General features: G+C 40.0%; 10 protein-coding genes and 1 long non-coding RNA gene across 22 annotated transcripts; 9 read left to right on the top strand and 2 right to left on the bottom strand.

Moving 5' to 3' along the window:
• The first annotated feature begins 4,137 nt into the window (after positions 1 to 4,137).
• Positions 4,138 to 12,431, top strand: LOC116052622 (phosphoethanolamine N-methyltransferase 3-like). 4 transcript variants are annotated; one of them, XM_031303434.2, is made up of 12 exons: positions 4,138 to 4,255; positions 6,138 to 6,309; positions 6,520 to 6,675; positions 8,189 to 8,325; positions 8,554 to 8,705; positions 8,853 to 9,041; positions 10,068 to 10,157; positions 10,271 to 10,360; positions 10,449 to 10,571; positions 11,028 to 11,159; positions 12,065 to 12,181; positions 12,283 to 12,431. In XM_031303434.2, exons 1-12 carry the CDS (start codon positions 4,153 to 4,155, stop codon positions 12,391 to 12,393), a joined length of 1,572 nt encoding a protein of 523 aa, XP_031159294.1. In that variant the 5' UTR covers positions 4,138 to 4,152; the 3' UTR covers positions 12,394 to 12,431. The 4 variants fall into 4 exon arrangements, with proteins under 4 accessions (XP_031159294.1, XP_031159297.1, XP_031159296.1 ...); XM_031303437.2 differs by having other exon boundaries at positions 4,244 to 4,262; XM_031303436.2 differs by lacking the exon at positions 4,138 to 4,255 and adding an exon at positions 4,494 to 4,686.
• A 5,643-nt stretch (positions 12,432 to 18,074) lies between these two features.
• Positions 18,075 to 34,271, top strand: zgc:152774 (uncharacterized protein LOC553526 homolog). Of its 2 annotated transcripts, none has more exons than XM_036002272.1 (17): positions 18,075 to 18,232; positions 18,342 to 18,414; positions 21,908 to 22,040; positions 22,604 to 22,824; positions 22,963 to 23,110; positions 25,007 to 25,160; positions 26,399 to 26,527; positions 27,507 to 27,626; positions 27,744 to 27,847; positions 28,212 to 28,340; positions 29,092 to 29,208; positions 29,424 to 29,501; positions 30,509 to 30,548; positions 30,674 to 31,047; positions 31,933 to 32,413; positions 32,588 to 32,763; positions 33,799 to 34,271. In XM_036002272.1, the coding sequence occupies exons 1-17, from the start codon at positions 18,194 to 18,196 to the stop codon at positions 33,968 to 33,970; spliced, it is 2,688 nt and encodes an 895-aa protein (XP_035858165.1). In that variant the 5' UTR covers positions 18,075 to 18,193; the 3' UTR covers positions 33,971 to 34,271. The 2 variants fall into 2 exon arrangements, with proteins under 2 accessions (XP_035858165.1, XP_035858161.1); XM_036002268.1 differs by having other exon boundaries at positions 22,604 to 22,825; positions 22,964 to 23,110; positions 30,509 to 30,549; positions 30,660 to 31,047.
• Positions 34,272 to 35,048: 777 nt separating this feature from the next.
• On the top strand, positions 35,049 to 54,272 carry f8 (coagulation factor VIII, procoagulant component). 2 transcript variants are annotated; one of them, XM_036002265.1, is made up of 27 exons: positions 35,049 to 35,315; positions 35,610 to 35,710; positions 36,054 to 36,176; positions 37,767 to 37,979; positions 38,512 to 38,694; positions 38,902 to 39,005; positions 39,513 to 39,633; positions 39,755 to 40,043; positions 40,139 to 40,304; positions 40,459 to 40,546; positions 40,724 to 40,941; positions 41,145 to 41,289; positions 41,684 to 41,893; positions 42,609 to 43,435; positions 43,695 to 43,837; positions 45,156 to 45,321; positions 45,576 to 45,815; positions 46,045 to 46,273; positions 46,384 to 46,566; positions 47,134 to 47,250; positions 47,764 to 47,835; positions 48,681 to 48,766; positions 48,889 to 49,044; positions 49,608 to 49,752; positions 49,874 to 50,019; positions 53,238 to 53,420; positions 53,755 to 54,272. In XM_036002265.1, the coding sequence occupies exons 1-27, from the start codon at positions 35,143 to 35,145 to the stop codon at positions 53,908 to 53,910; spliced, it is 4,983 nt and encodes a 1,660-aa protein (XP_035858158.1). In that variant the 5' UTR covers positions 35,049 to 35,142; the 3' UTR covers positions 53,911 to 54,272. The 2 variants fall into 2 exon arrangements, with proteins under 2 accessions (XP_035858158.1, XP_031159194.1); XM_031303334.2 differs by having other exon boundaries at positions 40,730 to 40,941; positions 53,755 to 53,988.
• An 8,762-nt stretch (positions 54,273 to 63,034) lies between these two features.
• Positions 63,035 to 89,080, bottom strand: slc16a2 (solute carrier family 16 member 2). Its single transcript, XM_031303044.2, has 7 exons — positions 87,531 to 89,080; positions 71,777 to 71,921; positions 70,434 to 70,932; positions 68,934 to 69,077; positions 67,344 to 67,572; positions 64,250 to 64,513; positions 63,035 to 64,133 (listed from the first exon to the last, which is right to left on the bottom strand). Exons 1-6 carry the CDS (start codon positions 87,955 to 87,957, stop codon positions 64,266 to 64,268), a joined length of 1,692 nt encoding a protein of 563 aa, XP_031158904.1. The 5' UTR covers positions 87,958 to 89,080; the 3' UTR covers positions 63,035 to 64,133; positions 64,250 to 64,265.
• Positions 67,527 to 70,405, top strand: LOC116052388. Its single transcript, XR_004897628.1, has 2 exons — positions 67,527 to 67,651; positions 69,353 to 70,405. It is a non-coding gene; the product is annotated as an uncharacterized LOC116052388 (long non-coding RNA).
• Positions 89,081 to 91,426: 2,346 nt separating the features above from the next.
• si:dkey-34l15.1 (thiosulfate:glutathione sulfurtransferase) lies at positions 91,427 to 102,470 on the top strand. Of its 2 annotated transcripts, XM_031303046.2 has the most exons (5): positions 91,427 to 91,462; positions 100,258 to 100,270; positions 101,604 to 101,732; positions 102,019 to 102,181; positions 102,325 to 102,470. In XM_031303046.2, the coding sequence occupies exons 1-5, from the start codon at positions 91,442 to 91,444 to the stop codon at positions 102,377 to 102,379; spliced, it is 381 nt and encodes a 126-aa protein (XP_031158906.1). In that variant the 5' UTR covers positions 91,427 to 91,441; the 3' UTR covers positions 102,380 to 102,470. The 2 variants fall into 2 exon arrangements, with proteins under 2 accessions (XP_031158906.1, XP_031158907.1); XM_031303047.2 differs by lacking the exon at positions 91,427 to 91,462 and having other exon boundaries at positions 100,081 to 100,270.
• LOC118492899 (LRRN4 C-terminal-like protein) lies at positions 97,220 to 99,358 on the top strand. 2 transcript variants are annotated; one of them, XM_036002252.1, is made up of 2 exons: positions 97,220 to 97,454; positions 98,191 to 99,358. In XM_036002252.1, exons 1-2 carry the CDS (start codon positions 97,235 to 97,237, stop codon positions 98,961 to 98,963), a joined length of 993 nt encoding a protein of 330 aa, XP_035858145.1. In that variant the 5' UTR covers positions 97,220 to 97,234; the 3' UTR covers positions 98,964 to 99,358. The 2 variants fall into 2 exon arrangements, with proteins under 2 accessions (XP_035858145.1, XP_035858149.1); XM_036002256.1 differs by having other exon boundaries at positions 97,333 to 97,454; positions 98,184 to 99,358.
• Positions 102,471 to 102,898: 428 nt separating the features above from the next.
• Positions 102,899 to 112,782, top strand: zgc:195212 (DUF4554 domain-containing protein). 2 transcript variants are annotated; one of them, XM_031303362.2, is made up of 14 exons: positions 102,899 to 103,195; positions 103,423 to 103,546; positions 106,245 to 106,298; positions 106,379 to 106,500; positions 106,736 to 106,819; positions 106,904 to 106,959; positions 107,353 to 107,424; positions 108,759 to 108,954; positions 109,378 to 109,501; positions 111,168 to 111,326; positions 111,411 to 111,532; positions 111,940 to 112,050; positions 112,280 to 112,378; positions 112,493 to 112,782. In XM_031303362.2, the coding sequence occupies exons 1-14, from the start codon at positions 103,175 to 103,177 to the stop codon at positions 112,541 to 112,543; spliced, it is 1,395 nt and encodes a 464-aa protein (XP_031159222.1). In that variant the 5' UTR covers positions 102,899 to 103,174; the 3' UTR covers positions 112,544 to 112,782. The 2 variants fall into 2 exon arrangements, with proteins under 2 accessions (XP_031159222.1, XP_031159223.1); XM_031303363.2 differs by lacking the exon at positions 103,423 to 103,546 and having other exon boundaries at positions 103,088 to 103,195.
• Positions 112,783 to 113,048: 266 nt separating this feature from the next.
• pola2 (polymerase (DNA directed), alpha 2) lies at positions 113,049 to 122,292 on the top strand. 2 transcript variants are annotated; one of them, XM_036002223.1, is made up of 19 exons: positions 113,049 to 113,285; positions 113,336 to 113,450; positions 113,958 to 114,082; positions 114,244 to 114,332; positions 114,449 to 114,506; positions 114,615 to 114,724; positions 115,033 to 115,232; positions 115,428 to 115,516; positions 116,498 to 116,650; positions 118,079 to 118,141; positions 118,308 to 118,359; positions 119,813 to 119,931; positions 120,147 to 120,185; positions 120,409 to 120,482; positions 120,577 to 120,685; positions 120,950 to 121,056; positions 121,327 to 121,383; positions 121,474 to 121,600; positions 121,938 to 122,292. In XM_036002223.1, the coding sequence occupies exons 2-19, from the start codon at positions 113,366 to 113,368 to the stop codon at positions 122,088 to 122,090; spliced, it is 1,809 nt and encodes a 602-aa protein (XP_035858116.1). In that variant the 5' UTR covers positions 113,049 to 113,285; positions 113,336 to 113,365; the 3' UTR covers positions 122,091 to 122,292. The 2 variants fall into 2 exon arrangements, with proteins under 2 accessions (XP_035858116.1, XP_031159220.1); XM_031303360.2 differs by having other exon boundaries at positions 113,049 to 113,450.
• Positions 122,293 to 122,348: 56 nt separating this feature from the next.
• Positions 122,349 to 126,742, bottom strand: LOC116052572 (ABC transporter F family member 4-like). Of its 2 annotated transcripts, none has more exons than XM_031303359.2 (11): positions 126,611 to 126,742; positions 126,298 to 126,357; positions 126,024 to 126,177; positions 125,829 to 125,912; positions 125,388 to 125,475; positions 124,728 to 125,270; positions 124,478 to 124,607; positions 123,183 to 124,034; positions 122,939 to 123,103; positions 122,824 to 122,858; positions 122,349 to 122,723 (listed from the first exon to the last, which is right to left on the bottom strand). In XM_031303359.2, the coding sequence occupies exons 1-11, from the start codon at positions 126,706 to 126,708 to the stop codon at positions 122,629 to 122,631; spliced, it is 2,304 nt and encodes a 767-aa protein (XP_031159219.1). In that variant the 5' UTR covers positions 126,709 to 126,742; the 3' UTR covers positions 122,349 to 122,628. The 2 variants fall into 2 exon arrangements, with proteins under 2 accessions (XP_031159219.1, XP_035858105.1); XM_036002212.1 differs by having other exon boundaries at positions 124,728 to 125,267.
• Positions 126,743 to 127,691: 949 nt separating this feature from the next.
• Positions 127,692 to 131,488, top strand: zdhhc24 (zinc finger DHHC-type containing 24). 2 transcript variants are annotated; one of them, XM_036002247.1, is made up of 4 exons: positions 127,710 to 127,762; positions 127,801 to 128,301; positions 129,017 to 129,294; positions 130,624 to 131,488. In XM_036002247.1, the coding sequence occupies exons 2-4, from the start codon at positions 127,997 to 127,999 to the stop codon at positions 130,914 to 130,916; spliced, it is 876 nt and encodes a 291-aa protein (XP_035858140.1). In that variant the 5' UTR covers positions 127,710 to 127,762; positions 127,801 to 127,996; the 3' UTR covers positions 130,917 to 131,488. The 2 variants fall into 2 exon arrangements, with proteins under 2 accessions (XP_031159275.1, XP_035858140.1); XM_031303415.2 differs by having other exon boundaries at positions 127,692 to 128,301.
• The last annotated feature ends 340 nt before the right edge of the window (positions 131,489 to 131,828 follow it).

The following is a 131,828-nucleotide window of genomic DNA, read 5'->3' as shown; positions in this document are numbered from 1 at the left end:
CCCATTTGTATTAACAGTATTACAGAATGTTCCAAATGGTCATATCTTGCTAAAAATCTGGCTACGTTAGTGTCCCCTGTCAAAATTAACATAGTTTATTTTGGCTCTTAAATCTTGCCACCCTCAGAATGTGTTGTAACCATAGAAATAAAAGTTTAATAATACATAAACGTATAAAATATGCGCTTAAGTCTTAAAGATAGGATTCATATTTTGTACTGGTTTGATAATGTACCAAGTAAGAAACTGTATTTCATTAATGAGGGGGAAGGTCTGATTAATCATTGTTACCACCATTTGCAATGTCCCCTGTGAATATGTTCGTAGAGCTGTAACAATACCAAATTTTGCTGTACAATTAATTGTCTCCGTAATAATTGCGATTAACAATATAATTGTCTCTTTCAGTCAAATTTAAAAATGTATTTATGTATTACTTTTTTAAACAAATTCAAGTTTTGAATGAATCCCACAATACATCTTTTGTTTATATCACTCTTATGTGACCCAAATAATGTCATAACACAGGTACACAGTCTATGAAGTAAACCATGCCTCTTTATTATCATAAAAAAAATTTCTAACTGTATCCCCCCTCGTCATTTTTGTTGTTATGAACGTGTATAGGGTCAAGTGCCAACAACTAACAGTTGAAATAATGATACAAATATTATTATAGTTCGACCAATAATCACTTATATAATTACAATTTGGCATATCTAAACAAAATCAACAATTACCAGTCCTATGCCTTAAGACCTTAGCTAATGTTAGCAATGAATTGCGGTTAAACAAAGAAACTGCGATTATGTAAAAAAAATGGACAATTAGACAATTATGTAATCATTTTTACAGGCCTAAATGCTCGTTTACAAATTACATTTATAAATACATGAAAAGACTTTCTATTGATTCACTTTTTTAAATATTTTCGGATGGCAATTCTCTCATTTTCTCATTCATTTGACCAAATTGAAATCCCAAATTTCCTATTTAAATTCTCTTTGGGATTCCAAAACAAACTTGGCTTCTCTTTTCTTAATCATTTTGATTTGTGTACATTTTACTGTTTGTCCATTTTTCAATTATTGCTGTAATGTACTGAGCAGGATTAATGTTGTTTTAAACAAAGTCCTAGTCTAAAGGTTTATCCCACACCAGTGGCAATCGTCAAAATATCTACTCTAGCTTTCACAAGCCACTCTTCCTGCACACTTAAACCTCCAGTCCAGGCCAAGGCCATACCCGAACAGCTACAAACACACACCAGGAGTAAAAATCAGACAACAAATGATCGCTTTTGAATGTAATTTTTGCTTTATATTTTGCTTCCAAAACATAGTGACGTATTAAAGTTCAGAAATGAATCTTTCGCAACAACCATGAGTAAGCTAATCATTTACAGGCTCTTCACTGCGGTAGGAGATTCTGACTCTTGGAAATGCTCTTCCAAAATTGTTCCAACTCGGTTTGTTCAAACCAGCAATTGGACTCTGATAGCTTCTGAAAGTGCATCCTCCTTCTCAGATAGCACTCAGATTCATTAACTTATTTTTTTTATATAACAGCTGAGGAAATACCCACCGCAAACAAAGTCAAATGGACAATAAGTATGAACACACATAATCACCAAACTTAACATGAACGTTGAACATGAAGTTAACATGAACCTCAATCAAAATGAATTTAATTTTAGTTGCATGTATTAGCTACTGTAATAGGCTACATACATGACTTGGTGACACCCTGCCTTTGGTCAGATATGTGTATCTGTATTCACATTAACATACCTTAAACACATATTTTTAATTGATGTTGATTATTTATGAGAACATACTATATAGGGACTTTCTGAGCCACTATCTGTACCATGAAGTCTCAGAAAACCCCTTCCACCTGCTGATTTCACCCAGTGTGCAACCTGGTTATGACCTTTGGATATGGTTACGTTGGAACTGTGCAAAAAGTCAAACACAAACAAGTCCCACACACACTTATGCACAAAATGACAGACACACAGGTTACATACTAACACCAAAAGCACTTTTTTTCTAGTCTAATTTTTGATTGTAGAGTTTTACCAAAGTGTTATACAACAATTAAAGCTCCATCAACAGTTTAACTTGAATGGCAATATTTGAGGTGTTGATTATGCTTATAATGAAATCTCATGAACATGTACTTCCTCGTGAACAAAGGCCCTTTTCATAAAGCGAGTTTACCAAATAAGTCTTAATTCGGTTAGATTGACTCATTTTCAGTTGATTTGGTTACATAAAGCAAATTCAACATACAGTGGTGCTCATAAGTTTATGAACCCATGCTAAAGTTGACTAAAAATAGGAATAAAAAAATCTTTTGGAAATTGATCTTAATGCCTTAATTAAAAAAATTAGTAAAAATCCAACCTTTAAGGACACCAATTTTCTTTGTGAATGAATAATGTATCGTAAATAAATAAATGTTCTTCCTTAAAATACAGGAGGCATAAGTATACACACCCCTATGTTAAATTCCCATAGAGGCAGGCAGATTTTTATTTTTAAAGGCCAGTTATTTCATGGATCCAGGATACTATGCATCCTGATAAAGTTCCCTTGGTCTTTGGAATTAAAATAGCCCCACATCATCACATACCCTTCACCATACCTAGAGATTGGCATGGTTTTATTTCAGTTAGCCTAATAGCTGGTTTGATTTGCATTGAGAGATGATTTTATGGAACATACCCCATGCCAATCTCTAGGTATGGTGAAGGGTATGTGATGATGTGGGGGTATTTTAATTCCAAAGGCCAAGAGAACTTTATCAGGATGCATAGTATCCTGGATCCATGAAATAACTGGCCTTTAAAAATAAAAATAACGCTTTCATTAAGTGTCATTTGGTTTTTGTCATGACAAGTTAGGGTTCATGTGTCATGACAGTGTCACACAAAGGAAACAATACATTCTTATGTACTCTCACAAAATCTTGGGGTTGGCTAAAATAAAACTAGGCCTACACCAAAGTCAGTTTGGAAGCGGACCAAGGCCCTCCTCTTCAGACAGTCACTCTATAGTTATTTGGTCAGTTTGTAACTTGGCAGAAAATACAACAGTGGACCTGTGTAAACCTGGTTTTAACATCAGCCTTGAGTGATCCAATCACAAGTGGACAGCTGTAAGTGACACATCAAAGCCAAACTTGGGCAGCCTCGGAGGCCTACAGAAGTGAGGATAAAGAATCACTAATACTGAAACACAGTGACAAAGGAGCTATGAGTAGCTAAGAGGAGTTGCACTACAGATATATGACTTTTGGGTTGCTAGAATTAATGGTTTACTAACTTGTATTAATAACTAAAATGGTAAGACTTACAAGGCCTTATTGGCATTTATTGTAGAGATTTTTCACAACCCAGAAACCTAAAAGCTGTACAAATTATAACCACATATATAATGAATTAATAAATCATGTATTATTAGAAAGCCATTGGTCACACCATACACTATAACGCCTTATGAGGTAGTGGTACCCAATCATTTTTGGTCTTCACTGCACTTTCACTCCCTCTTGCGTTTCACCATCACCTTGACCACAATCTAAGTAATTATTGACAAGTGACAGCTGCAGGCTTGACTGATTTGTGTAAAAGACCAATTTAACATCAATAATTGAATTGCTAATTTTTCCCTGATGGCTTATTAGAAAGTGAGAAACTCCTAACTCGTTTTTAAATTATTTTATTGCTTTTCACCATCACCTTGTTTGGTTCACCACTCCTGCACATATTAAATTAATAATAAATTAAATAAATAATAATTCCCCAAAACACCACTGAAAAGGTTTGCAGCTTTAAAGGCAAGACCTAGCTGCACCTCAAGAGTGACTCAGCAGCTTGTTTGTTTTAACTGGGGGTCAAAAACAAATCATTTCATTATCGATTAATTAATATAGGCCAATAGATTAGGCCAATAGATTTATTGCACGAATTTTCTTTAAAATCAGATATTCGTCTTGCATCGTCACATCTAACAGCTGAACCTTCGCGTGGCTTCTTGTCGCATCGCCTGTATGGTTTATCAATTATTGTTAGGTCCTGGAGGATCGTCACCTTAACAGCGCAGAGGTTTTCAGCTGCACCATGACGCAATGTTGCGCCATGGGCGCATGGCACGGGACAAATACTGCTGGTCAGCAAAAATTGCCTATCCGGAAGCCGATGAGGGGAGAGTGCCGCTAGCTCACACCATTTCACAATTCAACATAAACCAACCACCGTGAGTGTGCATCATTTTCAAACTAATCTCTATTAACAGTCGTCAGGCCGATAACCGATGGCTTCCGCGATTGATGACACTCGGGTCTTTAATGGTGGTTTATTAGCTCATGTGTGTACACTGCCAAGGCTATAACTTCCATAAACGTGTCTCTGGTAGTCCGTAGACACTTCTCCCCTCCCCGTTCCTCCCCTGCCCTGCCCTGTCCTCATGTTGGCCGCATCCTAATGGCCAGTTTCCCACCTGGCGACCTTCTCCTCCACGCGTTCTGTTATTTAAAGAGCACACATTCACGCTGAAACCTGCACTCTGTCAGAGAGGCGTTACTCATAGTAGTCCTCTTTTGTTAATTGCCAGACTACACTGGAAGTGTAGAATCATTTTGCAATAAGTTCAAATCAACCAAAGACCACCATGGAAAAAGGTATGAGGAGAGTACATATGGTTTATTTTACTGGTGTGGAGACCTGATTGTAACTGGTCTTTAAGCCTGATGCAACTGATGTAAGTGATGTTTGGACTTTGTTGGAGCTTCCACATGTTGTTTTGTTTAAATTGTTCACTCAGCTGGTGGAAGTAATCCTACTGTGACACAGTGCTGGAATGTGATTTTACTGAAGTTTTCAGCTGTCAAATGATCCCTGCAGTGTTTGTCTGCTTGGATGTCATCCTGCAGTTATCCTAGTGCTTAGTGTGTAACCAGGTAGAGGACTATGAAGACATTTACTTTACCTCAGTTAACATCTTTTTACTGGTGGATTGGAGGTTAGTACCCACTATATGCTGTGCTGCTGGCAGCTTAGCAAAACATTATTTATGGGGTTTCTGTGGATTTAAAGCAACAGAAGATTGGGGGAGAAAGAGGAGAGGAGAAAAAAGTTACTTTTATGTCTGTCCTTTGTACAGTATCATTTCTGTTGTTATTCCTCTTAATATGAAGACCTTATTACAGGCCACTGGTTTATTAACAACCAGTCCATTATTGCAACATGTCCTGAAGCTCATTGCATTTTCTGCTGGTACATATTACAAACCAATGGCTTTCTTGGTTTTCTGCCAAGTTGATGAGTTTAATGCAAACATTTGTAGTATTTTGAGGCATCTCATTTTTTTAGCCACATCCACAGTTACCATATTATGTATAAATCTCCCTTTTGACAAAGCAAGTAAAACCTGATGTGTCATAAAAGTAGAAATACTGCATACATATACAGACAAAAGCATGCAAAACAGTTGAAAGTGTGATTGAGAGCAAGTGAAAGATGAAACTGGGGAAATCTCGTGTGAGTGTGTGTGTGTGTGTGTGTGTGTGGGGTGAGATTGACTGCTTGAATTTTAGCTCAAAGGTAAGGTATTAACATACATTTCTGTAAAATGTCACTTGTAAATTGAATGAATATAACCTGAGTTGACTTTTGTTTTTTGAACTGCTTGATAGATGATTTACAGGCCCAGGGGTCCATGAACTTTGCCACATATTCCAGGGAAAATATAATTAGGCAAACTACTTGTATTTTCTAGTTCTGTGTCTGCATTTAAGACCCAATTATGAATAGTTACTTGAACATCCATGTGGTATAGGGAGTGGTATTCAACTGTTTTTTTAGGCTGATTACAGTTTGGCTGAGCATACATTTGTGCTTCAGCAGTTGTCCTTTTCTCTTGAAAATGAGCTAAACAGAAGCGTACAACACTGTTGTGTTTTATGTATTTATGTAATGTAGTCTTGTTGCCTTTTTGTTTAAACAAGCAGGGAAAGAAAATATACAGTTGCTCTTTTTGCGTCATCCTCCTCCTCTATCTAATAATGAATATTGTATTATTGTATTTTATGCCTTTTTGCCAATCTAATCTGGACACCTGTGTGCTTCACAGCTCGTAGCAACATGACAGAGTTTTGGAAAGAGCACTCCAAGGCCGCCACAGTGGAGGAGATGATGCTGGACTCTCGTGCCAGGGAGCTGACCCAACATGAGCTCCCCGAGATCCTGTCCGTACTGCCCAGCCTGGCTGGATCCAGAGTGCTGGAACTGGGAGCTGGCATCGGGTGAGCATGCAGCTGCATTAGACTGTCTGTAGTAGTGAATGTGTGTGAGCATCTTGTTCAGGGTTTCCATTTAATTTAGGGGCCTGAAGCAAAAGGCAGATTTCAAATTCAGGGGATCAGATTAAGTTTTTGATGTTGTGTTGGAGAATTAATCTAGAAAACAAACTAGAAGTAAACTAGATAGATTTATACTGATGTGTGTCTCTGCAGTCGTTTCACCAGCCACCTGCTGACCAAGGCTGGCCATGTGACGGCTGTGGACTTCATGGAAAGCTTTGTGGAGAGGAACAGGCAGGACAATGGTCACCATAGCAACGCTACCTTCATCCAAGCTGACGTCACAAAGCTGGATATCCCCCAAAACAGGTGTGTGTTAAACTTTATTTATATAGTGCCTTTAGTACAACATTGCAATACAAGGTGCTTAATAATACAGCAATACAATGAAAATAAATTTAAAATAAAAACAAATTGATGAAGATTAAGAGAATTCTAAGCTAAAAAGGTAAGTTTTAAAGTTCTTTTTAAAGGTATTAACAGACTGTGACGCCCTCGGTTCTTCTGGTAGGGTATTCCAGAGGCGAGGACTATAGACACTAAATACCGCCTGCCTGTAGTTCTTTGTCCTCACTCAGGGAACAATTAAATGAGCTAATGTCAGAGGACCTGAGTGATCTAAGGCGAGCATATGTTGAGAGCATGTCTGACAGGTATTCAGGTGCTAGTCCATTGAGTGATTTAAACACTAAAAAGGATCTTAAAGTCTATTCTAAAACTAAGATGCAGCCAATGAAGGGACTTTAGGAGGGGTGTAGTCTATATCCTTGACGTTCCACCTCTGGGATTGCTCCGTAGCTGACGGAAATTCAGCCGGATTTCACTCATTTTGGCCGGCTGTCCGTTGCCTTGGGCTTCCTTTGTGTTGGCATTTTAAACTCCGGTCGATTTATGAGGACTATGGTTAACCTTTTCTCAAATCTCTGCAAGGTAAATCCAGACAGCTAGCTAGACTATCTGTCCAATCTGAGTTTTCCGTTGCACGACTAAAAGCAACTTTTGAACGTACACGTTCCACCAAAACAAGTTCCACCCTGAGTTTATTTATAACTTTCTTAGGTAGACCAGAGAGGACAGCATTGCAGTAATCAAGCCTGTTGGTGATAAAAGCATGCATGAGTCTCTCAGTATCTGCCTGGGAGAGAAACGGCTGCACTTCAACAATATTTCTCTGGTGACAAAAGGCCATTTTAGTATGAATCCCTCATGTGATATTCAAAATTTAAATCTGGGTCTGTTAGGATATCTGTTCTTTAAGAAACACTTTATATCTTCAATGTTTAGCCATGCAGTGCTCTAGGGATGGCAGTACTGGTCAGTCCACCACTTTGGACCAGACTGAAAACTCTCAACAACTATTAGATGGACTGCAAGTTGGTTCGGACATTGATTGTCAGCAGACGATAAAGCCTACAGACTTTGATGGTCCCCTGACTTTTCCTGTAGCGCCACCATGAGGTTGACATTTGTGATTTTTGCTGAAATGCTTCGACAAATGGACGGAATTTGGTACAGACATTGATGCCCTCCAGCCCCTGATGAGGAATTCCTTTCCACAATGTATGAAGCTGTGCACGTGGTGTGAGATTCTATGACAATGTTGTGGACTCTCACTCCACGTGCACAGCTTTACATGTTGTCGGATTAAAGCAGGCAGCAAGCCATGCATTCTGATGGAGGATGAATGATGAACATAGGATCCACTGGCTATCAGATCATACATAGGATATTTCCAATCTCTGCGCTGAAACCAGACCGGCTTTATTTAAACAATTTCAGCTTTTTAATATATTTTAATGTTTCCATTCATTGTTCCCCTCAGCATTGACTTTGTCTTTTCCAACTGGCTGCTGATGTACCTGAGCGACACAGAGCTAAAGTCCTTTATAGAGAAGACACTGGGCTGGCTGCGGCCCGGTGGCTTCTTTTTCTTCAGAGAGTCCTGCAACCACCGGTCAGGTACTTAGCTAACAATAAAACGTCTACATCTCTCTTATGAATAATAATGGTTTACACATTAATGAGAACTGAATCTGACTCAAGAAATGTAAATAGGGACATTTGCTCTTTCTTTCTCATTTGCTCTGTCTTTCTCAGTTGATTATGAATGTTCAGCAACAGTAGCCAATATCTCTTTCAAAAGCAAATGGTGAAGGATTTTGTTTTAACTTGCGACGTTCTACCAAGGTGACTCCAAGAGGGACTTTAACCCCACTTGCTACCGCACTGAGGCACAATACAGCCACCTGGTATCATCACTACAAGTGGAGGTGCCAGAGGGGGGCCAAAAGTTTGGTTTCGACATTGTGTTGAAAAAGAAAGTTCAGGCCTATGTTGAGGTAGGCATTTAAGTCTTCTAGTAGAACCTTGGGTATACAATTGAACATGGCAGTGTGAGATGTAGCTGCAAGGATGTGTAGTTAACCGTCTCGTCTCTTCCCTCCTCCATCTACTTCTCCATCCTTTTTGTCCTCCTCCTTTTCCAGATGAAAAATAATCAGAATCAGATCTGCTGGCTTCTGGAGAAGGTTCCCCGCTCCTCGAGCACCCAGAACGGATTCAACACCTTTCAGCAGTTCCTGGACAACCAGCAGTACACCAACCGCGGCATCCTGCGCTACGAGAAGATGTTTGGGGCTGGTTACGTCAGCACAGGGGGGCCCAGCACCACCAAGGTAGGAATAAAGGAAGGAATCAATGAATAAATGTTTCTTATAAAAGGATACAATAAGAATACTGAACAAACCAAGTGAAGTGAAAAGCTCAGCAAATAACTTATGTGACAGAAGTTGATAATGTTCGCAACAGCGTAAAATAAATGTCTAAATGACTTCCACTCAGGTCCACCAGTTGAAATCCCGGTCCCGATTGAAATATCTCAAAAACTATTGGATGGATTGCCGTGAAATTTAACCGTTAACTCTTTATCTCGAGGCACCATCAGTCAAAATTCCAATTTGTCCAATACTTTGGTTTACGAACAATTACCAGCTAAACTAATAATAGCACTGCCATCGTCCTCAGCTGTACTTTGTGTTGTATCAAATGTTTGCATGCCAACATGCTAAACTAAGATGATGATCATGTTATAAACATTATACCTGCTTAACATCGGCATGTTAGCATTTTCCGTAGCATGATGACATTAGCATTTAGCTGAAAGCCCCACTGTTCCTAAACACAGCCTAAGAGTCAAAAGTGTGGCTGTAGACTCTAATCCGAAATTATACTGTCCGCTGGGATCTGCGTGACGTTAATGTCGTCATCAGAGGGTGTGCGCCTAGGCTCTGTGCGGACGTCCGCGTTGTGCCACTTTTTTTGTGCCTGTACACTCTGCAACAAGTGGAAGCGTAGCGATCTACTGCGCATGTGTGGAACGCGTCCTCCAAGCAGATAGTATAAACAGAGCTACTGTGCGACCGCCGTGTACGCATCTGTTCCGGAGTATAATCAAGCCTTTAGTCTTGCTAACAAATGGCCTTTATTGTAGCAGCTTTATCAGGGATAAATGTTTCTGTTCTATTTTTTTGTTGGGGAAGCTGTGCTTTCTTTCTATAATGCACCCTCTCTCCATGCCACATGAGTAAACTTGTGCCAAACAGACTTCAGACCTGAGAGTGTTTTATTCAACATTATTATAGACATATTCCCATGACTAAGAAAAGTGACATATGACTCGTATCCTTTTTTTGTCCTGAAAGGAGTTTGTGGACCTGCTGAACCTGAAGCCTGGACAGAAGGTTCTAGATGTTGGCTGTGGCATTGGTGGAGGAGACTTTTACATGGCAAAGGTAAGAGCCAAGGAATCTAACATACTGTAGTTAGGGTGATGCTTATAATGATGATAGAGGGATTTTATAATGATTGAAACTACAGCGAAGCTGATGATTATGTTACTTTTCAGACCTTTGGAGTGGAGGTGCTTGGCCTGGATTTGTCAAACAACATGGTGGACATCGCCATGGAGAGGGCGATCACGGAGAAGCTGCCATCAGTATGTCTAAATGTTCCTTTGTCCAATTAGTTTAAATACTGGATACACGGATAACAGTTTTAAATAATGTGCATGCGCTCTACCTCAGGTCCAGTTTGAGGTGGCTGATGCCACTAAGAGGTCGTTCCCAGAAGGTTCCTTTGATGTGATCTACAGCAGAGACACAATCCTGCACATAGATGACAAACTGGCCCTCTTCAAACGCTTCCATGTGAGCATTTTCTCATACTTTAAACGGTAGCATTACGCAGTGGTGGCTAGCCCATAGAAGGTGCCAGGGCAATGCCCCTCCTGCTCTACATCAAATTTAATTTAGTTAGGGAGGGGGAGTATGTTTAGTTCAGTTCAATATGAGCTGTTGTGTACATTATAGTAACATATTTTTTTCAGTGTTGCCAGTTATATTGTTTATCAGCAGAAAGTCTGCTTAATTTTTGTCATATCCCCCCTGAAATATATATAAATATATATAATATATAATAAATTCCACCAGTGGCCCCTGGCATTAAGTCATTTCATTGATTTCCAAAAAACAACTGAAAAGAAAGACTTTTATGTCATACAGTATACTGTACATATTTCGTTGGGAAACTAGTGCCTTTTCAGTGACTTTATCCGGTCTAACTTTTCTGCCTTGTTTTTCATTCTCCGTGTTCTTTGCATCCAGTCATGGTTAAAGCCAGGTGGAAAGTTGCTCATCAGTGATTACTGCTGCGGGGAGAAGCCCTGGACACCGGTGTTTGAGGCCTACGTCAAACAGAGAGGCTATGTTCTCTATACACCCTCACAGTATGGCAAGGTAAATATTCAGTAGACCCTACTTATGTAATAGTTTGTAAAAGGGCTACACTGCCCTATGGGGAGCTAAAACCCTTTGGTCCTCTTTACCAATATCTGACGAGGCGATTGGCACACAAATTATTGCCGAGCACACTGCAGTGTCTGTTTGTACACTGTATCATCCAATATACAAATTAAGTGATATGTCTCATGTTTCTTTTTTCCTCATTTCCTGTTATCTTTGTACACTACTAATAAATGCATACGATTCCCTAAATAAAAAATGCACAATATAAAGAGTATGATCCTTTAACTGTTTGGCCTGTGTACATAAAACAATCTAAGATCTCAAGTTAAGTTAAAATCTTCTATTATTAAATAGAAGTTGCATACTTTTAATGAATCCTATGTCTGTTTTACCAAGTCCCTAGTTTATATCCTTGACGTTCCACTTCCGAGATTGCTTCGGTGCCGCAGGAAATTCCGCCGGATGCATGTCTTTTCGCCGATGTCTGTTTCCTTCCGCTTTCTTTTTTAGAACTCCGATGGATTTATGAGGACTATGGTTAACTGCTCCTCAGATCTCTGCAGGGTAAATTCAGACAGCTAGCTAGACTATCTGTCCAATCTGAGTTTTCTGTTGCACGACTAAAACAACTTTTGAACGTACACGTTTCACCAAAACAAGTTCCTTCCCGAGGCTATTTTGCAGAGGCTCCATGTGGAGCTTAGAAGGTTTGCTGCTTTTCAGTGAAGACTTTGTGAAACAACCAGATTTGCTTATTGGGTAACTCTTCCGTACAGACAGCCCAAATGTACAAAAAGTGTGACTGTGACGGATGTGTTGCTAATGTATTACTACTGTCCATCAGCTTGTGGTGCTGTTCCCACTCTACTTCACCCCTTCTGTCTCTTCTCCTGTAGTTCCTCCAGGATGCTGGTTTCTGCAATGTTTGCTCAGAAGACCGGACAGCCCAGTTTATCCAGGTGATAAAGACAGAGCTGCAGAGAGCTGAAGTCATCAAGGATGAATTCATTCAGGTTAGCATGCACACAACCTTTCAACCTAAGGACACTAACTGAACCTAAAGTTATATCTTCTTTGGATGAGTGCTCATCATACCTGTTTCTGTCCTCTGCAGGAATTCTCTGAAGAGGACTATTTTGCAATAGTAAATGGATGGAGTGAAAAACTGGAACGTTCCAACAGTGGAGACCAACGATGGGGACTCTTTTATGCGACAAGGAATTGAGTGATTGCACTAAGAATTGAGAAGACAATAAAAGAAAAGAAAAAAGTTTTTCTGGAAGTTTTCTGATGTAGAGCAGCGTATAGCCACTTCCCTAAACTTTCTCTCATTCAGAGACCAGAGACCCAAACGGGGCTCGAGTCAGGTCTGAGATCTACTGCATCAGCAGAGCAATCACGTAATGCACAGCAGACTATGATGTAGGTAGATTATTTTCAGAAATATTGTGATTTCATTCTTGTAATAGCCTATTATAACTTTATTTTTCTCAAAATATCACGACTCCTCCAAATCTCAGAGAGCACAGATGAGTGAATGAGTTGAATGTACACAAAGTTTTGAACATGAGCAGAAAGCTTGCTCAAACATCTGAAATCCAGTCCAGGGGTTTATTAATTCATTAAAATAAATTAATGTATCATTGAGGTGAATAATTGTCATGTGCACATTTAAGGACGTTACTTCCTCAACAAAAGATGCAAAAGAGGAGGGAAGAGTAAATTATAGGCTACATGTGTGCTGACTCAGATATAATTAGAAAAGTCGATCTACAGGAGAATAAATAGCAATAAGAATGCCTGACAGTCTTTTGTAATATATTGCATTATGTTTTTATATTTGGCTTGTAATCTATGTTTCCCTTTACATAAAGATATTTCCAGCATACATTGATTCAGAAAAAGGTAAATAGGTGCATAACAATTCACCTGAATGCAGGAAATGAAATGTTTAATGCTCAAAATTTGCTGCTCATAGACTACTTTTTTTTTTTTTTTAAAGAGACCCCCACAAAGATGAAATCATAATTCGAACCCTGTCAACAGGACATCCTGTCCTCCTGTCTTACTAGTCCATTTTATGAAAAAAGGTAGAACAAATTGCAACAGAAGCGAACTCAACTGATTTTGTATCCTCAATATGTCCTGAGTAAGGAAATAAAAACCCCGAAGAATCCCATTAGGAGAAAGTTTCGAAAAATACCCAAAAATAAAGCCTATTCATACGCCTATTCATTCTTTTTCTCACGTGAATCTGGTAAAAAATTTTAACCTTTAGATATCACCATGAAAATAACTGAGTTAATTACTTACATCAAAACAAACAAAAAATGTATTACAAGTTGTTTTAAGTTGTTTGTTAACGTGGGCAAACGGTGCATAATCTAATTACTAAAATTAAAAAAATGAGGCAGATAATTCCCTTAACACACTAGCAATAGCTCTATTAAATGTCAGATCTTTAGCAGGAAAATCATTTTTAATCAATGATTTTATTATTAAACACAATCTTGATTTTATGTTTTTAACTGCAACCTGGTTAGATCAGAATAATAGTGCTGCTGTTCTAATTGAGTCAGCTCCCCCTGGCTTCAGTTTTATGAGTGAGAACAGAGTTAACAAGAGAGGAGGTGGAGTCGCTATTTTGTTCAAAGACTTATTCCAATGTACGCAAATATCTTATGAAAATTTTGCTTCTTTTGAATATGTAGCTCTTCAGCTAAGGTCCTCCTCCCGAGCTATATTTCTAAACATCTACAGGCCACCTAAGTACTGTGCAGCTTTTTTCGATGACTTCACTGAACTGCAGTCTATGATCTGTGTTGACTTTGACTGTGTAATTGTTGCTGGTGATTTCAATACTCATATTGACAACCCCCAGGATAGAGGGACCAATGAATTGTGTTATATTTTTGATAATTATGGGCTAACTCAACATGTGACGGATCCCACGCACAATAAGGGACACATTCTGGACTTAATTATCTCTAAAGGTCTGAATATTTCCAAGATTGTGGTGACTGATGTTGCTCTCTCTGATCATTCCTGTGTTTTTTTAATGGCTCTATCTATGTGCAAAAAGTGTTCAAACAAAGGTAATTAGGAAACAATACATCACTGAAAACACCAGGGAAAAATTAATTCAGCTTTTCTCCTCCACACCCGCCCCCTCTGGAACCTCAGTAACTGAGCTTGTAGATAACTTGTAGAATTACAAATGTTATTGATGCCATTGCTCCTAAGGTCAAAGCTGTATCTAGCAAGAAAAGATCACCATGGAGAAATGTCACACTTGTAAGATCTGAAAAAAGAGTGTCGAAAAGCTGAACACAGGTGGCGAAAATCTCCAGGTCCACTATGACACCTATAAAGAGAGACTTCGCATTTACAATTTCGAACTGAGGAATGCAAGGTGGTCCTTCTTCTCTGATATTATTGCTAAAAACAATAATTCACGTGCTTTATTTGCTACTGTTGATAGGTTAACAAACCCTCCAGTACCAGTAGCATCTGAACTTTTATCCAACAAGGCCTGCAATGACTTTGCTATCTTCTTCAGAGAAAACATTCAGAAAATTAGGCAAACAGTCAGTGCCTCCATATCAAGTACAGGATATGGGTTGTCCCAAACAAATCCCAATATGACACAATTTCAAATGATGAACTATAAAAACCTGGAGGACATTATACAACATCTAAAAACCTCCTGTTGTCTTGATTTTCTTTTTTCTGATTTTCCGACGGGCTTCTTCAAAATTGTTTCAAATTGTTTTGCTTCAGATCTTCTACAGATTGTAAACACGTCTCTTCTCTCAGGTATCTTCCCACAGGCCCTGAAAACTGCAGTCATCAAGCCACTCTTAAAAAAGAACAATCTAGATGTCACTAATGGACAACTATAGGCCGATATCTAACCTTTAATTTTTAAGTAAAATCATTGAAAAAGCGGTTTTCCAACAACTCAACCTTTTTTTGTCCCTAAACAATATTTTTGATGCCTTCCAGTCGGGATTTCGTCCATATCACAGCACTGAAACGGGTCTTGTCAAAGGGTTTAATGACATCCACTTGAACACAGATAGTGGCAAAACCACAGTCTTAGTATTACTCAACCTCAGTGCCTTTGATACAATCGACCACGACATACGACTGGACCGACTGGAAAACTGGGTTGGCCTTTCTGGCTCAGTACTAAAGTGGTTTGAATCCTATTTAAAGAATAGGAACTACTATGTGTCCATAGGTAATTATGCATCTGAGTACATAGGTATGACGTGTGGAGTTCCCCAAGGCTCTGATCTGGGACCTCTCCTGTTTAATATCTACATGCTTCCACTGGCTCAGATTATGAAAAATAATAACATAAGTTATCGTAATTATGCGGACGATACACAAATCTACATAACCATGTCGCCTGGGGACTACAGTCCAATACAAAAACTGGCTAGGTCCATTAAACAAACTAACGACTGGATGTGCCAGAACTTCCTTAAATTAAATGAAGAAAAAACTGAGGTGATTATTTTTGGAGCAAAAGAGGAACGATCAAGAACCAGCGCTCAGCTTCAAACGATAATGTTAAAAACAACAGACAAAGCCAGAAATCTTGGTGTAATTATGGACTCTGACCTGAATTTTAACAGCCACGTTAAAACAATAACAAAGTCTGCCTTTTATCATCTTAAAAATATATCAAGGGTTAAAGGACTTATGTGTCAACAGGATTTGGAAAAACTTGTCCATGCCTTTATCTTCAGTAGACTTGACTACCGTGTCTTTACAGGTCTCCCTAAAAAAATCAGACAGCTGCAGCTGATTCAAAACGCTGCTGCCCGAGTCCTCACTAACACCAAGAAAGTGGATCACATCACTCCAGTTCTGATGTATCTACATTGGCTTCCAGTGCCTCAAAGAATAGATTACAACATACTTCTGCTGGTTAATAAATCACTAAATGTTTTAGGGCCAAAATACCTTTCGGATATGCTTGTGAACTATGAACCACCCAGACCTCTCAGATCATCTGGGGCAGGTTTGCTTGCCATCCCCAGAATCACAACCAAAAAGGGGGAAGCAGCGTTTAGTTTCTATGCTCCACATATCTGGAACAAACTCCCGGAAAACTGTAGGTCGGCACCTACTCTCAGCTCTTTTAAATCAAGGCTGAAGACCTTTCTTTTTGACATTGCCTTTTTTTAATTCATTGTACTGCATTGTGAATTTTATTCCTGTATTCTGTTTTTAATTTTGTATTAATTGTTTTTAATTCTGTTTTAATTATTTTTCATTTCTAACTGTGTTTTAATTGTTTTGTGTAAAGCACTTTGAATTGCACTGCTGCTGAAATGTGCTGTATAAATAAAATTGCCTTGCCTTGCCTTACGTATGTACTAATTTGCATAAATACCACAACAGATCTAAACATTGGATATAGCCAGGTGAAAATGTCTTGTTGAATCTTGTTGGCATCTTACAGTAAAAGACTTAATGTTAAGGTATAAATGTAACCCATTTAGGTAACCCATGAGCATTAATACATAGAGGCAGGAAGAAGTACTTTAAACCAGCCTTTATTAATTATAATTGCAGAGATAGGGTTTGGGGCTGGGTCCGTGGGACTGTTTCTGGGGGATGAGTCTGAGGGAAGAACAGGAGACAAGGGTAAGGAGAATGCAGAAGACAAAAGGTAGGTCCTGTTCCCCATCTCTGCAATAATAATTAATAAAGGCTGGTTTAAAGTACTTCTTCCTGCCTCTATGTATTAATGCTCATGAGTAGCCTAAATGGGTTCCATTCAGACCTTAACATTAAGTCTTTTACTGTAAGTTGTCAACAAGATTCAACAAGACATTTTCACCTGGCTATACCCAATGTTTAGATCTGTTGTGGTATTTATGCAAATTAGCACATATGTAATTAGATTATGCACCGTTTGCCCATGTTAACAAATAATTTCAAAAAACTTTGTTTGTCTTGATGTAAGTAATCAACTCAGTAATTTCCATGGTGATATCTAAAGTTTAAAATGTTTACCCTATTCACGTGAGAAAAAGAATGAATAGGCATATCAAAATCAGTTGAGTTTGCTTCTGTTGCAATTTGTTCAAGGTTGACCCCCATTTTGGCTTAAAATGACTGGACTATACCTCATTAATTTGTCAAACTTGTGTTGTGAGCTCATGAATATAAATCGCATAAATCTCCTCTGTGAAGTGCAATTATCAGGAAACCTAGAAAGGACCTTATTATAAGGCTTGTGTCTTCTTAAACATGTAACTAATTACCAAATTTGTCATTTTAATTGACACACAAGACAGAACTGTTGAATTCCTGTATGCTCTTGTTGAATGTTTACCATTATCTAATTGTCCAAACATTCCTGTCTGTGAAGCTTTGGAATGACAATTCTGGTGAAAACTTTCTTTGCTACAATGCTAAAGGACCAGCCTTTTGGTCGCAGATATGTTTGTTCTTCTTGGTTGGCTTTAGCTGTTTGTTGAAAGCTCAGGCAATGTTCAGGCATGGGGGCAGAAAGATGCACATATTATGTTGTGATATTTTGCAGTCTTTTGACAACAGATGGTGCTAATTGGTGCTTCAGTTTTGTATTTTTCCCACAACTACTCTCTTTTGGGTGTTTTTACATTGTTTTAATAGCTTGGTAAAACATCACCACAAAGAGGCACACTGACAACACAACAAGGGCACGTGGCTTTTCAGAAGAACATTGATTGGACTAGGAAAAGGAAAAGTGTGTTTGAGAACTGTATCAATCGCAGGCAGTGTGACAGAGAACTACTAAGTTATATCCTCCTAAATGTAAAAAGTTGGCGGGGGGGTCCTTTTACACTGTTTGTGTTCCAGTGAGCCGTTGCATTCGTGCTTGCTCTCCTATTTAATCTCTCAGTTGACTTCCTTTGACAGTGTAGACCAGAGGAAGTAACGCCCACTGCGTGTGACTAGTTACGTGCCAGCGCGCAGAAGACATACAGCCGCCACAGCATGCAAAACACTCAGTCGCAATAATGGCGAGGTTAAGCGAGCATGGGATTCGCCTTAGTTCCGTATGTATTTTAGCAGGATTTGTAATCTGTACAATATTTACTTTTAAAATAACGTTTCTAGAAGAATTTAAACTAAAACTCTGACTTATTTTTTTTATTTCTTTTCAAGATGAGTCCTTCCTTCCTGAACAGCAACTCTACAAGTCACACCTGGCCCTTCAGCGCGGTGGCAGAGTTAATAGGTAAGTGTCAATATGAAGGATTAGGCCTAAAACCTAGTCCCCGTCTAGCGCACCTGCTGCTCCGCTGCGCTCTGTACTTGCTGCTGTTCCAACTTGGTTTGCTTGGTGTCATGTCATGCACTCTTCCGCTGTCGCCCGCAAAGTGGACTTTGAACATATATTTGTGTTGCTGCTAAAATGGACCGAATGGACTTCCTCTTTCCCTCAGTCAACGGCTGTATTACTGTTACAGCCTGTCGGTGTCTGTTAATAGCATAAAGGAGTGGCATGGCAATAACTATGTTATTACACTATGTAGGCCAATGAAAAGTGACCTTATTGTAATTTTATGTTACAATGGTCATAGTATTACGAAAAATGTTATAGTAGCCTAATCGCATATGAAGTCACCATATATGTTTGTTGTTCAGATCTCTGTGTTAAAAGGGACGCAAATTCCATACTTTAGTACAGCATATGAATTAGGCTACTAGAGGATTTGTCCCTCCACTTGAAACAAAACGTCTGTTTCTGGTCTGTCAACATTGCCATTCCTCCACTCTGTGCTCTATCATTGGTTCAGACGTGCTGACCGTCTGTTGGCTGCTCTGAGTTTTAACAGGAAGAGCAGTGTGCTGTATGCAGATTGCACAATTGTATATGACATCACTGCCTTCTCTGCTCACAGTCTGGGGCATTACACCTGGAGTTTGTTTGCATAACAAAACGATGTTATAAAGGGAATGCATGTGGATCTAAGCATAGTTACACAGTAATACACAAAACGTTGGACAGTCATAGCCCTGCAGTAAATTCAAACTCTGAGAACATTATGCCTTAATGTTAGTTGAGAGCGTCTGAGAGGGGTTGATTAAGATATGAGATGAGCGTTAAGATGAATATGTCAAGCAAGAAAAGTAAAGGGTGTTGTGAAACAATTTGATCACACTTGTTTTGTGGTTCGTATTCTATCATGTACTGGCTGGAACTCTGTGAGTTGATTCTGGAAGCAGTTACGAGATCTCGGAAAACTAAGCGACACAGCAGGATTCAGTTCACAGTGTTCTATAGGTTTAATGAGACACACAAGGATATATACATTTATAGGAAAGGAGGATAGGTTCAAGGTTGGTTAATGCAGCTAAATCTTCAGAAAGGAAAACGGTGTTACAATTTATGATACAAATTAAAACAGATAAGAGAGGCTTTGTTCAGAGTTTTTACAGAATGGAATGTAACCTATTCACAACAAAGGGTCACAGCAGATTAGAGCAATAATTCCCAACCAGGGGTACTTGTACCCCATAAGGTACTTGTACGTAAGACTATGAAAACTAGTTAGGAAGCGAGCACAGATGATGGCATTGGGTTTCACATCTTCCCAAAGTTAAAGTCTGATGCTGGTTGCACAAAATGTAGTGAGCGGATCAGCCAGACAAAGCCTAATTGTAGCTGCTGCTTGACAGTGCCCAACATCACTCCAGTTATAGACTGTAGGGGAAACAGATACCTGCTGCCTTCAGATAGCTGTAAAGAGAGTCACACATAAAGGAAAGGCCTTCTGTATAGTACTAAGGTGCACCACAGAACACGGGTGTTGATATCTATTTTTGAAAATAACCCTTCCCAGCGCCTGCAAGCTATTGTAGCAATAACTACCAAAACAGCCCAAACTCAATTGGAGCATGCAGTCTCTTCACAACATGACGTCATCAGACATTTTTTGCACCCCCTCAACATCATGATCGTTGCTCACGATCGACAGTGAGGGAATCACAGAAGTCACACTGAACGCTACCTCAGCCACAGAGCGTGAACACGTTTTCAGGTCAAGGTTCACAAGAAGAGAGAGAAGGGTGGGGGGGTTAAACAATCCAGCACACAGGATCTGAGCTGAATAGACCAGCGTAGCAAAAGACAATACGGGGCAACCTCTAGCTCACCCAGTAAGAGCGTGCGCCCCATATAGGCTGAAGGCTGCGGCACTTTGCTGCATGTCATCCGCCAGCTCTCTCCCACCTTTGCTGTCTATCCACTGTCACTCTGAAATAAAGGGAAAAAATCCCCCCCAAAAAAATCTTAAAAAAAATAGAAAACACAACACTCTTCTTCTATTTTAATAAGGACATTTAATTCATATATCAAAGCATTATTATGGATTTTTGTCGATTGGCTACCCAATAAAAAGGGTAAGTGACCCATTTGGGTCCCAACCCTAACTTTGGAAAAGACTGACTTACTGTATAAACCATATACCCATCAACAGCTGTGTATCAAATGTTTCCCTGTACATAGCTTAGAGCAATATAACGGAACACTCCCTATGTGTTATAGTAACAATCGGAAAAATGTTACAGGAAATGAAACGTTAAACAGGACTGTAACACGCAGAGCTGACGAAGATAATTTATTAATAAGGTTGAAACTTGAGTTTAGCTCCAGCTGAAAGTGGCAACAAGGTATGTTTAAGGAATGTATTTGTAAGGATTTTAAGTTGATTTGATGTGATATTTATATCTAATGTTGCTAACTTTGTGTTGCTATTAGCCAATTAAAGGTGCACTATGAGTTCCTGCATGGTTTCAGCGCGATTTCATTTTTGTCTCAAATCGTAGGCATCTCACCTTGATCCACTTGCTGCCTGCCCCCTGAATACACTGTGAAAAAGCTCGGTCTCAGGAGACAACACAGGGTCGTAAACGTCAAACAAACACTAGAGGCACAGGCTGTGCACCAAAATACAACAAACCAGTTCCAGCCAATCACCGACAAGATGGTTGGGGGAGGGGGTTGGGGTTAGTGACAGTTAGTCATGACAGTTACGGAAACATGGGGGGAGGGGCGAGCTTGCTCTGTTTTGTTTGGTATTTACTTTGAACGTCAACAGAAGTGACGTCATGCAGGAACTCATAGCGCACCTTTAATGTAGCGCTTGACGGAGGAAGCAACGGTAACTAAGGGGGGCCAATTACAACCCAAACTGTTGTAAACATCCATCACAATTTAAGTTCCAACTTTCTGATTCAACTTTGAGCTATCTACGTTACCATCTTATTGTTGCTGTGTATGCACACCGTTTTCCTGTGCAATGACGGATTATTGTCAACATTTCTGTTGGGCTCACATTCAGTTTTATGTTACCGCAAAACACTTCTCAAGTGGCTCAGATTGGCTTAACTCTCAACTAATCGTGTTCCCAGTACAATGTCATTATGACATGTAGCCTACATGACAGATGGTCAAATAAAACACCACAAAAAACAGAATTTTCCTTTAAACACCCACTTGTTAAAAATGTTGTATTTATTATTGTTATATATTGTTAATTTATCATACAGTATGTCTTAGAAAAAAAGCAGTAATTACAGTTTTTTAAAAGCAGATTTATGCTTGAATGCCTAAAAGCATGTCTTCCTTCCTCTTGTGGACCAAGAGTGGACCTCCCTCCAAACCACAATGTCTTTGACGTCTCTCTTTCGAGGTTGTTAATTCATTTCTTTCTCCCATGTTCTAGACAATGCATTAGATCCTGGTGTACTAGCTAAACAGATCTGGATTGATGTATTTGATGAAGCTGGTCACCTGTGTCTAACCTTCACCGATAATGGCAGCGGTATGACCCCCAACAAACTGCACAAGATGCTCAGGTAAGACACACACATGCATAGGGAATGACTTTAGGGTAAGCAATGGCAAACAGAAACGTTTTAAGCCTCAATTTAAAAGGGTTGGGGCAGATCTCAAGTGTTCTGGAAGTTTACTCCAGATCTGCGGGGCATAGTAACTGAAAGCTGCTTCAGCATGTTTGGTTCTGACCCTGTGGGCGGTGTGCAAGCTTGTCCCAGGTGATCTTAGAGCTCTGGGTGGCTCGTAACAGAGCAGCATATCAGACATGTATTTTGGCTCTTTACTAGAGTGACATGAATTTAATTGACAACAAGTTTGATAATCCATTAATTTTTTAAGTGTATAGATAAACATTTCACATCTCAAATGTGAGGATTTGCTGCTTTTTCTCCCATTGAAAAGTATATGTCTTGGACAAAACAAGCAATATGAAGGCACTTTTTCACTGTAAAAATCTATTGATTATGGATGACAGTTTATTCTACAATAAAAATGATAATTTAATCATTATTTTGTATTATACTGTATACACACAAAACGTGCACCCTTATTTCCTCACTCTCCCTTTCACCCTTATGTCCAGCTTTGGTTTTACAGAGAAGGGTTCAGGTAAGGCCAGTCAGCAGGCCATCGGCGTGTATGGGAATGGTTTCAAGTCTGGTTCCATGCGTCTGGGCCGCGACGCACTCATCTTCACCAAGAACGGCGGCTGCCAGACTGTTGGAATGCTGTCTCAGACCTACCTGGAAAACATAAAGGCCCAGGCCGTCATTGTCCCCATTGTTCCCTTCAACCAACAAACCAATATCCTTCATGAAACAATAAGGCATGGGAAATGAAAAAATAAAAAATAAGATGTTTTTTTTTCTTTACACTGATTGGAAGAGAATATGTTTGTAACCTTGCAAGCTCCTTTATGTTCTGACCTTAACCCAGTGTTACGGTCTCTGGTGGTGACTGAGGACTCGGAGGCCAGCCTGGCAGCCATCCTCCAACATTCCATCATCACCTCCCAGGAGCAGTTACATGCACACTTTGACTCCATTCTCTCCAAAAAAGGCACCAAGATATTAATCTGGAATATCCGCAGGTCAGAATCATACATTTTCATATAGCTGGATTAATGTCACCTGCATGTTTGTAATTTAAAATTCCCTTAAAAGATTTGCAAAATACACTAAATCACTTTCTTGCAGAGAGTTAGATGATAAGACGCCCATTATATATGAACTACAGCCAGGAGATGGTTAGCTTAAGCATAAAGACTGAAAGAAGGGGGGAATTGTGCCCAACACCTTCCATCACATTTATTAACATGTTTTATTTCACAACTTGCCATTTCTACACTTTTTTTATTGAGTAAACAACCATTCAAGTGTTAATTTGTGAGATTTAAAGCTGGTAGTAGGCTGATTTTGTTAGCTTTGTAGTGCCAGGCTAGCTGTTTCCTCCTGCTTCTAGTCTTTATACTAAAGTAACCATATCCTGGCTATAGCTTAATATTTACTATACAGACATGACAGTGGAAACGATCCTATCATCTACCTCTTAGCTAAATATCCAATAACCATATTTCCCGAAATATCCAATAACCATATTTCCCGAAATGTTTAAACTAATCTTTTAGTTTGAGTTCACCCAAAAATGATTGGTTTAAGTTTAGATGTGTAGACAGTAGCTCTAATGTACCGCACATGAGATTGATGAATATGCAAACACAGACTCGAACAGAGACAGGCGAATAAACAAGAACACACACATGATATTTGTTTAGGCAAAACAACAGGTTGAAAAACAAAGCATCATATCATCATCATATGAAGAGCAGATGACATTTGAATTTAAAATCCTTTTTCAGTGTTTTAAAGTAAGCATAAATACATGGTTTTCCCACATAAAAAGGGGACTAGAAGCACATCTCTCTCATTGAGAAATTATGGATCTCTAACACTTACATATGCAAAAAAAATTATGCGTCCCCCCACCACCGCAGCTTGTGGTAGGTTGACCAGTGAAAGAGCAGTGGGCATTAAGATGGCCAGAAACTTGGAGATATTCAGCCATACATGTTTGAGCCTCACGCCAGGTTCAGACAGGGGGGGGTCGCGGGGCTGCGGGCCGCGTGGAAGTCTGGCCTGCTTTCAATCTGTGCACCAAAATCGGCGACTTGCAAATGTATCAGAATTGTACGTGTGGTTAGCATCTTTTATTTGTTTCTGTTGTTTGTTAGCTTGTAACCTGCAGTGGCTGACACAGCTACGATGACAGTGTGCTTTCCCTCTCTCTACTGACAAGTTCACTCTGCGCTGGAGGTTTTCAGGTTTCTATTACAGCTTGCATATTAGTCCGTGATTGGCTTTTGAATCTGTGACGTACAAAATCTAGCTTTCCCGGGATACGATACGAATCATAGATTTTAGGGAAGTGCATAGAAATCTCCCCCTTTAGTAAAGGAATGTGGAAACACTTCTCTAGTGACAAACTTTGCACAGATAGGTCAGTATAGTCAAGGTGTAGACATTTTAGCTGACATAAACATAAGAAAAACACATTTTTGAGTAGAGAGGATATTTTAAAGATTTGAATACCTTGTCACACATGGCTTTCTTAAGAAAAGTTCTCTAGATTCAGAAAAACAGTTACAAAAACATATGTAATGAGTTTCTCAGACGTTCTCCTTTTTCACTTCCTCTTTCCTCTTGGAGTCAGAAAAGTATCTCCACTATGCTCATTGTCATCAAATACTGAGCACCACACTTATCAAGATTAGCCAGAGTAAATAAAAATCGATTGAACTCCAATGCACATATATTGGTTTGAACACTGGGGCCCATAAGACACGTTCAAAACCCATTTGTGTAATTTAATGACTGGAAAATCTGCCAGATGTTATTTTTGCTGCTCTTAAAACAGTAGCCTGAGAGCAGTGATGTAAAATGTGTCTATACCTGTTTTAACAACTCCTCCCTTTCATGTTATCCTAAAGGGCCAAAGATGGCAAGCCAGAGATCGACTTTGAGAACGATGTGAGTGACTTCCGATTGCCCGATATTCAGATCGAGGAGCTGAAGAAAGGTCTGAAGAACAGTGGATCCCTGAGAGCCGAACATGACATCCCAGAGATGCACTACAGTCTTAGGGTGAGTGGAGAAATGTCACCTATGTGAGTCCAGAGAGATGTTGGATGTTCCACCTGTTTGCAAGAAATATCTTAAGGTCTGGTTCTGACATAACAACACCCCTTTTCTGTCTCTACAGTTATGTCCTTTACGTCCAGTAGATCATATCTAACCAATGTAAATACTGATATTTATGGTGGTAGTCTTGTGTGTTTGTGGTAATAACAGTATAGCATAGCAATACTAGTACAGCAAATACATATAGTGTATAATTACAATAAATGATTGTACTGCTGTTTTAGTATAAGTATGGTACTGATTTATTGATGTGCAAGAGTCACGTAAAACACTCTTAAAGAATTATGCCACTTTTCCACTGCATGGTACGACTCACCACGCTCACCGTTGCTTTGGCGATCAGCTGAGAATCCCACCTAAAATATCTGCATTTGAAAACAAAACAAAAAAGTACTGGTACAATAAAAAGTAAAGTGAGTCGAGCAGAGCAGTACCATTAAGTGGAAACATGGCAATAGTCTGTCAACAAAGTCGGTAGAGTTTGCCCAGTTAAAATAAAATAATAAAAAAAAAATAAAAGTATAGATGTTCATATTTTTTTTAGCACTTCTCATCAATGTTGGCTTACAAGTTTTGATTGAAAGTTCATTCATGGATACAGAGTTTGTCCTCAATATTTAGGCTTGTTAGGACAGTTAGAGCCTGAGAGAGTTTTTACTGTTGGTAGTTAAGATGGGGGTTAGAGTACAAGAGAGATTTAGTGGTTGTGGTTAAGGTTTGGGTAAGCGCCTACAGTACATAGCAAATATAAGTCCAATGCAAACGTGTGTGTGTGTGTGTGTGTGTGTGTGTGTGTGTGTGTGTGTGTGTGTGTGTGTGTGTGTGTGTGTGTGTGTGTGTGTGTGTGTGTGTGTGTGAAGCATGAAAGGGTACTTCTTCACTACCGGAGGAGTACCTGTGGTTTTGTAGTAACACTAACCCAGTTTCCTTTTAAAGCCATGTTCAAATTGTTGTTCGTAAATCCCATCTCTATTTTGACAATCTTAGAGTCATTATAAGATTCATAATTACATGTAGTGTAAAAGCTCAAGTAATGTACCTTTATGCTAATATATCAAAATCTTAATAAATAGTGTTGACAGATGGGGTCAGACCAAAAAACATTAATTAAGAGTATGTGTTTTAAATTTAAAATGTCTTCCTTTTTACACACTCTCTGCCTGTTTCTGTGTTCTTATCAGGCCTACCTCAGTATCTTGTATCTGAAGCCGAGGACACAGATTATACTGAGGGGGAAGAAAATTCTGGCTAAGCTGGTGTCGAAGAGGCTGACACACATTGAGCATGACGTGTACAAACCCCACTTCAGTGTATCCCTACAATATCTGTGTGTTAGCTAATGATAATGTGTGCATTATCTGTATAAAGCCTTCATTCACATGCAAACAGGAAGTGGGAAGTTAGTTGCTTTTGGAGATCAGGTAGTGTTTCTTTTGCTAGGATCTCATAAGGCAACATATGTCTGAGAGGAGAAGATGAAACTTCATGTGGTTTTGATATCTTTTTAGAATGGATTTGTTTCACTTTTATATTTGATGTTTGTCTCATATCCTCTCAAGAACTTTACATGGAGAATTTTGGAACTGTTTCTTTGCTTTAGCCAGGCAAAGACTTTCCACTGTATTGGTTTGCCATGGCCAAACATGTTGCACAATACAAGTAGTACAAGCATTACAAGTACAGTGTTATCAGTTTTTAAAATGGAAAAACACAGTGGCTCTGAAAATGTTCGTTCAACAGTATCCATCTAAACTTTTAATACCAACTTTGTGCGCCAAAATTAACCTGAGTCAAGTTAAAGGCTATGCAAATGCAGAACTATGCTGTATTTAATATCTACAGTGCCTGAACAGTTAATGTTAATGCTAAAATATTTCTGTAACTTAATTTAAGTCACTGATGAAACATTTGCTAATTATTGAGCTGAGTATCGAACCTTGATACTTTTTTGCTACCAACTGAAATGTATATAATGTATATAGTAGAGTGCGGATCGGGCCGCATTTTTATGTCCGAGCCCGGCCCGCATCCAACAGAGCAGTAACCAAACCCGACAGGCATTAAGATATTTATGTCCAAGTTAAATATTTATCATTTATTTGCATTAATATTCCTATTATATCCCTATTCCTATTATAATTATATTGATAATTCAAATCAACCATAATATGGGTTTTTTGGCTTTTGCTTCTGTTCAACTCTGAAATTATGAGCTTGCAAAATAGTTAGTGATATTATTTTGAAACCTGTCAATGTCCAGTGTTGTTAACCTTGACTGGTGTCTGTCAGAAAGAGAAGGTGAAGGTGACCTTTGGGCTAAACCCAAAAAACAAAGACCACTATGGCATCATGATGTACCACAGGAACCGACTCATTAAAGCCTACGAGAAAGTGGGCTGCCAGCTGAAGGTAGAGGAAAAGGATTTTCTGTATGTTTTCGTGCATGACAGACGCAGTGTTCTGCAACACATTTAGTAATATTGGATACCTGCCTCCGCTTAAATCTCACTCCCCAATTCCCTGCAGTCTTCAGGTCAAAGAGCAGGAGTTGGCGTCATCGGTATCATCGAGTGTAACTTTCTCAAACCTGCCCACAACAAGCAAGACTTTGAATACACCAAAGAATACAGGTACAACACACGCATACAAATCTAACAAAATCAAGACACACAAAACGTTTTGTGCTAATATGAGCTATGGAGTTTACTAGCTACTTAGGTTGATGCTGCATACTGTGGTTACCAATATGATGAAACATAGCACTAATGAATAATGCAGCTTTTCCTGGAAGTGCATTTTTCGCAAATGTGACGCTAAGTAAAGTGTTTTACAGCAGGGAGGCTAATAATGATCACATTATCTTCTAAAGTAATTTTGACCACACACCTATCGAGAAATATTTGCCTTATCCACTCTAACTTGTGCTGTTGTGTTTACGATATGAGGAAAAATAGTTAAAGACATGTATTGTCTTTTCCTTTTTCTTATCCCAAGACTCACCCTTGGTGCTTTGGGCCTAAAACTGAACGACTACTGGAAAGAGGTGACAGAGAAGAAGGCCAGAGAACGAGAGTTTCAGGCTCTAGAAAAAGATGACAATGAAGCCCAGCATGATGCTGACGAGTGAGTGTTGACTGTTTTTATCTGACAGTTGAAATTCTTCTCCTCACTTACAAGTGTCGTCATAACTTTGCTCCAAAATACGTGAAAGGCGCTTAAAATAACGTGAAAAACATGTTCGATTTGCTGTGCTACTGAAAGAGGATTTTAGTTCATCTGGTACAGTACATTTGGCTCTAAATCTGTACCCGCATCTGTCAAACCATTGGGAGAGTAAAATACCTAGTCCACGTTCTACAAGCCTTTTATGGATAATGACAGTAACAATATAGGAAAATGCAGGTGTTAAGATAATTATTTATCAAGGAATGGACAGAATCACTGGAGTTCTCTCAAAGATCGTTTTTACTTGCAAGTAAAGAGTCAGTTTACAGCACTCACAGCATAGTAGAGAAAGTGACTGAAGATTGTTCACAACAGTGTCTTTTTAAAGGAGTTGGGAGTCAAGTTAGTTATTCGGTTCATGCAATCAGTAGCTTTTCTTCTTATCTCTGGTCAGGCCCCAATTTTTCTAATAGCAGGTCAGTTAATAACCCTCTCATGTAGGAGCTTGTCAATTCAACTGAAAGTGAAAATAGTTTTTTTCCCCAATGCTTGAAACCAGAGTTGAGACGCTGCTTCAGAGAAGTAAACATGCTCAGGCACGGATCTTTAAGGGCCTTTATAACCAATTAAGCTTTATTTATGGACTTCCCCTCTAATGCCAGCTTCTGCTTACTGACACTTTTTCATGTATGTATGTCTGTATTTACAGGGGTCCCATGTGGTTACAGTGTGAAGAGTGCCTGAAGTGGCGAAAAGTCCCTGCAAGTCATTACAGTGTGATTCCTGAAAGCTGGTACTGCAGCCAGAACCCCAATCCACGTTACAGGTGTGTATTTCTAATTATTGCTTTCCTTGGTTTGGATCATTTAAGACGTCAAATGTTATGGTTGAGATACAATGGATTCGTTGACGTATTAGTCAATGGATCGCGTGCGTGCGTGCGTGCGCGCGCGCGCGCGCGCGTGCGTGCTGAAACAGGAAGGCCAAGCGCTGAACTTCAGCAGTAGTTGAGTTGCTCAGCCAGGTCTCTTTTACTTTCAGAAGCTGCATTTCACCAGAGGAAGCAGAAGACAGCGAGGAGCTGCTAACACCCAGCTACCAGAAAAACCACAAGAAACCGTAAATTCCCATTATATTTCTCTAGACCTCTCAAACTTTGTCTGTGTGAGAATTTGTACACAGACAACCGTTTCACACTTCTACTTTTCCTGCATGCCTGGGTGTGTACTGTATGTGGGTTCACGTGCCATTTTGTGGTTTCCATCTGTCAGTTTCACGCTCTTATTTCCGGTTTATGTGACGTGTGTCTAGTTTTGCTATATTCTGCCTGTCAGTGATCACCACTGAAATCTGTCAGTTCTTCAAAACATGGTGACTTGTTACTCATAAATGCAAAGGAATTTAAATATTGATTTAAAAAAAATGTGTCACTTTGTCAATTTTAAACCCACCACTTTTTCAAAAGTGAACTATTGTGCTATTTTTCAGATTCATACTTGATTCATTCATACTTTATTTTTCTCATACTGCCCATGGCTGCTGCACCTATATTCACCCTCAGTCTGAGACACTCTGTTGGAGCGCCTGTCTTTTTAAGCCCACCTCCCGAAAAAAGCCCAGTGAGCGTTTCCAGGTCTCCTACAAGGGGGGTAAAACGAGGAGTGTCATGAGTCATATCATCGGAGTAACACATTGGCAGTAAAATCATGTCTGCAAATCATAGAACATAAGGATGATTGATTTCTTTCACTGAAGCATTCACAGTTGATCTTGGGTCAAATATATTTTATACGAAAAAATAAAGCCATTTCCATTGCTTCCCTACTTTCCTAGTAACAGATAATTTGAATAGCAGTCGGATCGGAGACAAAACAACCAATCAGAAATGATCTACTCCAATTTTCTGATTGGCTATAATTGTGGCACACTGTAACTCCTTCAGATCTCAGGTGTCCAAGGGTTTGGGAGAAAAAAAGAGCACGGAATCAGAGAGAGGGCAAATAAGTCAAACTGAGTGAGAGCCAGTTCAATTATCGGAGTTATAAAAACTTTAATTTGGAGTTAAACCTCTCCATATTTTGAGTATGTGCTCCTCTCGGCTCATTCATTTCTTTTTATTCCTGCAGAGAGCAGCCCAAAAGCAGAAAACGAGAAAAATCATTGGAGGTTTGTAAAACGTTAGAAACTTTATGCAACCTTACTATTGATAAAGGTCCCAGTGTGCTATTTTTCTATACAACTCCTGGATATATTGTGTATATTGTAAGTGTGCTTGGTTGTTTGTGTTGCAGAACGAAGTGGCTGAACATCAAATCCTCTCGCGCAGTTCATCAGAGCCGAGCCAGCCCACCTTCCAGCACACACACACGCCTGATCACATAAGAACAGCAGGTCGATGCCACACAGAGGAAAACACACCAGAGCAGACAGGCCCAGATCACCTGGCATATCATCATACAGACACAGACGTATATGATGATGCACATGGAGTCACACACATGCAACAGAAGCCCCTTAAAAGAGCCACAGTCATTAAAGACAAGACACAAGTCATACATGTGGAAAATGAGACAAATGATCACAGGCTTGAAGATAAAGAGAGAGACAAAAAGAAAGACACAAACATGAAGCCATTGGAAAGAGAAGAGAACACATACACATTAAGGTGGGTTATGCTGCATGTGTACTGTGTGTATGCTCAGACTTGTGAAAAATCGTCCTTAAAGATATTTTCACCAGTGTATTTTACAGTAGTGCCATCTTTTCAACGGCATTTTTTAAATTTCACGGGTTTTTTCTCCTCCTTTTTAGCCATTATTTGTTTATTCATTTCAGTTTACAATGAAAAACTTGCAGAGACTATCACAAAGATGTGTTGTCAGTGTGTGGTAATGCAGTTGGAAGCTGGAACTGTTGCTGAAACTTCCACGTTCAGCAGATAAAGGACACTCCAATGGGGACGGCTGACTGATGACTGAGACATTTCTTTTTAACTATGTCTGTTTAGTTATCAGCAGTCTTCAGGGTGTGTTTAATGCTTTTACTAAAATCTCTGATATTAAAGTGTCTTTGTACACAAACCAGAGAATGAGACAGTCTGTAAAAATGAATCTTTGCATCATTTATTTTGCCCCTCATTTATTTAAGCTATAACATGTAGAATTTCTTAGCACTGTCCTTTTTTCAATTACACAGTAACAGTATAAATTAATAAATTAATTCTCACTGATTCCTATAGGAGTAAGTTAGTTATTTTCCAATTTAAAAAACAAGAAATTGATTAACTGAAGGGTCAGTAAGTTGTAGGTGAGGTGCCATCTTTACATCTCTTTCAGCCAGAAACCCCTGACACTAACATGGAGAATTGTCAGAGCTGTCTTTGTTTTCAGCTGCATTATCTCACAATAATAATAATAGAACTTTGTCAACAAAATGAAGCCCATGAAATGTTCAGTGTTAATGGATTACCTGTCTCAATGATGCTTAAAGTGTATGTAAGTTAATTTCCGCATGCTAAACAAACAAACTGACTAGCTTTCATCCTTTGTAGCCTCAAAAGGAAACCAGGATCATTATTTTACTGTGTGAAAAAGAAGCCATGTCTTTCGGAGGAGCAACAGCCTGTCTCAGAAGTCGAGACACTGTCCTTGGAGAAGACCAAGCAAGACAGTAGCGGCCAAGTCGAGAAACCAAGTGACGTGACTCAGCGAACCCCCACCTGCCTCACCTGGACCCACCCACTTCCCTTCACCCAGACTGTGATGGTATCTCCCCTGAGTCGAACAGAAGGCCAACGGAGCAGACCACTGCCTCCAGAAGGTAGTGACCGGGAAGTGAACGTGCAGAAGCTGGCAGGGTTGGAGAAAGAGGTGCAGAGGCTACGCAGGCTTCTAGGTCTGGAAGTCACAAAGACAACTCAAGGCACGATGACAACTGCTGATAGCAGTGCTGAACAGCCAACACGAGGGCTGGTGACTCCGCCAGCATCCACAACAAGCAGAGAGGTCGGCTGCCAGACGGACGTGGCTGAGGTCAGCTGAGTTTATACCAAATATTTAGGTTCATTATGATGATACAGTAAATTACAAACACAGTGTTTGGTAAAGATGCTTTATTCTAGGCCATCTGCTTAGACTTGTTAATCTTAAATCAAGCTCTAACAGCAAACTCTTGAGTAATCTTCTGCTCTGCTTCCTCTGAATCAGAGCTGTACTTCATCCAGCAGCATGGCCCAGGCTCCAGGACATCAGGGGATGGTGGTCCTGGGTCAGAGAGCTGTGTGTGTGCCCAAAGAGCAGCCTGAGCAGAACATACCTAAGAAGAAGACAGAAACTCCGAGCAGGACGAGAGTCAGTGACAGCGAGGCCTGTGAAGACAGCAGGTGTGTATTCTAGACAGATGTATAGAGACACCACTAACTGTATATAATGACTTGTTTACTGGTCAGAAATTAAGTACTCAATCATAGCTTTTATTTGAAGATTTTGGTAGTGAACAGCAGTAAAAATAAAAAATAAAAAAGGTCAGTGTCTGTAACTTTATTTACTATCTCTGTATGTAGTGGAGCAGATAAGTGCCATTTTTTACAGAAATCATTTACATGTGGATACAAGCACCAAAATTGGCACAATTACTCAGTGGGTAGTTCTCTTTCAAAAAAGTACATTAGCCATCGCAAAACAACGTCATGTCAGCCGCGGCGGCCATTTTACTTTCCGCCATAACCAAATTATGTATTTTGCATGGTATCTCCTGAACAAAACATTTATAAAGGATGTCTACCACTGTGTTTTGATGGTCAACGATTACGATGATACCAACATAACACACAACATAAATGAAGGCCTCTAGACAGCTGTGACGGTAAAATTATGTTGATAAGTGTTTTCCAATGCCGGAAATGGCGGCCATCTTGGAAAATGGCAGCCATTTTGAAAAATCAAGTGGCTAACGTTATTTTTCAAATTATTGGCCCCAGAGAGATAACTATACCAAATTTGGTGCTTGTATCCACTTGTGAACGATTTTCTCCCTTATCTGTTAAATTAGATTTTGCATGACAAAACTGCTGACTTTCAGATATAAACATCTGTCTCTATGTACCTCCAGTATAAGAGTTGTTTCCTGAAGCTGGCAGGATTACATTTTGTGTGCAGGGACATATGCCTAAAAGATAAACCAATCCAAACAATGTTAGTATGAATGTCTGCTTCTATCTTTACCAACGCTCTACTGTTTCATTTACTCTCACTTCTCCAAAAACATTTAAGTCATGTCCTCTTTTGCACTTATTTCTACGTTCTTGTTCTCCATTTTTGCCGTTTTGTAAATAAAGTGGGAATTTCCCTTAGACAGAGTTTCACCTGATCGACTAAAGTGTTTAATAGCTTTAATAACGAAGCTGTTCTCCAATCAGATCTAAACAGGAGAATCTGCGCACCATCCGTCACAACGTGGTGGCACTTCTCACGGTCCTCCTGCCCCAACTGGACCTGACCGGCATCAGCCTGGACACCTCCGACGTGGACAACATCCTGCAGCAGATCATAGAGGTCAACTCGTTGAAACTGTCACCAGTACTGTTATAAAATCCAGCAAATTTCTGTTGGCAGAGATTGCCTTGTTGTTGTTTTTTTATTCTTATACAAAGTTTGAGTTGGATTTTTTTTCTCTTTTCTTTGAAATTCTTTTTCTTTTTTTTAAGTGAGATGATTTGCTATTTTTTGTATTGCTTTTTTTTTAACTGATTATTTAAAAGTACAATATGTAAGGCTCTTAATCGAAACCATGGATGTAAACATGGACTTTTGGTCCTACACACGAGGTCAACATAGTTATGCTTGTTTCTAAATTTGTTCACACGTCTGCATTAAAATACTGAAACCATTACATACTATACACTGCCTCTTCATTTTCAGCGTAAATTAACTCTGTGCTCTTTATCAGTCCAATGCAAAAGTTCTACAGTACCTCTTATATGCCACAAGGTGGGAGTGAAGCCTAGTAAAACGTGCTTTTCTCAAATCCACATTTTGAGTGTTATCGCTAGGACAACCTGGGAAATCCTCCCATCATTTAATTTGACAATTTTTTAATTTTTGGACTTCTGTGTTCTCTGTCCCCTATTGCCCACTGCCCAGGGCGTCAGTTAGTTGAATCCTAAATTAAGTAAAGGACATTAAATTATATTATTTGTTCAATCTGATGTGTGGCTTATTATTATTACAGTTATGCATTACAATATTAACAGAACACTACACAGTCAGCAAAAAGCTCAGGAATTGTGTCGTATTTCAATTTCAAACTCTCACAGTTTGGACCAACAATTACTATTTAGCCTATTACCTTACATCATTTTTCACAAAGTATCTTTCACTACCCACGAGGGTAGGCTACTTCCAATAAGCCATGCTTTTAAAAGGTTCATAAATTGTAACTATTAATGGTTGATTTATCATCAGTTCTAACCCATTAATAACAGTCCTTTGACTGTTATTTACCCTGTATGTCTTTTAATAATGCCGTTATAAATGTTAACAAGTTGGGTATAAAATGTATTAACGCTAACATCCATTTACCAAATGGATTTGCCCAATTTCCTCCACCACCTCCACACTCTACGCGCCCCCACGTGCAACTTCAGCTTCCCTGTTACTGTTGCTTGCCTTCTCTCCTCCCCCTCGCTTTAAATGTTTCACCCCCAGGAGGAGCCGCAGATCCGGCCAGTGTTTTCACCCTGGACACGTTGGAGCTGACCGCGATGAGAGCCGCGATACTTCTGGTCCTGCTGCTGCCGCTGCTCTGCTTCTCTGTCGGTGAAGACAGAAAAGCAGAGCAGTCTGCCGCTGCTGCTAGAGAGTATTATATAGCAGCTGTAGAAATTGGCTGGGACTATGTCTACCTGGACGATGTTGACCCAGCGTCCGACCAAAGGTGAATATTTTCTTGTTTAATTTAGGCAAACCACTCTGATGTCATGTCATTTAGACTTCATAGCCAGTTTCAAAGGCGAGTATTGTTGAGTCAAGTCTGTCAGGGACTAGGCTTGCTTTGCTTCCAAGGCTCGTGGTTTTGGGGGGGATTTATTAGAAACTGGTTAAAATAATGGCAAATTTATAATTCATTAAGATGGTTAACAATGATTAAGAGGGGAGTTTTTAAGTGTTTCCTAACTAATTTCTTATTTATATTATTTGATTGGTTTGTTTTCTTTCGTGTTTTTTTTAGGAAGAGATCCAAAGATATTCCTCAAAAATACGTCAAGGCAGTTTACAGGGAGTATACAGATTCCACATACACTGTCCCCAAGCCAAGGCCAGCATGGACAGGTAGGGCTGCTCTTTTGATATTCTCAATTTTTTCAATCAAACAAATATTGTATTTGGTTTGTGTTATTTTTCACATGTTTATTAATGGTTTATATTCGGCTATTAATGAAATAAATAAAACAAATAAAAATATTAGCCAGAACCTGACAGTTAAATTTAGTAGATTTACAGTCATGAAAATGATTTGAAGACTGATGTTGTGGACAATAATAGTGTTTTTGTTTGACTTTTTAACACATAGAACAAAATGTAACAGTTTCAGAGCATGTATCTTCAGATTTTGTCTTAAATTAGGAGGTCATATTTTTGACTTCTTTAAGAAGGTTTTGTCCTCTGGTTGCAGGTATTCAAGGTCCGGTGATTGTTGCTCGAGCTGGTGACTGGGTGGTGGTCCACTTTAAAAACCTGGCCTCTCAGTCCTATAGCATCAGCCCTGTGGGGATCACCTACTGGAAACAGTCTGAAGGTAGGTAACTGAATGAAAGGAGCTGCTGTCATCCTTTGAACTTTTTTTTACTTTTCTCATGCATTAACTGAAAATTAGTCAGCATACTTTTTCTTGTTAATTTTTTTGACTCAGCATTTTGACTCATAATCACTTTTTAGTGTGATGTCCATGTTACAGTGTAGATGAGTCAATGGCAAAACGCTTACTGGTCCAATCCTACTTTAACAGCTTTAAGGAAAAAATCCAAACTGATCCTCTTACTCACAATGCTTCTACCTCTTTTTTTTTGCTGAAGTCTGACATAATTTTGGGTCCAAAAAAATAGTCATTCATGGAAGAGGCAAGGATGTAAATGTCACATTACTACTAACCAGAATCATATCAGAAATAACAGTGTGATAATAATTATTGAGATATTCAAAAACAAAGTTCAGTTCAATTCAATTCAATTTTATTTATAGTATCAAATCATAACAAGAGTTATCTCGAGACACTTTACAGATAGAGTAGGTCTAGACCACACTCTATAATTTATAAAGTCCCAACAATTCTAGTAATTCCCCCAAGAGCAAGCATTTAGTGCGACAGTGGCGAGGAAAAACTCCCTTTTAGGAAGAAACCTCGGCCAGACCCAGGCTCTTGGTAGGCCATTGTTTACACGCAGCAGTTCTAGCCACTCCAATTGGTCTTGTTGCTTTGCCTGTCGCGTTGTCGTTTTAATTCTCTTTTTTGCTTCCCTGGCGAGTAATCTCCCCTGACCCCTGGCATTCATCACAGTGCCACTGAGTTTAAAAGCACGAAAGGCGGAGGTATGTCCCTCTTTGGCTAATGTATTTTAAAGATGGAGGCGCTACATGGCTGCCGTCATTTGAGCGACTCGCTAGTATGTATTCTGAATTATTCTAAATGGCAGATTCTACGCTTACGAGAATACTTTGATTAGTAAGTGGAAGAAATTACACATGAATGAGTACATATTTGTGAAAGAACAAAGGGGGTTTTGCTAAGAATCAACTCAAACAATTACACAATGTAGGTTTAAGTCATTATTGCACCTTATCATCATGAGTCAGTGCTTCCCCTGGATGTGTTTTTCGGGCAGCCTACATTGTGGTCTTACTTTCACCTTTGTTCCAGACAGTAAGCCCATGTTTTTTATATTGATAGTTTCAATTTCAAACATTCCCACAATTTCCCCAACTTTATGTCATTTGTGTTTCCTGCGATGTAATTAGAGGCCCTCTGTAGAATATTTGGTTACACTTTACTTGAAGGTATCTACATAAGAGTGACATGACACTGTCATGAACGTGTCATAAATGTTTATGACATATCGCTTCTTTTAGTAAGTGTCATTCGGTATTTGTCATGACAAGTTATGGTTAGGTTAGGGTTAGAGTTAGGGTTAGGGTTCATGTGTCATGACAGTGTCATGTCACTCTTATGTAGATACCTTCAAGTAAAGTGTTACAGAATATTTTTGTCCTTTAGTGTAGTATAACGATTAGACCAAATTACATGTATTCTTGTGATACCCGTTTTCCTGTTTTGACCCATCTCTATTTCTGAATGAATACAGAGGAGTCATGCTGCATCTTCTATTTCCAGGAGCCGGGTATGATGATTCCACAGCAGGCCAGGAGAAGGAAGATGATGCTGTCTCTCCAGGAGGATACTATAAGTATGTATGGGACATCAGCCATAATGACGGTCCCACCATCAGTGACCCCGAGTGCCTCACCTACTCCTACTCGTCCCAGGTGGACACGGTCCGAGATGTAAACTCAGGACTCATCGGTGCCTTGCTCATCTGCAAACCAAGTCAGTGTGTGGTTAGGCAAAGGGCATATACGCAGCATCTAATTTCACAAACATAATGTCTAGTCATGTCTTGTGATCTACATCATTCATTGTTCTTTAAAGCTCCCATATTTGGTCACAAACAAAACTATTGGACAAAACTACAAATGTGGACCTCATGGTGGTGCTAAAGGAAAAGTGGGGGAATCACAGAAGTCATTGAAATTCATCCTGTGGGCACCATAAAAATCTGTTAAAATTTCTACAGCAATACAGCCAATAGCAGTTGGGATATTTCAGTCTGGACCCAAGTTGTGAACCGATCGACCAACAGATCGACATTGCCATCCCTAAAGTGCAATGCACTGGATAGAGACTAGGTTTATCTTACTCTGTAGAAAAAGGAATTTAAAAGGAGAAATAATATTAGATATTAAGATAAAGATACAGATGTGCTTGATGCTCCTGTAATTTTACACTTGCAATCATATTATCACACCTTGCATCGTGTGTGTGTGTGTGTGTGTGTGTGTGTGTGTGTGTGTTTTCCCAGGTGCCTTTACAGATGATGGCCAGAGGAGAAATCCAGCATTTGTCCTGCTGTTTGCAGTGTTTGATGAGACCAAGAGCTGGTATGGAGGGGTCGGAGAGAGAAGGAGCAGGGAGAAGTTCAAGAAGAGCATCGGCAGAAAGGAATACCACACCATCAATGGATATGTCAACTCTACGTTACCCGGTAATGAACCGGACTGGCTGTAGACAGGGAGTTTGTTAAGTGTTGCTAACACTGTACTTAGATTATCAGTGGCTGTGCTGTATGCAGTCTGCACAGGAATTTTGGCCTCATTTTCTCTCTCTCTCTCTCTCTCTCTCTCTCTCTCTCTCTCTCTCTCTCTCTCTCTCTCTCTCTCCCTCTCTCTCTCGCTCTCTCGCTCTCTTGTAGGTTTGACAATGTGTCAGGGCCGTAATCATGTGTTCTGGCATCTGATTGGGATGGGCACAGCTCCAGAAATCCATTCCATTCAGTTTCAGGGTCACGCTCTGCAGGTAATTCAAGTTTTCACATAAAACACAGTCATAGCAAACAGATTTAAAGGGTAAAGCAGGATATTTTTTAACTCTTAAATTAAGGATAGTGTTCTGGCTGATTAATACAAATTTGGAAATGACTAAAAAATTTAAATTAACAAATGCTTCTTCAAGATGATTGTTAGTGACAATGAATTTAATTGCAGAAGAATTTCAGTACATTAGGAGAAAGGCACATACAGTCTAACAGCATTAAACAGTATTTCCTATCTACTCTAAAAAGTTTTTTGCAGGGTTTGGAGATTTAAAGGTATAGCGTGACTTTTTTTGGTAATATATGGAGCCAGGAGTGGATTAGCCTAGCTTAGCATATAGACTGGAAGTAGGGGGAAACAGCTGACCTTGCTTGATACAAAGTTCCAAAATACACCTCATGGTAGAATATTCCTAGACTTTCCATGTATCAACCCAATTTAGCATTTTCTGGCTTTAAAAAATCTGATACATTGGATTGTTATTGTTCAGGTGTTGACCCATCGTAAAGTCACCATGGAGGTGACCCCTATGACATTCATCACTGCAGAAATGAGACCTGCTACTATTGGCCGCTTCCTTATGAGCTGTCAGATACATGCTCACCGCCACGGTAAGAAAGGGCCGCCGATAAGTCTCCTAGACTTAAGACAATCTTTTTCCCCTTATTAAATTAACTTCACCTCCTCTATGTAAATGATAACTAACATGTTGTGCACTACTGCTCTACCCAGATGGTATGAATGCTTTTTTCACTGTGGAGAAATGCCCTGACCCTGTCAGTCTGCCGGGACCTGACCTGCGTAACGTCAAACACAAAGATTACGGGGACAGCAGTGAAGACGGCAATGAAGACTACAGTGACGAAGACCAGGATTTGTTCAACACCATAAACTTGCAGCCTAGAAAACCACAAGTGCAAGCAAGAGCCAGTGGGGGACAGCCATCAATAACCTGGCAGCATTACATCGCCATTGAAGAGGTCACCTGGAACTATGGCTCTCATCTCAAACCCACAAATAGGTAGGAAAGATGGAGGAGGGGAAGGAAGAAGAATAACAAAAAGGGAAAGTTGATTTGAATTTAATTGTTTTTTTCTTTTCTCTTTGACTCATCAGTGAGTTGCAGTCTGGATATTTGCCTGCAGCTCCCCATCACCTGGGCTACAAGTATAAAAAGGCGGTGTATGTGGAATACACAGATGGATCTTTCACGCGGAGGAAGAACCCGGCCAAGACACTGCTGGGTCCACTTCTGAAAGGAAAAATCAACGATCAAATCCAAGTGAGTCAGTACAGAAAATATACCAATTGGCCTTTTGTGCCTGACTGAATTTGGGCTACAAAAAAAGACATTATCAATCATAGTAAAATAGAATCAGTATATAGTATTGTATAACTTTCTACTGATCCACCATTGGTTTGATTTGTGCCTCCAGATCACTCTCAGAAACCTGGCCAGTCACCCTTTTAACATCTACCCCAATGGCCTTACCAAGATCTCTCCACTGCAAAGATCCGCAAATGGTAAGCTTAACCAACAGCCTATCTACTCAGTAGTTAATATCATTATCAGCAGTGCAAGCTTATATTTAAGACCTGTAATTTTGGTAACAAAACTTTAATGTATAATGGGGTTGCTGCAATTCCCTAAATTCCTAACATCAAAGTTTCATCTTATCTTATCTACCGATAATGAAACAGCTGCAGAGAAGGACTTGCGCTCCATGGCAGTGCCCCCCAACGGGACTTTCAGCTACATTTGGATGTTAACAACAGATGATGGGCCCTTGGAGGGAGACCCCGTGTGTCTGACCCAGCTGTATCAGAGCACCATTTCCCCAGAGAGGGACTTGGCCTCGGGGCTGGTGGGCACCCTGCTCATCTGCAAGTACAACACCATGGACACCAGAGGACGTCTGGTGAGATGAACGTTTCTATAATAATAAATATGTATCAACATAGCACTTGTAGAAACACTGTTAACAGTTAACTGTTAACACACTGTTGATTGAATTATTTTAAAAAAAATGCAAAAAGATGCATGCTGCCATGTTGTCTCTTACCTGCACTAATGTAATATAATACCCTGTGTCTCTTTTACCGAATCTACTGTTGTATGCAGTTGGGCCCGGATAAAGAGTGGAGCCTGATATTTGCTGTGTTTGATGAGAACAGAAGTTGGTACATCAACGAAAACATGCAGAAGTCCAGCCAAAACTCCCCTAACACTACGGACCCTGAATTCTACAAATCCAATGTCATTTACAGTAGGTTCACCTCAGAGTTATATTTGTATATTTACTTCTTTCAGTACAGAAAAATAGTTTGCACATCTACAACGTGAGAAAGGTGCGTCGGAGGAGGACAAGCAGGTCAAAAGTTGCAAAGAAAACTCCTGCGTACTGTCTAACTTGCAAAAATATATAAAGTTTGATAGTAGGCAACGTTTCGGTACTAGACCATCTTCAGGCAAAATTGCCAATGCCTGTTAGTTAGACAGTGTGCGGGAGTTTTCTTCGCAAAAGTATATTTACTTCTTTGAAACCGTTGTTAGTGGAATAATCAACACAGTGACATATTGACAGAGTGTATGATGTGAGATAAAAACCAAACAACAGCATATCATCAATTTTATAACTGTTAATTTTCCTTTACCTTCAGGTATAAACGGCGCCATATTCAGCGGTCGTCAGTTTGTGGTGTCTGAAACTGACGTCACCTTCTGGCATGTGGCCAATGTGGGCACCCAGAGTAACTTCCTCTCTGTTTACTTCACTGGAAACCTATTTCAGTACCAAGGCCTTTACCAGTCTGTCCTCACCCTCTTCCCCATGACTGGCATGACCATTGACATGGAAACTGATCTGATGGGTAAGACTGAAGTCTGTAAAAGTGAAGTTAAACCAAATTCCCCCCTTAATTTATAACTTCAAGATTAATGATACTAACAGGCCAGATGCTCTCTAACGTAAGGAACTTTTTGCTGGACGTATTGGCTAGTTGCGCTTTAGTAAGTCAGCTAGGCTAACTATACTGTACATAGTACAAAGAATTTTCAGAGTAGTTGAAAGAATTTGACCGTGTCATGAAAAATGCAGTTCACATGCAGTGAAATTTGTTTCAGTAAGAACATAACAACAGTTTACACAATGAGATTGTCAAGTAAAATTATAACTGTCACTAATTAAAGTCACTATGTGTAGAAAATGTCTTGCTTTGGTGCCCCCCAGTGGATTTCAAACTTCCAACAAAAACAAAAATCATTATCAGAATAATTTCTAAGACACTATAACCAAATAAAAATTGTACACACAATGTGTGTCATACAAAGAAGAAGCCAGGCTACAGAAGCTGAGACCTGCTGTTAAAAGTGCTTCTTTCCTGAAGCACTGACGTGTCAATGTTGAGAAATAAGACATAGGCATATTCTGACTTATTGACACACATCAATGCATCAGGATATTGCACTATTGCCTAATAACAGCTGATGTGTGGGCTTACATAGAAAACAACGGATGCATGTGTTTTGACGCGTCATGTGCTGCCAGTGTGTGTTGCTTTTGAGTCATATAAATTCTTCTTTCAGGTGAGTGGGAGATCAGTGCCTACGATGGCAGCCTCAAGAGTCGGGGGATGAGCATCCGTTACACCGTTCGCCAAAGCGACGATGGAAACCGAGTTGATCATGATGGGGTGGAAGACGATATCTCTGACTATATTGATCAGATAGATCTACAGCCAAGGGGCAGAAGACCTGAAAATCGCACACAGTTGGTTCAAGTGTGTAAGAAAAATTTTGCTAATAACAACACTCAATCAGTAAACACTTCCAGTCAAAATGTCACTAATGGGGAGACTGGGGCAGAAGACCAGTCGGCATGTCAGCTGGAAGCAGAGGAAGGAATCCCACAGGATATCTTGGAGGATACAGAGAGAGATGGGGTGTCGACAGTTTCTCAAAATGGGACTGAGCCTGGAGGAGAGGGGGGTGGCAGGCAGAGAAGACAGGCAGAGGGCAACTGGACAGATGTATATATCAGTTCTGGAGCCTCAGAAGATGGAAGAACTGGGATAGAGGTTACAAAAGAGGCTATGAAAAATAGAACTGACACTGGTGCCGAAGAAAAAGCTGAGGAGAGGAGTGAAATGTCAAGTGTGAATAATGGGACGAAGGGAGAGCTTGAAAAGAGCAACGAGATCTTACTGAACAGCAATCCACAGCTGAAGGAGAAGGTCTCAACTGTTGACCTAAGCTATTCAGGAAACATGGATCAAAACTTAGTAAAACGAAACCACATTCAGTCTGAACCTGAGCGACTTACAGTGGATCGGCTGAAATACAACTACACTGCTGATAACAACAACACACCAGCAATTGATTTGTCCCTTGAGTATGATGACTACAGCCACGAGGTACTATTTTCTGTGTGTGTGTGTGTGTGTGTGTGTGTGTGTGTGTGTGTGTGTGCGTGCGTGCGTGCGTGCATGCGTGCCTGTCTGTCTGTGTGTGTGTGTGTGTGTGTGTGTGTGTGTGTGTGTGTGTGTGTGTGTGTGTGTGTGTGTGTGTGTGTGTGTGTGTTTTAAGTATATATTCATTCATATGTTGCATACTGATTGTCACAAATTGAAACACTTCCCCCTCACCCACAATACGTGCTACATTTTATTATAGGTGAACGGCACATCAGATGTGATTGCCACAGATTACATGGACCTGCGCTCCGGAGAGACTCGATATCGTCACTACTACATTGCTGCAGAAGAGATCACCTGGAACTACGGCATCAGAAAACCACATCAGCTCATCAAACCCAGGTAGGAATAATATTTCATCCAGGTTTCTGTGCAGGACCTTAAAGGCATTGTTTTTGGAGAAATAGGCTTATTCACTGTCTCACCCTCTTGCTTAGAGAGAAGCAAAGAATGCCATTCTCATGTCTGCAATAAGCATTGAGCGACAGATGATTAGCTTAGCTTAGCTTAGCACAAAGACTGGAAGCAGACAGATACATCTACTGCATCTGAAGTTCAAAAAGCTGCCTACAAGCACCTCTAAAGCTCACTAATTATCATGGTGTGCCCTGTTTGTTTAAAACACAAACAGAAATATAAAAAAGACAATTTGTGGTTTTATGCTAACTTAATTGTCTCCCAGCTCCACATTTAATGTACGGACATGAGAGTTATATCAATCTTCTCATCTAACTCAGCAAAAATGCAAATAAATGTATTCCCCAAAATTTCCCCAAACTATTTATTTATGTTTTTATTGTCCTTTTCTCTCCTTGTTGCACTAAAATGCTAAATGTTATGATGTCTAATTTTTAACTTAAGGCATGTTACCATGCTTATGTTGGCATGTTAGCATGTTATTGTCCGTGGAGAACCCTTTTGATTTAGGAAACAACATTGCAGTACCTCTGGAGCCAGCCTCAGGCCAAACTGTACACATGTTTTGCCCTGGTGATATTATTATTATTATTATTATCATCAATCCAAAAGTTTTATTTCTGCTTAGTCTAGTTTTTTGTTTGTCGGAACCTGGTAATGCTTTGGATGTTTTGGTTCTTTGATAGCAATGTTTTGGGCAAAGTCAACATTACTTAACATAGCACACACAGTCAAAGAACACAAAAGATTTCACAATTACATTAACAGAAGAATTCATTTAGGGTACAAGCGGCCGAAATGGGTTTCCTCAGGAGGGTGGCTGGCGTCTCCCTTAGAGATAGGGTGAGAAGCTCAGTCATCCGTGAGGAGCTCGGAGTAAAGCTGCTGCTCCTTTGCGTCAAAAGGAGCCAGTTGAGGTGGTTTGGGCATCTAGTAAGGATGCCCCCTGGGTGCCTCCCTAGGGAGGTGTTCCAGGCACGTCCAGCTGGGAGGAGGCCTCGGGGAAGACCCAGGACTAGGTGGAGGGATTATATCTCCAACCTGGCCTGGGAACACCTCGGGATCCCCCAGTCGGAGCTGGTTAATGTGGCTCGGGAAAGGGAAGTTTGGGGTGCCCTGCTGGAGCTGCTGCCCCCGCAACCCGACCCCAGATAAGCAGACGAAGATGGATGGATGGAAATAATTTTAAAATCCAATCTAATCATGTCTAAAGCAGCAGTTTTGATTCAACTCCTCTCTTTAGAGAGATGCGTCGAGGGATGAGGAAGTTCCTCCCAGAGTATAAGAAGGTGGTGTTTCGAGCCTACAGCAATGAAGACTTCCTACTTCCTCTAGACAGAGGGGAGCTCCAGGAACACCTGGGAATCATGGGACCTTTCATCAGAGCTGAGATTAATGATCTTCTCACCGTGAGTGACACTGCCACTGTGCAAAATAAAAGAATAAACCAGTAATGTTTTTATGTAGTCTCACTAGTTACTTCCACTTTAACAGTCTTCAATTTAACTGCATATGTTTCATGAAAAAAACATGAAAACAAATGTGAACACAACAAACAATTGAATATTGAAACATAACTAGCTGATGTAGCTCTCTGTTCAAAACTGTTTCACTCTCTCTCTCTCTCTCTCTCTCTCTCACACTCTCATTCCTCTTATTAAAGGTGGTCTTTAAGAACAAGGCATCCAGGCCTTACTCCTTTCACCTTCAGGGAGTCTATGACCGCAGCCAGGGGGCCGGCATTAACCAAAACCATGCCTCCTCTGCTCCACCTGGGGTCCCAGGAGAGCCTGTGGCTCCTGGGGAGGCACGGACCTATAACTGGAGAGTAACCAAGAAACAAGGACCAACGGACAATGAATTTTCATGCAAGACTGGAGCTTACTACTCCACTGTGGACAAGGTCTGGATAGGTCTTGACCTTTAGCCTGTTACTTAATTTTTTTCCATGGATATACAACATGTACTGTATGTCTGTATTAATTTGTATTAAATCCTATCCAAAATTGATTTCCTCCAAAGGAAAATATATATTGATTCTTAAGTTTCATCTTTGTTTCAATGAATGCTAAACATCTTGAGGTACAGTTGTAGGATAAGAAAATAATAAGTATTATTCTACTCTTTTCCAGGAGAGGGACCTTCATTCTGGTCTGATTGGTCCACTGGTGATCTGTAAGTCTGGTATTCTCCGGACTCGTCAGAACACGCAGCGAGACGTTCAGGAGTTCGCCCTTCTCTTCCACACCTTTGATGAAACTAAAAGCTGGTACCTGGAGGAGAACCTGCGGCGGCACTGTGCTCCACCCTGTCAGGCCAACACTGAGGACCCCGGGTATCACATCAGCAATAAGTTTGCAGGTGAAGGAAATAGGATTGATTGTTGGTGTCACGTTGTAATGAGCGTACTGTAGTCTCAAACGTTTTCTTTAAATTTCTCATAAATAAATAATGCCTACGTTTTTCCTCAGCGATAAATGGCTATGTGGCGGAGACACTTCCTGGTCTGTTGATCGCCCAGCACCAGCTCGTCAGGTGGCACCTGCTGAATGTAGGAAGTGACAGAGAGTACCACACTGTACACTTCCATGGTTTGCCTTTCACTGTTCACACTGAAAAGGAACACCGTATGGGGGTCTACAACCTCTTCCCTGGTAAACTCACACACATATACACATTGTGTTTCATATATATACTTTATATACATTTAGACATTACACCTCACGCTTGCAAACTCTCCATCTCATCTCATATAATACACACATAAAAACATGCAACCCATAAACAGATGTTTGCCCCTACATTTGCCCAAACTTTTTGCTGATTTAAATTTCATTTATAGGAAGCCAATATTTTCCAGTACCCTGTGCAGTACATTGCTACTGCAATCCATACAGTTTCCATTGTAAAACATGTGTTGGACTACAACCACATTTATTCATCAGCCTGATTTTGCCTGAATTTATTCCACAGGAATGTCTGTAGGTTTAAACAATACAATAAATGTGTTTATGTGAACCACCCTCTTCATTTAATATCAATAAGACTCACAGTTTGTTTTGCTAGCTGATGGCTAACGATATGAATCCTGACACCAACTGAAAAAATTAAACCATAGAAAATAATCTAGCTTCCTCCTCTTTCTTATCTCTGTTTCAAATTAGTTTATTAATTAGTTTATGTGCACTTCTTCATGTCTTGCATTGCTCTATGTTACCCAGGAGTGTTTGGCACGGTGGAGATGACACCCCCCAGAGTTGGCACGTGGCTGGTGGAGTGCACAATAGGAGACTACCAGCTGGCCGGCATGAGGGCTAAACTACTGGTCTATGATCGACGTACGTACACGCTGTGTCACATATCTGTGTAAAAAATGAATATATTATTATTTATGTAATATATCCAACTCAGATCCAACGACATATTTTCAGTTTTTTGTAGATTAATTATTTTATTTTTGTGGTGTTTAATGAGAGAACAGCCTCATGGAGCAGCTGCCGTGGCTGTAAACGCTCAGACTTGTGGACTTGTATCCTTGTATATTGAAACACTAGGAACTTTTATTACTCACAGTTGTATTTAATGCCAACACTCTGTGCAGTTAAATGTTTCATCACATCGTATAAATTATGTCAGTGGCTTTCCCCACATTTTCCACACACAGGTTTAAATGTTATTGTGTAATTAATGGGGCTTTTTAATAAGTGAGGAAACCTGTAGAGTCACATGTATCATCATTTCCAAAAATGTCAAAATAGACAATATATAGTTCTGTACTGTCCAGACATATTGAGTGCACATTAATGGATTTGGGGAATGCATTAATGAGCTGGAATTTTCTCGACATGCAGTATGTGTATTGCCTCTGGGGATGAAATCAGGAAGGATCGAGGATTCCCAGATCACAGCATCAGATCACATAGGTAAGAGTTTTTTTCATTTAAAAAGGCTAACACAGGAGACAAAGCTCAATACTTGCAGAGAAAGGAAGTACTCACCACCTGGGTGCAATTTGTGAAAAAAGCAAAGGGACGTTGGGATGGGATGTTTTTTGATCATGCACAACAAAACAAAACAAAACATGCAAGAATTAAATCCCCCTTCCAATACCATGGATATAGTGCCACTCGGCCAGCCATGCCAAAACACTTATGGACTTCAATATCCAATGGAAAATGATCTCAAAATGAAATAGCACAACATGTCAACATAAAACAGCGTGTTCAAGCCACGGAGTGGCGTTCTCTATATGCGGCGAAAACAAAATACTTTCAACCAGGAAACGCTTGTTCGTTCCTCGTAAGTGTTATAATCCAAATCCGATCTTTTTCCTAAACCTAACGAGTCCTTTTGGTTCCTAAACGGTCACTTTTTCTGGCTTAACTCAACTTCCATGGCCCTTGAAAGGACGGTCATCTGGCTGTGCCTGTACTTGGCTCACAGTCACCTTTTTGCGGCTAAGCAACTGCCGCTGGTAGCCAGCGTCCCGGAGCTCTGTATTGGCTAAATACAACCAGCAGCTGGCGCTCGGATTTTATCGTTCTATGACACTAGACTGTTCACTTAAAAATAATTCAGCAGAGGCAGGGATATGTAGACCAGAAAGGGGGAAATACCACGCATCCCTGCCGGCAAATCGCACCCTGCTTACCACAAATATCCAGTGCGCTGAAAATGAAAACACCCCAGGGAGCTTTATTAAATCTGAAATCCTGGAAATGATCCACACTAAGTAAGATTTTAACTGTGTTTACACACGTGTGTCCAGGGAACTGGGAGCCGAGGCTGGCGAGGCTGGATCAGTCTGGTTTTATCAATGCCTGGATAGGTAAAAACCAGATGTCATGGATACAGGTAAGATACACTAATACAAACCAAGTTGAATATTCTTTTTGTAACAGAAATATACAGAAAGATATACACAAAAATACAGAAATAGAGCACAGTGAAATGTAATGTAATGTGTGTGTTATTAGGTTGATCTTCAGAGGCCCACCCTGCTCCACGGTGTGCAGACACAGGGAGTCAGGTCCAACCTGAGGGACAACTACATCGCAATCTTCAACATCTCTTACAGCCTGGACCAGGAGACTTGGATCAATTACAGAGGAAACAGAACCAGGAAGAACAAAGTATGTCCTCTACAGTGGTACACACATACTGGATATCTTGTACAGTTAGGGTTAATATTTGACAGCAATAAAATGATTGATTGATTGTTCGGGAAATGAATTTCTCAGAACTGCAGAGGCTAAACCTGGAATACTAGCAGTCATGGGACATGAAGTGAAGTGACAAAATATGTATGTGTATTTATGTGACATTACCCATTTTGAAAAAGTAGCTTCAACAATCAGTTTCCTGTCGTTATCATGTAGAAAGTTCCACCTCCAGAACACCAGTGACATGACAACGCACGGATAAGTAAAAGTGAAACATGCTATTGCAAAACATTGCAAGTGTTCTGTGACGGCTTGATTTTCTGAACCCTAAAACAAGAGGACGTCTAGTTTTCTATCAGACCACTTGAATTACAATATGCTGAAAGATTATTATTGCACCTGCATAACCATGACATCATGCTGTTTCATTGTCAAATAAATACAGTAAAACATGTTTAATGTAATGGGTTGTCTATCTAAAGCAAGTTTCAATGATCCTTGAAGTCTGAGCTGTTTGTGTGGCTCTGTTTTAGGTTTTTTATGGCAACATGGACAGCTCCAAGGTGAAAACCAACTTCTTCGCCCCACCATTCATGGCCCGCTACATCAGGATTCAGCCTGTAAACTATGTGCTAAAGCCTGCTCTCCGACTGGAGCTGCTGGGCTGCGATATCAACAGTGAGTTGCACCAACAGCAGCAGCATTTATCGCAGAGTTAATTTTACTGTATGAAAGTGCAAAGAGTAACTCTGTGTGTGTGTGTGTGTGTGTGTGTGTGTGTGTGTGTGTGCATGTGCAGGCTGCTCTTTCCCTCTCGGGCTCCAGAAGCAGATTCCTGACACCAGCTTTAGTGCTTCCTCATTTTATTCCTCTCTGCTGCGTAGCTGGAGCCCCAGCCTCGCCCGGCTCCACCTGGAAGGCGGCGCCAATGCCTGGAGGCCAAGGGTGAACAAAAATACACAAATACTGTACCATTGCTATGTAATTTATCCCTTGAGTTAAACAGTAACGTAAAGAAATAGTTTGACATTTACGGAAATAGACTGGAGAAGAACTATATAAGTGGATTGACACCACTCATACCTGTCCGTTAAATTAGGGTGACCAGATTTCCCGCAACTAAAATCGTGACACTTTGCGTGTGACCGTAGTACTCGTGCACGCACACGCTTTTTAACATGAACATGTGCCAGCCCAGGTCAGACATAGACACAGAAATTCTATTATTTTGCATTTCAGAACAGTTTTTAAGTATATATTAACAATGGAAAGCCATTCTTACCAGTGTATCTTAATTGGGAATCAAATGAATGCAAAGAAAGTTACTTTATGAACTTGACTTTAAGATTTGTAATTGTTTATTATTTATTTACTGTAAACAAAAGAAAAATGTGTGAATCTGTCATTATTGCACAATTCCTACAATTACCTAACCTAACTGAGATGTAACACTAACACTTTGCTTATACAGTACAAACAAAATGGTCCAAAACCCGGTTGCCACAGCAGGACATTTGTAACTTTTACGTTTTTCTAATAAGGAATGTAACAATTCTCCTGAATAGATAAGGGGGTGGACAATGTCCCAAATGACAAAAACAGTAAAAAAAAAAAAACAATACAAACAACACAGTCCTAAAACCGTATGCTGATATACATAGTCAATATAGTGTGCAGTAACTTCTAAATAATTTTGATTACTCACTGACGTCCAGTGATCACCAGTTAATGAGACAGCGTTTGCACTTTGCAGCAGTTCCAGTTGGGCTGCTTTCTCTGTGTCGTACAGGCTGTGTATGCGTGAAACTACTGTCCCCCTCGACAACTTTTTAAAAGTAAACTTTCCATTCAGAATCTTATTGGCATCCATTTCGGCGTCTCACGCTCACCATCCACTCAAAACGTAACGTTAGCCTACTACTCTTTGGCCGGCTCGTAAGCCCAAACAAGTGTGTGTGGCTGCCTGTTGTTTAGTTTCCGGTCTAGCTAGATCCGGTGTGGTGTTGTAGTTTTTCTAACGTTACTAGTTGTTGCAACAGCATGTGAAAAAAACGACAAAGTTTGCTAGGCCAAAAAGAACGTTAATCTCGCGATAAATAAATTGACGCCGTTAAAATGGGTTTGCGTTAACACCGTTAACGCATTTAACTGACAGCACTAATATATATATATATATATATATATATATAATATTAAAAGACATTGAGTGAGTTTCGTGTGGGACCAACTTCATTTTTCAGAATTAAAGCATTCTTTTGGAAAATGTCCCCCCCCGAACTTGTGAAAAACTTTGTGAAAAGGTCTTTTTCATTGCATGGCATTAAACTAATTATTTGGAACTGCTGCCACAGGCTTGAACTAAAGTTACGGTAACACTTTACGGTAAGGGTACATGAATTATAAATTCATGCATGAATTAATTCATGATTTGTGCATTACTTCATTCCTTTATATCTTATGAATCATCAGGAATTGACATGAGTTCTTAGCATTCATGACCTCATGCATGAACAACACATCAACTAAAGCATTAGGTAAGGTGGGTACAACTTTATGCACAAGTTGTGTTCAAATCAGAATTTGCGCAGCGATGGCCACATTTTTTTGCAGAAAAATAAATAATCATGATCATGCTTAATAATTCATAATGATGTGCCCACGTAGCTAATGCTTTAGTTGTGTTGTTCATGTATGAGGTCATGAATGACAGACTATGAACACGTCAATTCCTGATGATTCATGGGATATTAAGGAATGCAGTAACACATAAATCATTAATTACATAATGCATAATAATACATAGGCCTACATCAATTAATTCATGCATGAATTCATGATAATTAATGTACCCTTACCGTAAACTGTTACTAGTGTTATTCTAACCAACAACACACACACACACACACAAATGTAATCTCATTTGGTAGAGCAGATACCTTCCCTATTGGAAACAGTCATTCAGCATACAGTATTTGTTAGAGGAGTGAATTTGCTCAAGAATCGATTTGTTGGCTGAAAGCCTACTGTGAAATTGCGCACAGGTGTCAGCAAAATTGGCCCGTGTGACGAGTAGCGTCTTTAAGGTGGGAATGGTCATACCGTTCCTCTCGTCAGTCCATGTGTGATCCGCTCAACGGGAGCATTTGTGCCCGGTAGACACAAGACGAACTGACAAAAGAGACCTACATTTTTTGGGGGGCTTTTTTCCCTTTATTTCAGAGTGACAGTGGATAGACAGGAAAGGTGGGAGAGAGATGGGGGATGACACGCAGCAAAGGGCCGCAGGTTGGATTCGAACCCGGGCCGCTGCAAAGGCCTCAGCCTACATGGGGCGCACGTTCTTAAAAAATAATCTTTTAAAAAAATAAAAACACTGATGTGCATAATAATTAGACTTATTACCATTAACTCTCCTCTCTCTATCCTCTATTATCTTGTTCTGTATTTCCTCCTTGGATTATCATTTTCACACTTGGCAGCACTTAGCTGTAGAGGTGTGATGTGTCCCTCCGTCAAACTGTCGACCTGTTATTAAAGGTCACACGTCAAACAGTAGCACTTGTGAGCCATGAATAGGGGTCAACCACTGTGGGCCAACTGTTATCTGGAATAGCATGACATGGCCTAAACAGATGGCCAACAGTAGCTTTAACAATAGCTGCAGCCCTTTTTCCAAGAGAAGAAATCCCCACATTAACAGTTGGTTAATGTTGTTGATCTTTCTGTGTGCAGCCACATCATGTCAGTGGAAAATAGATGCACTGCCAGAAACACTTTCCTAGTTTATAACATTCCAAAACCTCTTAGAGTAATGTGGGAGAGGAATTGTTGTGTGGTGTTCCCTTGGCCAACCCTACATCTGTTTTTGTTTTTCCTGTTGCTTTGTCTACTTCTACTTCATTCAGAAGCCAGTATCTATTTCTTTTAGTTTCAAAAAAATTCCCTTCATGACTTGTGTATTTCCAGTCATATTATGTCATGATCACGTCCTTCTGCACGTGATATCATAACGATACCTAAACTAGGAAAAACTCCTTTAAGAGCACACTCGGACTCTGTGTACCCGGTATACCTGTTTGCAGTTCTAGTTTTTTGTCTTTGTTCTTCTGTATTAATATTCTTTCTGAGATCTAAAAATGTTTCCTCTGCCCTTTCCACCCCAGAACAACAACCCTCACGAGTGGCTGCAGGTTGACTTGGGGAGAGTAAAACGCATCACGGGTGTCCTAACCCAAGGAGCACGATCACTGTTGACCCAAATGATGGTGACTGAGTTCTCAGTCTCCATCAGTCATGATGGACACTCCTGGAGCAGTGTGTTAGAGGAGAGCTCCCAAAAAGAAAAGGTACGTGTCCCAGTTTACCAATAAAAAGCAGGCCAGTCTCAGTGATGCTGCTAACATGATCCAGGTTCCTGTCTGACATCAACTAGTCCAATAAAAGTGCAATGACTAACATGTTCTTCAGTCATTTCACTTATTCCTTCAAGTAATCATTAAGGCCTAAAATATCTCATAGTTTCCTTAACACAGGTGGATGAGTCACTCTGTATTATGGAGCTGACAACCCACCAAAAGAATTCTATTAAAGCATGTTTTCATTTTTTAGTGACACACGGTCTTCAATGTTAGTTTATAACTTTTATCCATCTGCTGTTTCTTTATTTCCTTCCTTCCTCAGATCTTCACAGGAAACAGTGATTCAGACGATGAAGCACTCAACGTTTTTGATCCTCCTCTGTTCGGCCGCTACCTGCGCATCCACCCGCGGGGTTGGATCAACGACATCGCCCTGCGTCTGGAGGTCCTGGGCTGTGACACGCAGCAGGGGTTCTGACACCGCCGGGCAAACTCACCAATGCCACACAGCACCATTTTAGTAGCATAATCCTGGTTTAACAAGTGATGAAAGAGAAGCTATTTCCTCTGTGGCCACCACTTTGTTTACATTTCCACCTTTTCACAATGTTTAGCAAAGAATCATGTTTGATGTCGTGTTAAAAAAGGGTATCTAGTGTTGGTAGAAACAAATAGATTTTAAGATGTGAGTTTAAACATTTGAATGTAAGCGTGTGTAAATATTCCAGATGGATGTTTAAAGTTTGAATGGTTGATGTATATTGTTGGAAATGTTTTTAATAATGTATTTTTCTGCTTTATTAGAGATTATACTGTATAAACAATAAATCTCAAAGGGTTTCACTGGCATTTTTTTACACACACCTCGGGCAACAGCTTGTGCACAAAAACACACTTCTGTTCCAGCCAAATTTAAAACAATTGTGTGCTTTCAAAACTCTTAACCAAGTTGTGTGTTTGAACATTTGAACAGCTTCAAACAAGGACATATTACTTCCAAGCTCTCGGTGCTCTGCTTCCTGTCCTGTTCTTCATTCAGGAGAGGATGTGGCACTTTCTCTATTTGCTTTTGTTTTCTTCTCTTCGTTCCAGCACATTATCTCAGTTCTTTCTTCGTCCTATCTGTATTTAATCTGTTCAAAATGTTCCTGGACTGTTATTTTAGCTTATCCACCTCCACCAGGCATTCCCTGCAGAAACAATGAACAGTTCTGCTGCAACATTGTTCTGTTACGAGTTAAAATTCCCAGTCTTGTTAAACAAAGGGAAAACCAAGTACGTTCACAGCTGAGGATTAAAATGATGAGGTGACTGGAAGGAAAACAATATGAACAATGCTGTGTGTGCATGTTTGTGTCTTATGTTGTATATTTTGGGCCCGACTGCGTGAAACGTGAAAACATGATTAGCCTTTTATCACCTCATTATCTCTGCAGGAAGTTTCCAGGCAGAGGGTGTGTTTCGTTTGGAGGACAGGACATGCGTTGGTAGAGACATGATGCAACACATTCATGCCTGGCTGTCACATTTTATCTCTTTGAAAACAATAACACAGTAATCTCAGCAACAGACAGCACCTGTATATGGTTAATACACATGATCTGAACCAAATGAAACAGAGGTGAGCAGAGGCCATGGCCTGCTGTCCAGGCACGATTACCTATCAGCTGCAGGGATTGTGTTCGCAGGGTGTGAAAGAACCAACAGGCCAGTCACATACAGAGCAGTGTAAATACAGGTGGCCAAACTGAGGCTTTCAAATGATTTACTCATCAACTCCAAATTTTCCAAGACACCAAGAGCCAGGTTCTGTCCAAGGTTTCTGCCTGTTAAAAATACGTTTTTCCTCAACGCCGCTGCAATATATGCAATTGCTATCCAAAACCCACACGTGCTCTAGTGACAATCAGATAAAACAAAGAAAAACTGGAACCAGTGAACAGATTATCAATTATGTTGTTGATCATCAAAATCAAACCAAGTGATTAAACAACTAATCTTTTCAGCCCTAACTAATGCAGGTGTGACAACTAATATTCTAAGACATCTAAGACTTGAGAGTTGATTGTCAAAATGCAACATTTGTAATGCCAAATTCAATTCTGTCCCAAGTCTCAAATCTATTTATAAGTTCATTTTCAGACCGTACTGAAAGTATCAAAAAGCGATAGCTGCCTAGAAGCAAGAGAACTACATCTAAAAACTTTCAGTGAAAAATGGGTGGCAGTAACAGTGATAGTAGTAGTAGTATTAGAAGTAAGTACTGTAGGTTTTGTGGTTAATCTGCTAAGGTCCAGAGTGGTTACCATCACATTCTTCTTTTTTCTTCTTTTTTCAGTTTTCAACAGACCAGAAGCCCAAGCTCGCCTCTAACAATGAAGAAAAGGTTGGGAAACTTTTTGTACATATTTCTGAAAAATGTATGGCTTTCATTATCAACTGTTTTCAAAGAACCCATCTTTTATCATTCCAGCCAAATACCAAAATTTCACCATAATGATTTCTACACTTACCTTTGTCACAACCTGCTTATATGTAATAGCAGTGCAGAGGAATCTATCTCTGTTAACAGATCAGTGAGGAAGTACCATGAAGGGAGCAGGAAAGAAAATAGTGTGACACAACAGAGTTTTCATCACTTTCTCTTACATCACTTCCTGCTTTGGTCCTCAGACCCCTGAGGAGCCAGAGGCCTCTGGCTGTAAGATAATACAGTAGATTCCATATTTTCCTTTTCTTCTTCTTCTTTTTCTTTTTCTTCTTCTTGGTGAGAGTTGCACAATACCTGTCTACCAACTCATTACTAAACCTTTTACAATTTGTTAAGAAACACGTTCTGTGTTAGACTTGAAAATCATCATCTTGACATTAAGCCTCTGTCCTGATAAATTCTCCAAGAGAGTGACAAGTAAAACGTATTTTTAAGCACGTAGTTATATTTAAAAATTAAACTACTGTATGTTACTATTTCTAGTAACTAATACGTCAAATCAGCATTCTTTGTAACTTTTTTTATTTGTGTGTGTGTGTGTGTATGTGTGTGTGTGTGTGTGTGTGTGTAGTAATTCCTACAAGTTTCCAGTGTGACGACACTAATAGTTAACATGTAAAACTCCTGAAAGTAACATTTCACAGCCTCAGAAAACATTAATACTTGTCATATGCTTTTACATGGAATATGAAAGTTATTAAGGACCCCCATGAATTAATAAAACATAATTTAGATTTTGTAAATATGGATGATGCACACAGACTAAGTTGGCTGTTGACACATGAAATATTTAAATTAGGTGGTACTTAGAGAAAGCCTGGGAGATGAGGAAATAAGCTATTTATATATAAACTGTATGTGTACCAGTTTCATTCTACAGTTCATTTGAAGTTATTTCAATTATTTCATACATATATACACACACATATATATATATATATATATATATATATATATATATATATATATATATATATATATATATATACATTGTATATATATATATATATATATATATATATATATATATATATATATATATATATATATATATATATACACATAGATGTATAACCAGAAGATAAATGTTTTGTAAAATAGTGGGCCTGATGTTTGGCAGTAAAAACTAAACTATGTATATATTATTATAAGCTGTCATAAAATTAATTAGTTAAGGTAATTTAGTAAATCATGTGTAATGACAATGAAACATTTTGACATTGAATGTATTTTAAGATCCTTTACAGAAAGAAATGAGGGAGGGGGACCCCTACTGGACAATCTATATTGTTACATTAGTTATTTAAACAGTAGTTTTCCTGTAATGTATGGAGACACCTATTGGCCAGTATATAGTATACTGTATATTGTATACAGTACAATGGCTACAGTCCACATGTGTACAATCTGTAACCATCCAAATTATTTCATTCATCCCAAAATAAGGGATAGACAGTAAGCTTAAGGCAGCTTCATCTCTGACAGCCCTGAGCTCTAGCATTACTTAGTCAGCTTTATGTGACGGGCTGCTGCAGGTGTTTTGTCTCCCTTCAGGTCCTGGTAGGTGTAGTGTGTATTAGTTCAACTGGGTGCACCTGGCCAGTCCACCCAGAATGCCTTTAGGATCGTTCTTTCCTTTCTCTCACTCCATCACTTAATCTTTGGTGTAGTGATCTGGTGCATTCTGCCTTATTTTAATATACAGACACTTGCTTTGAGACAGTTTCATGGTGTAGTAAATGCGTTTAGGTTGCATTTGATCTAATAACATTATTTTTTATTTTATTTTTGGGATAAAAGAGTCTTCCATGGGCGCCCAGATAGCTCAGTTGGTAGAGTGGGCACCCATATATAGAGGTTTACTCCTCGACGCAGCGGGCCGGGGTTCGACTCCGCCCTGCGGCCCTTTGCTGCATGTCATTCCCCCCACTCTCTCCCCTTTCATGTCTTCAGCTGTCCTGTCAAATAAAGGCCTAAAATGCACAAAAAATAATATAAAAGTCTTCCACACTGTATTAATACTTAATCATCAAAAAGACAAAAGATGGCCCAAAGCTCAACAAGAGACTTATTATCTGCCTTGTGACATGTACAACAACAACAACAGATCCCTGTATGTACATAATGACCTCTAATGCTTGGAACTGATCTTTAAGGCTCAGCATGTTTGGTTGCCTGGCTGTGAGATACTAAAGTTAAAAAGGAGAATGGGGAGTCAGGAGAGGACTTGCTGCCTGAATGAACTCAGTCACGTTGCCGTGGTGATATCAAGATCACATGATTCAAAACACATTCGGTGTCCCACAGCAGCAGAGGGTTTACGTCTTTGTGCATTCAAAGTGATCTGAGGTTAGTCTCCAACACGATTGCCTGCAGCGTCTGACATGGAGGTGGAGTAATTAAGGGTTGAAAGTACATAGCCAACAAAAGAGGCAATGGCAATGACAGCATGGGTTGTTTTCAAATTACATCTTTATTGTTGGTTTAATAGAAAAAATGTGCCTCTTTTGATACAGAATCCAAATTGCTTCTTAATAATAATAATAATAGTTTTTCTAGCAGCATGACTTTAATTTCAGATCTTGTGGCGTCACTGGCCTCGTTAGAACATTTTGTAAAGTGACTAAAACAGAAATATGCATTTATATAAAAAGATAAGCTATAGCTTGTGAAGGGAGGACAGCTTTAAGAAGTGAAGAGAGGCAATAGAGGTTTAACTGCAGCAACTTTAGAGGTTTAGAAAAGGAAAGTTAAGCAGAGCCCCGCACTGAAATATTACTCAGATTTCATCATGTAAGGCTGTGGGAAGGCCTGGGCTAAGTGTTGCCATGGCACCATACAGAAATATATATATACACATCGGAAAAAGTTGAGTATTTATATCTGTGAAAGCATGATGCCTACAGTCAAGATATAGAAAACAATGCACAAATAACACAGGGTTTCTAGAACATATGGAGCACATAAAGAGATTATTCAGGTGTGACCAGAAACAATAAAGATCAAATTATGTCTGGTATTCTTGCTGGAGGGCTGTTTATGAAGTGTTGGACTTTTTTGCACAGGCAAAGATGGCTCAGCGCTGCGATATATAGACCTCTTCAGGCAGAGTAGAAAGCAGTTAAACAGAGCAGAGATTGAGGTCCGAGGAGTAGAGAAATGGCACGTTTCTCTACTCGCAGAATGGAATAATGAGGCTCAATATTACAGTAGTTAGGGTTGACTTCAAGTCAGGTGATTTTCTTTTCTGCCAGAGGAAAGTCTAATGAGGTGAGACTGAGAGTCATGGTTCGGTTTTCTGGTCACTGACTGATAGATATCAGCAGTAAATCCAAGCAAATGCTAAATAAAACGAAGCCATTGTTGAGTAACATTACAACCTGATTAAATAAGTAAATATGATGCTTGTTGATTTAGTTCATTTGATCTGTTTTGCACTGATCTTGGAAGAATGTAACAACTAAAGAACAAATAGTGCCCGAATGTGCCTCTCTGTAGCTCTGACCTGCATACTGTTCACCACAGGCAAGCACCAGAAGAAAAACAAAAGCAAACACAGGAGAGAAATGTTTTCACCATTTTGACTGTCAGGGAAAACAGCTAAAAGTCCAACCACAGCTTTAAAACGTTCTAATTATATTAAACAAAGGTCCTAAAACATTAAGTAGTAGTTTATAGTTCAGGTAAGGGACTACAGACAAATACAAACTTCGACTCCAAATGCTCGTTCATCACTTAGACTTTGACGTGACTTCAGAAAGTGAAGTGGTCACAGAAGGTGGACCGTGAGCCCAGCAACGCTATATAAATGAAAAGACTTTGGCAAGCCAAACACAGATGTTCTGTATCATTCTACATTCATTCAGCTCCTTTACGCTTATATATAATTTCAACTCAGTTCAACTTCGACTCAGTGGGTTCCAGTAGTCATTGTGTAACACTCAAAAGGCCAACAAATAAAAATCAATTATTAAAAATAAATGTATGGTTAACTAGAAACCATTACATATTATATATGTTGATACATGTCAGTTTTCTCTATATTAATCTAATAACAAAAAGGAGCCCTCAGCTGGTTCTGACCAGAAACTGGGTGACTGAAATAAAGTGAGGAGGCCAGGAAAAGTTAAGAAAGCAAAAACAGAAAAAAAACTAAAAAGTCTCATTAAGATCTGAAAGATGCACTATACAGTCTCAAATCTAGCCACTCTGATCAAATCTGGTTGTGGTGGATCACAGCTGAGTTGGTCTCAGGCAAACAAGATTGTCTTAAAACCTATGAGGTCACTTTATAAACAACCACTGAAAGGTCCTGGGCAGGAAATCTCGACAGCATCATCATTGTGATGTTCTTGTTAAATATAAAATGTTAAGCTTCCAGCTTCCACAATTCAATTTTGTACTCAGATGTCCGTTTAGTGCATATGGCTCCTTCACCATTGAAGAGCTGTTCAGCTCCGCTCTGAGCGCCAGAGGGGAGATTATTGCATTCCTAAACGAGGCTCCACCTTTGTACAATCTGCCTTTACTTTTAAAGCCGTTAAAGAATCAAATAAGCTCCCGGGCAATCTGAAAACCTGCACACACAACCTGCTTTTATAACTTTACATATGTAATATATTGTGTGTGTGTGTGTGTGTGTGTGTGTGTGTGTGTGTGTGTGTGTGTGTGTGTGTGTGTGTGCCCTGCATTAATATGTTGTTAATCCATTTGTAGTGAAAATTATGTTTTGTATTGTGTTCTTTCACCTGCCCAGGGACTACAGATGGAAATGAGCTAGCAGCTATCACGTACATAGCATATTCTTTTCTTTGTTTAAGATTAATGCATTGTTGTACATGGTCCCTGATGTAAATACATTTAATAAACTACACAGCTGGTTCAGTAACTAAAAGACAGATCTGAAGTTACTGCTGTGACTCAAATGTCTTGCTTCTAGTTCTCGTCTTGTCTTCTAAAACGTGTTAAAAAAAACAAAAAAACAGCAGCGATGTTAAGCTGATAGATAACAAGATGACAACATATTTAAAAAAAAAAAAAGGAAAACAAACATGAGTTCACAGTCAAAAAAACAAAATAACTAAAGATTTCTATTTAACGTTGTTGAGACGGATACGTTTTGTGCATAGAAACGCAATCAACCTTTTGCAGCCGTCATTAACCGAAAGGCTGAGGTCCTCCAACATGACCGCCAGAGGGGGAAGCCCCCTGTAGAAGTTCTCATTCACTCATTCATTTGCCAGATTGTGGGACTTTACTGACACAGGCCTCTAGTTTGCCAGCAGTAAACTAGTGCAACTTGTAAGTAACTCAGCACTGTTTTTTTTTTTCAGTGGAGTAGTAACAGAATTTAAAATTACAATATGAAGCTTTTTTTTCAAATGTCTTTTTTTTCCTTCTTTTTGTAAAAACGTCATCATTATACTGGATGCTGTCCAATTAGAGCTATGAGGGTAATTTTCTGATTTTTCATGCAGTCCTGCAGTTTTATAGAAAGCATCTCCTGCAACCTTCATGACATAAAAAAAATATAAATAAATTAAATACATTTTACAGTTAACCATTATTTATTAGGCAGGAGGATCTTGATTCGGTTAAATAAAATGCTGTAAAATAAGAAAGTGATTGAACTGGGCTCAGTGTTGTCAGGAGCTTCATGTTCAAGTTACTGGGATTGGATTGAGGCCGATGACCCTCAAACTACAATGACGATTTATGATACTAGTTAGTTTACATGGCTGGTAAGTGGAAAATTCAGGCAGCCGTACTTTGTAATTACCACTACCTTTTGTTTTTGTCTGCAAGTGACAGTTGCAAATAGGGGCTTTATGCTATGTTTTGTTGCCATGCTTTAACGTTTAAATGCATCTCCACTGCTTATGGTTGAGTGTCTCTTTTATCTTTAGTTAAGGATAATAGACATTAATATTACTACATTTATTCAATCACCGACAGAGACATGAGGCTGTGATAAAGAGAAGCTAATGATAACCACCAAATATGCAGGTAGAGTTGAAAGAGAGCAGGGACAGTGAGGATCAAGAACAAAGGAATAAATGGATATGAAGGCAAAATAAGGAGGAAGGATAAATCTCTAAATGGATTATGCACCAACTGTTTTGGAAGTTTGACATTTCCACAGTTTTGTGGTTCCTAAACAGACACTAATGAGGTTTCGGAGGAAGCCATTGTGATTGAAAACAGGTGTTTGGCAGCTTTGTGGCTCTAAGACATGATTCCGATTCCAACAACAAAACCAAAACACAGATGAGTGAAATTATAAAGTAATGAAGAACTTGTTTAGCTGGATTGCTGAGGGTTGTTTGATTACTGAGGTATAGATGTATGTTTTCCATTCAAAACTTTGTCCTATAGCATTAGCCCCAAAAACACAACACTCAGAAGTGAGGTTAGTGTAGCTTTTAGGCTCCAAAATGTTGTAACACAGAAGTGGACTGAGTAATGGCAGTGACAGCAAAGAGGGGAATTGATACAAAGGAATACCCTCTGAACACCAGAGCAATTCCATCCTTATTGTGTACCAATCCTCCTCTCTGCTATTAAGGTATGCATATAACCACCGAGTGTTACTTAAACAGTTAATTATTGCAGCTCTACTTCTCATATGTTCATTAAAGTTCATGGTTCAAGAGAACTTGTAATCTAAGAGTGTAGAGGTAAGTGGTCCAAATGTTTATGAAACCGTCCGTGACCTTTTGTTTCATTACTGCCTCATGACATAAAGCTAAACTAAAGCAGCAAATTGATTAGATTATCTGTGAAATGGCCTGATGAGGGATCAGGTCATTTGGCAGCTTTAATCTCAGTGACAGACATCAACCAACCGAATGTAACCCAGTAACTACCTCTACTATCAAAAGTGCAGATGCACAGATTCCCCATATACATACACACACACACACACACACACACACACACACACACACACACACACACACACACACACACACAGAGGAAAGGTTTGGAATAAAATGATAAAATGAAGTCTGAAGTTGACCAAAATCAATGCTACCTACAGCTGTCAATCTCCAGTTAGGACTGCATGATTCCAACTGATTTCCATTTATACAGTGTGTACACTACAAAAAACTACTGTGAATTATTTTTCAAAGTCATAACAAACACAGTTCATGCAGATTTGTTTAGCACCCTGCTAAAACTTCAAAAGGCCAATAATAACTGTAGAGTTTTTTTTCCAATTTGCTGATTGGAAAAAAAACAAATGCTGAGAGTTAAGGCTGTACAGACTCACGAGAAGACCTATCAACTGTAGTATTACTTAAGTTTCATGAATTGAGGCAGCAGATGCACAGCTCATACATCATGACTCACCCCTACTAACTGCATTAGTTAACCTGCCACAAGCTGCAAAGTCACTGACCTAAATTCAAACCATGAAAAAAATCTAGCACTCAAGGGGTCATGGCATATGAATCAGTTGGTATCAACAGCAGCCACAATCAAGCATCTGTCTCCCATGCAGCCAGGCTGGTAGAGTAGTTGAAGTCATTTTGCTGAAGTATTTTGGACCCTGGGTGTGAGTACAGTGTGTGGTTGAAATGAGGTGATTGTGGCTGGTGGCTGATCCTCTTGTGACATTTACAACAGGTTTCTCTTCTATCTGTCACAGCAGAAAACAGCAAAGAGAATAAAGCAATTCACTCAAGGTGAGATTGTGATTCAGCTACACAAACTAAATAAAATGTGTTGTGTTAAGAAATGTAGATGCATGAGGTACTACATAAAGAAAGTGTGAATGTATCCCTTCACTAATTCTTAAATGCCTCTTATCTCAATCTGTTTATATGAATCTAGAAACAAAGCATTGTATTTCTTTTCAAAGTAGCAAAATTAATGCTGTTAAATCAGTCGGTTAAAATCTCTTCATTTCTTTCCTCTTGGAGGTATTTGTTACTACAGAGTCCCCACTGATTAAACAATCCTTGTTGAGACTGTGTTGTGCTTATCCTCCGTATACATTCCCATCATCCTATGCTGACGGGCCTTCTTTTGCCCCCTCTGTGGCTTGTAGCCAGAGCGCCCTTTTCAATTTCTCTCCACATGAAAATAACAAACAGCCCATGAGAGTCCAGGAAGGGTGAGAGGGTTAAAGGTCAGCCAGCAGGAAGTCCATGGTTGAGAGGAGGGAAATCTAAGGATGAAGAAAAAGGTGCTGGTAGGCTGAATCCCTGGAAAACAAGCAAAAAGATGAGTGACGTATAAGAAGAAGAAATACAGTATGTGTGCATTATACATCCTAGTGTACAAACATGATCTATGCTTGAAGTGTATAAATATATGTAACCTTTGTTCAGTGCGACTCAGATGTGTGTCTCTACGTCAGTATAGCCAGGCAGGATGTCTCCATTGGAGCAGCTCTTGGGCTCCCCCACTGGTGGGGCGGTGGGCAGCATGTGGGCAGTTGTGGACGTCTCCTCTGGTGACGCCGCTGCCTGGAGCCGGCGGTGTATCAGAGGAACAAAGAACAGCACCACGCCCCCCACTATAGGAGGCACCCCAGCCAGGGAGAAGGCCACCGTGTAGTTCCCAAAATAATCGTGTAAGAGACCTGGGCAGTGGAGGCAGTGGAACACAGTTCACGTTATCGTGTCTTAAATCACTGAAAAACAACATTTACTTAACAAAAAATCACTGATGTCCTCAATGATCAGGTATGTTCAGTATGAAGCTGGAGCCATGTAGCAATTAGCCCAGATTAGCTTGATGTCTGGAAGCAGGGGGAAACAACTAGCCTGGTTCTGCTCAAAAACGGTTTAACCCATACACAAAAAGAAATACAGAAAAGGCCATTTGTGGTTTTAGGGGGAGAAGTGGCCCAGTACAGCCGCAATGGCACCACACCTGGCAACCGCACTCTGACAACAGGCGTCTTGAAAGTCTTGTGCCTGGGGCTGTTGTCCACAGAGAAAAAGTTACAGCAAATAACTGACTCTAAAAAACGCTCCGTGCTCAACTCAGATTTCACCTTGCTCCACTCAAATCGCTCCCCACTCACTCAAAAAAAAAGAAAAAAAACCTATTTTGTATTTTAATTTGAGCTTAAACTCCAGCCTGGCATCCAAAAGGACTGAGCAGTCAAAACCACATTTTCCAAATAGAAATTATTTATTTCAAGATACACTTCTGGGTTTGGGTTGGGATGCTTCAAACTCATGGTGTGAGCGGTAGCGGAGTGTAATTGGAGCAGGATGGAGCTGGAGATATGGTGACGCTCCACCTTTTTCAAAAATCCGCTCTGCACTTGACCAAAAATGCTTCCGCCCACATGTTGTTTTTCTGTTTGAGTAGGGTTTAAACAAATAAGATGCAGTATGTTACTGCTTAGCTTAGTTGTAAAGGTGCTAGTAAGCATAGCTTTGAAGATAGCGAGGCTAGGTGTTTCCCCCACCTCCAGGCTTTAATGCTAAACTAGGCTAAAAATCCCCTGGCTCCAGCTCCGTACTCTAACACACACTTGAGAGTGTTATCAATTGTATCATATAACTCTGGGAGAGAAAGCAAAAAAGCAAAACAAGAGCAAAGTGACACCAGCTGAAAATCTTGTTTTCTTTTGTCTTACTTTTCTGCAGTTATGTAGAAGTGTGCTCCAGTGTGTGTCAGTACACCATGACATAATCAGCATAAACTGATTACAGTGACATTTTCTAGGGTCTTAACCTGCTAATGTTAAAATAAGTGGCAACACAAGATATGACCACAAAAAATCTGTAACATATCTCAACAGTGGAGGTCAATAAGGAGATTGTACTAAAACTGAAACCTGACCCTGTCTACAGTATGTATATCCACATTCTATATTTATCTGCATGTGAGTTAAGGCAAACAAACTGTATAGACAGTGACAAAGCAAGGTCAAGTTCAACACACAGCGCTGCATGTTTAATCTACAGCTGAGCCTGTGAAGAGAGAGCAGGAGGGGTGTGCACTCACATTGTTGACTGCATCATATGCCATATGCATTCTTGCTCTTGTTCTGTACAGACTGTACAGACTGTACAGAACAACACGTGATAATCACACACAGACTTTGAGGAGCTTAGCTGCCTTTGTTTTGGTGGTAGCTTAAATGTATGGCTTTTTATAAGATAAGATAAAATGGGCTTTATTAATCCCACACTGGGGAAATTCCTGTGCTACAGCAGCTCAAAAGAAAAATGTACACACATCAGAATAACACAAATGCACATTAATTAGACATAGGAGAAAAAAATATAAACTATAGAAATAGAATATAGAATAGAATTAGTTATATTAATAATAATAGTAATAAAACAGCCGTATTTACACAATAAACAACCTTAGATAAACAGACAGTATATAAACACAGATATACAGATGAGTAAGGTGCGAATGAATAGAGATGACATATTGCACAGTTGGAGGTGACAGAGTAATACATAGATAAATGTGCATAGTGCAGAATATTGTCCAGTGATGGATCATATTGCAGAAACAGCTAGCAGTGCTACATTATGATGTTATATTAAAGAGTCTGACTGCTGCTGGAATGAAGGACCTGCGGTAGCGCTCCTTCTTGCACGGAGGGTGCAGCAGTCTGCCAAAAAAAAATGTATACTACGCATTATAATAGTCTGCATCATGTCAATTACATGTTTTGTTTAACTACAGGAAGTAATGTCTGCATCTGTGATAAGTCAAAAGTAACATTGAAACCACATGCCACTATACTGTATATGTATGTCTTAATGCAGGTCTTTGTGTGTAGAGACAAGAAGTGCAATCATTTGGCTAGTTAGTCTCCACATGCGCTGCATGGGGTAGTAGTCACTGACTAAAGTAGAACAACTTTTAGGCTTTGATTTCCAAAGCTTCTCCAAAGATGTAATCTAAAACAGAAATGAGTGTTTTGAGATGACATTGGATTGTTGTTGTTTTTAAATGAGAATCTGTTTTTACAGCTTGAAATGTAATTTGGACAAATATCTCAAACCATTAATAACAACCTCTGGTACGGGGAGCTGAGGCCACAAAAGCACATTGCGTGTTTTGTAGTAAAAGCATTCCAGGACGGATGTGTCAGATCTGAAAGAGTTGGCAAGAGAGAGTACTAGGATGCCTGAGGAGAGAATGAGGAGGTAGAGGAGACAGAAGGGGAGTTGAGTACTGAGAGATTACTCTGTGTGTGCTCTGTGTGTCCTAGAGACAGCCTGCAGTTGGCCACAAGCCCAAATCTCTCTACAGTAAACACAATCTGCTGAACAATCTATCCTGCCCTGCGTTTGTCTTACTCTCCTTTTACTCCCCACATTCTGTTATACTCTGTTAATATCAATCAGCTTCTTACTGCCAACGTCCTGAAGTCAATGCAAGGAGCCAGATCACTGCGATCTCGTTCTGGATTGTGTTTTCCTACTCACCAGCGATGGGTGGACCCGCAGTCATGGGAAGAGACATGAGGCCTAGAAGGTAGCCTATGGCCTGCGAAGCCTGCATGGGCCCGACCAGCTCAAACGCTATGGGAGCCATCATGGTGAGGAAGCAGCCGTCACACAGCCCCAGGAACACGCACACAACCACCAGCCCCTCGAACGCCAAGCACTGAGGGATCATCATGGACATCAGACCCAGAGCCATGAAGGACACCACCTGAAACAGACACATTCAGTGTCTCTATTATTTCTGTTTCTAACGGACATGGCTGCCTGTTTCATAGGCCATAGCTGCAGTAGGTGTTTGCTTGTTTCCAGTGTTTGATTTCTGACAGAAGCATTGTTGACAGTAAGTGAGGGGAGATTATACTGTACACTGTTTTTAGTTGGATTAGTTTCTATCTTTGTTGTGCTTGATCATGGAGAACAGCCTCCAGGCCTTTTGACTTCATTGTGAACATTTTGTTCTAGCAACAGATTGCACCCTCAAACTACTGTTAGGACCTGGTAAACACCTACATATTTAAAATTCACAGAGGGGGATCTGAAAGCTTAATGTGGATATGAAGATATATAAAGCTGAGGAATTTAAATACATCTCAACCACACCATCTGTTTAATAGGCTGAGCGACGAATTTAGGTCTGTGCTTCGTGTTTTTGTTAGCAGCAGTTAAAAGGTGCCTGCCTGTTTGTATTAATCTAAACAGTCAGCTAATAATGTTGCATTACACTGAGATCAGAGTTCATGATTTCAACAATGGCGCTTAGCCGTCTCCCATTAACTTCCATTTTGTGCAAGAGATGGGGCAAATAAAATACTTGCTTCCGGTGGAAAACCAAATTCATAAGTAACTTTGGTGAACTTTAACCGGCAAAGATGCACCCTCATACGATAGCACACAGTGTTTGTGGTTGACCCTGGTTGAATGTCCTTGGCTGACATTTTGTGAGTGAGCCAAGATGGAGGAGACATTGATTGTGTGACTATGCCCTAATATGCATTTGCGAATGAGCCTGGCAAGGTCATCAAAACCCTAAGTCTCTCGGTTTGCAAATCAAAATATATATATAATGCTCAACCAAGTGACATTATATAACCCTTTTAATAGAATACCATTAAACAAACCTTGGTTCAGTGTGATAATATGTGTGCCAGAGGGCTGAGTAAAATGAAGTGCAAATAACAGCGTCTGAAAAAAGAGCCTTAAAACACAACTGTTAATAGTTAACCCCAAGTCTTCTATTTCAGGTTAAAGTTGATGGGCAGGCTTTTAATTTGAATTGTTAGTTCTATTAACACGTTGTTATAGTACAAGCTATTATGAGAGAGTAATTCTACTATAGTAATGTATATTGTAGTGCTTACAAAGCTTAGAAATAGTCAGAAATTAGAAATGAGACATTTACTTTTGAACGATTGTAAAATGGTACAAGAAATCATTAAAATCATATTACTAACAGGCTCAAAATAAGACCTCTACAGTAGCTAGTTTCAATCTCGACACAATGCTTCAGGCCAACATACTACTTTTAACTGCATGAGTTTTCACGTTTTATGCCTTCAGACATTTCCTCACCTGCATGTAGATCTTTTGAAGACCAGGAATGAGGTCTCCGAGCTTCCCAAAAGCGAGGCGTCCCACCCCAGATGAAGCTCCTATGCAAACCAGGAGTACCCATTCCTTCTGGGTCCCCTTGAACTGCTCCTTCACAAAATTCATCTGAGACACGGAAAGAAAAACAGACATAGTACTGCGTGAGCTTTGGCTGTGTGTTTGCTGGTTAAATGTGATTGTGCTGCGCAAGAAACTCACCAGATGCTACGAATAGGAAATGAGATATCACATCAACTGCTGGTGAACTTTCTCATTGTGTGCTCCATACTTAAGAAGTAAATTAACTAAGCAAATGGGTGTGCATTTGGTGGGGTGGAGGAATTGTCCATCCATAACCCCAAAGCAAATGTCTAACAATAACAAAATGTCTTCATCCACAGACCTTTGGAACAGCAGAACAGGAAGACCAAACGCATATAAGTCAGACCCTCCCACTCCCCTCAGTCCTGACCCCCAAATCAGATCCAAAACATTTAACCGCCCTCTGAAGTCTTTTCTGAACTTGTGAAATATTTGCTCTGCTTTGAAGGGCTCTACATTCATAATGACCATAGGATAGGCATGTTTAGGGATACAGAGAGACCATACAGGAGAGGTTTCCTGAGGTGGTCGAGCCAATACAAAGACCGGGGCTGTGTTTACATCTGGGCCCGGGCCTGAAACAACAGACCTGACAGAGGGAGGCCGGAGCTGGAACATCCGACATCTGGATAGAGGGAGATCAACTTCACAGCTCCATGCTGCAGCTTTACACATCATCCTCATCCTTCACTATCTCACTAGTTCACACCAAAGTTGACCATATGTCCATTTTTAAAAATACAATGAATTTTGGATTCTAATCATCATGGTAAGCAAAGTTACTGTGCTTTAAAATCACATGTTCCCTTTTTTGCGGTCAAAAATAAAGTGTTATTTTACACATATTCTCAATACTTTTTTGAATTATTAAAAACAAACTAAAAACAAGTTCTTTGGAGAAATATCAGAAATACTCCTTTTCTTTTCAGCCACTGGAAGTGCGTGTTTGTGTTTGATTGACAGCAGCTGGCAGGCTGAGACGTGACAGGTAAACGACAAACAGTGTAAAGTGTAGCTTACAAACCATGAGCAGACAGCATCTTGTTAGTAGTGGTACAGAAGAGTAAGAACCACACTAGCATCTATAAAGACCAAAGTGACATTTGCTGAGATGTTTAAATGCTGGTTAATGTGCTGCAGCTATGCAGCTGATTAGCCACCTAGCCTGCAAACTGGCATTAGAGGTGCACTTTTCGCCAGAATGTTTGTTTAGGTGCCAGAGCTTAGGTGCCAGTCAATCGTGTGTCAGACACACGATTAACTCTGACTTTTTTTCAAAATATTGTACCCTTTTAACTTAACATAACCCAATTCAGGGCAGGAGCAAATACACATGTGTACTTATAATTTGACTACAAGCATGCCCATTATTGTTCTTACCAGATGGACATATGGCACGAAATAGCCCAGTACAGCTGTGGCTACTCCAAACGCCCACACCCGGTATGTCACGATGTGAAACACACGCAGGTTGAAGTACTTCCTGACCTCATCCAGGACCCTGCTCCACCTGCTCCCCTCCTGAGCAGTGGCCCCTGGCTGGGTTTGGGGTTTGGCAGGGCCAGGACCCATGCCTGGGGGTCCCATGCCTCCTCCAGCAGGCAGTAAAGGTTTGAACATCAGCGCCAGCAGGGCCTGAACCAGCATGAAGAGGCTGAGGATCTGGAAGGTCCTGCTAAGGCCCAGAGGTTCCACTACCTTGTTGAGAAAAACCGGGAGGCCCATGGAGAAGAGGCTGGCACCAGCCGTCACCACACCATTGGCCAAGCCCAGGCGCTGGCGGAAGTAGTGGCCGAGGATGACCAACGAGGGCTGGAAGGCGAATGAGGAGCCACAGCCGAACAGTATCCCATATGTGAAATAGCGAAGGCTCAAGGAGCTGCAATAGAAAAAAAGACCATTTGTTGTAACATTAATGTTAATGTAATGTTAAAATGCTGTGCTGTAACATTAATTAATTTATAAACTGAGGGTCATGTGATAGAGGGTGTTGTATGCTGTACAGATTGCAAAGCCCCGTGAAACGAATTTATGACATTGGGCTGTATACAAATTTTTACTTGACTTGATTATACAGTATAAACAAGCTGAACAAAATGGTTAGACTCATTTGGTAAAAGGCCTGCAGTTAAACAAAAAGTGTAAAAACTGTAATTCTGGCTGTTCATTTCAGATTTTAATAAAAAGAGTTGAGACGTCTACCTAAAAATCTGTTAAATTGGTAGAATCACTTTTTTATTGTTGTATCTCGATGGTCTTCATGTTTTCTCTCTTGCTTAGTGCATCTGCTATGAGTGTAAAACTAGTGCAAGAAAGTGGAACATGGGTGGAACATGGCAAAGAGTTCCCAAATAAGGTGTAAATATACTATACTAAAATATATTTTTTTTAAAGCACCTCAGATGCTTAGTATGACCTAATGCATGACTGTTATGATTGAGTGTGACTGAACTAAGCAGTTTTCCCTTTTACCAAAATTATGATAAAACATCTTATTTGAGTGGCACTAAGATTTGGTGATTGTCATAGCAATGCTGAAAATGTTTTGATTTGAGTATTCCTAACTCAAATCGTATGGAGGTTGCATGGTTCCGATTTTGCAACTCATTTTGCAGCTGTAGTGAATAAATCTCATGATCTAATCCTGTAATGGTAATACATCAGAGGCACAAACTGGGGCTAGGGCAAGTGATGTCTTTAATAATAAATGTACAGTAGCTTACTTTGCAAAGGATGTACTGAGCAGCCCTATAAAAGCCACCACTGCCCCGCTGACAGCTGTCTTCCTACAGCCGAAGCGGTCTGTGAACATGCTGACCACCGGTGAACAGAAGAAGATCATGCCCATGGCCAGGGCCCCAACCCATGCTGGAGAGAAAGTGGAGAGAAGAGAGAATTCATCATCAGAAACGGAAACCTGGTATGTTCACCTAAAGTAAATAAATATTACACCCATTTGTACACCAAAGTTTATGTAACATGAAATGTGTGCTGTAAAAGACATTTAAGACCTTAAGACATTTCTTTTTAGCAAAGTTTTGGTCCCCTTTAGAATTTTAGATTTTTTTCTTTTTTGTTTCTTTTCTTTGTTGTATTTTAAACTGCTTATTTATTTATTTATTTATTTTGTTTGTTGTGTTTCTAACCTGTAGCACTTTGAGATCTTTGATGAAAAGTGCATTATAAATTAAATGTATTATTATTATTATTATTATTATTATTATTATTATTAAAACAATATGGTATTGATATACAGGATACAAGCAGGCAATACAACTGACATACAGTAAAAATTAATGAAAAGAAATGTATTCCCTTTCCTGCTTGAAAACAATGCACTGGCTTATTTTGTCATGTGTAATCTCTCAACAGTTTCTACAGTTCCCACATCATAAGCAGCTGGAGAATTTGCTTCTGTGATCTCAAAGGAAGCCACAGTCAAATGTAAACATGTGCTTTGTATTGAATCTCTCATTGCCTTGTAGGCATTTCTTCACTCAGACAGCATAAATACCTTGATTTCATGAAAATGTAATATTTGCAGAAGCTTTGAAAAACTAAAAGCCTTTACATGCACTAGTTTTTCTTGGAAATGTCTCTCTCTGCCACCCTGATGTGATTTGCTATTAATATAAATGTATCTAACTGTGCTCTTAATTGTCTTTCCTTGCACCATGTACAAACATCAGACACACTCCATAAGAGTCCTCATGGTGATAAAAAGCACCATGAGAAATCTTATCAGATCAAAAAAAGTGGACAGACTTGGCCTGTGTCCATCCAGTGTTAAAATATAACGAGCCAGAATGATCCAACAGAGACTCTGCGTACCCTGAAGTGCAAACAAACAAATGTCTGGGTCCAGTCTACCCCTGGGAGCAAAGGTAGATTTAATGTCTAACGTGGTGTCTGGGCTGTAGGCCACACTGATCCAACAGCTCAATATGAATGAGACCAGAGCGGCAGATAGACGGGTAAATGGACTGATTTACCTACTTACACACACGCACACACATACACCGACCCTCTGACTTCAGTGTGAAACATGAGCTTTACAGCTCTCTACATGTACAACGTCTTTGTTGTGGAGGTTGACCTAGACATTCTGTACTATACATTTACACATGTGGTACACAGTGTACACTACAAAGTCATAGTTTGTATAGTTTAAGGGTGGGACTGCACCCTAGCCTTCCTATAGTTTATTTATCCAAATGGAACAAGACAGGGGAAATTTTTCTATTTAGCATGAACTCCCACCCTTTTGTAACTTTCCCTACAAAATATTTCAAGTGTCATCTTGAGGTGCAACATTCACAAAAAACTACTACTGGTCTTGTAAAAACCTTTTCACATCACATCTCAAGGCATACAGCCGATACCTGCTATATGTATACAGAAGTGGATATCAGTAAGTGCAACAGTAAAGTAGGTTAAATGCTATATTGAATTGTAAATGGTTATTTTACATTGGCCTTCCAACCCATTTCAACTGAAACACCATACAAAATATATACTACTGAGACGGAAATCAATGGCAAAGTTGTAGGCGATCAGATTAATCCTCTTTACTTAATAAGGAGTTTGGGTTTGGCTTCCCATAAGCACCTTAGCATTACAATTGCAGCATATTGTAACACTGGTACCTTTTTCACATCAAGGGTTCAAGGGTGAGGGACAACGAGGTGTATGCTGCTGAAGCTAGCATAACAAGGCAAACGTTGCTCTAGCTAATCCGTTCTGCTCCCCTCCAGCTCCAGTCAGACAGGCAAGCAAAGAAACGCCCTCGCCACACGGGTTGGGTTGGGTGGGTTGGTTTGAATTGACAAAAGAAGGATTGAACACGGATCAGATAACTCTGGTTGGACCCTGGTCCCTAATGTCTAGAGAGCTAAGAACCACTCTCAGTTTGGAACTTCGGTATGCTTCAAACTTAGTGCTTGTCAGATTGACCACACCTCTCCGTAGCAATCTGTTTTGGTCTCCATCTGAGGGAAATATCTGGCTCTTTAGCTGCTAAATGTTTTACTTTGTTACCTTGCTAGTCACTAACTTTGCCTGTGTACCGCTTGGTGCTGAGCAGGTATCGTACAGTAGGTTCTTAGAGCTTTTTTGCTAAAAACAGCTGCCTGCTGTGGCTGGAAATGACACTGATGAGAGCGATGAGAGTGAATCAAAACAGTAAAGTCACAGATCGTAAAACCAAAACAATGAGCTGAAAGATGCTAAATGCTCCGTCAAGCTGTGTGGAACTAGCCTAGAAATCTAGACGCACCCTAGCGGCAGCAAATTTAATTTGCAGCCAGTGGGGTCTAGACACTCTCCGTTGGCTTGCGAGCTGGAAAAACCAAACTCTGGTCAGGCCAATCACATCGTGTACAAAGTCGGTGGGCGGGCTTATGGCTGCTGTAGCTGGGAACAGTGGTCTTCTGGAAGACTTGGAGTTAAGCTTTTCTTTGAGAAAAGAACAAAGAACGGCACTGAAATCATTCTTAAAAAAGGAAGATGTGTTCGGAGTTTGGCCGACCAGATACGGCAAAAGTTTAATCTATCAACTAGCTTCGCTACCTTCTTCGTTGCTCTGCCTGGTTGTAGCGCTATCCTATTGTGTGCAGAAGGAATTTGAAAGACAACCGTTTATCCCGCCCCTCGGATTGAGCTCTGTAAATGGTGAGTTCCCAGACCCAACATCTTGATGTGGGTCTGGCTTGTCAGGCTAGAGGGGAACTGCAGAGCACTGGAAAACACCGCAGAGACTACAGCCGACGGCTAAGTACCACGTACGTTCTGTTCCAGCATGAGAGGAAATAACTAGAGATGTTCCGATACCGATACTGGTATCGGTCTCGGCTCCGATACCGCCTAAAACGCTGGTATCGGTATCAGGAAGTACTGGAGTTTATGCACCGATCCGATACCACGTAATAAAGCCCTAAAGAAAATCTACGTTAAAGTAGTTTATTTATGTTCTTTTTCCATTATAACTGACTGTCAAACTGGATAATAAAAGAAAGAAAGTTCTGGGGCGTTCATTGCTTGTGTTTGTTCATGTTTCACAAAGAGTTTAACCTGAGCCAGGCCGACAACAAAGATAGAAATCATGTCACATCCATACAGGGATAGTAGTATACACTTGTTAAAACATAATAAAATATATGACACACTGGTATCGGATCGGTACTTGGTATCGGCCAATACGCAACTTCAGGGTATCAGAATCGGTATCGGGAAGCAAAAAATGGTATCGGACCATCTCTAGAAATAACTCTCTATACCAGCAAACAGCTGTAATCTATTTGACTTTCAAAAAGGGAAACCGGATACAAACGCTGCTATGATACCCACAACAAACAGCGTTTGCTCAATTCAGCAGCAGCAGAACCGAACAGAGCCTATGGTTCCTCTGCTTACTTACCCTCGGGATGACAGCGGACACTGGGAGATGGCTAACCAGACTGTCCATTTCCCGGGCTGTCATCCATTCTCTCTGCAAGGAATTCTCCCTGTAGTGGGAGCAGGGTGACCAATCAGATGGATTGGCAGTTCAGCCAACGGCTGACCGCGGCCGATGCCAATTAAAGGCCAACGAAGGCCGACCCGTGGCGACAGTGCGGGACACACCGCACAAACTAACTAAACTCTGTCTGTCTTCGGATTTTGTCACTGCGAATGCACCGTACAAAACTTTACGGGTGTGTAGTTGAGATGAAAACGAAGGCTGGATTGAAGACGGCTGTGGTCCAAGCAAGGGCGCCTGAAGTAGGGAGGTAGGAAGTAGGGAAGGCCCCCCCCTACACACACACTTTACGCCCCTGGCCCGATTTGCTGTCGTGGCTGGTGTGATTCTCTAGTTTATATGAAAATATTGATTATAGCAGCTTTAAATATACTGAACCCTAAAATCTTCCATAACTGATCATGAAGCAACAATGTTAAGCTGAAGTGTATGTTATGCTGTACTACACATTTGTTCTGTTTAGCTCTTGCACCATCTTTGCCCTGAGGGGCGAACATATGGCTTTCCCATATGGAAATAAGAAGATGAAAAGCCCCTCAAAACAACATTAGAATGCTCTCTTTGTGTTTTGGGAGTGCTGGCTTTGGCCAATAATCTCTCCAGTTAGGGCTACTGTACTGTGTACATGACAGCACATCTGCATACATATAGGGCTTGATGGTGGCTCTCAGGGAAAGGCCATTGTAGTCACTAAATTAATCCGCCGACTATAGTGGTGGAGATGATCCACGAGAATAGCATGCAGCCTCAACTGTGTATGCAAAGCCACATAGCACACTGTCAGAAATGAAACATATAACCTGGAAATTTAATGACATATGTACATAGTCCTAAAAGTTAATCACCCAAAAAATGTGCTCAGCCCGAAACTCCTGACAGAATCGAGTTGGGGTTTAGTTTGTGTTGCCTTTGGTGCCTGGAATCGCAGAAATTAATGTCCACAGCCTTGTGTGCTTCTAATATTGAGATCACTTTTGCCATCACAGGTTTTGTCTGTTCTGTCCCTTGTCCATTACCACATGTCCAGATGGTTTATCTGGAAGGATCACAGGATGTTAAATCTGTCATTCTCAACCACCCATTGTTGGGTCTCCCATCTGCATGTGCTGCTGTAGGTTTGCTGTTTCCGCCAGCATCATTGCACGCTCTCTTAGCGGTTCATCCTTAAAATTTTTACAGTCGATCAGGTTGGTCAGTCTGGTCCTTTGAGTCTTGGATAACTACTCTACTTTCCACCTGTAGTAGCATATGCAACAGTACTGCTTAGTTTTGGCTCTAGATGGGTCTGCACTTGGTAGGTTACTTCACTGCGGTTATGGGTACATGTTAAATGATTGATTGTAGAGTAGGGGATTATACTCTCTATCTAACAAAAGAACTGAGTGGTTAAACTGAGCAGTGACTGCCACCATGGTTGAACACAAAAAATGACAAAAACTTAAATTTTATCAAAACAAAAACCAAGGAAATACATGTCACATTACTGAAACTATGACTGTCAGTTTTTTCAGCTCCTCCGTTAAGGTTATCCCTGTTTGGATATATTATTACAGGGAAACAGGATCACAAAATGACAGTAGAGCAGTGGTTTACAACCTTTTTCCTTAAAGGAATAGTTTGAATATTTTGAAGTGGGGTTGTATGAGGTACTTATCCATAGTCAGTGTATTACCAACAGTAGGTGGCAGTCGGCACATCCCAAGTTTGGAGAAACAGACCGGAGTACCAACAAGGAAGTAAAGCGATTAACTGTTGTGGATGGGCACTGTTTGGGTCAGACTTTCAGCAGTTAATGAAGAGACAACATATACACTTTTTAAGACCAATGATATTGGACCCACACTTTAACCATCTCTAATTCAGTGAGTGTAAATCTGTCTGTTCACTTTTCAGAGCGCCGTCAGTCAAATCCATTCCACTTGAGGAAAGTCCTAACAAATTAAACTCTGTTCCGTGTTGTAGCTACAGCTTTGACTTCCACACTGCTGCTTCCTCAAATCCATTCCACTTGGCTCATCAGAGTTCATATCAATTAAACTCTATTCTGTGTTTTTATTACTCGAGCATGCTGCACTCCCGCGACACAGCAAGGTAAACAAAGCATCATATCATATCTGGTGGGTCTGCTGTAGGCTCACATACTGTCACTAAACAAGCTGGTATTTAAGTGAATGTTCATCATTTGTTCGCCTGTTGCTTTTAAAGGCATCATGTAGTCTTTGTTGCAGAACTGAATTGCATTTACAATTACACTATGTTGTTATAACTAGCTAGCTACCGTAATGTTAATATCAATCAACCAGTGTTAGCAGCTCTTTATTATCGTTATTCTCACTGACTAGCAACATTGTTGTGTGTGTGTGTGTGTGTGTGTGTGTGTGTGTGTGTGTGTTTAGCCAGCCAAGCCAACCATCATGGAAGAAAAAAAGAAAAAGAGATATCAGAACATTTTTTAGTGCACCGAAACGCTAAGTAAGAACCCTATAGCCTATTATTTGGCTATAGGGTATATATAAAATTGAAAATATGTCCACATAATGTCCATAAGAAATGGAGTGTTGCATGTGTCACATCAGAGCAGGAGACGACAAGTAGCACACAGTCAGGCAGGCACAGACAGGCTCGGTAAGTTTGAGTTTTTGTTTGACAACATAATGAAAAGTTCTATCTCAACTTAAACTGATTTGATTAGGGCCAGTGTTGGGCAAGTTACTCAGGAAGTGTAATAAGATACTTTTTACTATTACTCCTTTAAAAAGTAATAATATTTCTTTACTTATTACTTGGTATCAAAAGTAATTAGTTACGTTACTCGTTATATTACTATATTACTTTTCTTTTAATTAAAAAGTGACGCACAGCCTGTTTAGCAGCTGCTTTAGGAACTGAATCCACTTTTTGGAACAATAACCTTACAGAGAAAATCAAGGGTTAGGTGATAAGAAAGCTATCGCGATGATTCTCCCCCGCTTCGTCCAACAACTGGGCAGTTGATATGGGCAATCAAAGGCAAGAGCACTGGCCGGCGCACGTCACTCAAGGCTATAAAAGCAATTGTTTAATTAAAAGGCACCAGAATACAGGAAATGGCATCTACCTCAGTAAAAAAAACAATTACACAGACTATGTAACCGTGAAGCTCTGGTGACCCCCCCAGGTTGAAGAGCAGTGGTATAGAGTAATGTGAAAAAAACAACAGAAAGACAAGAGAACAGACAGTACTGTTAAGGCCTACTGCACTAGGCTCAAGAATTAGTCTTCCACAATGTACTCCTTTCACTGACCACACAATTATTTATGCTGCTTCAGAATAAAATACAGTACTTCAGAACAAGAAAATTGTATAACTGGAGGCAGTGTGGCAACCGTGGCAACATGCAAATACCAACAGTACTATAAATGAATGGTTGTTACGCAAATTACATAATTACTTCACTGAAGCCCACATCCACAGGCTTTCTTGACTGAACCACTGGAGAAGATGACTGCAGTCTAAGTTTGAAAGTGCACTCCATATTACTGTGTCAAAACCAAAGCACATTGTCTACAACATACAAGGTCCAACCTACAATCAGAGGCAAACAAAGCAAGAGATGTCTCATTACTCCACTCTCTCCCCTCTTTGCTGGCCAACCCCTGTCTCTAAACCTCATTTCCCCCAGCTCTGGCACAAGCAAAGGATCTATGTATAGACTGAGTGGAGTGTACTCATTATAGACAATTAGGTCTGAACACTTGCAACCAAAAGAAAAAGGACACAGCAAGGGACAACAGGAAGCAAAATGAAAATGTGTGTGTGTGTGTGTGTGTGTGTGTGTGTGTGTGTGTGTGTGTGCGTGCGTGTGTGCAGGTGTGTGTGTGTGTGTGTGTGTGTGTGTGTGTGTGTGTGTGTGTGTGTGTGTGTGTGTGTTGTTGGTGGTGAGGAGGCTTAACAAGCTTATTTTGGTGATGGATGCAATCTGACAGCGAGGGAGAGGGTCTCTATACGAACCATCTGTTCCAAGAAAAAGAGAGATTTACCCAAGAGTACTTAGTTTAGCTTGTATTCGACATAGATGATTCAGTGTATATCTAACAGGATAAGACAAACCAAATATACTTTAGTAATCTACCATACATACTGTATATATGCTTGATTTGAACGTGTGTCTACTTTGACTGATCAGTGCGATGTGTGAGTACAAAGCTGAAACTGGTTCAATATCTTCATAAACACCCTGCATGCCAAACAAACCACCTTTTCTACTTATGTCGTTCAGGTCCTCCCACAAGTGTGTATTTACAGTACATAGCTGTGATGAAACGATTACCTTAACACCGCAGTTACAATATAGAGCCCAGGATTACATTTATTATTTATTTATTTACAATGCACTTAACTGTCAAAAACTCTGGTTGTAACATTTATGAGCACGCAGCAAGGATAGAAGCTTCATTTTGAGAGATTCTGTCATTAAAAACACATGAATGCAAAACAAGCTAATTCAGAAGATAGCTGGCAGACACCCAGCACAATTAGAATTGTATAAAGCAAATGATTGCAAGTGCCAAAAAGAAAAGTAGAAATAAAATGAGAAATATTTACTTTGTCATTAGAGTTCCTCATACTTTCAACAAAGTAGTTCTACTGCAGCCTAACCTTACCTAACTGGGTAATTAGCATACAGTAGTTTAGTTCAGGCTACATAGTTTGCAAAAGATTGGGAGTGTAAGACAAGTCATTTGAGTAACCAGCTGTCACAGATGTGGAGAAGGAGCGTAGTCAATCAAGTCAGCCGCCGGCCACAAATGTGTTTTAACAGCAGGAACCTCTGGATGCTCCATGAGTTGTGTACTTGATACCGCTCACTAACCATGGGAAACTCCTTTGCGTGTTTACTTTTCATATCGTCCTCCAAGCTACCAATAATAACTGCTCTCCAAACTGCTTGCATTGACACTAATAATAATAATAATAATAATAATAATAATAATAATAATAATGCAAGAGGGGGATGTATGGATATACAGTATATGTATGTACACGTGAGTGTAGCAGCCCAACTCAGCTCTCAGACTTCACTCCGGGTGCACGATCTGTAGTGCTACTCTAACACTAACTTACAACTGGCAGCCTCTATTTCATGCTGGTGGGATTCTTAGAGATTGTGTTTCTCAAGTTAAGACCATATTTCCCACAAACGCTTGCATCTAGTTGTGAAAAGGATGACATATCCACTTATTTTGCTTTCTTTTTAAGTAACTATTACCTATAACCTGCTAGAAAACTGTCTATAAATAAATGCATTCATTTATTGATGTTAAAAGAAACCCACATTCAACAAAAACCGTCCCATGCCTGTTTCTGATCATCTGTGTGTACCTGTTTATGAGTATTTGGAGCTCTGATCCGACCTGAACCCTTTCCCCTTCCCTCTGGAATGCAAAACATTTTTACAGTACTCCCTGATCTGCCAAACTGGGATTTAGAGTTGCCCTGGATGTGCTGGTGAAATCTGGGGCAGCGGAGCTACAATACAGCACTACACAGAGCACAGCAGTATGCTAATGATTGGAGGAGTTTGTTTGTGACAGCACAGACACCTGTTTGAATCCTGGCCGTAATATTCTCTTTACCAAGTTGTGACTTTGAGTTAAGAAATTACCACTGATATGATGAAGATTACATTCTGACCACAACTAAAGAAATACAGTGTTGAGACATGCAACTTTATCTTATTTAACTGAAGGCCAAAGGGTATGGCGTTATATATGTGCCTCATTCCTGAGTGAGTAATTGTATGTTTTGAGCACAGAGAACTATATTTTGCAAGCACATTACATTGCATTTTGAACAGAAATTAACACTCGCAAAACATAATTTCGTTTGAGTAAATAAAAATAAAAACCTATTCTGTGCACAATAAATGTATTTACATGTCTTTCTCTGCTCGCAGGTAGACGCTGCTGCGCTCCGGTCATGTCTCCCTCGCTCTCAATCTCTTTTTGTTTCCTGCTACTTGCAATCTAATTGGAGACGAACAGCGAATCAGAATTGACCTTTAATTCTCCGATTGGTTGGTTTTGTGGCACACTTGTAACGCTGTGAAAATTTGAGCGAGTGTGTCAAGAGTTGAGCACGCAGAGTGAGGAGGTTGAGAGCGAGGGAGACATGACTGGAGCGCAGCAGCGTCTACCTGCGAACAGAGAAAGACATGCAAATACATTTATTGTGTATGGAATAGGTTTTTGTTTACTCAAACTAAACTATGTTTTGCGAGTTTTAATTTCTGTTCAAAATTCAATGTGATGTGCTTTCAAAATATAGCTCTCTGTGTTCAAAACATACAATTACTCGCTCAGGAATGAGACACATATATAACGGCATAAAAGGGCACCCCAGCATTGAATGGGTATTATGGGACATAAGACCTGCTAATTCTGTATGTATTATGTATGTATGTATGTGTTTTATTAAGTTTTAATGTCCCATAATGTTCTGAATTGCTGTTTTACAGGCTTTTCCACCCTTACACATCAATACAATTCCAGTATAGACACTAATCCCCTGAGAATAAACACTTTAAATACTGTTTATCTGCAGCTTCAATATAAAAACTGTTTTAAAGTGATATTGATTTTACCCTCACAGTGATTGCCAAGCCAAACATAGAACAAGGTTACACAGGAGGACAGTGACATGATAAAACACACAACTGTGACATGTGAACACCCAATCTCTGACTAGTTTTACTTTTATCTTACCATTGTTACTCAAATATTACTGCAGTCACTCTGAGCTTTTGTGAACTACTGTATACAATTTAGTGTGTGTATCAATGTGTAAGTGTGGCGCAGGGGTGCTTGTATGCCTTCTGATATCTTTTCATTTTTACTTATCACTTATGTTGTTGAATGTATGTGGTTATCACAGATATCGGCTCCTCTCCCTCTGGAGAAACTGACTTGTGATCTCAATCATAATTCGCCCAAATTCTGTCAACTTTGGAGACCGTTGCATTCCTTCCTGCAGAGAGTCTGACCTACTTGTGTTTGGTTTAATCTCTATGTACTTTTCTTTATATTTCCTGTACAGTCCTAGTTTGTAATCATATTTATATCTGTATCTTCATTTTAAAAGAATGGTTTGTTGGTTACACACCTTGACATAACAGCATTTTTGTATATGTGACCAAAACAGGAATAAAACCTCTGACCAAGCCATGCTGTAATCATTAAGTAAACCAACACCGTCTGCAACTCATAACCCGCTCCGTCATTACCTTCTTTTACTTAAAAAAAGTTGTTCTGATCCCCCACCTTGAAACTCTTGAGCTATTTGGAAAATATCTTGTTTACCCCTTAAGGCTTAATAAATACCCAGTATAATAGAGAATACTGAGAATAAATCATCCTCTCCTTATGGTCCTATAGTTTGTCGCTTTGGAAGAACTTAACATGTTTGAAAATCTTCTATACGTGATTAGAACTTTTACTGACTGTTCTCTCTTAGACTGGATAGCTGTTCAAAAGGAGCCTTTACCACTGTGACTATTGTTGTTAAACTGTAACCTACTGTTTTCTTCTTTTGCTCGGGGTAAAAAGGTAAGCCTGCTAGCCTTTTCCTTTCACGTAAGAGAGCAACCAAGAATCAAATCCAAAGAACGTCTGGAGATGAATTCCACACAAGCCAAAAAAAGTAAACCCTAACCCTCAGTAACTGTTTTTTGTGTTGATGAGAAATGGTTAAAGGAATACCCCACCGTTTGTTGAAATAGGGTTATTCACCGTCTCGTCTATATTTATATAGGTGGGCAAACGCATTTTTGTCTCAGTGCATGCATTGTCTTAGTCCGGCAGCGCCGCCGCTAGCTTAGCTTAGCGTAGTAAATGGAATCCTATGTTGCCGGTTAGCATGTCGTGAGTAAAAGTGACCCAACAATGACAAAAACAAAACCTAATTACTTCTTGTGGCCTGCGTATTCACAACAACTTTACAACAACAACTTCCTAGGCAGATATTGACTTGGGACTATATTGGGTGGAAGTAGGCTACAGCCAAAGCACTGCTACTTAGACACAGAGATATCACGCAGCACCTAAAAAACCCCAACTTCCGTCAACATACCGGCGTGAATATTAGCTGGCTATTTTTCCTACAGTAGACAGTGAATGGCGATGAACATGGCGGATTTTGTGAGAGACGAAGAGGATGACTTCTCAGACAGTCAAGATCCAGAAGCATACCTCTACGAACCAGAGTTTTCAGAAGAGGAGCTGCGTGCTTTGGAAATAGAACGACAGGAGGAGGAGGTTGCGATCGCTCAACAGCCCGAGGACGTGAGGATGAGAGCCAACACGATCTGGTGTGGGGGAATATGCCAACATATGCCGACTGAAATGAGCGTGCCTGCAGTTGTGTCACAGCTACAGAGGATTTCTCGGCATTGATCCATCCTGCAGTCCTCGACTTTTTTTTCGGTGCAATAAAGTCAACTGGAAAAAACGCTGAATGGACCCAACAGCTGTCCACAGAGTAAGAGATTATTGTAAACATGACGCATGGTTATTTTACGGGATAGATCGACCCTTATTAGACCTGTACTCACACAGAGTTGCTGCATGATATCTATGCACCCGAGTAGCAATGCTTCCACACAATATAGTCCCAAATCCATATCTGTCTAGGAAGTTATCTAGTCTTAATCTGCATTGCTATTTGTACTCGTGAATACGCAGGCCACAATAAGTAATTAGGTTTTGTTTTTGCTGTTGTTGGGTCACTTTTACTCACGACATGCTAACCGGCAACATAGGATTCCATTTACTACGCTAAGCTAAGCTAGCGGCAGCGCTGCCGGACTAAGACAATGCATGCACTGAGACAAAAATGTGTTTGCCCACCTATATAAATGTAGACGAGACTAGGAAACAGTCTTAGAGCAGTAATCCCTTCCAACATCTTGACCTTAACCTTCACTGGTGATTATGAAAAATACCTACTCCTGTTACATTATGCTACTCCCATTCTTTTCACTATAATCTAAAGCAGACCATTTCACAGTTTCACGCATCAGTTCATCCCTAAAAAGGAACTCACATAACTACTCATTTAGTTCGTATTTGATAATGTGACTATTAATAACCTTAAAGCATAACTCTCGCCAAAATGCAACCTAGGGTCTTTTTGTGAATGTACCCAAGTCAGACTTTCGTTTAAAAGCATAATTAGGATGGAAACGCCACTTTTAAGATTTACCATATTTACATTTTTCGGTCAAATGGCCTTTTGAATGGGAGTGCTAGGGGCAAGGCTAAGGGCACGTCTATGATAGCATCAAAATAGCTATTTTTAAAACACTAAGAAGGCTCGACACAACATGAAATTTTGCTCCAAGTATCACCAGGGTCTCTACACATAAACTCGAGCATTGAGAACATTGTTTGTGTACACAGAGTTCACTAAAAAGAAAGGTTTTGAACAACTCACTGTAGTTGTTGTTTTTCCAGTCGCCGTCCATCTCGCAAGTCAAAAATAGTCGAGGGAGGAGAGTAAAGATGGAAAGCTCCTAAAGCTTAGTTCCATATAAATGCACAGATAATTTGTTGTTTTGTCATTAGTGAAACACAATATTGACCTTGTAGTTGAAAAAGGAGCCTCATATAAGAATGACATTTCCTCCTATGGAGTCCGTTCATTCACATTCGGAGATCGCCTATTTTTGACTGAGAAAATGGCGGATAGTGTAAACAACAACTGCTAACGTGAGTTGCTTAAAACCTTTCTTTTTAGTGAACTCTGTGTACACAAACAATGTTCTCAATGCTGGAGTTCATGTGTAGAGACCCTGGCGATACTTTGAGCAAAGTTTCATGTTGTGTCGAGCCTTCTTAGTGTTTTAAAAATAGTGATTTTGACGCGATCATAGTAGTGCCCCTAGCACTCCCATTCAAAAGGCCATTTGACCGAAAAACGAAAATACGGTAAATCTTAAAAGTGGCGTTTCTGTCCTAATTATGCTTTTAAACGGAAGTTTGACTCGGGTACATTCACAAAAAGACCCTAGGTTGCATTTTGGCAAGCGTTACGCTTTAAAGCTACAGACCAATAACACCATCAAGGGACCAAACCTCCAGAGATGCTTCATTGACAATAAATTGGATGCTGACTTTAAATTTCAGCTTTTGAGCTTAACATTTTCCACTATGGTAACAAGCACAAGCAAGACAATGTCCGTTATTGATAGGGATTTAACGATGCATCGTGAATCGGTTAAAAATCTATTTAAATGTGTAAAGATTACAACCGGCTTGAGATTAAAAAAAAAGAATCTCGATGCAATTTTTAAACAGCCTGGGGCGTCACGCTAGTTAACATACAGCAGGTAACGTTAGCCTACCGTAAGCTAGTAACGTTAGCTGGCTTAAACACGGTTAAAATGCTGACAGCTAAACAGCTAAACAAAGTGTGTTTGATATTTCACTGGAAAGGATTCCAACACCGGGACGTTCAGCAGTCTGCAGCTAAAGACAGAGGAGACTAGCTTGTGACTAGCTTTGAGACAGCGTGGACACAGCCGCTGTAGTCTACATCCACGTCGGATTTCACTCTTTTCGGCCGGATGTCCATTACCTTCCTTCCTTCTTTATGTTGAAATTTTCAACTCCGGTTGATTTATTTATTTATTTTTTTAGATTTATTTTTTGGGCATTTTTGGCCTTTAAATAAAATGTAAATCCAGACAGCTAGCTAGATCTGTCCAATCTGAGTTTTCTGTTGCACGCCTAAAACTATTTTGGAACGTACACGTTCCACCAAAACAAGTTCCTTACTGAGGCTATTTTGCAGAGGCACCATGGCTCTGCCCGGTGCTTAGCACCGCCCATGATGATTGTGATTGGTTTAAAGAAATGCCAATAAACCAGAGCATGTTTTTCTACCACTAGCCAGACCATCCTCTGCAGCGCTGTGGAGGAAGGTCTGGCAAAGCGAGACTACTGCCACTGTAAACAACAGAGATGGGACTGCTGTTGCATTCAATGTTGTTGTAAAATACCCATTTGCAATCTAGTGTTTCTTCTTTTTGACGTTTAACAGCAAATGACTGGTAATAAAAAAAAAATCTTTTAAGTTATTGTCATACATTTTAAATAAATCATTTAAATGTAACCATATGGCCTTAGCATTAAACAAGCCTTTCTTTAATCTTTTTGTTGTTATTTAAGATAAAATACTATTTCAGTTGCACTTTTGATAAAAGGACACATATGCTGTTTTGTACAGTTTATTTAAATAAAGGAATATTCTTTTATATTGTCATTTCATTCTTCCTGTTTCATTCAAGTTTGTTGTGTCACACTTTCCAAGTTTAGTTCAAAAGTCTATGGTACATTTCTATCACTTTTAGCTTTTGCGGGCATGACTTTATCAAAGAGACTTTTGTGACTAACAGAAATGGATTAGCAGTGAGTTAATGGAGTTAAATAACACTGGTGTTAATGAATGGATAGCTAGTAGATAGTTGGCTAGTTAAATGCCTGTTAATGATTGAACATCAGTGATAGTGCTTTCCAAAACAATCAGTTGACCAACTCAAACAAGATTAGGAGCATTTTAGAATGCATCAAGACTTTTTCTAAATAAAAACAATATTCAGACTTTACATGTATTGGCACGTATAACACTATGATCAGTGTGCCACTTTAAGTTCTTGATCACTTGAACTCTGAGCTGACCCACATCTTTTTTAGAGGCACAGATGCGTGATTACATAGTAACCTATACAGCATACTACTATTAAGCTGGTGTTACTTGAAGGTTTAATCATCCACTGGAGGTCCAATTCCCACCTGAATTTTGCCTATGAGTAGGCTAATTGTAATCAAGCATGCATCCAAGACAAATGTAGCTTCTGTCCACCAGTTGATATAATTTTTCATCTCATCCTCAGACTCGCCTCAGCAGACCGTCTGGTACTCACCCACTTTGAACTGAGACGTCTGGTCGTCTGGGTCTACATGCTCCTTCATCAGCATCATATGCAGGATGCCGAAAGAGTTTTGAATGCCGAAGATCGACCCATTGCACCAAGTTGCTGCAAAAACCACCAGCCAGCCGAAACCTCCTTCTGGTGGGACGAATGCGGCTCCGTGGCCGTGCTCTTCCACCTGGACAACCGCCTCCGATTCAGAAGCCGGGGAGAGGGGCGGCTTGCTCCCGGCCTCGATCAGCTGCACGGTGCTGTCCTCCTGCACGATTTTACACTCGCTGCCTGCCGCCTGGTCAGCCTTGCTCCTGTCTGCTGCTTCTTGGGGAGCCTCTCTTTGCTCCGTCTGAGAATCTGGCTCCTCCGTCCGGGACTCTCCACTGGACGGATGCGCTTGATTGTCTAGCCCGTTGATTCCCATGCTGTGCTGATGTCTGGTCAGATGGAGAGGTTACTGTGGGCTCTTGGCGCACATGCATGAGATATAGGTCACTGACATAAGAGCACAGATTTGATTGGCTATCTGTCAAAATGTGCAAGAAAGACGAGCCTCCTACACGCTGCTTGTAGCCCAAGTCTGAGCGTCAACTTCAACGAATAAACTCCAACCTGCAAACGTTAAATGTCTCATTCTGGGCGGAGGTCTGTTTTTTTCAGAATTAGCAAGCACCGCCTAGTTCTCTTTTAAATGTAAGCCAGTGTCACTAGAAACAGCCTACAACCATGTATTTTCTTTAGCTGGCTTCCCTGCTCGGTGCCAACTACGGATCATCAACCTGTGAAAACGTCCGCTCAGTCTCACACAGCGTGTCGTCCCGTCACACAGTCCGCGCACAGTCCGCAACATCCCCCGGTGATTATAGAAACGATTAGGCGCTCCTCCTTTTTCATCTGATATCTTTAGACGTTGTAAATGTATAATAGGTAGGCCCGTGTGGGTTCCGGAGGCTGTTTCAACAAAGCTCCGGCCGTCATTCAGTGGCGCGCCTCCACCTTCCTTCGCAGCCCAGTGCCCGGCGGATGGACGGTCTAACCAATGGCGGAGCTTCAGTACAGTTGTGGGACGAGGTTGCACTTCGTGTCTTATCTGATTCACGTAAAGACCCGAGTACTTCTCGGCTTCAGACCTCGTATAACGACATTAGCCTACTTTCCTCTTCATACTAGACTGGTAGCTAACTAACGCAAATGTCCAGTAGTTAACCGTCGACGGTGGCGTAAACACTGTTTACTAAGCAGTGTCTTCGGTTAGAAAATATATATTTAAGAGGATAAGCTAGCCTAGCATATAGCTAGCTACATTCACTGTGTCATCAAGAGGGTTTTGAGTTGTTTACGTTCATGTAGCTACTAGCCGTTAAATATGTCTCTATTTAACGGTGACAGTTCCAGTAACGTTACTGTGAATGAACGGTTGTTGTTGTTGTTTATTAGCCGGTGTTCTTTAATGCCTAAAATATGGTGCTTTAACGCATGTTTTTAATGGTCTACTCCTGTCTCACCTAGCTAGCCTACAGTATTTCTTGTACATACTGTAACGTTACCTCCATGTTCCAGCCCCATTCTGGTCTAACTCCAGCTAAGGTGGTGTTCACAATGCATATAACGTTAGGCCTAGCTACATGAGAGTGTCCACTCTCCTCTGGATTATTATTAGGATACACATGGATTTACTGTTGTAGCTGTTGCTATGTGGTTTTATCTATGCAGTTGTCACAAGTGTGGTGGAGTGAAAAGTTCAATATTTGTATTTCACCATATTTTCACTGTTTCTAAATGTAGCTAGCACGTGAAGCAGTTCAGCTTATTTAATGAAGGAGATGTATACTGAGGTACGTGATCCTTGCAATTTTTGAGTTGTATCCACATGGTACAATGCATTCATTGTAAGTCGCTTTGGATAAAAGGGTCAGCTAAATAAATACAGGCCTAATGCAGGGGTTTCCCTACCATTATACGGCTTAGGTGCAGCACCCAAGCAGTTTTGGTCACCACCTAAGGCGAAATAATGTAAAATCAATGTGAGCATCAAAACTAACTTAATTACTTTTCTCAGATCTAATAATTGTAGGTGGTCCCCAGTGGACTTCTTTAGCAAGTTTTGCTTTTTGAGTGTTATTAATTGTCTGCTCTAACTTTTTTTATGTTTTGGACACAGATATGGTAATAATAGTCCAGAATTATGTGAAATTGCCAATTCTTTTTATTGAAAAACGTAAGATTTTCTTGAAAGAGGCCCCTAAACCCCCAGACCAAATACATGCACCTACATCTTTCACAAACCTAGGGAAAACACTGGTCTGATGTATGTAAAGTATTGATCTGCAAACTATCAAGTGGGTATAATCTAAATGTTGTATAAAATGGAAATACTCAAAGGTACAGGTATTCTAAAATTGTAAATGTATGTAGTTATTTTCATCACTGTCATCATTTACTCATGTAAAACATCTGAATTCTCAAAAACAGTACCATTGGAAATCAGGCTGGGATGATAATTATTTTTTGTTTCTAAACATGTAGGTCAACCATATACAATTTCCAAACAAAAGATGTTCTGCCTCTCCTAAATTCATCTTTATGAAGTGAGAGAGAGAGTTCCCAGACAGATAATTAAAGTGGGATAATTTCACACTTGAACAGAGTTTTCAAGTGAGACAACAAAAAAATAAAAACACCAGCTTGAGCAGAGATTGCAGTATCTTTTGACATGTGTCGGAGTTGAGATCTCCACTTTTGAGCAAAATTGACATTGTAAGCGTCAAACACTTCTTTTTCTGCATTCTGGTGAATTTTCTGCATCTATTTATGGCGCAAATGTTTTTATTTATGTTATGGAAATTGTAATAGGTTTTTGGGGTGGGTTGCACTAGCCAGTTTTGATTATTGGGGTGTTGTAACCCCCCCATCCTCCCTGTAAATTACGCCTATGGTCAGAAGTATGTATGCAATATTAGGGTTAAGAATGTAAAATAGGTTTCAGCCACACTCTGCCATTTTGATATTGTGTGTTTGGACATCATTTCTTTTCTACAAAGAATAAACTAATCAAATCAGCCTATTTACCAATCCATTAGATTCATTTAGATAACCTCAAACAGGCAAGAACCACTGTCAGATTTTTCCCAGAGATACTCCAGGGGACTTCTGTTTTTTGGCAAATACAAGTATACACCACTAAGTGGAGCTATAACTCTATGTAAAGGTTTTAAGTTGACATTCAGTCAGCTGATTTGTTTGTGCTTGTTTTGGTTAATCTCAATAAAACAAAATATATTTTAACAAATTCAAATATGCCTCTTTCTTTGAAGACATTATGACATGTCACAGTAATTAAACACAGTTGTAAATAATACAATTAGTGATGGCTGAATTTCATTTTGCTGCTTTAGATTCAGGGTCCTGGTATTGTGCATGCTGGCTCACTGTCACACTTTCATAACTTATTGGGACACTTTAATAAAACAGAGCCATTATTAATGTTATTAGTAACGGCCTGTTATACTGTTCAGTTAGTCTCACATTGCCAGACCTTTCTCCACAGCGGTAGCGCTATTATGCCCCTGTTACCTAATTATTAATTACCTAATTATGGTGCCACAGGTTGTAGGCAGCTGTTATTTTACTATAATTAATGGCATGTTTAATATTAAGTCACTGAAATTACACCCCTCACAGAACATTTTTTAAACTGATTCAAACTATCTTTTCCCAGAATATACTGTAGAATAGGTGAGATGTAGTCCTGCAGTCACAAGACTCACAATACGGTATGGCCAACATGCCAGTATCACGGCTTAATCCAATCAAAATAAAACGTGTCTGAGTTGTCTAATATAACATTAATAGGATATATAAAAGATAATTTGTATGCTATCTTTCCTAACAAAGGTTAATCAACGTCTATGGAGATTCACTTAAGCAGGGTGGATTTAAACTTGCCTGTTGTAGGATGCTTTCTGTGATATGGTGACCAGCCCACTCTTTCAATTCTACATAGTTTGTAATCCCACAAGCATGCAGTGGATGCAGGAATGTGGGACCTAGTCATCAGATGGTGCTGCTACATCATTACATGTCTGTTTTCAATTAGTCCATTGAGGCTCAGTTAGACTGCATAGCCCACTCTCTCTGGCTCCACAGCGTTTTTTAAAAGCTAAAAATAGCAGTTCACACGACTGGTTGAGTATGGTAACAAGATTACCCTGGGATTCCTTTTGAATGAAGTGGAGGTCAAAGGTGATGGGGATATAGCCAATAGTAGCTTAGTTCCTGTTTAAATTGGAATACTTCAACTCCTTAGAGAGGTGTGTGTAGGAGAGGGATTGAGCATCTGTGAGAGGCCCACACATTTCAGAGTTTGATAAAGTCACACTGAGGGATAAAGGCTTACTTGAGTGAGTGAATGTGAATGTGAAAGTAAAGTGTTTGTGTTTCCACTTGCTAAACAGACAGAGTGGAAATCCTGCCCTTAAATGACTAATATCTTATTGACTTAAGAAATAAAGGTATTCAGCACTCTGGTAGAATCAGATGATGGTGGCGGGGATACGTGCAAGTTGTCTTACACATGTTCAGCAGCATGCTCAGACATGCTGTGGTGCAGGGAAAATGCCCTGGCGGGCTAGTCGTTATCTAGTTATATAGTATATGGGACAACCACACTGTGGCTTCCTTTATTCCTCGAGGGCTTAATTGAAGCCACAGTTAGAACAAAACTTCAGCAGGCTGGCCTGTCACGGGCAGCTGAAAATTGTATGCAGTGAACATGCAGTGAAGTTTTTTCAGTGATGTTACAATTTGAAGAAAACTATTTCGACAGTTCATATGTGAACACTGTGACAACTACTTACTCGTCACCAATGAAAACAATTCAGTGGTGCACTCTAAACTCTGTTATGTCTGCCTCCTGTGCTATGCTTGGTTTCACCCAAAAGATGAGTCTAGATAATCATCAGGGATTGACCAACATGCCCATGCCCATGAGTGTTACTGAACAAACAGCTGCCTTTAGTCACTGACACTACTGTATAACTGATTGGGATCGTTAAGTGGTTAAAAGTAGTCCTTTTGTTTTTCTCTCTGATTAGTGATATGATACAGTGGTGGAAGAAGTATTCAGATCCTTTACTTAAGTAAAAGTAATAATACCACACTGTAAAAAATACTCTGTTACAAGTAAAAGTCCTGCATTGAAAACGTTACTTTAGGAAATGTATGTAAGTATCATCAGGAAAATTTACTTAAAGTATTAAAAGTAAAAGTACTCAATGCAGAAAAATCCTCATATTTCCAAACAGTTCTGTCCATCAACTAAGTGTTTAATGGTCTAATCATTTCAGCTTTACTTGTTGGCCTGTATATTGTTGGGTAGTTTTAATTTATAATAAAGCATCATATTTTAAAAACTACATATGTGTTTTTCATGCAAAAATCTTAATTTGTAAAGTAACAAGTAACTAAAGCTGTCGTATGAATAAGTAATGAGAATGTGAGAAAAATGTAGTGGAGTAGAAGTAGAAAGTGGCGTGAAAAGAAAAAGACTCAAGTAAAGTACAAGTACCTCAAAATTGTACTTAAGTATTGTACTTGAGTAAATGTACTTAGTTACTTTCCACCACTGTAAGGATATAATAGTCTGAGGCAAAGTATAAGAGACAAAAAATGTGGAACTTGTTTGTGTTCTCTTTCTTGTCCTCTTCCCTTATTTGAACAAGTGAGAAACTCCTTCGTTTTCTGATGCAATCTTACCCTTACAGAAGTAGATGATCTCAATCATAAAAATAGCATATGAGCTTGTCAAATTGTTTCTAATATCTATGCCACCTCAGGAGGGGGAAGCGGGGAACCATCCAAGCTGTGTACAGTAAGGATGGGACGCTGTTGACCTCAACTGAGGAGGTAATAGGGCGGTGGAAGGAGCACTTTGAGGAACTCCTAAATCCGACTAATACGCCCTCTATGGTAGAGGCAGAGCTGGAGGATGATGGGGGATTGTCGTCAATTTCCCTGGTGGAAGTTGCTGAGGTAGTTAAACAACTCCACAGTGGCAAAGCCCCAGGGATTGATGAGATCCGTCCAGAAATGCTTAAAGCTCTGGGTGTGGAGGGGTTGTCTTGGTTGACACGCCTCTTCAACATTGCGTGGAAGTCGGGGACGGTGCCTAAGGAGTGGCAGACCGGGGTGGTGGTTCCCCTTTTCAAAAAGGGGGACCAGAGGGTGTGTGCCAATTATAGGGGTATCACACTTCTCAGCCTCCCTGGTAAAGTCTTCTCCAAGGTGCTGGAAAGGAGGGTTCGGTCGATAGTCGAACCTCAGGTTGAAGAGGAACAATGCGGATTCCGTCCTGGTCGTGGAACAACGGACCAGATCTTTACTCTCGCAAGGATCCTGGAGGGAGCCTGGGAGTATGCCCAACCGGTCTACATGTGCTTTGTGGATCTGGAGAAGGCGTATGACCGGGTCCCCCGGGAGATACTGTGGGAGGTGCTGCGGGAGTATGGGGTGAGGGGGTCCCTTCTCAGGGCCATCCAATCTCTGTACGACCAAAGCGAGAGCTGTGTCCGGGTTCTCGGCAGTAAGTCGGACTCGTTTCAGGTGAGAGTTGGCCTCCGCCAGGGCTGTGCTTTGTCACTAATCCTGTTTGTAGTATTTATGGACAGGATATCGAGGCGTAGTCGGGGTGGAGAGGGGTTGCAGTTTGGTGAGCTGGGGATCTCATCGCTGCTTTTTGCGGATGATGTGGTCCTGATGGCATCATCGGCCTGTGACCTTCAGCACTCACTGGATCGGTTCGCAGCCGAGTGTGAAGCGGCTGGAATGAGGATCAGCACCTCTAAATCTGAGGCCATGGTTCTCAGCAGGAAACCGATGGAGTGCCTTCTCCAGGTAGGGAATGAGTCTTTACCCCAAGTGAAGGAGTTCAAGTACCTTGGGGTATTGTTCGCGAGTGAGGGGACAATGGAGCGGGAGATTGGTCGGAGAATCGGCGCAGCGGGTGCGGTATTACACTCAATTTATCGCACCGTTGTGACGAAAAGAGAGTTGAGCCAGAAGGCAAAGCTCTCAATCTACCGGTCAGTTTTCGTTCCTACCCTCACCTATGGTCATGAAGGCTGGGTCATGACCGAAAGAACGAGATCCAGGGTACAAGCGGCCGAAATGGGTTTCCTCAGGAGGGTGGCTGGTGTCTCCCTTAGAGATAGGGTGAGAAGCTCAGTCATCCGTGAGGAGCTCGGAGTAGAGCCGCTGCTCCTTCGCGTCAAAAGGAGCCAGTTGAGGTGGTTCGCTGGGGCTGGGCGCCTCCCTAGGGAGGTGTTCCAGGCACGTCCAGCTGGGAGGAGGCCTCGGGGAAGACCCAGGACTAGGTGGAGGGATTATATCTCCAACCTGGCCTGGGAACGCCTCGGGATCCCCCAGTCGGAGCTGGTTAATGTGGCTCGGGAAAGGGAAGTTTGGGGTCCCCTGCTGGAGCTGCTACCCCCGCGACCCGTTAACGGATAAGCGGAAGAAGATGGATGGATGGATCTATGCCTCCTCCAGTGGTTCACTCATACAACATTAATAGCTGTATTAATCAGACACTAATTATGTGATCACCCACACAGAAACAGTGAAACACTTTTGTTGGGTATGTGATGTTTCTTTGGATTTGAAACTATTAATTCAAGTAGACAGGACGAGATTTTCAGCACTCACACATTATAGTGTTAGTGTAACAATGTACTTACTTTTACAATTAGAAGTACTGCTTTATGGAGGGAAATGACCATATGCAGCTGGATGATAAAATACTATATTGCAAATAGTGTAGCTGTGTATGTGAGAAAAGACTTTTAACTCAAAGTTCCAGAGGGATTGTCTCATTCAGGAATGAATGTTTCAGTGAATCACTCTTTTGATAAGTCACAGCAACCTGTGCAATTCAGTTACAGGAAATGGATTGTTAAAACTTATCAGCTCCTGGTATTGCAGACAGACGGACAGGCAGGGGGTGGAAGAGATGGTTGTCTCATGCAGCCAAAACAACCCGGAGCTTGAAGCTGGAAAAACTGTAGATATGAGGGTCATCTTGAGGAGAAGCCCACCTCTTTGCTCTACATCCTTGGATAAAGAATATAATTCAGATTTTTCCACTAAAGTGTGTTGCTTTATAATTTGTGATAAAAGCCATATTCCATGTTAATAATTGTTGAGATATTTCAGTCTGAAAAGAGGTCCCAAGTGCTGGATCAACCACCCAACAATGAACAACTATGATTCCCTAAAATCTGAAATAGAAGTATGGTTAGTTCAGCATTTCCATTTGCTCCATGAAGTGTCATTTTGATTTTCCATTCAGTCCATCTTTTCCTTCTTTACCTGGCTCGAAGAAGCAACCAGGCATGGGAGAACACAACTGTGTGTCATCTAGCTTGGAGAAAAGATAATTTGGATGTATCTTGCCTTCCACATGTATGAAGAACCATGGTGCATATGGGCATCACTATCACTCACTCGCCTCAGGCACCACGTTTTCCCGAACCATCATACATTGTAAATGCCACAGAACTTCAGCTTCTTTTCCCAGAACCTCCCCTAATGAACAACAAATTTTACACTGAACTTGTTACGGACAGCTCGTCACTTCTTCATTCATGACTCACCATATTCCCTTTAAGCAAGCACATTGTGTTATAATTATCATCAACACATCATTTTTCTCCCCAAATAAGTGCATAAACCTTTGTGTAAATGCAGTACATACATACTCTACTCTATTTCCTGTTGTATAATTTAAGTGGCTGTGTCTGTCTTCAGTGTTTATTCATCTCCCAATGATTTATTGTTTCTTTGCACTCAGCCCTTTTCTTGAAAATATAGTAATAAATAGTTTTGTCTTCATGTGAAAATAACAAGTTGATTTGTGCATGTAAGAGAACACTCTCACAACCTCACATAACTGTGTATGGCTTTGTGTTGTTGGTTTTGTTCCACCAAAAGATTAATTTTATTGTATGCACATGTACTTCTAATCAGATTTAATTAAAGCCATTTATTCTAAGATTCCAAGTAATCAGGATTTGTGGTGCGTAGGTCGAGTAAATCCTTTGAGTTTTGAGGTTGGGAAATAAGAGGCTCCTGCCCTGGTACTTTTCTTTTCATCAGTGCAATCTGGGCACTTGGAATAAGACAGAACTCGCCCCCTCTGCCAGCTTTATTCCATAAAAGGACGGCCTTTTATCATTCCCCTCCAGCTTGTCACAATGGGGGCCACAAGAGAGGTGGAGGGGGGTCTCTAAGACATGCATTCCTTCACCCCCCATTCTCAGAGGAACACATAAACACACTGAAGTGCCCTTATGTCTTGTTATTTTCCACAAGAACACCTGCAGAGTGTATGCAAGAAGTTTAGCTTGTAAAGAGCTAATCAAAAACAGGCCGCTACATCTACGGATTACACAAACACATACTGCAACAAGCACTAGCCTGCCTCCTGCAGCTACACAGCAAATTAATATGCTAAGTAGCACACAGGCACATGCTGGCTCTGAGCTCTGACCCTCCCAAACCTCCCTCACTCCACTTTCCCTACACACATTAACACAAAAATTCCAAACAAAGAAATATAAAAGATCAGCAACAGCTAGTTGGAAGATATATCACATGTCAGTTATACTTATCAGTTAGTTGGAAGTTGAGAAAGAGAATGAGGCAAGATGGGAAAAAAGACCGAGGCAGAGCATGAAAGAGTAAAATGGGAGGGAGAGGCACTGAGGGGAGAAAATGAGGGGGTGTTGAGGAGAGGGAGGGGAGAGTCTGAGAGAAACAACTTAAAGACGGTGAGAGCAGAAGACTGTAGTGAGTACACGGTGAGAGCAGACAGAGTGGGAACAAGAAAGAAGAAAGACTTGAAATATATACACCACCATCAAACAGGTACAGTGATATTTTTTTTTACACTTTACTTAAGTCACTTTTATCAGTATGCTGACATGTGTGTTGACCAGATGCAAAATACTGAATGGTTGGATGTTTATATATTCTTAGAGGTTTTGTCATCAGCTGCATTTAAAAGAACGGAAAAAAAAATCTTGTGATTATTATGGTTATTTAAAAAATAAACTAGATAGTGTAAAGTGAACATTCAGTTCTGGGTTCCCACAGAACTCATCTGGCTTGGTGCCAGGGGAAATTGGAAGTGCTGATGGGGTCACCCCAATATTGTATTTCTTTCTTCCAGCACTCAGGATTTATTTATCTAAAGCTGTTTACAGGATGGAAACTAGAACACCGCAAATGTTTGATTATACACAGAGCCATTTCCAAGCTATAAACTTTGGTAAAATAGCCTCTTTGTCAACAAGCAAAAGAATTTTGTTTTCCAGTCGCATCAAACCATTCTTGTCTTCTGTCAAAGGGAGAAAAATCTTAAAATTTCATATGTCCTATTTATTAGCCTTAGTACCACTGTGGATCCTTGTTTAATTTTGTCTACTATTGGAAGCAAGTTCTGTATTTTGGTTTCTGTGTTTTGACGCAGTGACCACTACTACAATGACTTTGGCTTCCTGATTTAACTTCATTTATTCCACCTTATTAATTATTCATTAATTTATTAAATTCTGGCCTCTATGGTATTGTTTTTCTCATCATTTGTCACTTCTGTCCATAGAGATGACGTCACTGTGCAGGAACCTGGCTGTGCTTCTCCTTTTTCTGAGTGCTTCACCTCTCCACCACTCCCACCTCTCCACCCATGCTGCCTCTACATTCCGTCCCACCACTCGTCCTCTGATCATTGCCTTGGGCTCAGATGATGACTATGACGATGACTACCTTGACAACTACAGCTCTCCTCCTGAAGTTGTGCACGCCGTGAAGACTACCTTGCTCCAATGGGAGGCGCAGCCCTGCCAATACAACCCCTGCTTGGAGAATCAGGAGCCCTGCGAACAGATTTCAGCAAAGACTGGGTGTCTCTGTCCTGGGGTCAGCGGGGTCAGTGAGCCTCCTCATGCACCAATCATCCAAGTGCTGCGGCCAATCAGTGAGGGAGATGACAGAGGAAAGATAGAGGTCCAGTGGTGTGCTCCATCTTCTGTGGTGTCTGGGTACAGAGTGGTGATAGAGGGAAGTGAAGCCCTGGAGTTTGGGGAAGTTTCACGACGAGGTTTGGTCGGATCTTTGGAAGTTGGGACTAAGGTGTGTGTGGAGGCGGTGAACAGTGCAGGACACAGCCCCACCTCGGAGTTCTCCTGTAAGCGGTATACTCCTCCTGAATTTTCTGAACATAAACTGTTTGCTGGGATTATAGGAGGAGGAGTGGCCCTCCTACTTCTCATCATAGCAGCTGTGATCCTCTGGAACCATCAAATGCGTAAAAAGGCAAAGAGAGACTCCGCTGATGGACTAGGGAACCCTTCTTACACAGTGGGGACTCTGTGATCCAGATTAGTTTAGCACTGACAATCCATTCCAGTCACACTGAACAGGCCCCTGGAGGCAGGGGCCACAGCAACGCTGTAATCAAGAACAAAAGACAAAAAGTTCTGGTTCTCATTATGATGATTACAGAATTAAGAAGTTGTTTACACTCCTGTTTCAATGAATGTGTAAACATATTGGGGTAAAGGGGAGTGGTGTTCATGGAATAACTAATCAATGGGTCATTGTGTTACTTTGTGGTTAGAACTACAGGGTTATTTGCTGGCAAGTTAACCTTTGTAGGTTTATTGTAGTGTTATTTTATCTTATCATGGCTAAATTTAATTGTAAATATTTTTTTTAGGATATAGATACTGACTTTTGTAATAAACTAAAACTTATTTCATAAAAACTGTGTAATTGGTGTTTGTTAAATATTTGCTTTTATCTGAAAGGTTTAGGTCTACGTGTTGTAACATAAACCAGGGGGACAAATTAATAAAGGTTGGTAGGTGTATGGCACGTTTTAATGTGCCTTGGCATTGAGTCTCTGAAGCTTAACTGGAGGGACTGAACACCGGTCAGTCCAATATGTTCCATGATTGGGTTGAGATCTGGTGACTGCAGAGTCCTGATTGTCACAATTTTAATACTTAACATTAAAACATTCATTGACCTCTTGTACGCTGTATGGAAGCACCTGCATTCATTTTTTTCTCCTCTCATTTATTCATACTTTACCCTTTGTATGCAGTGGTGGGAAGTATTTACATTTCAGAACAGTATTAAGGTACTTTTGCTTTACTTGACTAATTTAATTTTATATTGCATTATAATATCTACATTTCTGAGGGAAATATGGTACATTTCACTCCACCACATTTATTCGAGAGCTTTAGTTACTTTTTTGTGGACTAAGATTTTACATACAAGACAAATAATCAATTTATAGAATATTATGCATAAATTAAACTATTCAGCCGGGTATAACATTGTTGAAATTAGTTCCACTTCGACCAAGTATATTTTACATTGTACTATCCTTACTTTCACGGGATATAAATATTTCAACACTGTTTGAATTTATGTAACATAATAACCATGGACAAAAAATATGATCCACTAGTTTCAACTTTTATTTTGAAAGTCTTGTAAAAGCACTGCAAGTGTAAAGTTGATTTTATTGGCTAACGACTGAAGAGTTTTAAGCTAAGTCCCGCCTACTCTCGGCGTCTAAGCCAATGCCTTGTCACTAAACCTGAGGAAGAAGGATGTATTTGTTTTTAACGATCATTTTCTAATACACTTCCGTAAGATGGATAGCCCAGGTGAGTCCTTTTTTTTATTTCTCTTACTGGGACAGATATCATTTAACTACTAACTGCAGCCTATTTGAATTGTTTAAACGACTTGAAAGGTCCCTAATGTTGGTTTATGTTTGATAAATGATGATGTTTAGTTTGTGCTAAATACTTGTAGTAGTATAGTGTAACTTAGGTTACCTATATTGTCATAGACGGATTGCAATTGGGAGAAAGTAGCCTTAGGCTTTTTAAAACCCAAACCATGATATTTTCCTAAACCTAACCAAGCAGTTTTTCCCTAAACCTAACCATATTTCTGGCAGAAAGCCCTGAAGGCTGACTTCTCCCATGTGTCGTAGTTGTTGCCTTTAGCTGACTATTTTGTTTTCTGTCTGTACATTTTAACCTGTAGCCTAATGTCTTGCTGTTTCCTGTTGCTGTGGTCTCAAACCATCTCGCTAAATGACTACAGTTAGAACGCAGATTTCTCTAACTATTACATATTAATTGAAGAAATAATCCCTAAGCTTTAGGGGAATATTATACATTTCTTAATGATTCAGAATGACTCAGCACAAAATAAAAAAAACTGTCTTGATAAGGTCAAACCAGAAGCTATCTCCTCAGGAAATGCAAGCTGCATGGTTACCCAAGCAACAATCAACAAACCGGTTTCAAAATGTGTCTCTCAAGTGAAGCAAAACATGATTGCATACCATAACCTGTTACATCAAAGGCGAGTGGGTGCTGTAACTTTACTCCTTATTTTTCGAAAGACACACACACACACACACACACACACACACACACACACACACACATACACACAGACCAACATTGTGTGATGTGTGTGCCAACATGAGGGAGCAATCTTCTGGAGAGAAATATACCCTAGTCTGTTTCGTACCTCTTCAATCATCACGCAAGTCTATTATTTTTCACAGCAAGTTAAAACCAAATTGCAATTTAGTCTGGTTTGCTCTCGTGATACGCATTTCAATAAGTCAACTCAAGATATCTTCTAAGTACCGATACCAGTTTTTTATTTTAAATTTTTTTTTAAATCTGTATACCTCACTGTGTGGATCTTAATAACACTGACAAATAAACTGCATTTAATGTGGATCATAACAAACAATGACCTTGTCGTTTGGTACATCCCTAATAATTAGTCTTTTTTTGTGTCCACTGTAGTACCTTAGTGTGCAGGTGCAGTCTATGATGGTTAGTAATAAAATCATGTCTTAGGCTGTTTTATCACTTGAAGCCTAACCTGTGTTTAGAAAAACTGTATGTATTCAACAAAGGCGTATCAGAGTTTTCAAAGCCTTTAATGTGTTTTTTCTCTCGTTGCCAGTCACCAAGGATATCTCCTATGAGGATCTAAAAGCACTTCTGGGAAAGAGCCAGAATCTCTTTCTGGTTGATGTTCGCACTAAAGAGGAAGTGGATAAAGGACATATTCCAGGATCCATTCACATCCCACGTGAGCTTATTTTAAATTAATTTAAACAGAGGAAAAAAATATTTAAAAAATATCAAGGTTTTGTAACCTTGATATAGAAGGAAGTTATATCAATTAATTACAATTTTTGATTTATTAACAATATAAACTTAATTTTCTCCTCAATGTTACCACTTATCTTACATATTCAGACCAAAGTTCTTCTGGGTGTGCTGTTGTGCATTCTTGATACACAACAGTATGCCATCATCTGTTTAATCATATAATATGTTTCTGCCATTCTCTGTTGCTCCTTTTACTCATTAAGTTGATACAGTAGAGGCTGCTTTTGCAATGGTGCCAGAAGAATTCAAGGCCAAGTACGGAGTAACCAAGCCACCACTGGATGCGCCAGAGCTGGTGTTTCACTGTCATTTGGGCAGGCGAGGGGCAGTTGCCACAGGAAAAGCCTATGAACTTGGATACGTGAAGTAAATCAGTTATTGGTTACTATAGGCTACATTACAGTATACACACACATTTAGCCCATCTTGATTTTACGACTCCCGTTGAGACCAATCTTGTTTCTTCACATCTTCTCTTTTAAAATGTGTCTCTCTGTCTTCTGTTTCAGTGCACGTAATTATGCTGGAGCATACAAAGAGTGGTCTGCGAAGGAGGGAAAGTGATTTGTTTTGAAGGAAAGCCTCATATATATTTATACAAATAGTAATTGTGAAATCAAACAAAATATTTTTATGCTGTTTTGTTTTCATACTCTACAACTTTGTATGTATGAATAGATACAAATAAAATAAATTGTTATCTACTACATGTATTTGTGGGGATCATTTCCGAGAGCTGTGTATCCAGAGATCCAAAAACTGAAGTAAAAACAAACTTCACTTTCTGCATGTTAAAAAAATGTAGAACAGACAGTATACAGTAACAAAAAAGTCTGCTAAGATGCATTAGAGCATTAGCTGGTGAGGCGGTTGAATGCTCAAGTTGGTAAGTCGACCTTAACATCATGTCCTCAGGAATTTCTGTAAATGCGGTGCAGTTTAAAGACATGAATTATATGATTACACACTATATATATATATTTGGTTGGTCTGGACTGGTATTTTTTTTGCATTTAGACTTTCTAGTCTTACATTTTTAAATTCTCAAAAACATTTACAAAGTTTGGTTGGTGGAATCGGGGCTAATTGCCTCAGTATTTCTAAATTCCTGACTATGGGCCTGCTTTTAGGAGTCTACAATGAACAAGTCATGTCATTTCCACAAATTTGTTATTGATTTATAGACTTACATATCTATAGTCCTCATCTGACTTGTAAGGTATTAGCAGTGATTTCACATAATTGCATATTGTATTAATAAACAAGGGAAAGTCTTGTGACTGTGTCAGCCATGCACGTGCGCAATCTGAGAGCCATTCAGCGCGCGCACTGCAGTTAAATTGCTTCAATTCGCTAAACATGCTCAGAGAAATACAACAGGTAATGGTTTAAAGGGCTATTCTGGCTAGAAACACAATGTTTGTACGTGTAAAATGATTGTTTAATCGACAGTTAAATTGTGCTCGTAGTTATTTATTAAACAGAGACAGTCATTCAATGTTTGAATCTAGTTAGCATAACATATGGTTATATAGTTAGCTAGCTATATCTTTAACGTTAGCTAGCTATAAAGGATGAGTTCGTGTTTTTAATTGTAACCACTTCAGGTGTTGCGGTTGATCATGCTTTTGGGAAAGCAAAAACAACAGCATGGTTTAAACACTGAAAGAGGGCTTTTGGTACTTCTGTGGACTGAAACAGGAGCTTCTGTTCAAAGTCTAAACTGCACTGGTAAGTATTATCACATAATCTGAGCAGCTTCATCAGGATGAACTAACATTAACGTTACCTATCTAGCTAGCTATCAAGCAAAATGTGCTTGAACAACGAATGGTTATTCTGATAAGAAAATCTATAGGCCTACATATGGTTACCAGGTATACGTGCAGTTAAGTGTCCCCAATTCCCCCATACAATGTCCTTAATTATGAACCTGCTAAACCACCTGTGCTGTAGTCATTAATGTACGCGTGACAAGTTTGCCGCTCAAAAAGTCATTTATTAAGTCATTTTGTTGCAAATGTGCATTATTTACAAGCGAAAAACGGAAACGATTGTGGCAAATGAGGTGAAATGTTTTCCCAGTGTCGTGCCAAGGTAGGCTACTTATCCCCGCCAGGATTTGTATCCCCATCTGTGCACTCAGAGCGGAGCTTCGGTCCCCCTACATGTTGTCTCATTGGAACTACAGCGGCAGCTAAAAGTTACTTAGTGCTGCTTTAACTGCTGCACTTTGAATTCACCTCTTAAATGGATCAAAAAGCGACGTGGAAGACTCGACAGGGTTTTCCATAGTAACAAGGGTCTCATTTATCTACGTAAATATGTTACATTAAGGCGACGTATGAATTGTTTAATGCGTCGTTTATTATTGTGGATTAATCAACAGTGTTTTCCAAAGTTCCCTATTGACATGCACTTTAGCTACATATTATAGTTTAATATGGCTTTTCAATTAACCGCTTTGTTCACCTGTCTACCATATAAGTTACAGAGGGGATACAGAAAATATCAGGCCGTTTTTTCACCTGATATTTTGTGTATCCCCTCCCCTAACATGCAAAGTAAGTAAGTAAGTAAAGTTTATTTGTATAGCACCTTTCACAGATAAAAATCACAAAGTGCTTCACAATAAAATGTAATACAATACAACAAATTAAAATACAAAAAAATGTAAATACAAATAGAAAACATAACAAACAACCATAAAAAGGGTCTGTCCTGTCCTCATGGGTGTTATTGTCTGTGTTTACCAGCTCACAATAAACAACATGAGATAATATGGAGATGTCTGCTTTTTTCTAGCAAAAGTTATAGAGGGGATACACATATCAGGTAAAAAAACGGCCTGATATTTTGTGTATCCCCTCTGTAACTTTTGCTAGAAAACAGCAGACATCTCCATATTATCTCAGGTTGTTTATTGTGACCTGGTAAACACAGACAATTACACACATGAGGACAGGACAGACCCTTTGCATGTTAGGGGAGGGGATACACAACATATCAGGTGAAAAAAACGGCCTGATATTTTCTGTATCCCCTCTGTAATTTATATGGTAGACAGGTGAACAAAGCAGTTAATTGAAAAGCCATATTAAACTGAGTTAAATTAAAACAGAAATCACGTTAGAGGGCAGTGAGGGACGGGTTAGCAAAGACGAGGAAAAAATATTGTTCATAAACCTGCATGACTCACATGGATATGGATCACATGGATCAGTCAGCCTATGTAGCTAAGGTGCATGTCAATATGGAACTTTGGAAAACACTGTTGATTAATCCACAATAATAAACGATGCATTAAACAATTCACACGTTGCCTTAATGTAACCGACAAATACACGTATTTATGTAAATAAATGAGACCCTTGTTACTGTGGAAAACCCTGTCGAGTCTTCCACGTTGCTATTTGTTGCATTTAAGAGGTGAATTCAAAGTGCAGCAGTTAAACTTTGCTCCCGCGGCCAGGGGATACAAATCCTGGCGGGGATAAGTACCTTGGCACGACACCGTCACTAATAGACCTACACACAGTTGCCACAATTTACAGTGTAGCCTAAAGAAATCATGATAGGCCTACTTGCCTAACCCCCACCCCTCAAAACTCGTTTTATAAACACTACGGCGCTTTTCCGGCTGCACCCCGACCCAGTCACGAACGGCTCTGCTCACCTGGACCCGAGGGCCCGGGCCACTCCAGACCAACCGAAGCACTTAGGCGCATGGGTATCGCTACGTCTGGGAGGGATTCTGACTTTGAGGCGTTCAGTCATAATCCCGCAGATGGTAGCTTTCTGGTAGCTTTGGGACACTCAGTTTTTGGAAAATAATAAACTAACCTGTCTCAAATAAGACCTTCATCATTTGGGACACTCAGTTTTTGGAAAATAATTTGGGACACTAAACTGCATGTATACCTGATTACCACTATTTTTTATGTAAAATATAGGTAAATAACTGTTTAGTTGAAAAAAGTCATCAACACAATGCGTCTTATTTGCAAGTCCATATACTACCAGTAGACATTTCATTCTGGCAAATAGCCGGTGTAATGTTTAAATGCACCATAGAGTGACTCCCATTTTAAACTGTTTAAGTAGCAAACCAATCCCCAAAACGAGCAGAAAACAATTACAATAGCAGTGTAACTATTCATATCAGACATTGAATTTCAGATAAATTTGACCCAAATAAAAGGGCAATCCACCCTGTAAAAAAACAGAAACTGGTCACTACAATAAAAAATACATGATTAATTGGTCACATTTTAGTTATTTGGATTATTTTCAGCCTGCTCTTGATTACGGTAAAAACAATAACTTGGATATGATGAAGGAAAGTGACTGTTGCCAGCAGCTGTTAGGATTTCTAGGACATATAGCACGTACAGCAAGTGCTGTAACAGTGTTAACATTTGTGGTAAAGTTGCAGCTGCTGGTCCTTGGAGCACAGGGATTAAAATGGAAGCACTACAACCTGGTATGTACACACACACCTAACGTATATATATACACATCTTCAGCTTTTGTACACTACAGCGTCTCCTTTTACTACATTACTCCTCACAGATTTGAAGGAGAGCATGTTTCCCTGTACCTTGTCGTCTACTCAGCCGGACCCTGAGGAGCTGTGTGCCTTCACCGACCTGTATGGTTCCCTCAGATTACTCCTGTCTTTTCAGGTACACAAAGGTTCAGTGAACCTTTTCTTTAATTACTGATAATAGAATTGAGCATTGTCCTTTTTTAAGCACTATAGTAATCTATGTCAAAAGAATGTCCCCAGGATATCTAGACTTACCCAAATGTCAGTAATTAATGCTACACTTTTAATTTGATATATTTACTTCCAATGTGATTAACGATAGATGATTGCAGTGAGCCTATATCATCTCTGTCTATCTTTGCACTGTATAGATGAAAGATGAAAGATTTAACAGTACAGAGTTGTGTGCTCGCATTGAAGCGTTCCTACACACATTCAGTTTGGCTAACGCAAAGGTAGGATCTGTTTCTCTCTGACACGTATCCACAGTATGGTATAAAATAGTTAGCAAAAATTTGACTGCTGCTTCTTTTTAACAGATCAACATCCACCTCAAGTTCAAATTGAGTCAGCAGACCTTCCAACGAGACTTAAGGTATGACTGACAACTATGCAGACAAGGCTCATAGCTTTCTTTTCGGATAAATCTAGGGAATTTCCCACCGGTTAGATAAGCTCATGATAGAACAGTATTATTCGAAATGGCCTGATAAATTTTGCAACAGTTCATTCAGTCACGCTGTATTACACAGAATGTACCTATTTTGTTTCATAACGTATTTGTTATATAAAGTTACTTAAACATGCAAAAGTAAAGTTTACTCACACACAAATACTTCTAAGCAGTGATCAGATTTTATAAGTGGCCTGCAATGCTTTTGGCTTTAGGAGTTACAGCATAATAACAAACATAAAGGCTGACTACTCTAGTGAAACCCCCTCAGCCTTTTTTGTATGACTTGCTAAGGTTGTGTTTATATTTTTGCAGAGTGAAGATCAAGAGTACAGTTGCATTAGCAAACCAACCGTCACGGAACTTGGATGTCACTTGTAGTACACAGTCAGTAATGCTGTTTTTAATACTTTTTAATGTGTAGTTGTTTGTGTGGATCAATGTTTTCTGACTTTCAGTAGAAACATAATAGAACCCAATAGGAATGAATGTGTAACCAAAATAATTTTTATCTTTATCTATTATTCCTACAAAAAGAGATAGATGGACTTTATTATCCCAAATTGGGAAATGACTGTGTTACAGCAGCAAGTTACAAGGACACACACATACAGAAAATAAAAGAATTATACTAGAGATAATAAATAAGATTAAAAAAAAAGATAGGATTAAATAAAATTGCAAGATTTTATTACATAAAAATACCAGAACACCTACTGAAAAAATGTATACTCAGAAGAAAGAAAATAATGTACATGTATATACAGTACAAGTGTAGAATACAAATATACAACCTACATACATAGTATATATGACAAAATATATTTTATTAAATATTAAATATGAAGTAGGCCTAAACAGTAGGGGTGGGAATCGATTGGCACTTCACGATTCGATTCCGATTCAGAGGCCAACGATTCGATTCTAAACCGATTATCGATGCATCTCGATGCAACAATTTCCATGCGTGATTTTTAAAAATATACATATAAATCTGAGTTTGCTACTCAGAGTTTGCTAATCACTTCCTAGACAAAGCAGCTAGACAAAGCTTAGATTTTGACGTAACAGTATTTGTCACTCACAAGTTTTAATGAAATGTTTTATCTACTGAGGTTTTTATTTTGTAGTCATTTCATGTTTAACCCTTAAACGTGCTTGTGAAAGTCACCTTCTCTCCCAGTAATCTTCCATGTCAGAGGCTCAGTCATGTTATGTGATAAAGTAGATGAACACCCTATATGTGTTTTGCCTAATTATTTATGTCTTATTAGATCATGTATATATATATATATATATATATATATATATATATATATACACAAAATAAAATAAAAAATTCCTTTCGGCCATTTTTGTGTGTTTTTTTTTTTTTTTTTTTTTTGCACTCTTGCCTAAACTCTAAGTTGTTGTCCATTATCCCATCCTCTTTCAGTCACTCGGTTTTCTCATTTGTACTTGTCTGGAGACAGTAACTTTTAAATAAAAATCAACACATTTAAAAAAAAATATATATATATTTTATTTTTTATTTTTTTTAAATCGATTATTAATTTATCAGAATCGATAATCGAATCGTTCTAGAGAGAATCGCGATGCATCTAAGAATCCATTATTTTTCCCACCCCTACTAAACAGTGTGCAAGTGTGAAATACTGGGCCATATGCTGGTGTGTTTACTTTGGTTTATAGAAAGTGATTTTCTTTCCTTGGGTTTAAAGGCCTCCAGAGTGTGTGAAGAAAGGCTGCTGGTGTCAGGGAGGACACCCTGTCGTTGGAGGCATGGTGCCTCTCAGTATCCCACCTAAAGCCATGGACCAGGGCCTGTTTGGGGAGCTCAGCATCCAACCAGTCACACTACTAAGCCCTTGTGTGCTGCAGTACCCCAATCTGGCAACACAACTCACTCACATAAAAATATCCTTTGCTAATTTTAGCATAAATGTGCTTGTGATTTTCACAGACAGAATCTCTAGGTGCGAGTTATGGAGGGTGTCTGTTGCGGTGGCCTCGGGATTGCATCTCTGCTTTTTTCAGATGACGTTCCCCTAGCTTCATTAGATCATGACTTCATGTGCACACTTGGGAACAATTTGTATTAAAGCAGAGATGAGGGTCAACACTTGCTAGTCTAGTCATTTCCTGCTGTAAAATGGTTGATTGCTCCCTTTGGATTGTGAGTGAGGCACTACTCCAAGTGAAGAAGTTCAAGTTGTTGGAGTCTTGTTCACAGTCAGATTTATGCTTGAACAGAACTAGTTTGTTCTGTGGATGGAACTAAGAGTAGAACCGCTGCTCCTTTCTGATTTGGATTAGTGTTCCTTGACTTCATGTGTCCAGGTATTGGTATTTGGCCCCAGTAATGTTCCTGTGGCAGGCCCCTCCACCTTCTTCCAGAACCTCCCTGCTCATCTGGACTGTCAGGAACTGGGCCTGCACGGTCTTCACTGCTCCTCCTTCAAAGGTAGACAACAACAACTGATGGGAACAACACATACTGATGGCCAAGATACATTTTAGGTCATTACCTACGGGCTGGTTTCCTTGGCCAGCGTCAAAGCAGAAGTCTAGTTAATCCTGTCTTAAAAAGTGACTTTCGGAAACACTTGTTAAATTGATTATTTTTTAGAGATGAGCACGCAGCCCAGGCCTGAAGCTGCCCATAAAAACTTTGATGGATCACAAAAGGCCTATGATTTGAATCATATGACTGAAACCAGACAGAACAATGGACGTAGAAAAAGGAACACACGCAGAATGCAGTAACAAAAAAATCTTAAAGTGATAGCACTTAGAGAGAAAGGGCTTCAACGCTGAAAATCTGGGCTCCAGCAGTGAAATGGTTGTCACTGCATTTTATAAATCCATCTCCTGTAAATTATGTCCACATGGAACCCATCTGCACTAGCAGTTTATGTTTATTGTGAACAGTTAGTTCTGAAGTAGTTGTGCAAGAAATAGTTCTGCATTCGCATAGAAACATTCTCACAGCAGAGAGTTGGGGTGGAAGATGGGTTTAAAATGAGTTTGACATTGCACGCTCAGGTTTCCATCCTGTTTTATACTAGAAATTAGTATTTTCATTTGTCATATTTAACCTTGACCATGACTTTTCCCAGACCTTACCTAAATGTGTTTAGTTGCCAACATCTAATCATACCCTTAATCTTGCCTCGGTTTCCATAGGTGATTTAAAAAATAAATTAAAAAAAAAATGTTGAAAAGTGCAACATTTTGCAGGTGTGATCACCATTAGTGTTTTGAATTTTTCAACTGAAAAGTAATGGCTTATTAACATAATTCGTCATAATTCTTCTGTATGGGTTTCTCATGGTTGGTCTTCGGTGAAATAGTCAAATAAATCCTTTTGTGTCCAGACAAGAGTCCGCCTTTTTGAATGATATTCTTTCTTCTTTAGTAGGGAAATTTTCTCTTAGGGAATCAGTTAAATGAATCAGTGTTAACGTGAATCTAGGATAAATCTAAACCATGTGTGAGAGAGCTGCATGTTTATTGTAAAGAGACACTTTTTGTGGAACTAAGCTTAATCATCACTAAATAATCTCTGAATCACTTAAAATGTTGCTGATTTTTCAGAAACCGCTCTTGCATAATAAGCGTTTCTTGTCCGTGTAGATTACACGATGACTTACAACCACGAGCAAAACCACAGGTCTACATACTGTAAATCACAAGAAGCTTTTTCATTCACAATACAGATAATAAACTAAAAAGGCCCCATAATACAGTCCACTCTGGTCTTTGGCTGCTAGAGAGAAGCTCCTCTTTCACAACTAATTAATTGGTGAAGTTTTGTTTATTCTGGCCTGAAAAGGGATGCATTATGAGGTAAACGTCTGTTAACTCATTGAACTTAACTGAACTCAGGTTTTAAAACTAAAGCTGTAAAACCAAATGTTGTAACAGTTACTTACCCAACCCAAAGGTGTGTCTGCCATTACCGCAATGATACGCACATGCGATTGTTACAACCCACCAGTGTGCCTTCAACTAGTGAGGACTTGCAGAGTTCACTGTTTAAAAGTAATTATCGTCACTAATAATCATGTTTTCCTTTAATTTCCTTGTCATGTTTTCCTTTGCAAAAAATGTTGTAACTTCCTTTGCAGATCATGTGCACAGCAGTGGCATGGTGTACACAGTAGAGCAAGAACCCTGTAAGGATCCAGAGCAAGAATCAAGTCTTCTGCCAATGCAGCAGAGTCTTCGGCTTTACCTCTTTCTGCAGCACAGTGACCCTTTCAACTGCCACCTCTCTGATCTGATGGGTGAGAGACAGCTGCATGTATAATCACAAAACACTGCGTTAAAGTTACTTACTTTACTTTTTTATGTCTGTGATCCTCCCACAGCCACAGAAGTGCTGATAGAGCACTACCTGGAGGATATTCTGAACAACAACAGGCAATCAGTCACAAAAGCCCTGCAAACTGAGCTGCAGAACACACTGAAAGCCCAAAATCGCAGAAAAAAGGCAAGTCTGACATACACATACACAGTAACTGCAGAGAGGAAATGTGTCTTTAATCACATGTTATTGTTTTTGTTTGTTTTTTGACTGTGTAGAGATTCAACAACTATTCAACAGAAAACGTAATCAACAACAGTTTTGATAATCAGTATACTGTTGGTGTTTTTTTTAATTAAGCAAAGATGTCAAACATTTCCAGGTTGTCGCTTCTCAAAACTGAGGATTTGCTGTTTTCTTTCTCTGTGTTTGATTAGTGTAAATTGAATATCTTTGGGTTTTGGGTGATGGTCAATATCATTTTTTTCTGACATTTTATAGATCAATTATTAATGAATTGGAAAAAAGAATCAATACATTATTGAACATCAATAATTGATTTGGGCCCTAATAGTATATGTTTGGGTGTTAAGGACCAAGAGAAGCTGCGTTCAGCTGCTGAGGTGATTCTCAGCTCGTCCATCAGTGTTGTGAGCTGCAGCAGTAACGTGGACTTCAGAACTGCCTGTCTGAACAGCATGAAGGTGTGGGATAAAAACAATTTTAAACATGTATATGCATATAGTTATAGTTAATTTTAAATAAAAGTTATTCACTTCCACAACTCTCATATTTACAAGGAAGCCACTGGCAAATATGGTATCAGGTGATATGCTACACTGTAAATAGACTTGTTACTTACAGAAATGTTCATGTATATGTGTTGATAGTGTGACAGAAGTCACCTGCCTCCATAATGTATGTGTTTGTCAGGTGCGTGACACTCATGGCCTTTCAGCCTCCCTCCGTGAATCACTGAGGAGGGTGACATCATGGAAATTCACTCCCAGGGACAGGTGCCACTCAGCTCAGGTGAGGGGCATGTTTGTTGTTCACTGCTACCAACCAGTTACTATAGCAGCACTTCAGTGCTTTTAGACATGTGATTTTAATCCACAGTCTACCAACTCGTCATTACTTTCACAGATGGAAGGAGAACATCCTGAGAGTGATGAGGCCACCAGAAGAGAAATCTGAGCATGTCTGTGTTTGTCTTGAAAGAGTTTTGTTCTGGTTCAAGGCTGTGGGAGCATTTTGTTTTGCAATTTAAAGTGGGATAGTAGTACATGTTGTACTGTTGATGTGATGGTGATAGAATCTTATCAGCCTCAAATTTAATTGGATTTTGTTTTTTATTGTTGTGTGTACCAGATGTTTAGCACAGTTTTAAAAACGTTCCCAACAGAGATTTACATTAAACTGAATTTTTGATCTGAGATCATTTGTTGAGTTTTTTTTTTAAATAATTGTTTTATTATGTATCCAAATAAACAATATAGTACAATAACATGAACATCCGTACAATATAATGTACTTTATACATTCTTATTGAGATTGTAAGTTTGCATCAGTTCAAGTTAAGCTAGAAAAACAAGACTAGTTAAACGTAAAAATATTTCGACAGGCCTGAGGTCTAAAACTAAATAAATACTCTCATGGTGACCACAAGATGGCATTAGAGGCTTTTATTTTCTGGCGCTGCTGATTTCCGCTTATTATTGTTTTGGGATGTGACGTAAGTTCCGGCCGCCAACACCAGTAGCCCTTTTTCGCGGTAAAATGAAAGAAGCATCTGACGTTCATCAGATTTATTCTGCCATCTAACGTGTATCTTATTGTGGCTAGTGTTTAGAAATCGCATTATTAATCAATTGGCTCGTCGGCGTTGCTATGAAGTCAGAGCAAAGCTAACGTTAGCTACCAAAGTATCATCAAAACATTGGACCGTCAGACGTTTTATCCTCCATAACTAACGTTACAAAATCTAGCTAGTAACGATAACGATAAGAGTAAAAAACAATGGCACTAGTAAATGGAGAAAGCATAAAATCAGAGCTGGAAATGTTCGACGTACCCTGCCAAGATGACTCCGTCCTCGACAAGAGTAAGTAGCAAACAAGTTCTAATTTTGTAACATTTTCTAGAAAAATATGTCGACAAAAGTAGCTAAGAATACCAGTAACTCTACCCCAACAAACTACTAAATAGTCACCAGGGTGTAACGTTACTCGACTGTACTGGTACATTTTATACACCTTATGTAACGTTACAGTGTCTGTTTTGTAACGGTGTTTATGAGGATCTTGTTATTTGTGCCCTATTATTACCTATGTAATAAAGTCTGGTTCTTTTAATGCCAAATATTGACAGTGACTGCAGGTGGGAAAATCTCCCATATTTACATCACATTGTGTCTTAGTTTACTGTGATAAATGAGGAAATTCAGTAAAACGTCAAAAATACAATGATTTCGAACCACTGAATGTGCATGTCTCTGTGGCGTACAAAAGCATCTGTATTCACGTTAAAGGTGCCTCAGTATACTGTATTTGCAGTCATCTTATTGTTACATGCTCTCCTTCCTATCTCTCATATCACCTGTGTCCCTCAGTGGTGGAGCAGTGTATTTGTAACAGAATACAGGCAGATGAGATGGTGCTGGAGTGGGTGGCCTACAGCACCACAAAAAATGGACTAAAACTCACCTTGGACACCCTGGAGCAATTTGAACATGAGGTAACAGGAACATTGATTCTTTGATTTGATTGTTTCTTTTTTATCACATGCCATATACATTGTGTTACTGATATTGTTGCTTTGAACTTGGCCCTCTGTTAGTCAATATACACTGTCCTCACCGTCATTTTGTATTTACAGCAGGTTCATTTTCTTTACAGGTGTTAAACAAGAGAAATAAATCCAAACAAATCCTCAGAAAAGAAGAAACTCATAACAGAACCAGAGACATCCACACACTACAGGACTTGTATCTTTCACAGTGAACTTTTAATGCTTGACTATCCAGCACCTTCTCTTGTCTGTTGTCTATCATGAGTGTAGGGTAATGCCATTGTGATACAGTCCTTGACATTATTTGTTCAGAATCAAAGCTGAGGAAGAGGAGGAGAATCTACTGGATGCTTACTCTACTCCTGCTAAGGTAAGCAGTCTCTTTTGACTTCAGACAGTGTTTCTGTTGAGATATTGACTTTTAAAGCTAAAGTGTGTGTGTGTGTGTGTGTGTGTGTGTGTGTGTGTGTGTGTGTAGGGCTCTCAGAAGCGAGCACTGACCACGCCTGAAAACCCTCATTCAAAAAGAAGTGCCGCTCTGCTGGCCAGCCCGGGCCTGCTGCTGTCTCCTGCCAGCTTCTCTCCCAGGTACTCGGCAATTAACATTAAGTTAATTTGTTCCTTATTTTATAGAAATAGTAAACTTTCTGTATCACTTTTCTAAACAGGTTACAAATATAGTAATAGTAGTAAGAAACCAAACCTTTAATTCCAACTGACCTTTTAGTTTAAATGGATCTTCATGTGCAATGCATTGGTCTATTTAACACTTTGAAGTGAAGGTACTGCATAATCTTGTGCCCATGACAACAACAGAAAACAAATCATTTTAAATACTCTGAACCACTTGTTAATGTTGCACTGTGACCTGACTCTTCCCTTCTCTCTTTTAAAAGTGCAACACCCTCACAGAAGTACAGCCAGCGAGGAGGGAAAGGGGAGGTGGTGGTTACATTCGGGGCTGTGCAGGGAACCCGCTGGGCAGGCAGGAAGGCTCCGGGCGCCGGCGTCCAGCTGGAGCTCCTGGAAGGGCCTGAAGACTCCCTCCGCTGCAGCTACAAGTACATGTTCCAAAGGCTGCGCGATGTTCGAAATGGTAAAAGACAAAACTACATTGGAGGGAAGGGTCCTTTATTTTAAAACTCGTAAAAAACCTGCCCAATGGCATAACTGACACTTATACATTTCTATTAATTTATAGATGAAACGGTATACACTACTCTGCTCAGATAAATAGAAATGTTTTTTAGGATTACACATTGTTTGAAGTCTTTACATGTATTTTCCCCAGTGTTGACGGAAAAAATAGAGGAGCTCGGCGACGGCCTCAGGTCTCACTTCACCATCGAAGAGTTCTCCCCTGTCTCTCTGCCTGCTCAGGTACAGAGGTGTTACAGCTGGGAACAACCTCTTAAATCATAAAAGCCTTAAACCTATGATTTCCAAAAGTTTGGAAAACACCATGGATAGCTTATAGTCATAATTGAGCGAGGTTGTCACGCTTGTGGAGTTTAACTCCGAAAAGACAGTTAACCACGGGTTCCCGTTAATGTTATGATGGACATGTGTTGTGATATTTAAACAAACGATCCGTCAACTAGGAAATAAAAGCCTATTATTTACAAGAGCGGTCTGAGAGACCTCCAGTTCACAGCGAGGTCTCTGAGCCAGTCATGGGCGAGCGACGAGCTAGAGGCCGGGGCAGGCGCTTGCTGGCTGTCGCCTCACTTCATGGAGCTCCGAAAACTTTGAAGCAAATTGTCAATTCGGCATCAATTTTCGCAAGACTGCCTATATTCAAAATCTAAACAGTTCATTTCTCTCCTAAAACGTTGTCAGAAGTGAATTTATTGATGAATAAGATGGTGAAAATTGTTAAAAATGTCCCGTTGTTGGTTAGTCTGCAAGTTCCGAGTTGGCAGTGGGCGTGACTTATAAGTTCGACCAATCAAGTACACCTAGGAAAAGGGAAAAGACCCTGCTCTGAAGTAGGAGCTAAAAAAGTACGCTACTGGGCCAGAGGAACTTAAAAATCCCAAAATTGTTCCTGTCGGAACACGACGAAATAAAGTGTTCTAGGAACGTTTAATTCTAAGAACTGCAAAAATCCCTCCGGTCGGAAAGCCCCTATATATGCAGGAAAATGTTAGTCATGGTATGTATATCCCTGCAGGTTAAACATACTTATCTTGACTAGTTATTACTAAGAAAAAATATAACCTCTCAATGTGCTCCATATTTGTTGTTTTAGCTGAATTAAACTAGATACAATGTATTCAATATAATAAAGATAATTTATTAAATGCATTTGTATAATTAAGTTTAGCCTGACTGCTGTGTTTTATGTCTCTTCACCTGTAGGACAGTATAACAGTGTTGGGTCAGGTTTGCTGCGACAGTAATGGCAAACTGAATGCACACTCTGTTCTGTTGGAGGCGGGACCGGAGCAAGGTGGTCAGCAAGTACCTGTTGACCTATCGGAGCTTAAAGAGTATTCCCTGTTTCCTGGTCAGGTGAGCAGAAGGAAACGTCTTGTCTTGGCCGGCACAATATGCACATCGCGAAAAGCTGCGACACATGACAATAGACACCAAACAGATATTTTGTGTTAGTTGAAAGAAAACATCACCAGAAAACTGCACTTTAAAATGTAACGTGTCTTTTTTTAGTAGTGCCTTTTATACTCAATATAATGTTCAATTAGTCCATAAAAGAATGTTTTAAATTCAACAAGCAGTTTGTTGTACTGTAGAAGAGTACCGAAAGCAGCAGAAATGCAGAACTAAGTACATTTCAATATCTGTTTATGTATCGCGACAAATCGTTAGTGCGATATTCATCAACATTATCGCATATCGCATATTTTCCTCGTATCGTGCAGCCCTATTTTTAACTGTATTAAGGAATATTTCCGACATTATTGAATCATGTATTCTGCCATTGTAAGTAGGGCTGAACAATTATTAGTTTTTAAATCAAAATCATGATTTGAAAGAATGCAATTAGCTAATCGTGAAGACTGCGATTAATCAAATTTGAAATAGTTGAATGTTAGGCAGGGCAATTTGATTTATATAGCACAGCTCAGCAGCAATGCAATTCAAAGTGCTTTACATAAAACATTAAAACACAGTCAAGAATTAATACAAATTGATAATAAATTGAAAGCATTTAATACAAAAATAAAAACAATGTTAGTAACATCTGGTTTAACATTTTTTATTCCTTTTTTTTAATTATATTTACTGTTATTTCATAAGATAAATGCTGGAATAATGTCCCAGATTGTTTCCAGAAAATTTAACATGATCGTAGAATGTGACATATGTAGATGCCGCTATTGAACTGAGGCATATCAGTTCACAGGAAAGTACTGATATTTTTTATTGGAATTGTTTTTTTTATTATAACTTTAGAGTTTATGATAAATGTTCTATGTTTGAGTGTTCAATGTTCCATGTTTATTAAAAGAAAAACATATCTATGTTCTCATCCCTGTGTAGGAATATAGAGCGGTTTTGATGGTGCCTCATGTTATAATGCTCCATGACATGTTTTATCTGTTACACAGTGAATATTGAACTTTGGCTAAACTTAAAAATAAATAAATCGCAAATCGAATGGTAATCGCAATATCTGGCAGAAAAATGGCAATTTGATTTTTCTCCCCCAAATTGTTCAGCCCTAATTGTAAGTCCCCAGAGTGCATTGTGATTGCAGTAATTAGCTCGCACAAAGCGGTGGTCTCTCCTTTACCTGTGCACTGAGGTGTGTGTGCAGCAGGTTACACAGCCACCAAGAGTAACAGAGTATGCCAAGGACCTGGGCACGAGACTCACCCAGCGTCTGACCGAGAACTCTGACAAGCAAACAACAATTCCCACATTAGAATAAATAACCGCCTGCCTGCAGTGTATGAAACTCAGTTCTTTTTTCCTCAGGTGGTCGTGATGGAGGGAATGAACACAACAGGAAGAAAACTGATGGCTTCTAAACTCTATGAGGTCAGCAACAGGTTAACACGTTTTTTCAAAAGTGTTAACAAAATGTGCTGACACATAAAGAGAGTCAAAGATAATGCCTTTACAAAGCAACATTTACTTGAAATATTGCTTTAAAATCTCAGCTTTAAGAACTGGGGCCTGTTTGTGTATCCTTGTCCTTTTTTAGGGAGTCCCTCTTCCTTTCTACACTTCTGAGGTGAAAACAGAGATGGATGAAGGTAAGCGATGTTGGTTGATAACATTTTTATTTTGGGGGCATTTTAGGCCTTAATTTATATAGGACAGCTGAAGACATGAAAAGGGAAAGAGAGAGGGGGGGAATGACATGCAGCAAAGGGCCGCAGGTCGGATTCGAACCTGCGGCCGCTGCATTGAGGAGTAAACCTCTATACAGTATAGAGCTGAACGATTTTTGAAAATAATCTAATTGCGATTTTTTTCCCAAATATTGCGATTGCGATTCGATATTCGATTATTTTTTTAAGCTCTTATTATTCAACAAAGAATAATAATATAATTTATAGTATGAACACACAATTACACACTAGACAGTTAAATAAGTAAAAATATAGTATATATCTATACACACACACACACACACACACACGCGTGTAATTTTTTACAGTGCACAGAGAGGAGCTGCCTCCAGCCCCTCCCCCTCGTGAAGTTACGTGCTGCAGTGTGCACTTGCTCAGAGAGGCTATCGTTACGTTAGCTAGTTGCTGGTGTTATTGTCGTGGGATTAACTGTACTAATAAAACTGTTGAAACACCGCGGCCACGCTGCTGTGAAAGCTCCCCAATCGTCATTTATCAGTCTGGTTGTTACCCCTCTCAGTGGCAGCTCCTCCACCCATATCTTTATAACGGAGCTAACCGGAGCTAATCGTTGCCAACCGAGCCTTCAGTTCTGTGTGCCTGTATTCATTAACTGCATGTATGGACTCGAGTCTGAATAAAACCCTTCATTTTATTAAAATGGCTGTAAAAGTTTTAAACTACAACTCAGAGTTGTTTGAATGACAGAAATCAGCTCAAGGTACGGCGTAGCGTTAGCGTGCTAGTTGATGCTTTCTCTGCGGAGTGCAGACTGATTTGCTCTCGCGAGTCATGTGACCAAATCGCAGCCTTTGCGATTAGGAAATCGCGATTTAACATATCGCGATATTATCGCAAATGCAATTAATCGTTCAGCCCTAATACAGTATATGGACACCTGCTCTACCATGTAAGCTCCCCAGGCGCCCATGGTTGATAACATTTTTAACCATCATTTCATGCAAATATAGTGATTAAATGTTTATCTTTAAAGCCTTCAACTATTTTATATATATATATATATATATATAGATAGATAGATAGATAGATAGATAGATAGATATTATTTCTTATAATACAGACATCTTACATTTTCAAGGGCGTTTTACCAGTAAACCTACTTCAAAAGACCTCCCTTGACCTCTCTCTAAAGACCTCTTTTAAAGCACAAAACGTGTACAAAAGGGAACACATAATAAAGAAAAAGAGGAAACAGTTATTAAGTTTAACGCTAGGACCCTTCAACTACAGTATCAGGAGTGACTGTGCAGTTGTTTTTTGTCAAAGTTAGATTTAGTTCTTTGTCCCTTTTTATATACATTGCATACTCACTGGTCATGTCATGCGATTGCAGAGCCCATGAATATTCTGGTAGCATGCGGACCGTACACTCCCTCTGACAGTCTGACCTTTGACCCTCTGCTGGACCTAATCAATGTCATTGTGAGGGATCGTCCTGATGTCTGCCTGCTGGTATAATTACTTTTTTTCTTTTTTTGCTTTATCACAATCAGCGTTTCTTCCACATGCAGATGGACAATACATACATACATACATACTTACATACATGTTGCAAGATGCACAAAATGCTCATATCTTCTGTTACAGTTTTGTAGCTTACAGTAACACAGTTGTGACATGACTGCCTGTTATGTTTGGGTTTTCTAATTCTTCTTTCTCTTCTCCAGCTCGGGCCGTTTGTGGATTCCAAGCATGAACAAATTGAGGTACATCTAACAGTGGGCATTTTGTGTCTTTATACCAGAATACCCACTGCTCCTCAATCTAATGTTTTGCATTTTAGAACAATCTGATTTGAACATCCAAAGTCAATACATGGCCGTGCGAATTCCTTTTGTTCAACATATTAATTTATTTTGTCCAGCTCTTCAAATCAAGTTGATTGATCATGAATTGATCCATCTCTATCTCCGTCTGTTTCTCAAATAGAAAGCTCAGGTGACCGAGACATTTGAGGCCATTTTCTCAAGATGTATCGAAAGCATTGTGGATGGCACCAAAAGGTATGTCTCATATCTCCCCTACTATGAAACTAATATGATTCCATTATTTAAGCTCCTGCAGACCTTAAAGACCAGTTTGTTTTCTTCTATCCAGTGTTGGCTGTCGCCTGGTGTTTGTGCCCTCCCAGAGAGACATCCACCATCATTTCATCTACCCACAGCCTCCCTTCACCCTGCCCAACCTCAGCAAGGACCAGGCCCAGGTCAGACACACAAAGACCTGAGTGTAGGATTCTACACGTAAACTAAACAGGTGTTTCTCGCTTGCTGATGAGCACATGCAACAGGCTTGTGAGCAATCAGGGAAAGCCTCAATGTAATACTATAGCGTTAAACTTGAGATTTGATGAGTCGCTGCTCTTAAAATGGGTCAACTAGCAACACCTCTTTCCGGCTGTTATCAACAAGATTCAAATTATTACTTTAATGCACATCAGTCTTACAGTGTTTTTCTTCCTACTCTGCAGCGTGTCACCCTGGTCCCTGACCCCTGCACCCTGCTGATCGACGGTGTGACCTTTGGTTTGACGTCCACTGACATCCTGTTCCACATGGGCGCAGAGGAGATCAGCTGGTGAGGAATATTTCTAATTTTCACATACCTACATCCAACACTGGAGCTCGGTTGGAAATGAATTTGAGAGGAAAATGTCCTAAAGAACTGAATGTTTTGTGTGATTCTTAAGTTTTTGTTCCATTATTCACATGAACAAACCTCTCTCCCGCACTTTGGATTTCTACTCAAATACCAGAAGCAGTAGTTGCATAATATTGATTATATATTTCAATGAATGGCATTGTTGTACAGTGTTACGTTAAAAATTGAAAATGTCTTGTGTTGCAGCGGCACTGGATCAGACAGATTTTCTCGCATACTGAAACACATGCTGACCCAGCGGAGGTATGAGTGCTAAAAGAGTTCCCTTGTTCTCTCTATTTTTAAAGATGATCCAACATTAATACACCCCCACATTTGTGTTTTCACCTCCAGTTACTACCCGCTGTACCCGCCTGTGGAGGAGGTGAACATGGATTATGAGAAGTTCCAGAGCTTCGGACAGATGCCGCTGACCCCCGACGTCCTCATTATTCCCTCTGAGCTGCGCTACTTTGTAAAGGTACAGAACTCCTGTTTGCGTTCACATCCTCTACACAAACGTTTAGTCTAGTTATTGGTTAAGGGCTCAACAGTCATTTAATTGTCAATATGAAAATAAGTACAGCTATGAGTTCAGTTTCATAATACAAAAAAAACACACATTTTAATAAGTATAGCTATAGCTATGAGTCCAAAAAACAATTTAAACATAATGTTGACTTCTGTAAAGAATTTTTTATAAACAATTCTCGAAAAGAAAAATGTGATTTTTAAAATGTCACTAAAGGCAAAACATTTAAGATGGGTAGTTTTCTTTTTGGATTATTGTATATACATAATGTCTTTTAAAACCTCAGGATGTGGTCGGCTGTGTATGTGTCAATCCTGGACGGCTGACCAAAGGCCAGGTGGGCGGGACCTACGGCAGGTTGCTCATTCAGCGCAGCGCTGCATCAGACGACGGGAGGAGAGGGTGCCCCTGTTTGGCTGCTCAGGTGGTGAAAATCTAAAAGGAAATTCCGATTTTGAATGCTCGTAACCAGGACCAGTGTGCAAGCAGCTTTGAGCGCTGTGTGTAAAATATGTAAACAAAAAGCTTTACTGTACTGTTGAAAGCATCTGGTGTATTTTTATATGGCAAACGTGTCTGTTTGGTGGAATATCAGACACAACAGCAATAACAATCTCTTCAATAAATTATTGTCACTCCTTTCTATTGTTTTTTTGTACTATTCTTACATCTACTGTTTGTCACAGCATTGTATCTGTTTTTAAGCCACTGAGGAGAGGAGAAGGAAACCTGCTGAAAAATCCTATTTCTTTCATAGTTCAAATTGTAGTCCAAAAACAATTGTTTAATATGTATATAATGCAGTGGAGTTATGGATGGGTAATAATGCAACATTTAGATATCCGTCTCTAATCAAACAGAAAACAAAACCACCAACATTATAAGTTGTTTTAATATAGTTCTCAAATGTAACTAAATTGTGAGGTAGAATTTTTGTCCTTCTATTCTTGAGTTTTGGCAGTTGAGGGAAAACACATTTAGCCATAAAAGTTGTCAAACTCATCAGAGTCACTTGGGTGATCCGATTTTGTCGAATTGTCCACTTGAAAAATGTCCACGTTGTCACAAATTGCTGGAAAAGAAATCAAACGCATCAACATTTTCAAAATGCAAGGTTTTTTTTTGTAGCTAGCCAATCCGTCTTTTAATTGTAAAGACTGAAGAAACTGTACCTTCGGGTTTCTCATCAGCTCTCGGATCCTTTTCTCTGAAAACGTACAATAAAAAAGTGAGATGCATATTTCTGGGTGTAGTTTTTTCCTTCAGAGAAGTAAAATCAGAACTCACTCTTTTTTCTGTGATTGTTCTTGAGGTGCCAGTAGATGCTCGACATCATCCTCATCACTGAACTCTTTAGAGTCATCGTCTGAGGATCCCATTTTACTCCCCCCCTCCTCTTCATCATCATCATCTTCCCTTGCCTCCTCGGCAATAGTGTGCATCTTTTTAGATCTGAAAACAACAGATTGCTTAAAGTTCAGGTGCTGTGGTTTGTGATTAAGATCATTTAATTGATTATTAATTATCTTACTTGTCTTGTGGTGAGATGATACTGTCCTCTGAATCGCTTTCCTTCTCAGCTTCTCCTGTTTCGTCTCTTCTCTGCTCCTCTTCCTCCTCCCCCGCTCCTTCCTCCTCTTCATCTGACTCCCCGTCCTCCTCCATGTTGTCCTCACCTCCTTCGCGCTCATCCTCGTCCACCTCTTCATCCTGAGAAGATGCAGAACCCTGTTGTCTGTTCTCCCCATCTTCATTCTTCAACCTGTCTGACTGGTTTTCTTCATGATCACCCTCTGACTCCTCATCCTTTTCCTCTGTCTCCTCTTCCTCCTCTGCTTTATTCTTTCTTTCAGAAGCGTCATCATTATCCTCCACATCTCTCTCCGCTTTCTCTCCATCTGTCGGACTGTTCTCTTTTTCTTCAGCATCACCATCATCTGCTAGATCTTCCTCAGCCTTTTCTTTTCCACTGCTTTGTTCAGAGCTGCTACTCTCCTGCTTTTCCATTTCAGCTCCACCTCCGTTTTCAATCCTTATAGTAACACTTCCTGATTGCTCCTCTCTCTGGGATGCAGACTCCTCTCTATAGTTCTCAGATTTGTCGTCAGGACTTTGATTACCCACTTTTTCACTCCTGGATTCCTCAATTACACTCTGTAACTCCTCACTAGTAGACTGACTCTCTTCTTTGTGACTCCCTGAGTCAACTCCCTTGCTTCCCTTTGCTACCTTCTCAGCCCTTGGTGATTCAACTGCAAGCCCCCCACTTCTCCTCATCCTCCTACTAGTGCTGGTTCTGCCTTTCACTGATGAGTCGTCACTTTCGGAGCTTTGGGCCACTGTGACTGCAGCAATGACAATGGCACTGGAAGTCCTAGATGACCTTAAATGAGTAATGGATGGAAAGGAAAAATATGCAGAATAAGTATAATAGGTTAGTGTATAAGTGGATTTGTATGGTAGGCAGAACAGTGGTTCCCAACCTGGAGGTCAGGACCCCCCAACCCCCAAGAGTTGGAGTATTTTTTTCATTTTTTATTGTGAAAAGTTGCAGTTTTACCTCTTCAAGACTGTAGAAACTATTCAAATGAAAGTTGAGGTATGCTGTGCTTGTACTTCTTTTTGTGCATAGTTCTCTTTTTGTGTGTATTATATAATTCATTACTAATATACATGTGTGTAGGAAAGGAAGTACTTCTCTCATAGTTCTCTTATTCCAAAGTCCCACAGTTTAGAGTTAGTTGTTTTGCAGCATTGTCTGATTTTTGTTGTAAAGTTACCATATACTGTATATTATAGACAATATGTATAGAGAATATTACTTACTTCTGAGAGCTGCATCTTTCTCTGTCTGAGGAGGAACACTGTGATCTTCCTCTCTCCTGCCTCTTCTTCCTCTTCTCTCTGCTCACCTGACTGCTCTCACTGCTCTCTGCATGGCCATCGGACAGACGAACTGGACACAAAAATGACATATCAGATCGAGGTGACTGAAAATATCTACGGAGGAAGAGTAAATGCATAAGATGAGCTTACAAACACTGAAGTTCAACTTGTCACATTTTTCCTTTCCCACCTGGTTTGATGTCCAGCTCCTGGGATGCATGACTGCTCCTGTCTCCACCACCTCTCTCTCTCTTTGAGCTCGGTGCTCGGCTTGTGTCAGCCTCCTCCCCCGCCACCTGCGCCACCCCCGTCTCAGGAGGAGGCTCCTCCATGTACAGCTGACCCCACAGAGGCTCAGAGCCTGGAGGGATCCCAGCCGCACCAGCAGCCCAGGACCAGGGGTAGTCCGGCTGCAGGGAAGCCCAGCCTGGGGGGTTTTGCCTGGGGCTGGGGTGATGATGACCAGGTGTGGAGGAGAGGTGGTTGAGCTGGAATGAGTGAGGAGGTGGGAAGATGCGTGGTGGGAGGAACGATGGAGGGACATGAGAGGAACCCTGAGGTTGATAGGGCGCTCTGATAGGAAACCTAGCCATCTGGGACTGAGGGTAGGTCTGCCTGGAAGACTGCATATAGAGGAGATGAGGGGAGCCATCTTGGTTGTAGTCTAAGTGGCTGTTTGTGCTGTAGTGCTTTGGAGGTGCGGCAATTTCTTTTGGCATTGTGGAAGGGCCTGCTAACAAAGATACATATTATGTAAGACTTTGTATGTGTCTCTGGAACACACCATTAACATTGAAGAATAAATGTGAGTCACACAAGTTTTTTCAAGTCAGTGAAGAGGAGGACACACCTTGTGAAAGTGAAGGTTGATCTGCAGAGAACTTTATCACATGGTCCTCTGTGTTCTTTGGACATGACCGCAAATACTCCTCCATCCTCTGTTAAAGAAACATTTTTGTCACAGAAATAGAGCTGCTAGGCATGCAGCAAAAAGTCAACAGAAATGCCTTTTACATGTATAAAAGGTTATTTTCAGATAGATTTTTGACAAACACTCTTTACATCAGGCAGGTTGAGGTAGAAACAGTTACAATGATTATGATTAAGAGGCAGAGCGGAAAGTGCTGTTGTATTGCACATCCTCTTAATTTTGTAGTTGTTCAGTTCACCCTTTTTGAGTGTAAGAAGAGAGGATTTTTTTTGTATATTTTGATGGCTCTCTTAAAATGACAGAACCAGCTGTGTGCGTTGGCCACACACTTTGTGAATCGTGACTGTGACTCGCTTGTACCTTCCTCTGAGCAGCCTGTGTTTTCTCCTTGAGTTGCTGCTGCCAGCGGGGGGAGCTCTCCTCCAAGTACCGTTCATACTCCTTCTGAAGGGGTCAAAGGTCAAGAAGAAGATTCAGCACCAGAGCTTCACAGTAGCAGGGGTAAACAGATAGATTTACAGATGGGAATTGTGTGTTGTGTTTGTGTCTGTGCACCCGAATAGTTTTCATGGCAGCAGTGAGAGTTATCATCTCGCTCAGTGTGTCCTGGGCTTCGTCAAACTGCTGCAGCAGCAGCCTGTTGTGTTGTTGGGCTTTAAGCTCTCTCTCCTTCAGCTCCTGCCAGCGCTGCTGCAGATGCATTACCTCGCTACAGTGAACACACACAACACACACACACACACACACACACACACACACAGTGTCAGAGATTCAAAACATTTACACCAACATACACTATGATGCACATGTCTTTTGTATGTGCACTTACAGCTGATGATGACTCTGAGGAGATAAAAAGTCTGGTTGTAACAGCACAGGCCTGTTGACACTGTGAGATGAAGAGACATGAGTGCATCATAATACAGCATCTTAACCTGTGACACACACACACACACACACACACACACAGTATGGGCTCCCTCTGTAGTACCCATACAATCTATGTTAGTACCTCAGTATTAGTAGTCTATTTGTACTGTGGTAATTTATGTTTGTAATGATAATTATTGTATTATTTTAATTACTTATTTTAAAAACAATTAAAACCCACCTGACCTCATGGCAGCGTTCAAAGAGCTTACCTTTTTTTTAGACTCTGCTCTCTTTGTTTTGTGAAAGTGTTTCTTTCTGTGCCTGTCAGATGTCCAAGAGACAGGAAATTCTCCCTCGATGCAGCCATGACTGCAGGCGATCAGTGGATGCAGAGATTATCATGGATTAAGGTCTGCGCTTTGGAGGGGGGGAGGGACGAGAGACATGCTGCCCATCCACACATAGCCGTGATAATAGGGTTAATCAGTAATGAAAGTTTTTTAAGATTCAAGATACTTTATTGTCATTGTATGAACACAACGAAATGATGTTGGTGTCAATCAGGGCAGCAGCAGTAAAATAAATAAATAAATAAATAAAACAAGATTAAAAAAAACAATAAAAAGATTATTTTTGCATTGCACAATGTACTTATACTCAGAGTTGTTCAATGCCACACAGGTAACAAAGTTATTGAAACATCCACTTACTGCACATACAGGTCTGGTCAAAGTGTCCCATTAATCTGTACTTAAAATATTGAAACCCATTCATATGGCACTTCATTGCAACATATTCAGAACTAAATTCTACCTCATTGGAGGAGCGCAGAACACATCCCTGTCCTGCCATCTGAGCATCCTCACTTATAATAAAACACAAACAGGTATGCTCCTTAAATGTACAATTAAGGCCTCTAGGCTATTAAACTTCAGATTTAGAGTGGGCTACCACATCCTGAAACAGCTTTATTTTGGCAATGAAACACACATCCTATTTTATTAACACGTATTTCTCTTATATTTGTAAAATAATTGGAAATTACATCATAGAGGTGATGCCCACTTCTGGTCCTGGAGAGCCAAGCAAAGCAGAGCATGTGAAACATCAGCAGGCTGATGTATGTATGCGCAACCTTTTTTTGGGGTGTAGAATAACGCAGCATAAGCACAAATAGGCTAAGTACAAATAAATAGACTTAATACTAATATCTAACTTATAATCCACCAGTCTGACACAACCACAATGACAATCGACATTATTATTTTTTTTTGTATCTGTATTTTAAAAGGGGAACACGATCGTTCACCCAGAGCGGAACCACAGTATGTTGTTGCACCGCGGATGTATTTTCATGTAACACGCTTTCCGTCCACCACCAGCCAATACATTCATGCCACCAGCGGATCGTGGTAGGGAGGGAGGCTTTAACAGCGTCACATTTCATCTCTTGCATTACATTAATTTGTCCGAAAGTTACATAAATTATTATTGATGCCATGCGGTTAATTTAACCTCGAAGAGAAAGCTAACAGAGCGGTTATTTGGTTAACTAGCTAAGCTAACCAACGGTTACTACGCTGCGTCTGTCAAATCCGTCCTCGCCCTTTGAGCTGTCACATCACAGAAAGGTGGACACTGGACGGGCAGGAAACATGACGAGTTTGGCGAGTCGGGTGTTTTTCAGGGTCGACAGGGTGTGTCGCCACCTCCCCGTGGTCCTCAACACTTTCCTGGTCTTCTCAATCACCGGGGAGGTGAGCTACCTGGTGCTGGTCGAGCCTTCGCTGGAGGCGGACCAGAATAAGACGGTGTGGTCCGCCTGGTGGAAAGCGGTCCACCTGCTGGCTCAGTACTTCATGCTGGGAAACATCTGCTGGAACGCACTGCTCTTCCTCAGAACCAGCCCCAGCATAAAGGGGGTGTTCCTGGGAGGACAGGGCATGGGCCAGGGGTGGAGGTAAGGAAGGGGCAGCAGCTGTATCTTTATTGTCCACCAGGGTGGACATTTGTCCGGCTCACCAAGCACAAGTGACAACATAAAACATTAAAAGCAGACAAGCAGTTAGTAAAACAAACACATCGATCATATTACACATTGAAAACAGTTCATGTCCATGTCTGTGGTTTAAATCTCATCAGTCACTTTGTTGATTTAAGAATTTTGATGGCACTTGGGATGAAGGACTGCTTGAATACATTTTTAGTTGCCAACGGGACTCTATAGCGCCTCCCGGAGCTCAAACTGGCTGAAGAGAGGATGGGAGCTATCTGCCAGGATATTCCCATTTCTCATTTCCATTTTACCGTCTATGGATATTCCCTGCTTTCTTCCTCGTCTTTTCTGTAAAAAGTTGAGTTAAGGGCTTTTGGGGGTTTGCCAATTATTTTGCTTGCCGTTTAGAGTCCTAGAAAGTTTATTCTTAGATCTAGAAGAAGGTGACTGTATTAGGCAGACAAGTTAAAATACTCTTAACAATAGTTCTGTGCACTAGTTCTTAAATCTGCTGATTAACACCGAGGCCACTTAATTTCCTAAGAAGATAAAATGAGCAAATTATACTCTATTTTTAGAGAAGCTCACCTGGCTGTCCAGAACTGTGCCGAGGTAAATGTTGTTTAGGAGCATCTCTGACTGTAAATAACAGTGTTTTCTCTCGTTTTTTCCCACACAGGTACTGCTATACATGCGAGACACATACTCCTCCTCGCTGCTCCCATTGCTACGACTGTAAAGTGTGTGTTCTGCGGCGGGATCACCACTGCGTCTTTTTTGGCCAGTGTGTGGGCTTCCGTAACTACCGCTACTTCCTGTGCTGCTTGTTTTTTATGTGGTCGGGGCTCCTGTACGCCACTCTGATGAATGCAGAGGTCTTCATTGTCATATTGAAGGAGGGTGTGACTATGCACAGTGTCCTGCTGCTGCTCATACCTTGGATCATGCTAGTTTCAGGTAGGATCTGGTTTGTGCAATATTGGTTATTCAGTTTTACCGTCTATTCCTTGTAGCTGTGGCACTTACCAGCATTACTTATACTGTACACACTCATTTGTTTGTAATTTTTGCACCTCAAAGATTGACTTATTTCAGATAATTTCAATAATTTTAAAAACTATTTAAATGTGCCATCACAAACACAGCAAATGTCATTGCTTTAAAGTACTCATATTATGCTTTTTGGCATTTTACCTTTCCTTTATTGTGTTATATATCTTTTTGTGCACATGATAGGTTTACAAAGTGAAAAAGCCCAAAGTCCAGCCCAAAGGAACTTACCATCTTCCAGAGAAAACACTGTTCACAAACTGCTCCAAACAGCTCTATTGTAGTCCAGCATTTACTTCCGTGACAAACTGTGTCACTTTGTAACACGTTATAATGCTCGCCTAGCTGCTAGCATGGCGCACCCTCATACTCTGCAACTGACAAGCTAGCAGTACTTACTGCGCATGTGCGACTCCCAACAAAGATGGTACAGAAGTGAGATGCCTCACTCTGTAGCTAAAACAGAGAGCTCAACACACAGGGTGAAAAGAGGAGCTGCAGCAATGTGCAGTACAACAAATATATGGTAATTTCTGAAAATTAAACCACATAAACCTATTCTAGTACAACCTCTAAATACAATTATTAACATGAAAATGAGCATAATATGAGCACTTTAAGTCAGTTTAATTTAATTTACACAGTCCTATATCACAATTTTGCCTCAAGGGGCTTTAAAATCTGCACAGCATACAACACCCTCTATCCTTAGATCCTCAGTTCAGATAAGGAAATTATCCCCCCAAAGCGGAGGGGGAAAAATGGAAGAATCCTCAGGGAAAAGCAAAAGAGGAGGGATCCCTCTTCCAGGATGGACAGATGTGCAGAAGATGTTGTGTGCTGCCTACTTCATTAAGTTCTTGTCTGCTCTATTTTCATCGGCCAGAACTCGCATGAGAGAAAGCTCTGGTCAAAGTGTCCCATTAATTACCCACAGTGGTCTACAGGGAAACTCACATTCATAAATACATTTGGATAACACTTTAAGAGCTGAACTGGGGGTAATAAGGAATGCAAATAAATTTACAACATTAAAGGTTACTTTCCCCACAGCTCTCTTTAACTTTAATGCAGCAGATGGTTTATGTATGCTCGTTGACACATCAGTTCAGTTGTTTGTGATGAAATGGATCCCAGGAATATAACCAAATCTATTTCACGTACAAATTTAACCTTAGCTTGGATTTCTATCACTGGCTGTGATTTAATCAGTTCTGCTGTCCCTTCTCTCCCCAGGCCAAGTCTCAGCACGTGCCTTTGCCTTTGCCTTCATCGCTGACACGTGCGTGGTGGGCTTTCTGCTGGTGTCCGCCTTCTTCTTCTTCCATCTTTTCCTGATGTTTCGGGGTCAGACCACAAGGGAGTGGTACTCAACCCGCCGACCCTACAACCTCGGGCTCCTGGGCAACCTGCGTCACGCTCTGGGCCTTCGCTGGTACCTCTGCTGGCTTTGCCCACTCATCCCATCACCTGTCCCTGGAGATGGGATAAACTTCCAGGTCACAGGATCGCTCGAACCGACCCGGTAACAGCTGAAGGTCTGAATATTAACAGGCCGCATGTCTTTGCTTTAGTGGTGATGGGTAATGTTATCAGGAGCAGGAGCAGCAGCAGCAGCAGGAGGGAAGAACACCTCAGTTCAAGAAGAGGTAGCTTGGGATGGGAAGAAGCCAGTGTGTGGTTGTTTAAGATGTTAATGGGTGTAACTGTCTACCGGTATTTTTCTCCGTAGTCTTTACCTGTGCTGAAACAAAGAAATGATGGGTCGACTCTGGAAGGTATATTGACCTTGACCTAAAGGTAATCTGTACTGTACACTCATTGCCTCAGAGTATTAACACAGAAATTAGCATTGTTCCTCAGGAATACTGAGCCCTGAAAATATATGTAAACATCACTGAAATGGGAATGTATTTTATTGATCGTGAGAAATGTATGATTTTAAATCCTTGTTAACAAGCACCTGCAACTACAGACTATGACTCCTGGGTAGTCATCCTCTTGGGATGACAACTTAAATGGACCTTTCTCGTACTGATTATTTTGCCTAAGGTCATACAAATTTGGCTTGCACTGTTCTCAATATTGAGAATCCTCAATATTGAATCCTATGGAATATTCCATAGGATTCTCTAAATCTGCAGTTGTGTGTTAGTTGCTCGGATCATGATGTGCTTTCCACTTGTCTACATCCACTCCTGAGCTCCAGCTGAGTTTACCATACAGAGCTTTTTACTGGAAATTGTTGCACCAAGTGAGACGATGAGAGCACTGAGAGGGTGTTCACAAGAGTTGACAACATATGTGTTAAAACAATCAACAGAAATTGTACATGGTGTAAAATCTAATGTTGCAATTTACAGACTAATGTAAAGTAATTTAGTGAATACAGCATTTAAAATCTACTTATGTAGAAAGCACATTTGGACAGTCTTTGCCCA

The sequence above is a fragment of the Sander lucioperca genome, chromosome 1 (assembly GCF_008315115.2).
Source record: "Sander lucioperca isolate FBNREF2018 chromosome 1, SLUC_FBN_1.2, whole genome shotgun sequence".
Classification (NCBI taxonomy): domain Eukaryota; kingdom Metazoa; phylum Chordata; class Actinopteri; order Perciformes; family Percidae; genus Sander; species Sander lucioperca.
Note: the sequence above shows the minus strand (reverse complement) of the source record. Positions and strands in the feature narration are given on the sequence as shown.

Bases quoted from the DNA above. Each gene is read 5' to 3' on its own strand.
- LOC116052622 (XM_031303434.2), top strand. From the start codon at position 4,153: ATGGCACGGGACAAATACTGCTGGTCAGCAAAAATTGCCTATCCGGAA. The intron at 9,042-10,067 runs GTAGGAATAAAG...TTGTCCTGAAAG, and splicing joins GGGGGCCCAGCACCACCAAG to GAGTTTGTGGACCTGCTGAA. The intron at 10,158-10,270 runs GTAAGAGCCAAG...GTTACTTTTCAG, and splicing joins GAGACTTTTACATGGCAAAG to ACCTTTGGAGTGGAGGTGCT.
- zgc:152774 (XM_036002268.1), top strand. From the start codon at position 18,194: ATGGCGAGGTTAAGCGAGCATGGGATTCGCCTTAGTTCC. The intron at 18,233-18,341 runs GTATGTATTTTA...TTTCTTTTCAAG, and splicing joins ATGGGATTCGCCTTAGTTCC to ATGAGTCCTTCCTTCCTGAA. The intron at 27,848-28,211 runs GTACAACACACG...TCTTATCCCAAG, and splicing joins GAATACACCAAAGAATACAG to ACTCACCCTTGGTGCTTTGG.
- f8 (XM_036002265.1), top strand. From the start codon at position 35,143: ATGAGAGCCGCGATACTTCTGGTCCTGCTGCTGCCGCTGCTCTGCTTC. The intron at 38,695-38,901 runs GTAATGAACCGG...GCTCTCTTGTAG, and splicing joins TGTCAACTCTACGTTACCCG to GTTTGACAATGTGTCAGGGC. The intron at 40,305-40,458 runs GTGAGTCAGTAC...TTGTGCCTCCAG, and splicing joins AAATCAACGATCAAATCCAA to ATCACTCTCAGAAACCTGGC.
- slc16a2 (XM_031303044.2), bottom strand. From the start codon at position 87,957: ATGGGAATCAACGGGCTAGACAATCAAGCGCATCCGTCCAGTGGAGAG. The intron at 71,922-87,530 runs GTGAGTACCAGA...CTTTCTCTCCAG, and splicing joins GACGTCTCAGTTCAAAGTGG to CATGGGTTGGGGCCCTGGCC. The intron at 64,514-67,343 runs GTGAGTAGGAAA...TCCACTGCCCAG, and splicing joins TGCGGGTCCACCCATCGCTG to GTCTCTTACACGATTATTTT.
- si:dkey-34l15.1 (XM_031303046.2), top strand. From the start codon at position 91,442: ATGGAGATTCACTTAAGCAGG. The intron at 101,733-102,018 runs GTGAGCTTATTT...TTACTCATTAAG, and splicing joins AGGATCCATTCACATCCCAC to TTGATACAGTAGAGGCTGCT. The intron at 102,182-102,324 runs GTAAATCAGTTA...CTTCTGTTTCAG, and splicing joins TATGAACTTGGATACGTGAA to TGCACGTAATTATGCTGGAG.
- LOC118492899 (XM_036002252.1), top strand. From the start codon at position 97,235: ATGGGAAAAAAGACCGAGGCAGAGCATGAAAGAGTAAAATGGGAGGGA. The intron at 97,455-98,190 runs GTACAGTGATAT...TTCTGTCCATAG, and splicing joins TATACACCACCATCAAACAG to AGATGACGTCACTGTGCAGG.
- zgc:195212 (XM_031303362.2), top strand. From the start codon at position 103,175: ATGCTCAGAGAAATACAACAG. The intron at 103,196-103,422 runs GTAATGGTTTAA...TAACCACTTCAG, and splicing joins TGCTCAGAGAAATACAACAG to GTGTTGCGGTTGATCATGCT. The intron at 103,547-106,244 runs GTAAGTATTATC...TTTGTGGTAAAG, and splicing joins TCAAAGTCTAAACTGCACTG to TTGCAGCTGCTGGTCCTTGG.
- pola2 (XM_036002223.1), top strand. From the start codon at position 113,366: ATGGCACTAGTAAATGGAGAAAGCATAAAATCAGAGCTGGAAATGTTC. The intron at 114,083-114,243 runs GTAACAGGAACA...TTTTCTTTACAG, and splicing joins TGGAGCAATTTGAACATGAG to GTGTTAAACAAGAGAAATAA. The intron at 121,601-121,937 runs GTACAGAACTCC...TTAAAACCTCAG, and splicing joins AGCTGCGCTACTTTGTAAAG to GATGTGGTCGGCTGTGTATG.
- LOC116052572 (XM_031303359.2), bottom strand. From the start codon at position 126,708: ATGGCTGCATCGAGGGAGAATTTCCTGTCTCTTGGACATCTGACAGGC. The intron at 124,608-124,727 runs GTGGGAAAGGAA...TTTTGTGTCCAG, and splicing joins GGAGCTGGACATCAAACCAG to TTCGTCTGTCCGATGGCCAT. The intron at 124,035-124,477 runs GTAAGTAATATT...TACTCATTTAAG, and splicing joins GAAAGATGCAGCTCTCAGAA to GTCATCTAGGACTTCCAGTG.
- zdhhc24 (XM_031303415.2), top strand. From the start codon at position 127,997: ATGACGAGTTTGGCGAGTCGGGTGTTTTTCAGGGTCGACAGGGTGTGT. The intron at 128,302-129,016 runs GTAAGGAAGGGG...TTTCCCACACAG, and splicing joins GGCATGGGCCAGGGGTGGAG to GTACTGCTATACATGCGAGA. The intron at 129,295-130,623 runs GTAGGATCTGGT...TTCTCTCCCCAG, and splicing joins TTGGATCATGCTAGTTTCAG to GCCAAGTCTCAGCACGTGCC.